Source organism: Diospyros lotus, chromosome 12 (assembly GCF_014633365.1).
Source record: "Diospyros lotus cultivar Yz01 chromosome 12, ASM1463336v1, whole genome shotgun sequence".
NCBI lineage: Eukaryota > Viridiplantae > Streptophyta > Magnoliopsida > Ericales > Ebenaceae > Diospyros > Diospyros lotus.
Window position 1 is genome coordinate 36,359,278 of NC_068349.1, and position 104,307 is coordinate 36,463,584.

The 104,307-nt window shown below is 37.2% G+C and overlaps 8 protein-coding genes across 16 annotated transcripts; all 8 read left to right on the forward strand.

Moving 5' to 3' along the window:
• The first annotated feature begins 10,543 nt into the window (after nt 1–10,543).
• On the forward strand, nt 10,544–17,050 carry LOC127787191 (serine/arginine-rich splicing factor RS40-like). Of its 5 annotated transcripts, none has more exons than XM_052315113.1 (7): nt 10,544–10,652; nt 10,794–10,851; nt 13,124–13,262; nt 14,799–14,911; nt 15,238–15,473; nt 15,983–16,246; nt 16,646–17,050. In XM_052315113.1, the coding sequence occupies exons 3-7, from the start codon at nt 13,157–13,159 to the stop codon at nt 16,680–16,682; spliced, it is 756 nt and encodes a 251-aa protein (XP_052171073.1). In that variant the 5' UTR covers nt 10,544–10,652; nt 10,794–10,851; nt 13,124–13,156; the 3' UTR covers nt 16,683–17,050. The 5 variants fall into 5 exon arrangements, with proteins under 5 accessions (XP_052171073.1, XP_052171076.1, XP_052171075.1 ...); XM_052315116.1 differs by having other exon boundaries at nt 16,649–17,050; XM_052315114.1 differs by having other exon boundaries at nt 10,613–10,652; nt 10,794–10,904.
• A 2,529-nt stretch (nt 17,051–19,579) lies between these two features.
• On the forward strand, nt 19,580–23,130 carry LOC127787730 (protein CELLULOSE SYNTHASE INTERACTIVE 1). Its single transcript, XM_052315803.1, has 4 exons — nt 19,580–19,866; nt 19,959–20,189; nt 20,309–20,353; nt 21,177–23,130. Exon 4 carries the CDS (start codon nt 21,215–21,217, stop codon nt 22,901–22,903), a length of 1,689 nt encoding a protein of 562 aa, XP_052171763.1. The 5' UTR covers nt 19,580–19,866; nt 19,959–20,189; nt 20,309–20,353; nt 21,177–21,214; the 3' UTR covers nt 22,904–23,130.
• A 3,569-nt stretch (nt 23,131–26,699) lies between these two features.
• On the forward strand, nt 26,700–31,884 carry LOC127787468 (peroxisomal membrane protein 11D-like). 3 transcript variants are annotated; one of them, XM_052315527.1, is made up of 9 exons: nt 26,714–26,867; nt 27,266–27,334; nt 29,352–29,559; nt 29,846–29,920; nt 30,002–30,076; nt 30,173–30,253; nt 30,697–30,771; nt 30,862–31,041; nt 31,585–31,884. In XM_052315527.1, the coding sequence occupies exons 3-9, from the start codon at nt 29,368–29,370 to the stop codon at nt 31,618–31,620; spliced, it is 714 nt and encodes a 237-aa protein (XP_052171487.1). In that variant the 5' UTR covers nt 26,714–26,867; nt 27,266–27,334; nt 29,352–29,367; the 3' UTR covers nt 31,621–31,884. The 3 variants fall into 3 exon arrangements, with proteins under 3 accessions (XP_052171486.1, XP_052171488.1, XP_052171487.1); XM_052315526.1 differs by lacking the exon at nt 27,266–27,334 and having other exon boundaries at nt 26,700–26,867; XM_052315528.1 differs by lacking the exon at nt 27,266–27,334 and having other exon boundaries at nt 26,700–26,867; nt 30,868–31,041.
• An 857-nt stretch (nt 31,885–32,741) lies between these two features.
• LOC127814023 (pentatricopeptide repeat-containing protein At3g18970) lies at nt 32,742–34,605 on the forward strand. Its single transcript, XM_052355240.1, has one exon. The coding sequence runs from the start codon at nt 32,898–32,900 to the stop codon at nt 34,341–34,343; it is 1,446 nt and encodes a 481-aa protein (XP_052211200.1). The 5' UTR covers nt 32,742–32,897; the 3' UTR covers nt 34,344–34,605.
• An 8,300-nt stretch (nt 34,606–42,905) lies between these two features.
• Nucleotides 42,906–48,439, forward strand: LOC127787681 (probable methyltransferase PMT15). Its single transcript, XM_052315740.1, has 6 exons — nt 42,906–43,641; nt 45,313–45,523; nt 45,630–45,927; nt 46,745–47,137; nt 47,805–47,882; nt 47,974–48,439. Exons 1-6 carry the CDS (start codon nt 42,967–42,969, stop codon nt 48,227–48,229), a joined length of 1,911 nt encoding a protein of 636 aa, XP_052171700.1. The 5' UTR covers nt 42,906–42,966; the 3' UTR covers nt 48,230–48,439.
• Nucleotides 48,440–50,352: 1,913 nt separating this feature from the next.
• On the forward strand, nt 50,353–68,651 carry LOC127787024 (probable pectin methyltransferase QUA3). 2 transcript variants are annotated; one of them, XM_052314860.1, is made up of 8 exons: nt 50,353–50,972; nt 63,579–63,782; nt 63,870–64,080; nt 64,161–64,422; nt 65,579–65,953; nt 66,556–66,651; nt 67,809–68,055; nt 68,320–68,651. In XM_052314860.1, exons 1-7 carry the CDS (start codon nt 50,550–50,552, stop codon nt 68,017–68,019), a joined length of 1,782 nt encoding a protein of 593 aa, XP_052170820.1. In that variant the 5' UTR covers nt 50,353–50,549; the 3' UTR covers nt 68,020–68,055; nt 68,320–68,651. The 2 variants fall into 2 exon arrangements, with proteins under 2 accessions (XP_052170820.1, XP_052170819.1); XM_052314859.1 differs by lacking the exon at nt 68,320–68,651 and having other exon boundaries at nt 67,809–68,301.
• Nucleotides 68,652–71,949: 3,298 nt separating this feature from the next.
• On the forward strand, nt 71,950–79,740 carry LOC127786929 (shaggy-related protein kinase theta-like). 2 transcript variants are annotated; one of them, XR_008020079.1, is made up of 14 exons: nt 71,950–72,305; nt 74,097–74,339; nt 74,469–74,561; nt 75,329–75,388; nt 75,535–75,807; nt 75,953–76,027; nt 77,144–77,200; nt 77,269–77,409; nt 77,810–77,860; nt 77,951–78,046; nt 78,132–78,215; nt 79,029–79,131; nt 79,214–79,375; nt 79,489–79,740. XR_008020079.1 is itself a non-coding variant. In XM_052314709.1 (13 exons), exons 1-13 carry the CDS (start codon nt 72,246–72,248, stop codon nt 79,273–79,275), a joined length of 1,398 nt encoding a protein of 465 aa, XP_052170669.1. In that variant the 5' UTR covers nt 71,950–72,245; the 3' UTR covers nt 79,276–79,740. The 2 variants fall into 2 exon arrangements, 1 of the variants encoding a protein (XP_052170669.1); XM_052314709.1 differs by having other exon boundaries at nt 79,214–79,740.
• A 12,012-nt stretch (nt 79,741–91,752) lies between these two features.
• Nucleotides 91,753–96,050, forward strand: LOC127786475 (E3 ubiquitin-protein ligase At4g11680-like). The gene is made up of 5 exons (XM_052313894.1): nt 91,753–92,485; nt 93,524–93,643; nt 93,737–93,869; nt 95,127–95,291; nt 95,519–96,050. The coding sequence occupies exons 1-5, from the start codon at nt 91,914–91,916 to the stop codon at nt 95,693–95,695; spliced, it is 1,167 nt and encodes a 388-aa protein (XP_052169854.1). The 5' UTR covers nt 91,753–91,913; the 3' UTR covers nt 95,696–96,050.
• Nucleotides 96,051–104,307: the final 8,257 nt, after the last annotated feature.

Sequence of the window (104,307 nt, forward strand, 5' to 3'; positions counted from 1 at the left end):
ATAAATTGATTTGCGAGATGAGTGTTATTACTTATATAGCATATCATATGTCATAAAAATAAAAATGAGTGGAACTCATATATACATATAAGATAAAAAATATATAAAAAATAAAATAACTAACTCGAGTTAATGTTAGAAGAGATCCGAACAGCCATTAACTCAAGTTAGCCATTTTATTTTTCATATTATTTTTTTCTTATGTATATGTGTAGGTCTTAGTTATATATTTTTTTAATTTTTATGACACATGACATGTCACCTCAATAATAACACACGTCTCGCAAATTAATTTAAGATGTTGGACAAAATTACACCTAATTGAGCCAATTATAATATAATTGCTAAAATTGAAACGATTGAATAAAATTGCAAGTTCGCAAAAAGGTTTTGAGTTTTTTTTTTTTTTTTGGTATTTACCTATATATATATTTATAAATATAGTGCCCTTTAGCAAGAGCATTAATGATGTGAGTTAAGTTTGGATTAAATCTGATTCGACGGTAGATTAATTAGTTCTCGATGAATCCACTATAGAATCAAGTAATATATCTTACCCTAAACGCTAAATCTGATCTCATAACAAAACTTAATTAATTTATAGCTAGTTAATAAGCTGTTTAAAAAAATATTCAATGTGAGAGAGAAATAATAATCCTTGGTTACCATGTATCATCTATCATATGTTAATTATATTCTATTACAAATACAAATTCTAAATGTATAATAGTTGGTAGGGACAAACTTTATTTTTGTTTTAAATTTATTATAAACTATTGATTTTTGGGTGTTTAAGACTGCCTGTATGATAAAACATAATTAAAGTACTGATGATGAAAAGCTTTACAATTTTAATGTCTAGACTGATAGATAGTATTAATAGTCAAGTTGGATTGTTCTTGTGTTGGATACGCAAAACAAGTGAAAGATTATCCAAGTAATTTGATGATTTAAGTCAATAAGATATGATAACATGAGTTTTTTATAGTCATTTTTACAATTAATTTGTGTCAGTATGGTCGTCATTAGGGAACCTAATTTGTTAAAAGGGAAATTCTATCCGCAGCGCGTAAAATTGCTTTTCACAACTCACATTCTGTAAAATTCTTCACTAATTTTAAAATTCTCATTTTAGCCCCACAACCCACTATCTCCTCGATCACCCCCGACTATTGCCTAACCTCTCTCTTTCTCTTCCGCATCCTATACACACAAATACATACGTATATATATATATATATACACAGGCGGCAGCCGTGGCTATCGACCCACCACCATTAGTCGAGCCCCCATACACACACACACTCTCTCTCTTTATATATATACACACACACGAAAGCATGGCCGCGACCATGGCAACAGTCGGGGAACGCTAGCTTTCCCTGATTGCGGGGAAGACTTTTTTATTTTTTTTATTTTAATTAATTTTTTATTATAATAAAATAAAATAAAAAATAATACAAATAAATAAATTTTAAATATATGCATTTTAAGTAATTATAATTTAACTAATTTTAAATCATTGTAATTAGGTGTTGAATTTTTAATACTTAAAAAAATTTAAAATTAGTTAATTTATCTTATTGAATTACTTAAAGATACACATATCTAAAAATTCTATCATCATTTAAAATAGTTTTTTTTAAATATATTTATCTTTAACTAATTCAATAAGATAAATTAATTAATTTTTTTTACACATATCTAAAAATTCTATTATCATTTAAAATAGTTTTTTTTAAATATATTTATCTTTAACTAATTCAATAAGATAAATTAATTAATTTAAAAAAAATCAGTAAGATAAATTAATTAATTTTAAATTTTTTTAAGTATAAAAAATTCAACACTTAATTACGATGATTTAAAATTTAAAATTAATTAATTTATAATTACTTAAAATACAGATATTTAGAATTTATTTATTTGTATTATTTTTTTAATTTATTTATTTTATTATAATAAAACAAATTTAATTAAAATAAAAAAATAAAACCATCTTCGTAGTCGGGGAAAGCTGGTTCCATGACCGCGACTGTGCGTGTGTGTATATATATAAATGTGTGTGTGTGTTAGTGTGTATATATATATGCGTGTATATGTGTGTGTATGCTCTTTCTCTCTCTCTCTCTGCTACGACTCGCGACTATTATAGAGAGAACGAGAGTGTGTGTAGGGAGGGCAGCTAATGGCGGTGGGTCGGCAATCATGGCTACCGCCTGTGTGTATATATATATACATATGTGTTTGTGTGTGTATGTGTGTATATGGTGTGGGAGAGAAAAAGAGAGATGAGGCGACGATCGGGGGTGGTCGGAGTAAATAGTGGACTGTGGGTTAGGGGGTAAAATAGGAATTTTAAAATTAATGAAGAATTTGGCAGGGCGGCTGTGAAGAGCAATTTTACGGACTACAAATAGAATTTTCCTTTGTTAAAAGGTGTTATCATGGTGGTCTCAATTGGTTTTCCTCAATCACGCTAGAGAAAGAAAAGTGAGACTTATAATAAGGGTGAGCAAAAATTTGATTAAATCAAATTAATTGAATTTGTTTCATTTGTTCACGTCATTTTGTAAAATTGTTCGGTTCGATTAAGTTTTTCGTGTAGTTTGGTTTGATTCAATTTTCTTACAAAATAAAAAATTAAAATATTTGAATTGATCAATTTTTTTTAAAATGGTGTCATTTTTAAAAGTTATTTTACTGACGAATTCAAACAGGGGAGTCCTCTCATCTGCAACTCGTTTTCTTCATCCGTGTTCGACTTCAGCCTTTAGGTGAGGTGAGTTTGAAATTTTTATAATTTCAATTTGTTTGGTTAATCGATCCAATCTAATAATTTTTTGATTTATTCGATTTGTGGAACAATTTGATTTATTTAATTTAAATAATTTAATTGATTTGAAAATTGAACCGACCAAATGTTCATTCCTAATTGTGACCCAATTTATTAGGGTTGTACAGTTTTGTTTTGTTGGGTGCAAGGATGACAGCTCATTTGCCCCTATCGATTATGAATTAAATAATTATTGTTGAGATGAATACACCTCGCAAACAGCCACAAGAACAGATCGTTAGGGCAAAGAAAATAGCAAAACAATAAGTAAAATTAAACGAACAGTAAGCTGAAAAACAAGAACAACAAACTGCCTTTCAACGCTCGACAATGGAAAAGAAAAATGTGGATTTGCAAGGCTTAGCGTTGATCGGTTCGACACCCACAAAAGGTATCCTAGAATCGGTTCCAAGCACAACCCAAGAACTGCATTCAATCGACACCCAAAACAGCCTCAATCACAAAACCCACAACCGAGAATCACATACCCACCCAAGGACGAAGAAACCCCACCAAGGAGAACCCTCTTCTCACTCTCGACTCTCTCTCTCTGCTCGCATTCTCCTCTATTTGGCGCCCCATATTTCCCCAATATAGATAGAGATCTCCAAGGATGAGGATAACCATCGGGTTATCCGATAGATTGAGATAAGGTAGGAGAAAGAAACCTGCATGGAATCAGTCTGAGGAAGAAATCCAAGCCTTCGTTGGAATCGGGAGAACCAAAATGAAGAAGCTAGGTCAACATAGGATATATATATATATATATGTGTGTGTGTGTGTGGGCTTTGTGATAAGGTATTGTGGGCTGTGGACAAATAGGCTTGGTCTTTGGTTTTGAGCAACTGGGCCAAGCCCAACTTTCCTCAAACCCAAAGTAAATGTGATTGGGCCATCTTCTTATTGAGCCACCTATTTGTGGGATTTGACCTTTCAATATAACTATCAATCCTAGGCCGAGGCCTCTGATAGATAACTTACTCGACCAAAACATCATCGCCTTGGACTTGTTGGGTATCACACCTTAACAAATCTCACGTTTAGAAGTGCAAGATGGCTTCTAAACTTGGCCAACGTGAGAACCTTAGTTCCCATATCTGAAGGATTATACTCAGATAACATTTTCTCAAGTTTAATAATATCTTGAGACACAGTGTCACGTATAAAATGAAGTCTGACATCTATGTGCTTAGTGCGTTCATGAAACACAAGATTTTTGCATAAATGAATAGAAGATTGACTATCTGAATATACAATCACGTCATCACTCAAAACACTTAGTTCTTTAAGTAAACCCTTAAACCACAATGCTTCTTTAATTGCTTCAGTGGCAGCTATATATTCAGATTCGGTGGTAGAAAGTGCAACTATGTGTTGAAGTTGTGATTTCCAACTAATGCAAGCATCACATAAAGCAAACACATGGACTTTCTATTATCCTTATCACCAGCATAGTTCAGAATCTGTAAATCCGTTTAGTTTCACTCCTTCAGTTTTATGTTTATACACTAAGCTAATATCACATGAACATTTCAGATATCTTAACAACCATTTCAGAGCTTCCCAGTGTTTAGGACCAGGGTTAGACATAAACCTGCTAAGTGTATTAATTGCGTGAGCTAAGTTAGGTCTAGTACACACCATTAGATGCATTATAGATTCAATGACATTAGAGTACGGTATTTTACTCATGTATTCTTTTTCTTCTTCATTAGCAGGTGACTGTTCTTTAGACAATATGAAATGGCTAGCCAAAGGTAAGGAAACAAGTTTACAATCATGCATACCAATTTTTTTCAATATTTTCAAAACATAAGATGATTGGTGTAGAAATAAACATGAATTTGACCCATTCCTCTCAATTTCCATTCTTAGAATTTTTCTAGCATTTCCTAGATCTTTCATGTCAAATTCTTTATTTAGAGTTATTTTATTTCATTTATCACCTTTAAATTTGAGCCAATTAAAAGCATGTCATCAACATATAACAATAAGAACACAGTTATTATTATATTGTTGAAAGTATAGGCAGTGATCAAATTCACTCCTCTTAAACCCAATGGAGTGCATATAAGAGTCAAAGCGTTTGTACCATTGCTTAGGGGACTGTTTCAAACCATATAAAGATTTCTTAAGGTAACACACATGATTAGGTTTATCTTTATCTTCAAAACCCCTAGGTTGACATATATAAATCTTTTCTTCAAGGTCCCCATGCAAGAATGCAGTTTTTACGTCTAGTTATTCAAGTTCTCAATTAAAATGTGCAACTAAGGCAAGTATTACTCTTATAGTGGTATACTTGACAACTGGAAAAAAGATTTCATTATAGCTTACCCCCTTCTTTTGTGTGAACCCCTTACCTACCAACCTAGCTTTAAATCTTATTGGTTCGTTCCTACTAGTACCCTATTTCACTTTATAAATCCATTTGCAACCCACTAAGGATTTGTCTTTTGGCTTAGGCACTAATTCTCATGTTTGATTTTTATAAAGTGAATTCATTTCTTTTTTCATCGCTTTGACTCATTCCTTAAAGTTTTCACTTTTAATTGCCTCATCATATATATTTGGCTCTTTGTCAACTAATTCTTGATAACTGGCATAAGTAAGACTATAGTCAGTTCCTAATCTTTGAGGAATCTTATGTGGTCTTCGCTCTCTATCTCTAGTCAATTGGTAATCGGTTAAAGAGTCTTGGTCAACAGGATGTTCTTCTTTCACATCCTTACTACTCTCTTCCTTAGTAATAGGCTAATATTGAGTATCATTCTCCACCTCACTAGAGGTAACGGGAACGTAAGTACTCACTCTCTCCACCTCAACCTCAGGCTCTTCACTATCTTGCCGTTTCTCACTCACTAAATCAGACTCATTATTAAGACATGGCATATCTACTTCATTAAATGTGACATCTCGACTAATAATAATTTTAACACCCTTTTGGTTTTTATCCCATAACCTATATCCTTTAACACCTTCAGGATAACCTAAGAAGACATTTCCTAGCTCTAGGATCTAGCTTTCCCTCACTCTGATGGGAGAAAGCGGCACAACCAAAGGTCCTCAACACAGAATAGTCCTCACATTTATCATACCAACGTTCATAAGGAGTATCACCATTCAAAACAACAGAAGTAGTCAAATAGCAAGCAGTCATAATAGTCTTACCCCAGAATAACTTAGGCACACCAAAACTCAACATCATACACCTAACTTTGTCAAGTAAGGTCATATTCATCCTCTCAGCAACTCCATTCTGTTGTAGAGTATAAGGGACTGTTTTATGTCCAGTGATGCCACTCTCAATGCACATATTGTCAAAATCAGCATTACAAAACTCAAGACTATTATCCGTTCTCAAAAATTTTATTTTATTACCAGTTTGATTTTCAAATTGAATTTTCCAATTTTTAAATTTTTGAAAAGTATTAAATTTTTCCTTTAACAAATAAACCCATACTCGCCTAGAGAAGTCATCAATAATGGACAAAAAATACTTATTGCCTCCAAAAGTGGGATTGCTCCCAGGACCCTATAAGTCTGTATGAATATACTCTAAGACTCTAGACGTCTTATGACTGCTAGATGAGAAAGAAAACATATGGTGTTTTCCAAGCACACAGTGGTCAGAAAATGGCAAATCAGACACCTGATCCTTACCAAACACACCTTTATCATTAAGAAATTTAAGTCCCTTAACACTTACGTGAGCTAACCTATTATGCCAATTTTGTATATGATCAGTGTCAACTGATGCAATAGTGGGAATAGTACCACTAATTACTTCAACATAGGTGATATATATGCCATTTTTTTTAACTGTCTTAAAGGCTCTAAGAGCGCCTTTAAACATTTTAATCATGCCATCGCTAACCCCACCTGTGAAACCTATATTTTTTAATTCCCATACAAAAATTAGATTTTTACCCATTTGTGGAATGTACCTAACTCCATTTAGTATATGCACAAAGCCATTTTCAAATCTAACAGTTATGTCACCAACACCAACAACTTTATAAGCCACATTATCACACGTAATGACATGCCCATGATCAAACTCATGCAAGTTTTCAAACCAGTGTTTATGAGATGTGACATGAAAAGATGCACCGGAGTCTAGGATCCACTCATGCATATGGGAGTTCATAGATAGATTAATTTCATATGATTCTTGGTTCATCAACATATATACCTCCCCAATATCACATTGAGAAGATATAACATTGGCCTCACTCGTTTCGTTCTCTTTTTGTTTGTTTTTCTCTACATAGCAGTCTTTTATAAAATACCCTAATTTTCCACAACCATAGCATTTTTTACCTTTTGCCTTCCCCTGTGACTTAGACCTATTTCTATCTTTTTTCTTGCCACTCTTATTTTGTCCCTCACCACCCCTATTTTGAGGCCTTCTCTCACAAGATGTATCTCTCCACCTCTTCTCTCGTTTCTTTTAGCTTTCATTTCTCTTTCTTTATACTTGAGAGATTCAACTACAATATCTGGAGTAAGGGTTTATCTCCCATATTTAATTGCATTATTGACCTCCTTTTATATGTTGGGAATAACATTTAAAAGAATAATAGCTTTATATTATTCAGTAATTTTTTCACCACAATTAGTGATATGTTGAACAAGTTTATTGAAAATATCAAGATTATCATCTATATCTTTCGAGGGGTCAATTTTAAAGCTAAAAAAACTTTCAATTAAGAAGAGTTTGTTAGGAGTGTACTAGGTTAAATAGAGTTTCTCTAGTCTTTGCCAAAGTTCTTGAGTTGTATCATGTTTACCAACTTTGCGTAAAATCGAGTTAGACAAATGCAAAATCACATAAGTATATGCTAACTCACCACTTTCCTTTTTTTCTTCTTTAGTGAGGGCTTTATCAAAAGTGTTATCAATTGCTTTTGAAATCTTTTGTTGAACCAATATTCCTTTCATTTTTTGTTGCCAAATTGCAAAATCACATTTTCCATTAAATACACCTAACTCAAAGTGATGTGCAACCATGATATGCACAAATCACACAAGAATGCAACACAAAAACAATACAAAAAACAGATTCGAGTAAACTATTTTTGGGTCCTTTAAATGTCAATCGAAACAAATTCTAAAGACACAAAAAAAGACTAGTTGTTAGGGTGAAAATTTTACAGCAACTTAAACAGACAGGAAATCAACAAAACAATAATCACATTGAGGATTAAATCACAGCTAATGAAGGCAAGTAATCACATAATAACCCTAGCTCTAGCAACACGTATTGGTTACCACCACAGGGTAACCCCCAACCTAATGGCCACCCCCACTCAATGGCCTGCTAGTTGCTAGAAATTAAAACTTGGGTTAGGAATTTCCTCACTGAGCGGACTAATTTATCAGTCCGTAAATGGAATGGAGGTTCTGAAAAAACCGACCACACAGGAGTGAAGTGCTCGTCGGTAGATCATGTTGTTAGGAGTAGCAGTCAATGAAGCTGCCTCGCACCACTGCTGCAGTCACCACGCCCCACCGCTGCCGGTGCCGTTAAGTGACACGCGTCGCACCCACCGGTGTGCTTCAACGTCGGGAAACCCACGGAGGGTCTCACACGCTGAGATTTTAATGGTGCCGGGAGATCTGTCTGGATATTCAAATCTGGGTTACATTTTTGCGAAACATCCCAGATCTGAAATCAGCCTAGACAATGCCGGTTTCTTCCACCCACGAAGCCAACCTGGCTCTGATACCACTTTGTTGAGATGAATACACCTCGCAAACAACCACAAGAACATATCGTTATGGCAACGAAAATAGCAAAACAGTAAGTAAAATTAAATGAATAACAAGTTGAAAAACAAGAACAAACTCCCTTTCGACGCTCGGTAATGGAGAAGAAGAAGGTGGATTTACAAGGCTCAGCGTTGATCGGTCTGACACCCACAAAAGGTATCCTAGAATCGGTTCCAAGCACAACCCAAGAACCACATTCAATCGACGCCCAAAACAACCTCAATCACAAAACCCACAACCGAGAATGGCATATCCACACAAAGACGAAGAAACCCCACCAAGGAGAACCCTCTTCTCACTCTCGACTCTCTTCTCGCATTCTCCTCTATTTGGCGTCCCCTATTTTCCCAATATAAGGATACAAATAACCTCCCAAGAACTAGATAGAGATCTCCAAGAATGAGGATAACCATCGGGTTATCCGATAGATTCAGATAAGGTGAGAGAAACAAACCTACATGGAATCAGTCAGAGGAAGAAATCCAAGCCTTCGTTGGAATCAGGAGAACAAACGCCTTCAACAGAAATGAAGAAGCTAAGTCAACATAGGTATATATATATATATATGTGTGGGTTTTGTGATAAGGTATTGTGGGTTGTGGACAAATGGGCTTGGTCTTTGGTTTTGAGCAGTTGGGCCAAGCCTAGCTTTCCTCAAACCCAAAGTAAATATGCTTGGGCCATCTTCTTATTGGGCCACCTATTTGTGAGATTTGACCTCTCAATATAACTATTAATCCTAGATCGAAGCCTATGATAGATAACTTATCCGACCAAAACATCATCGCCTTGGACTTGTTGGGTATCAAACCTCAACAATTATATTAAATATCATAATTGTATTAAATAATTATTTATATAAAAATTTATAATTAAATCATAAATTTCAAAAATCAAATCAATAAGTACTCCTCAATACCATTTATTAATTAGATTGTGTGATATTTAATTTAAAATAAATAAAAAAATTCACTCCTTTAAACAAAAATATTTAAATAAAAAAATCATTATTCTCGTCAATTATATTCACCAATTCATTCATCTTAGAGGGTGTTTGGCAGAGTAATTTGATCACTTATAAGTTGTCAGTGAAGATTAAAAGATTAAAAAATATTTACACGTTTGTTGAAAATTAAAGAGTTTAAGCATTATCGAGGTTAAATGCTATTTGACATCCTTTTAGAAAAGCTTTCCCTCAACTTTTCTCAAAACGATGTCCATAACTTATTTAGTTGACCAAGTATTTTATAATTTTGCTCTTCAACAATTATCATATTTCTAATCTTAAACATTACAAAACTCTTTCTACCCTCTATCCATCTCATTTTTGTTGCTGCCTCTCTCCATCTCCTCCATGGCGACTACTGCCTGTAGTCCTATCCCTATCATCGTCGCCTCCATATCTGTTGGTCGCCTCATCCATCTTCGTTTGTCACCATCATCGCCATCACCGACTCCATCTTCACCAAGGTCACCACCTCCATCACCTGTCATTCTCTCTGTCTTTTTGTATATATATATATATATATTGTATAAATATTTAATATATATTAATATCTCAACATATATATTTAATATTTTTATAAATTAAACTTAAATTTAGATTTAAATTATTATATTAATATATTTTTTAATATTTATATATAATTTATCAATGATAAAAATTTAATCAGTTTGATATTAATTTATAATTTATTTTTATTAAAAATTAATACTTTATAAATTTTATTTATATTATTTAGTGATATATCTATTCTAATTTTTTATGTTAATTTTTGATAATTTTTTATTTTTTTAAAATTAAACATATAACTATGTATAAATGATAACTTAACATAATTATTTAAATATATTATCAATTTAAATGCTGATAATTTTAAATATTTACAAAAATTTTAAGTAAAAAGGCTTAAAAATCTTAAAAAAAGGGCAAGCGAAACACCCTTACTTATATCTCTATGATGATTGAGCTCTCTCCCCTTCTTCCCCGTCTAGGGTTTCGCTTCACTGACCGGCTCCACGCAAAACTCCACCGCCATAGGTAATGATAAAGCCTTCCCTCCCTCTCTCTCTGTATATATATACATATGCAGACACAGATGTGTGTGCGTATATTTTTGTTGGATCGCTGAACTCCGTTTCTGTATTCCATCAGATCTTACATTTATTAATCTTCTTACAGTTGAAGAACTTGCTGCTCCAACATTTTTTGAAGTTTTTCCGTAGGGTTTCAACTTGAGGTACAAACTTGATGACCTGCAGGATTTGATCAAACCCTTTTTTCTGCTCGACTGTGAGTGTCGTCCCTTTGGGGCCCGTGTTTTTCTTTTGCCTTTACCCGGAGTCGAATGTTTGGAATGATCCATTTGACACCTCAAGCATGTACTGGATCAATTACTCTTCTGTCACTGGTTGAATTTATGTTGTTATTTTTCTTATCTTGAAATCAGTAAGACATTTTGGTGCACATGGATCAGTATATGTTGAAACTGTCTTTAGTTTGCGTCTGGCTTGATGATATATGTATGTGCCATCTTTCTGTGTGACATGGGTGTTTGTCAATGTAATGATGTTATTCATCCCAGTTGAATGCATCAAGAGAGTATATACACGAGAGACTAATTGTATTGTTGTGGAGAGGCTGTAGGAGGATCCAAATTGTTCAAGTTTAATTCTGGTATCTGTTCATGTATATTTGTGTATTTGATTGACACGTGAATGCCAATATTATATCAACATATATATATATATGCATATTTATCTATACTGTATAAACTGTATAAAGGATGAGCTTTAGAATGGGATTCCCTGTTTTTGAAGCCATATCACTTCCTCCAATACCAAATTTGTCGCCCAGCTCATCAGCTATGTACTATTTCAATCAATTAGGTATTTGATTCATCTTTTGTTCTCACCATTCTCTTTGACATCAATCTCTGTTATTGAAAATACTGAAGCAATTATTCTGGATTCAAGGACTGCAGTTATATATATATATATATATATATTTGTATTTTTCCTGAAGTTGGTGAAGGCAAACCAAAACATTGCATTATTAGGAGTGAAAAAAGTGCCAGTTTCAAAAATTGAAAATGTCAAGCTGGTATCTGTCCGCTATATATTACAATAGATATTGGACGAGATGGACAAATGTATCCTGTGCTTTCCCCAAGGTCAATTTTTGTGTTCTGTATAGTGGTTTTAGTGTTGCCAGGATATGTCTACTGCTGAGGCAAAGACTTTTAACAAGAATTTTCTTATTACTAGGTATGGCTCAAGAGTTACTTGTTCTGGTCTTGCTCAAAGTAATTAAATCGCAATGTATATTGGTTGCTTGCCGAAAAATATAAATGAATATCTATTTTTTCTTGGGATAAGTTGGTCCTTGATATCAAAACCTATTAATATGCAAGACGACTGTTCTGAATTGATGCTTTACCTACAAATTTGTTTTAAAGAATTGTCATATTGGATTGAAAGCTGAAAGTGAGCACATGGCAACCTTAGTCGAGAAAAAATGCACTTGAAATGTGACAGTTAGAACTTCCTTTCTCCACATTATCCACCATGTTAACTTAAATATAAAAGAACTATCCATGATCCATAGACTTTGGGCTGCTATCTGATTAGGAGTCTGCAGGCTCATGTCAATAGATGGTGCATTTGCATGCAATGTGTGTAGTAAGTCAACCATCCTAATGACTGTTCCTGTGTTTATATTTAATCGGTGCCTCAAGAAGTATAGGAGTTCTTGGAAACAGGTGAGGGTGAGAAAGAGAAGGGTATAGCTGTGTTTTTGGTTTCTATGGATTTAACTCGGTCTCTTTATGTGAGAGAATGGCCTATTTTTAGATTTGAGAATAAGTTTTGTTCTGTTTTGCATAGTTTCCTCTTTGGCTGCTAAGTGCATTGTTGTTGAACTGATTCTTGGATTTTGTAGAGTCCCTTGGTGTGTGTAGGTTCAATAGGCTCTTTTTTTTTTGTGGGTTCTTGTTGAAATTTTTGTGCATGGCTGGCCCCCTCTTTGGTTCCTTTTTAATAGACATCCATTACTTTTATGAAAAAGTAAAAAAGTACTAACATTGACCATTTCATTTTAGAGGAAAAGGAATCTTATTATAAAATCTCATGGAAGCTTGATTTAATTTTTTCTAGTTTTACCAAATACATATGCTTTTCTCATTTTTTATGGTTTATCTAATTTTCATGTTGTCAAAGAAATAAAAATGTATGACTCCCATTTGAAGTCTGATAGTTATGATTCACTCAGTGGATAGTTAAAGTTATTATTTAGATACTGTTCGAAATTTATGTTGTTTGTATCTTGTTCATTTTCTTTGCCTTGGCATGATAAAATTCCATGTGCTTGAGGCAATTTTTAAAGGCTATCTCAGCATTAACTTTTTAAAGGATTATTGCTCTAGTATTTGATTATTTTTAATATTAGATGGTTCCTTCTAGAAAATAAAGTTGGTGGTGAATTTTATTTTCTTATCTCTTTTCTGGTTTTAGGACAAAGATTTTCCCATTTTGAGCTTGAGGGATATGAAACCAATATTTTGTGGCAACCTAGATTATGATGCTCACCAGTCAGATGTTGAGCGACTTTTCAGAAGATATGGAAGAGTTGATAGGGTGGATATAAAATCTGGTAAGTTAAAAGGTTATTGTTGTTTCCCTTTGAATTGTTGCTCTTATTTTTATGTACTTGTGTTGTTATGCTTTGTTGCATTCAAATTCTAATTGCTATCTTGGTGCCACCTGGGATGACATGGATTAGAAGCATCCGTACCTCCTGCTGAGTGGCTGTATCAGATCAACTTATGTGGTTCAAACACAATATTGAAGAAAGCCTTTATATCTATTGTATAACATTATGCAGACTTTTTCTGATTGAAACAATAAATCCTGTGTAATGCAAGGGCAATATGAAGTCAAACTGCTAATTTTGTGTGCATAAAACCTAATGTTCCATGGTTGGTAACTTTTCTGTGAAGTGCATAATTAATTATTCGGCAGTATTCAGTAGCATCAAAGCAATTCACAGGGATGAAAATCTCATCAAAAGTAGCACAGCTTCTTCTTTACTTGTTGATGCTCTTTCTTGGCCACAAGATTTTCAAACACATGGGACATATAATGGAGGATTCTTTTAAGTTTTAGTGTTGGATATTCATAAATAATAATGAAATTTGACACCTCTCCCTTTCCTGGTTCTTCTCGTGTTTAGCCACAACATTATTCAGATGACAGGAGGCTGCAGTAGAAGTGTTCTATGTCAAAAGTCTTAGTTGGGGTTTTGGGAAAAGTGTATTGAAGGAAAATTTTGATATACAATCATAAAAAAATGATCATTTCAGAAAGGAACTATTGACCCTTACAGACCTATTTCAGAATGATTATGCAATGGATATGCCCTTCTGTGCTTATCCCATGGTATTCTAAAAGCATAAGGTGTTTATCTGCTCAGAATTTAAGTGCGAGTAAGAAGAGGAGGGCAACATTGTTAATGGACTGAGATCTTAACTTTATTTCCTTTCTATTCATACAAGCATTAAAATTTCTACTGTTTTCAGTATTACTTGTAATATCCAATAGCTGTAAGGAAAAGCTCTCAGTCAATATTGTAAAGGATCAATATATTTTTTTGTAATAATTATTTTTCAATGGTATGTATATGATATTTTTCCCTTGATGTAGAATGAGTCATTTCTTGTTGTGTAAGCCCCACGCTCAATAATTTATTTGGCACAGGATTACTTGGAATGTCCATGCTCGACGTGGATGGATGGGTTCTCTGCATTTCATTTCTTGGGTTGTGCCCAAGGTTCATACCACTTGTGTTTTTCCAGAAGAACCAATCTGATCCACCATGGCTCCATCATCCTACATTTCCTTGTGACACTATCCTTTTTCATTCCTCATGAGCTTTTCTCAGTCCCCATTTTCCGACTTGTCTCAACATAGAAATCATGATCATCTTGGATCCAATGGCAGGTGTTGTGTTTACTTCCTGAGAGATCTTCAGTTCATTGGGCAATATTGCGTTGTATTTGTCTTCATTGGATGCTTGCCCATCCAGATTTTACATTTATTATTTGCCTTTTTCTTTTGGTTATATTCATCTACCCTGGTTCCTTAGTGTTTGAAGTTCACAGGATTTACTTTTTTTTTTGCTAATACACAGGATTTGCTTTCATCTATATGGAAGATGAGCGAGATGCTGAGGATGCAATCCGAAGACTTGACAGGACAGAGTTTGGTAGAAAAGGTCGCAGACTTCGTGTTGAGTGGACTAAGGTATCATATCTGACAGCTTGGGATTGTTTGGGCGCTACATTGAATTGTTATCCTTTTTCCTTTTTCTTTTGTTTCACATGTTTATTTGAAATGAAGAAAATTCTGAACAGGGCCTCAATAATTTATGGTCCTTGGTGCTTCTTGATGTCAATTATCTCATTTGCTTCCCTTCTGTGCTTGCTTTCTTCTCTCCCCGTCTTCTGAATTCCATTTCTGTGAAGTATTGTTTAACCTAAAGTCTTACAGAATGGAATGGATCAGATATGACGACTGTTTATGTATCAAGATTTAGTGACGACTGGGTCCAAATGCATACTTTTTTGTAGCAAGAACGTGATACCAGAAGCTCTGGCAGCTCAAGGTTGTCTTCAGCTAATGCCAAACCCTCAAAATCCTTATTTGTCATTAATTTTGACCCAATCAATACTAGAACAAGGGACCTGGAGAGGCACTTTGAACCCTATGGGGAAATATCAAGTGTAAGGATCAGACGGAACTTTGCTTTCATTCAGTATGAATCGCAGGAGGATGCTGCCAGAGCATTGGATGCAACAAACATGAGGTTTCTTTTTTGCTTCAACAATTTCTATGATTTACTCGTGGATAGAGATTGAAAATTTTCATATTAAAATATATGCATATTCGTTGCAGAGATCATGCTTTGGCAAATTTTTCAGAAAATTGTTTTTTGTACAACTTAAAATTTTTGAGAAGACATGGTTTCATTAATTTCAATTTTATAACCAGAAATCTAAAACAAATAATAGGAAAACAAAACTGTTAGTATTTCCTGGATGTTGATTCTCTTTTAATGATGATGAACCATTTCTCTTCTCTTCAACTAAGTAAAGATTAGATCTCAAAAAGAACGAAGCAAACTAATTCTCAGCCAAGCAACATATAATTTTATATTTTGCTAGGAGCAAGTTTGAGGAATTGTAATCTCTAACGTGCATGGTCAATGTTGATGCTTCCAGATTGTAGCATACCTGATTTCTTGTTGTCTTCTTTGGATAAGCAAATATTCATTTCTTGGTTTACATTGTTCTTGCTATGTTATGATGATGGCAGCAAGTTCATGGACCGAGTTATTTCAGTGGAATATGCAGTTCGAGGTGATGATGCAAGAAGAAATGGGTCCAGCCCTGATAGGAGAGGACGTGAGTGGTCTCCCAAGAGAAGTGGCTATGGTCGTGGTCGCTCTCCCAGTCCATATCACCGAGATAGGGATAGTCCTGACTATCGACGTGGATCCAATGTAGATTATAGACCTGCACCAAAAGGAAGCCCCGTTTATGACCGAGGAGAAAGTCCCATCAACGACAGATATCCCAGGTTAGTGAGCACCACAGTTGGTGATATCACATTCTTTTTGTTCATTATCTAGAACAAATGTCTTTTTGTTCGGATTATCATATTGCCAGACAGGAGAGGGGGGAAGGGTTAAAAGCAGGGGCTAACCTCTTGCTTTCCCAATGTTACGTTTGGAACTATAATTTTTGGAAGGAAGAGAAAATGATAAAGAAAAAAAAAAAGAAACATTGGTCTTATGGATTTTTAAAAATACCGAATATAAACCATTCCAATTTACTTTCTTTCTCCTTTTGCTCAAAATGCCATAGTTCCAAAGTTTGCAAGTGTGATTCCATCTTGGCTTCGGATATGTTGTGTGTGTGTGTAGTTTCTCAAGTGGTTCAATGTATGACAAGTTCTCTTAACTAACTGACAATGCAGCAGCCAATCGCCTCCAAGAGAAAGATCTCGATCTTGAAGAAAACAAGGAGAGTTTCTACTTCCAGTTCCAATCCAGCCAAGCAGCTTAATACTAATAGTAGTATCTGTTGTGTTTCTATTTTCATCTTTCTCTCTTCCCTGCCGCCTATTCAGACAAACCATGCTTACTTCCTTCTCATATCCAATGCTGGCTGTGTATTCCTTGCACTTGAATTTCTGATGGGAGGATGAGTATGTGTTCAACACCCTCTTTCTTGACTTAGGAATGTTCATATTCTAGGGTCAGGATGTTCAACACTTCTGTTAGATACTGTAATTTTGATTTGGATATGTAGTTTTGTTGTTTGACCCTCATATGCAGTTTCCTTCCTTCCAGCAACGATGATGGTGGGTGTTGGTAGTTGAGGTGATGGTTGTCTATATGTGTGTTTGTGCGCGCGCGTGTATATCTGTGAATGCATGCATATATGTGTATCTTTGGGCTAAATTCATATTTTTGTTCATGTACTTTTTATGTTTTTTTGTGTTTATTTGAATTTTTCATTATTTCAATTACACATTTGAATCATGCATTTTCGAGTCAATTGCACACCTAATAAGAATTGAGTTAAATCATGCAACATGCGCTGATATGTTTAAATTATCTCTCATGCGCGTGCAAAAAGCAACCGACGATGATGCAAGGGAGGTGGATGGCAACAAGTACAAAGGATAAAGGAGAGTCTATTCAATGTTGCCAGCCCCAGTTGCTGTCAACTATATCAATCACCGTTTTTGAAAATTGTAACTGTTCTCGTGCCTTCATTATCATCATGATTGATTGTCGATCTTCTCTAGTCGATGAGACCTTTTATTTCGTTGTTTTTGGTCATAGTCTTCCTAGTTGACAATGCCTTCAACCATTTATTGTTTTTCTTAGTCGCAACAACTGACCATTTGTTCAACTTGTTTGTCTTTCTTGACCAACGGCTCCTTTCGTCACCACTAATGTTGGCCTTTGTCGACACATTTTTATATCGGTTGTCCTTCGCCATAGTCAATAGTCATTTCATCTTCTATCATAGTCGTTGGCTTGCATTTTTAACTCCATCTTGTGCTTTTTGTCATCCACTTCTCTTGCCTTGCTGTTTTTGGTCATGTCACACAGTTCACCCAGCCTCATTGCCTGTCGCATTCTTTGCCAATCCCTCACCTCCTGCTAGCCCTCTTCATCCTAACTCATTTTCTTCTACATCCTTTGCATCTCAATTGTTGCGAAGGAAAATGATGTGACAGAGATGGTGGTAGACAATGAGGGTAATTTGGGTATTTTAGCATATGTGTGGTACGTTTTAACTTAATTTTGGTGAGATATGTAATTGACTTGAAAATATATAATGTAGGTGTAATTAAAATAATAAAAAATTTTAGTGGTCACATAAAAAATATTAAAGTATTAAGAGTAAAAATATGAATTGTCTACATGTATATATAGATAGGTTTGTATTTGTGTGTGCATGTGTATTTATATATATATATACATTGTATATATACCTATTTATTTATAGATATCAACTTCTTTAGGCAAAATATTATAGGGTATATAATATATGTGGAACTACAAATCTATCAAAATTTAAGTTTGTCCTTTGTATATAATATATGTGTGTATACATAAACATGGGAAATTAGTGAGATATTTGGAGTATCATTATTAAGCTAAGAGTGAAGGTGATTTGTAGCTTATCTTTTAGGTTTTTCTTGGTCTAGATAAAAGATAGAAGTGGAGAGGTCAACTCATTTAGTATGATAATGAAAGTTTTTACTCATTAGAGAATGTTTAGCTCAATTGTAGTTATTGTTAGGAAGGTAATTTCGTCACCTTAATTTTATTATAGGGTTACATAACATCAGGTCTTATATTTATACTCTTTTTAGTATCATGAATTTAAATCATTTCACAAGTAAATTGAGTTTAAAATGTAAAATTTTACCCAAAAAAATACTAGATTGCTAGATCATGACCACATAAGTTTTCGACTTCACTTTTTTAAGTTACACTGTATGGAAATATTTCATTATAAATATTGAAAGAGAGTTGTTATTAGGGTGAGTAAAATTTGGTTTGAAATAAAATAATCAAATTGAATTGACTAAAATTGGTGGTTAAATTTGGTTTAATTTGTATATTGATTTGGTTTGATTTTTAAATTTAAGTTTTTTAATTATTTCGATTCAATTCAATCTCTTTATTGAAAAAAATTGAAATAATTAAACTAACAAAAATATTAAAAATAATATCATTTTTGACCAAATTAAAAAATAGAAAAGGGTCGTAGACAAAATCATATAAGAAAAAGTTGTTTTAACATAATAGAATGGTTATTTTTTTTGTTTTATTTCTTAATTTTTTTTATTTGAACAACTATTGGGTCGATTTGATTTGATTTTTGGAAAATGTTTAATCTATTCTGATTTGAGCAATTTGTTCGGTTTTGTCACTTACATATAAAAAAAAATTAAAAAAAGTAAATCAGAATAATTTGTAAAAAAAAATAATACTCACAGGTTTAACAACATTTTTAAAAAAAATTAATATTTCGTCTTAAATTATTGACATTTTTTAAAATTATAATTTCGACATACTTTTTTAAAATATTTATTATTTTACAAATAATTAATAATTTGTGAAAATATATTATTAATTTCTTTAAAAATATTATTAATTATATAAATATTAAATTTAACTGAAAAAAATCAATTCAACGTATGGCCGGTGAGATTTAGGAGAATGGGAGGGGTGGTTTTGTCATTTCGGACAACACCCGTGCCGACGTGACCCTCCTCGACTTTGAAAAGCCTAAGTCCCCACCACACAAGTGGCACATCTGCCAGGTCATCTCCTCGGTAACGTAAAAAAATTTCGAAAAATCGCTTTCAAATTTCATCCAATCCCAACGGTAAGATTTACTGTTTACTTCACCAATGGCAGCCGTTCGATCTGATCTCTTTCTCCCCACAATATCAAATTTCCAAATTAAATATATTAGTTATTCTAGAAAAAGCATCTGGGCGACACTGCGCAGGACAGCCTGACACCTTCATCCTCTGTGTGTGTGTGTGTGAGAGAGAGAGAGAGAGAGAGAGAGGGCTTTTGATTTTGAATGAGATTTGTTGCTGTTGCTGTTGTTGTTGTTGTTCTCTGTCTTCTTCTTCCGTTAAAAGCCCTACTTCTCTCTTGGGTAATTCTTTGAACTTCTTCAAGATTTTCTGTTGTTTTTTTATAATGATTTTGACCGTTTGATGTCCTTTTTGGCCTCTTCTGGTTTTTCAGTCATTGTTTCTAGCTTGCAGCTCCAAACACAGAGAGCTAGAGCGGACATTGTGGGTCTTGTGAAGATCAAGCTTTCTGAGTTTCTTGAGAGAGAGAGAGAGAGACTGTGTTCTGGGTTGCTTTTATAAGTTTCTTTTTCTGAGTGTTCAATTGTGGGTTTCTTGAGTAAGATTTTCAAGAGAGAGAGAGAGACTGTGTTCTGGGTTGCTTTCTGCAGGGATTAATTAAAGGGTAAGTTTCTTGTTTCTAAGTCTTTAAGGTTGGATCTTTTCCAAACACGCTGGTTAGTTTAAGTCGTTTATTTCCAGAGTAATTAACAATGGATCTATCTTTATCTTTCTCTGTTTAAGGTTGTGGGCTTCCAATGACAGTGAAAGGCCAATAAGCAAATTGAGGTATAATCTCAACTTGTTTCTCCATTTATTGCACCGAATTTTATCTTTCCTCTGTGGTTTGGCCCCTTTAATCCTTCACTCTACGCATGTACAAATGTTACATTAGATGGAGACTTCTATCTTCTCTTCAAAGCAAAGCCTCTCTCCACCTCTACAAATTCCAGCAGGACAGAATTGTCAATTCCAAGCCTCCTTGGATCAGATCTACTCCAATTCATCACAAAATTCTGGGTTATTTCCACCAGTTTTACTATTCAAAGTTGAAAGGGTCTAGCTTTGATGCTTAAATTTCCCAATATACCCTTCTCCTTCTCTCTGTTACCTTCAAAATGGGACAGAGACTGCCTCAATTGGGCGGCTGCGGGTTAGCCGTTGAAATCTGTATTTGTCATTATTATATTCACAGGGGTCTTCATTAGGTACTTAGTATATGTTTGCTGGGTCTTTGCATATGCGATCATTTGCAAGATTCTTGAAGCTGCTTCTTCTCTCTCTGTCTCTCTTTCTCTTCGTTTTTTGTAATTTAATGTCTAATGATTGCAAGTGCTCTTCAGCTTTTGATTTGTCTATGGCATAAATGATGAGTTCAGCCATTTTTCTAATCTGGGTCTCACCCCTTAGTAGGTTTGTTCTTCTCTAAAGTCTACTCTTCCTCAGTGGCAATCATTTTGATCCATTCCCAAGTCATCTCTCCTATCTAAAAATCCCACCTTTCAGAATTCTTCTCTCTGGATCATCTCTTTCAACTTACTTGGCCTCTTAGATTTTGTGTTTTCTATCATTGTTCCTGAAGGATTTTGTTTTCTTTTGTTCTTAAACTCAGTTTCAACAGCCCAGTTATCTGTTTGATTTGTGAAAATCATGGTAGAAGACGGTGGTGGCGATGTTCTGGCTGATGCTCAGTCGACTGAAGAGTGGTTGTCGCGAGCCCGGGAGCTTGTTCCTCTTGCGCTTGAGAAGGCCAGGGAGGTTAAGGGGTTCCCTGGAAAATGGAAGATGATAATTTCGAAGCTCGAGCGAATCCCTGCTCATCTCTCCGATTTGTCCAGCCATCCTTGCTTTTCCAAGAATGCACTGTGCATGGAGCAATTGCAAGCGGTTTCAAAGACCTTGAATGAAGCAATTGGATTAGCAGAGTTGTGTGTTGTTGAGAAATATGAGGGGAAGCTTCAGATGCAGAGCGATCTCAATGCCTTGATTGGGAAATTGGATTTGAATTTGCGCGACTGTGGACTCTTGATCAAGACTGGGGTCCTAGGGGAGGTCACCTTATCGACCCCAACCGCTGCAGTGAGTTCTTTGGCCGAAGCAGAGGCTACTGCCACTGGCAACATTAGGGAATTGCTGGCCCGGCTTCAGATTGGCCACTTGGAGGCCAAACACAAAGCCCTGGACAACCTCATTGAGCTCATGAAAGACGATGAGAAGGATGTTTTGGCTGTTCTAGGGCGGACCAACATTGCAGCTCTGGTCCAGTTGCTCACGGCAACTTCTCCTAGGATCCGGGAAAAGACTGTCACGGTTATCTGCTCGCTGGCAGAATCCGGGAGTTGTGAGAATTGGCTCGTCTCAGAGGGCGTTCTTCCCCCCCTTATTAGGCTTGTCGAGTCTGGCAGTGCCGTGGGGAAAGAAAAGGCTACGATCTCGCTCCAGAGATTATCAATGTCAGTTGAAACTGCCCGTTCAATTGTTGGGCATGGTGGGGTACGGCCACTGATCGACGTATGTAGAACTGGCGACTCGGTTTCACAGGCTGCAGCCGCATGTACTTTGAAAAACGTATCTGCCGTAGCAGAAATGAGGGGAACTCTTGCAGAAGAAGGGATTATAAAGGTTATGATCAACCTCCTCGATTGTGGGATACTACTGGGATCGAAAGAATATGCAGCCGAATGCTTGCAGAATCTGACTTCTGGCAATGACAGTCTTCGCCGGTCTGTCATCTCAGAAGGTGGGGTTCGAAGCCTGCTAGCATACCTCGATGGCCCTTTGCCCCAAGAATCAGCAGTCGGGGCGTTGAGGAATTTGGTCAGCTCCATCTCTGTCGATGCCCTGGTTTCGCTAGGTCTCCTTCCTTGTTTGGTCCATGTCTTAAGGTCTGGATCGCTTGGCGCTCAGCAGGCTGCAGCATCAGCTGTTTGCCTGCTCTGCAGCTCAGCAGAGACCAAAAGACTGGTGAGCGACGCCGGCTGCATTCCCTTGCTTGTCAAGATGCTCGAGGCCAAAACAAACAGTGCCAGAGAAGTGGCTGCACAGGCCATCTCAAGCCTGGTAGCCCTGTCACCGAACCGCAGAGAAATCAAGAGAGACGACAAGAGCGTCCCCAACCTTGTCCAGCTGCTCGATTCGAGCCCTCAGAACACTGCAAAGAAGTACGCAGTTTCATCCCTCGTGTCACTCTCCTCGAGCAAGAAATGCAAGAAGCTGATGATATCGTATGGCGCGATAGGGTACCTGAAGAAGCTGACAGAGATGGAAGTCCCCGGCGCCAAGAAGCTGCTCGGCCGGCTGGAGAGAGGGAAGCTGAGGGCTCTGTTCAGCCGGAAATAGAAGTAAATATTCTTTCTCATCGTCCCATTGTAGTGTACTAGCCTTTGTTGTTTCATTATCTTCATGAAACAGACAAGTACAAATGAGATGAACTAAGAGTAGAATCAATGTACAAGCTTAGCTTGGATTGCTTGCTAACTTATGGTATCAAATGCTATCTCATCCAGAAATGTATAATTCTGTCTATTTGTTGCAACAATTCTTGTGGTTATGGTGATTTCATTTGATCTATGGGGCCCCTTTATTGTGAAGCTATGATGTACGGAAAGGCCTCGGCAATACTGTTTTGGCATTTTCCAAACATTGAAAATATATATATAAAAAAAAAAAACGTTTTTAAATTATTTTTGTAATTTCAAAAATATTTTAAGATTATTTTATAATATTAAAAAATATAAAAAATACGTTTCTGTCCGAAAAGAGGTTAGAGACATAATTTTATAATATTTTAGGATTATTTTGGGCTCTTTGTTATTGTTTTGTTACCACAACTACTAAATTTTATTTCTTGTTATAATTTAATTTCTCTTTTAATTTTTTGTTAAAATTTATTAAAGAAAACTAACATAATATACATTAACATAAACTTTTGGGTCTATATTCTATATATTAACATATATGAGGTTAGTTTGGGGCTTTTTGAGCTCAAGAGAAATTAAATTATAACACAAATTAAAATTTAGTAATTGTGGGGACAAAAGTTAAAATACAATGATAAATTTATTATGAAGTAAAAGGTTCAAATGCTAATAATATAATTTATATATATATATTTAATTATTTGAGAGTTATGATGACTTTTTTATTCAATAATCATTTCGTTGCGTCGTACATTACATCACGGAGTTGAGATCTATGGCATTTTATTAACGACTTCCAACTAACTAATCTTTTACTACTCCGTTAATTTGAATCACCTGACACTGATTTGAATTGGTGGTTCTTTTAAATGTTCGTTGTTTACTCTTGCTTCTATGTTTGAAGTCACTTAATAATTAGGGGATTGACATCACAAAATGTTAACTGTTACATAAAAGGGTAGTTTAAATTACGAGTATATTTTTATACTAAGTTATTTTTTTGATGAGTAACCTAGAGTTGACATTACAAATGTCAACGATTGGAGTCCAAAGTCAAAATTGCTTAGGCACATATATGAATTAATGGTTCTTCCAAGTATTTGTTGTTTATTCTTCTGTTTTAAGCTACTTAGTAACTAGTAGTTGACATTACAAATGTTAACTTTCATATAAAACAATGGTTTGAATTATGAGTATATTTTTACACTTGAAGTAATTACTTTGGTGAGTTAACTTGGAGTTGGCATCACAAAAATTAACAGTATCGTTCAAACCTAAAATAATATTTAGGGATGTATATGAATTGACCGTTCTTCTAAGTATTCATTGTCTACTCCTCCACTTTAAGCCATTTAGTAATTATAAATTAACATCATAAATGTTAACTTTCACGTAAAATGGTGATTTGAATTATGAATATGTTTTTACACCTTTAGTTATTATTTTAGTGAGTAACTTAGGGCCATCATCACAAATATTAACACTGGAGTCCAAAACCAAAATAACACTTAAGAATGTATATGAATTAACGATTCTTCCAAGTGTTTGTTATCTACTCCTCCGTTTTAAGCCATTTAGTAACTAGGGTTAAAATCATAAATGTTAACTTTCACATAAGACGATGATTAGAATTATGAGTATACTTTTACATTTTGAATTATTATTTCTAACTTGAGGTTAGCATCACAAATATTAACACTAGAGTCTAAAACCCAAATAATATTTAAGAAACTTTCCTGGGTGAATTCAGAATTTAAAACTAATAAAAGGTACCCCACATTTGTACTTGTAATTTCTCATTGTTTGGAAAACTATATATATATATATATATAGTTGTAGTTTAAACTCTCTTTCATGGTTTAAAACCAACCCACACAAAATGGCTATAGGACAAAAAATAATAATAACTATATCAAAACTTTTAGATAAATTGTCAATGTTCTTTAATAAATGCCCTAAATCCAATAATCTCTTGCGTCTATTTAATTGACATTATTTTTCATAAAAAATAGTTATTTTTACTCAAATTCTAAATTTTAAGATATTTGATTAGTTAATTTTTTTATGAAAAATATTTTTCAACTTGTGATCACGTGATACTCTTTTTTCACTTTTACTAGAATTAGTTTTCTCACAGAGGATAGATTTTATTTATTTTTCATTGAAATGGAATAACCCACCCACCATGGGTGAGTAGTGGCCATTGCCCATCGGCCATGGGCAAGTAGTGAGCAATGAGTAGTGGCTATGGCCATTGGCTATCAACAATCAGCAGCCATTGACCATCAGTGATGGGCGAGCAGTGACGATGGTTATGGCAAATTTCTCATAGGTATATGTATATTTGATTTATTTTTTGAATACTTTGTGTAGGTATATTTGATTTATTTTTTGAATATGTATATATTTGATTATTTTATATAGTTTATTATTAATTTGTGTATTTAATTATTGATTATCTCTATATGTGTATATAATTATTTTCATGAAAAATAATGACAATCAAACATCAATAGTTAGAAAAGTATAACAATTTCTAGTTAAAAAATTAAAACAGTCAAACATTTTCAATTAACATTTTTCTTAGAATTTAATTCTAAAAGATTTAATTGTCTAGAAAATATTTTATTTCTGTGTAAATTCTATACTTATAATCAAACATACCCTTAAATTATTCGGCATGAGAGAAACTCACTCTCACTTATTTACAAACTCACACAAACGAGTTTTGAGTATGGGTGTGTAAATTTTAGTTTGGATTAACGTATCGATTTTGATTCAAACTTGACGAACCTCTGTCCACCTACAAGGCTCAATTAGTTTTTAGTTAGATTGCATGAAAATGAAAACAAAAAATATTTTCATTACGAAATGAAAATGAGGAAACAATTATTTTTCTGAAAAAAATAGGTGTAAATAGTTCCAAAATGAGAAACAATTTGAAAATGCTAAAATAACATCTTCGAGCCGTGTAATATAGATTTTCAATTCGGTTCGATTTGGGATATGTCTAAGATCGTAAATCTATTTAAATTAATATAATATTATTAAATAATTAAATATGCATTGTATACGTATTTTAAATTCTAATATGTATATAATATATGCTTTTTTAAATTTTATATCAAAAATTAAAAAATATTTAAAATTTAAGTCGCATGAAAACGAAAAATGAATACATACAAAGTAGAAACAAAAAGATGGCACTTTTTTTAAAAAAAAGTAGAAAATGGAATTAGAAACGGTTTTATTATATTTTTTAATATTATAAAATAATTTTAAAATTACAAAAATAACTCATAAATATTTTTTTATATTTTTTGATGTTTCGATATAAAAAATATTTTAAAAATATCAAAATAACACGATCGAGACATTTTTTTAGACATTTTCGTGTATCGTAATTTAATATCACTGAATTGGTCCACTCCTGACCCTAATAAAATGTTTAAAACTCTCTTTTTATCTTAGAGGATATTTCAAAATTAGAAACAAACCAAATTTCGGAAAAAATTCCTGTGTAAACGAAGCTAAACTCGACAGCTACGATCGCATCTTATCTGCCGTCCGATGCGATCAGGGGTAGGGCGGAGGGAGGCGATCTCGGGAGATCGAAGTGGGGCCAGCACTGGCCCACACATCCGTGTGATGCTGGTATATCGACGGCTGAGATTTCGCCAATATATAAGCAGCCAAACGAAAATGAAAACCCAAATTTGTTGGTTTGCTTCAGGAAAGAGAGGACCAAAGAAGCCCTTATCACGCAACCCAGATTGAGACTCAGCGAAGCGAAGCTCAGCCTGCCGAAGAGCTTAAAGCCTCAGAGGAGCAAATGTGAAAGAGAAGATTCAGCAGTTCGAGGCAAATCTCTGGCGCTTTTCCTGGTACTCTCTCTCTCACTCACTCTCTGTAGATGTATATATATGTATACGTGTATGTGAAATTCAGAAGCCCTAGTTCGTTCTTTTGGGTTTTTTTGATAGGTTTGATTTGAGTAATATGTAGAGTTTGTGAGTTGGGGCGGGCGGGTGAGATTAGGCTTTGTTCAATTATGATTTAGTTTAGTTTAAGGTTTTGATTGGTGGGTAGGTTCTAGTAGAGGTCTTTGTTCGCCAGTTCCAGACAACAGAATGTGGAATGGTTGTGCTTGAGCTTGGGAAAGGGTTTAATTGTTGGCTTGGTTTTTGTCGGGCTTCTGTCTCTGTCTTTTTGTATGTGTAGGTAGTTTTTGTTGTTTTAGCTCTGTATGGTTTTGATTCTTCTTGTTGCTTTCTGATTCTAGCTGAGAAGATTATTAGGCTGTTCATGTAGCGGATTGATTGGCGATTTGTGTCAGGACCTGCTTCATCAGGTGTTGGACCAATTGCAAGTTTGATTGCTTAATGCAAATTCAGTGACATGAGAATTACGAACTTACAGTGATGGTATCTTGAAGAGATGGGTAATTTTTGGTGGAAATTTGGGTGTGGTATGGTTGGAAACAATAATTGGAAAAAATATTCAATGCAACTATAATACCATGTCATTGTGTTGACATCGTATCACAATCCAATAATATGCTTCATGTCTTTAAATCATGAATACATGGTGATTGGTGGTTTTGATAAAATGAAATTTTGAAATGAAATTTATCTTCACCAACTGCCATATATTAATATTTTGAAAACATGGCAGCATATTATTGGATTGCGACACAGTTACATTGAATATTGTTTCGCCCATAATTGGTAGAATGTTTATATGTTAGGGCTGTTTTATCTAGTGGCAGGGTCCACATGGTAGTTTCTTTCCTTAACCATTTTGGATGGATAATGTTATTTTTTACAAGGAAAGAAGCCGGAATGACTTCCCGACAGGGTGAAATTCTGATCCCCGTTGGGAAGCCGTTTTGGCTTCTTTGTTCACAACAAAGAACATTGTCTTTTCTGGATTCCCTTGAAAAAGAACTTAGATTTCAGAAGTTGTGTGGTGACACCTTTATGTTACAACATTAACATGAGCTCTGGGGTGGGTATGGACCTTGCAGTTTTTTTTTTTTTTTAAATAAAATTCAAACTATTCACAAAAAAAAAAAATTCTCAAAATAAAGCTCACCTAAATTATTTCCCAAAGTAACACATTCCCTCCATGTCACAAAGCCACATCATTAGGGAGGGGAGAGAGGGAGTTAGGGGAAAACCACTAGCAGAGTCAGTAGTTCTACTATGGAACTGCGGGCAAGTGGTTCCCGACTAGTTCCCAATGGAACCATTGACTCAGCCAATGGATCCTCTTGGCTCCTTCGGTCTCGTGATTTAACAAATAGACTTATTAAATATTACTTGTGATTTTGACTTAGTCTATCTTTTGTTATGTCAGTTAGACTATGATTTAGCAATGCTTTATGTTAGACTATGATTTGTTATTTCTGCAAATTGTATCTCAATTTACTTGCTTGTCATTTTATAAATTTGTCTCTTGTTTTGAAACTTGAATTTGAAATTATGCTTCATGTTAATGTTTAGACTAGTAGTGCTTTTTGGAAATAATATTAGTTTAGTTGTTGTTATAGTAATATAGTGTTGGTTATTTGTTATTTATGATTTTATTAATTTGCATTTATTCTTTTTAGGTATAAGTATTTTTTTACAAATTTTGGAATTAATGTGCGCCTCACATCCAAAAAGCCTATGCCTGTGCCTCATGCCTCAGGCTTCAAGCACCTTTACACCTTTGACAACTATGGACAAGGCACACAATGGACAAAAATGAAAAGTTAAAGATGAATGTGTGGCTCCGTTTCCCATAGAAACAACAATGCAGTTCCTAATTACTTTCTTCAGCTAGTCACCTTGTTTTTATTCCCGATTGATTAAAGGTCATTATTTTAGGTAAACCTCAAATTAGTATCTCTTTTCTTGCTACCTCAACCCATATTTATTTCCTTCAATCTTGTGGCAGTGCCAATATTCTTAGATTATAGAGGTATTGATCTTTGTCAGCATAGCCTATTTTAATCAAATTTTGCTCACTTCTGAAGCATTCTATTTCCCACATCTCATGACCATGTTCATTCCTAATTTATTTGTCCTAGAAATGCCACACATCTGCCTGACTCCTCTTTCTTGCTGCTCCTCATTTTGTGAACAATTTTGTTGACTCCAACATTCCCAACCATGGCAAAGCATCACTGATCTTATAGCTGTCCCCTGACTCTTATCACCATGTTTTTCATTCAGAAAGAAAAAAGAATCTGTATTAAGCTTGAACTGCCTTGAGTTGCCATTGCTTTTGTGAGGTGCTATAACAACAGTTGTTTGATATATCTGATTCTTGTTTGCTTGTCTGGGTTTCTTCATCAAAATAAGCCAGTACTTTGACTTCTACAGGTGAATTGAGGATAAGATGAGTACCCTAGACGTTGCCAGAACTGAACTTGCCTTCGCAGTTCTGTATTTGAACAAAGCTGAAGCTAGGGACAAGATATGCAGGGCAATACAATATGGTTCAAAATTTTTGAGCAATGGCGAACCTGGCACAGCTCAAAATGTTGACAAATCCACTACCTTGGCACGAAAAGTTTTCCGTCTTTTCAAGGTTTGGCCTAGTTGTATTAATAATAGCAGGGCCATGTTGTTTTCATTCAACTGGTTTGCTCTAATTACTTGAGTACTTTTATAGTGGCTGACAGGCTGTTTGTGGAGAAATTGATTGTATACCAATTTTGGCTTAATGCCCCATTATTTGATGTTCTCAAATCAGTATTGGGCCTCGACTCTTGAGCTGTTGGATGCAACACCACGTCCCCCCTCCCCCTTCTCTCCAAAAAAAAAAAAGAGAGAATAAAAGTTTTTTGACTTATTTTAGTTTTGTTCCCTTGTAGTTTGTCAATGATCTGCATGGTCTTATTAGTCCGCCAGCACCAGGAACTCCCCTTTCACTTATTTTGCTGGGAAAGGTAAAAAAAATGCTTGCTGTCTATTAAGGTTTTCTGGTAACATCATTTAATTATTTTCACTAACCACAATGCTTCCCACAGTCTAAAAATGCATTGTTGTCTACTTTCTTGTTTCTCGATCAAATTGTCTGGCTTGGCAGGACTGGCATTTATAAGGTATGGAATAGACTATATCTATTAAGTCTCATGTTTCTCCATTGATTTCAAAAAGTACTGATGGAAAGGAGCATTGATGCTCTGTTGGTTGTTCAGAACAAAGAACGTGCAGAGCTAATTGGCAGGATATCTCTTTATTGTTGGATGGGTTCTTCTATATGCGCTACCTTGGTTGAGGTTTGTCACTTGTCTGTTTGTACTTTGTGTTCTGCTCCTTGCATTCCATAACGTTTCCATGGAATTATGCTTGATATCTCTACTATTTTACAATTTAAAAACTATAATGGAGCACCTGTAAAATTGTTGAATGGATGTAAAGAACAGAAAATAGAATTGTATGGCTATGCAAAATGAAAGCTGTCATAGAACTGGACCAGGGCAAACTACTGTCTGCAGTTCATTGAATACTGCAAGTCTGCAACTGTTTATTGTTATCAAGATTGTGGTGAAAAATTGAAACTATCACCGTAACTTTTGGCCGTGTACCTCTATCTGGGAGACATAATGGGGTAATAGAACTACAATTTTAGGAGGGAGTATGCTATTCATGTTGCATTGTCTCCCTTTTGTATTACAAACTGGAAGTTATGTAACGTGCTTCCTCTTAACATCTGTAACAGATTGGAGAGCTTGGGAGGCTTTCTTCATCAATGAAGAAATTAGAGAAGGATCTCAAAAATACTAATAAACATAAGGTATTTCTTCTATCATCATTGCATGCACTTACCCAGATTGTAGATTGTAGTGATTGTTCTTTCCTTTTTCTATTTGGTGTGAATTTTTAGAAGCAGAATGAGCTATACTGCAGTAAAGTTCAGAAGTCGAATGAGAGGTCATTGGCCCTGGTTAAAGCCGGCCTGGACATCGTGGTTGCAGTTGGACTTCTGCAGCTTGCGCCCAAGAAAGTCACTCCCCGGGTTACAGGAGCCTTCGGATTTGTTAGCTCGCTCATCTCTTGTTATCAGGTACTACAAATTCTTAGCATTATTGGACTCCTCCCATATCCTTGTTCATGTTCTGTTAATGACTACATTGGCTTGGAACACCTGGAAGTCAGTTATATTGAATTTCATTTAGTTCATCTTTCTAAAAGGGTACTCTCTCTCTCTCTGTGGGATGGGAGGAGGGTGCCAGGGTTTGGCCAATCCTTACATATGTCAAGTGTCAAGTATATCAATACTGAGAATGGCTTCTTGAATCGATGGGTGGAGGTTCAAAACAAAACAAAGATTACTCTATATATAACGATATAAACTCACAACCATTACACTTCGAGTATGCACTAGGTGAATCTATATGGGTATGTGCTATAGCCCGCAAACCATGCACATCAGGTTAGCACACAATCTGTTTGTGGGTTCACTCTAGAGAAGTTTGAACCCTAGGCCCAGCCTTTGGAAGTGAAATGTTTGTGAATCCAACTATTAGTTTGGTGCCTAGGCTTCAGATTTACAGGACTTTTTCTCATCTGGGGTAGTCTCATATATGCCTTGTTTGTCTATATGCAGTTGCTTCCATCACCACAGAAGGACAAAACACCCTGAGGGAGGAGGCTGCTTCACATTCACCAAAGCTTCAGTGACACTTGGAGATATATCCATTTGGTGTATTAATGTGAGAAATGTGTTCAAAAGATGGGGGGTAATTATGGGACTAAAAGAGGAATCTCACAATTGTGGTGACAATTGGAATTTATTAATCACATATAACACCTCCTTAGAAACAATAATGTGTTTTATTATTGTTTCATTTCCAAGTTCTGGAAACAAAAGTTGTATACAATTAATTAGCTCATTTCATTTTCATCACCTTGAGACTCTTTTAGTTTATTTGCTTTAGAATGCATTCTAGATTTATCATCACATTTCATTTCATTTTGCTGGACCCAATCTTCCAATAAGGCTGACAACAAACTCAAACAGTGTGTTTGTTAATTGTGCAAGAGAGTTTTTGTACATTTTTTATGGTGTTTGATTACAAGAAAAGTTTTAGGAAATCATTTTTAATCTTATATTTTAAAAAGTCATAATATTTATTTTTTAAAATAATAAAAATATATTTTTTAAAATTCATCGTATAAAGTTTAAAAAATTAGAAAATTAAATCTTTTATTTTTTAATGATAGATTTAACTATTTAATAAATAAAATAGAGTTGCAAAACAAAAATATTTTCTAGAGTCTAAAATTTTAGAACCTTTTTAAGGCAGCCTAGTTGGTATATTGTACACATTTTGGAGTTTCGAATATAATAAAATTGTGAGTTCGATTATGCTCCCGAGCAAAATTATCCATAAATTATGTTTATCTAAAAGGTCAAGTTTTAAATTTTGGTTTACGAAGAGATAAATCATGAATTTATAGAGAGGATAAAACATTCCGAACTAAAAATTGACTGTTAGGACATCTCTCGATTTCTCATGTTAAAAAAAATTAAATCTTCTTCTATAAATTAGAATCAAAGCAAAATATAAATTTTAATTCTATTTGTAAACAAAATTGTCCTCCAACCAACGTAAGTTTTACAATAGCAAAAATTTTATGTAAGAGTAAATTATATTAAAATTTTTATTTAGTAATAAATTATTACATTAATATATTATTTTTATATTATATTAATATAATATGACATGTCATGCTATATAATAACAGATCAGAAATCACAGTTGCCCTACTTCAGATTCGGCTTCTGTTAATGATCCGATCCCATCGTCCTTGAGGTGGATCTGGATACTCAAGTCCAGTGATCGGTGAACCCAATTTCCATCTCTTTCCCACCCAAATTTTCTCGGAAACCAAACAGAAACTCAAGACTCCACCTGCATGCAGAGTCTTCCAAGGCTGCGGACTCTCTCCCTCTTACATCACAAGCCGCCAAAATCGCTGTCCCATCTCAAACAAATCCACGCCCAACTCCTCACCAACGGCCTCAGATCCCCTTCAATTCTCGCCAAATTGATCGAATGTTGCTCCGCGCTATCCACCCCGCAATCCACTGACCATGCCCATCTGGTTTTCACCCACTCCAGCGATTCAGATGTCTATCTGTTGAATGTTCTGATCCGATGCATCAGTCCCAAAGACTCCATTCTTGTTTTCGCCAACTGGGTCTCGAAGCTTGGCCCCGCATTCGACGAGCGCACCTACGTTTTCGCTCTCGGCGCTTGCGCTCGGTCTTGCACCGAATCGGCGTTATGGGAAGGGAATCAGGTACACGGTCGCGTGATCAAACATGGGTTTTTATCGAGTATCATGTTGCAAACCACTGCAATTCATTTCTATGGAAGTAACAAGGATGTAGGTTCGGCGCGGAAGGTGTTCGATGAAATGCTTGTGAGAAATAGCGTTACTTGGAACGCCATGATTAAGGCTTATTGTTCCCAGAAAGCAAGTATCGGTGGGCGCGAACACGCTCGCAATGCGTTGGTTCTGTTTAAGGACATGTTGGTTGATGCCTACGGAGCGAAACCGACGGATAAGACTATGGTCTGTGTTCTGTCAGCTGCCGCTCAGCTTGGTGTTTTGCAAACTGGTTCTTGTGTTCATGGCAACGTTGAGAAGACAATTTATGGCCCAGAAGATGATGTATTTCTGGGCACTGGTCTCGTTGACATGTACTCCAAATGTGGCTGCCTTGAGAGTGCTTTGTATGTATTCAGGAGAATGAAAGAAAAGAATGTGTTGACTTGGACAGCTATGGTGACCGGGCTAGCCATCAATGGCAAAGGCAAACAAGCTTTGGAGCTTCTGGAAGCCATGGAAGCTGAGGATGTAAAACCCAATTCAGTGACCTTCACTAGCTTGTTCTCTGCCTGCTGCCATGCCGGCCTTGTCGAAGAAGGACTCTGTTTGTTCACCCTCATGGAGAACAAGTTTGGAATCACACCTTTGATGCAGCATTATGGCTGTGTTGTTGACCTTCTTGGCAGGACTGGGCAGTTGCAAGAGGCCTACAAGTTTATAGAAGATATGGGTGTGGAGCCTGATCCTGTTCTTTGGAAGAGTTTGCTCAATGCTTGCAACATTCATGGAGATGTTGTGATGGGTGAGAAGGTGGGGAAGATGCTTCTGCAGTTGCAGTCTAAGCAGAAGAGTGTTGTGGGCTTGGCTGATTTGTGTGAAGACTATATTGCTTTGTCAAATGTTTATGCTGCTGCTGAGAGGTGGGAGGATGTGGAAATGGTTAGAGATTTGATGAAGGTTAAGGGGATACGAACTAAGCCTGGCTCTAGCTCAGTTCGATCTTCTTATAGCCACCTGTTGATTTGAATGGTTGGGGAATTGGGGATTCAACTTGGGGAGCTGGGACCATTTTCAGCCAAGTGTCTACCAGCTGCATCAGCAGCAACAAGCTTTAATCGAATCGGGTTAATTATATAAATTTTAACTCTTAAATCATTTTTATCATTTTTATTTACGGCATTCATTTTCTCAGCCTTGACTGAGAAGTGCAAGCAAACTTGTCTCTCAACAGTAAATAGGTATACTTCACAATCAGTTATTCAATCTAACTTGGGAGAGCTCACTTGATTTGATTGATGCCTAACAGTGTGAAGATAAAAAGCTATGCAACAGTGAACAGGTATACTACCAGACAGACTCTTTACCGACCCAAAATTTGATCAGTTGACTTCGGTGAATAATTATGTTATCTAAATTTGATCAGTTGAGTGAATAATTATGTTATCTGATGTTGATGTGATAATAAATTTTTAAATCATGTTATATATATCGATGGAATGACAAATTCAATGATCGAAATAAATTTTATAGATCGAACTTTATCATCGATCAAGTTGTTACGAACGAGAGTAGCCTGATGAAATAAGTTTAATCGCCTTTCATTCAAAGGCGATAATGACAAATTAAGTGAGGATATTTTTATTATTTGATATTTTTAATTATCTTTTTAATAATTTAATTATTTATACAAATAATATATATATATATATTTTTATGAAATTCAATTGGATCCCACCTTCTATAATTAGATTCCACACATCCCTTCATCTGTTGTCAATTCAAGGTGGGGGCAACAGATGAGGGCTCTTCCCAACCCTACAAGTGTCTCAATTGCAATCTATGTGCCCTTAAAAAGCCAACCTCTTTTGCATTTAGCCATCCACTGGCAAAATAATTAGATGTTACAATTTAATCATGGGAGTCACTCACTGCCAAAATGCAGTCATCTGAACCTAAATGATGGTGCCATGATATGATGGGTGCATTTCTTTTAATAGTAGCTTTATTTTATAAGTTTCAAAATTAGTGGCCTGATGATGTTCCCCCCATTTCAACTACTCTCAATGGAGCCACATGGGGAAGGGCTCTTCTTTGTAATTTGTCACCATCCCACAATGCCTGTTACACCATATTTTTTGTGATGTTTGTACATTGAGGTGTTATCTTTTGTGTTATATCAATATATATATATATATATGTAACACATCAATGTACAAAAATTATAAAAATGTTCCAATTAAGTGTTTAAATAACATTTCATGATAGTGTAATGCAAAAATAAAGAAGTGTGATACAAAAACAAAAAGGAATATGTCATATAACAAGAAGAGGTGCCATAGACTTTAAAAAAAAAAGTACAAATATCCCTGGATTGATACCCTGAAATTGACCTAACTTAAATAACTCTACTTGCCTTTTCAAACATTTTCCATTTATCCAAACACATGCAACATGCAACCAGCTTGGGTAAAGAGCAGGTAAGCCCACATGGCATGCAACTCTACTCTTAACTAAAATAATAATATTACAACAAATATGATCATATAAAAAAGTTCAAAATTTATTAAATTTGTTTAATTTTTGTGTGTGTGTCGGACACTCGAGGGATCTTCGATCAACGCATAACTTTCGACTTAGACCGTCTCATTCTCTCTAAAATCATGGCCCAACACGTCCTCAATTTGAGTAGGTAGATAGGTGAGTCACATGTCGAAGTTCAGAGCCTAACTTTTCGAATAGACGTAGATTATCGACAATCTCACAGAAACAAATTCAATCTCATGATCTTGTGATAACTCAAGTTCTTGAACGTGCGCGATAAACTATCTATTCTACCCCTAACAGTTTCATTTAAAATTTATAATTCGAGACACTTAATCTCTTTCGTAATTTTATTTTTAATTGAAAATTTCTTTTGATTTCATTTTTTTGTCAAAAAATTGCATTTATATGTCAAAAAAATTAGAACTTCTTTTGACTCAAATAATTGTATGTAATTCTATTATTAAAAATAAAAATAAAAAATATTAAACTATCCCTAAGTGAAGAAAAGTAGTGTCAATTGATGATTTGAAAGAGAATAAAAAAAGAGCATATAATCACTAACCATAACTACTCGTTAAACCTTAGCAAAATTTTAGTTTATCCACAAAAAAGAACAAAATTCAATCAATCTAGAGTTCTTCTATAGGGCCAGACAGGTTGACAGACAAACTTACAGAATAGGGGATAAAAGACTAAAATACTCTCGCCCACGTTGTATATTACAATATATAATGTGAACGAGGACATTTTAGTCTTTTAATCTTTATTCTGTAAGCCTAGCTCTTAATCTGTCTAACTCTCAATAATTTTTCTATCAATCTATAACTTAGGCCAAATTTACTTTAAATTGATTAAAAAAATTTAACCCATAAAAATATTAAAAAATTAAAATTGTTAGTCATCACTCCCACACCTACACCTACCTAATATGGAGGTGACCCCTCTGTCTCAAAGCCTCCCATGAATGGCAAATCTTGACCACCATACACTTAACTTTTCTAATAACATGAATGGATGCTATGTCACTCTTATAATGGCTATATATTTATATTAAAGTACACATAATACTATTTATGAATTCAATGCTTTTATTTTTAATACATGTTATCATTTAATGTGATGAATTTTTATGTCAGTTGCCATTATCGAATGCAATCACTCTTTCCATATAGAATTATTATCTGTAATAGTAAATATGTTTTTTTATTTTTATATTTTATTTTTAATATTCAAACAATTTTATTAATTAATAAATACATCGTGTTTTTGTTTTAGTTAAGGCGTAACTTTATTTCTTTAGAGGGCGTTTGTTGATCAAGATATAAGTTGAAAAAGTCAAGATATGGGATGCATTTCGAACTTTTATCATTTCTAACATGTTTATTAAACTTATCTGACCATTTTTTAAAAAATCATTAATGACTTCTTATTTTAATCTTTCACTATATGCTTATCTTTTCCCCCTCAAGATAAGCATATCTTGGTTTTTATAAATAAGAAAAAAATGACATTTGTGTCCTTTAGTGCATTTTTAAAAAAAATAACAAATAGTTTGATAAAAATTTTGAAATGCTTTCCAACTTTATCTTCATCATTCCATATATTGGTCCGAAAATCATTCTGAACTTATCTTGATACTCTCTTATCTTGCTCATTTTAACAAATGCTACTTTATAGTATAGCACAACCCGTCGCGCCATTGCTTGACCCAATTTAGTCTCTGCCTAACAATCCTAATGCTTCTCAAGAGAATCGAACTCATAACTTATAGGACAAACTAGCAAACCCCAACCAAAACCCAAGGAAATATCGAAAAAAGTTGAAGACCTGAAAAATCTTGAAAAGTCTTCCGAGCATGAGTCACCAAATGACTCTAAAGAGTTTTTGGGTATTAACGAGCATAGTCATCCAATGACTTCGATGAGATTTCGGGGCCCAAAGTCCCTTAAAATGCCCTTCATCCCGAAGACTCTCCCCAAATAATGTTCGAGGCCAACTTCTAAATCATGAAGAGTCATCTATGTTTAATGTATAAGGTCAAAAGTTTAAGGTATTGGTAATAGTGAAACTTTATGTTTTTTATAGCATAGCAACCTATCTTGCCATGAGTCCATCGTGACTTCAACTAAATTGTAATATAAATTAATTAATATTTTTTTATAAGTGTCAAATTAATAAATAATATGGCCAAAACATTTTCACATTTTCTCTTCTCTCATTTTATTCTCTTCCTTTCTCTGGCAGCTAGTAAAATTCTAGCAATTTATCGATTGATTTATTTCTCTAGAATTTGATAATGGCAAAACCATTATTGAACTAGAAAGAGATCAATAGATAACCAAATTCTCACTAATTCCCCATACGAGTAGAAGACAAAGAGGAAGAAGAAATGTAAGGATATTGTTATCGTATTTAAAATTTTAGTATCTATAAAATAAGTAGTAAGAGATTATCATATCAATAGGATGGCATGATATTAATATTAGGTTGAATATTTTTGCATTAGAAGGTCAAATATTAAGGGTTGTCAATTGTTAAAGACTGGATTGCACTGAAATCGAATTTGAGAAAAAATTAGGAACGAATATCAAATTGAATAAGAAAAAGACTAAATCGAGCTTGATCGGTTTGGACAACTATACTGTAATGCTTTTAAAGTAATAAAAGCAGTATGTAAAATACTTAGATCGCAGCGGAATAATCGAAACTGATTTGCTTAACAACCTCCGTGGAAGAAAACTATAAAAGCTTCCTTATACGTCCACCCCTTGTTCGCCCAAGGCTCGAATGGTGATGCCGAAGACAGTATACGAGCGATCAGAAACTAATTCTGATTGTCGTTATTTTTCCATTAGACTCTATGTCTATTTATAGGTATCACACAGATAGAGATAGACATGTAGAAATTTGAATCTAATTCAAATTCCAATTATTTATCCCATCACATATATTATTAAAATTCAAATGTTAATGAATTTGAAATAAATTCAAATTCATAACATTTATCTTATCATTAGGAACTTATCCCAATGTAACCGCAATTCTAACATATACAAATACATACACTGTACGTATTGCCATTCTTACAACGATATATTTATGTGTTGTTGTATGGATTTACAATACAAATGCTGTTGCTTAGTTGCCTGAAAACAAAAACGTGTGAAATTGATACGATAAGAAAAAAAATAAAAAAAAATGATATTTTTAAAAAAATAAGAAATAAAAACAAGAGAAACACGTTGTTACAAGCATTTTTTGAACCGCATTGGGCTATTGATATGACTGCTTTGGGTTGGGAGTGGCCCAATGATAAAGCCCAACCTCTTGGAGTACAACGGGCCCTAGAACAAAGATGATTCTGCGAGGTCTCATAATTGCTAAAGCGCGAGCTTCGATTGCGATAGCAAGCGAGTTCTCGGCGATGGCTCTAACTTGCTGGTCAACCCGATTAGCTCGCAAAGAAGACCACGAAGCAGAATAACCAGATCTGATGTCTTTATATCCTTATCTGTGGAAAGCCAGACCCTACATGGTGCAGAACTTTTACTCCCTATTTTAAGGAAATAAGAAGGGCACTTTATCCCTCACGAGGTGGCCCCACCACATTTAACTTTGTGTAAATTGTATATATCCCACACTATAAATAGGGGATCAAAAGCTATTGTACGAGCGTGATAAAAAATATATACTGTGACTCTGCTAAAATGATTAAAGAACAGTTGTGGATTAGGCACCATTCTGTCTGAACCACGTAAAAACTCTTGCGCATTGTTTGTTGATGGTGTTATTGTTCTATTTCCATCGTATTCGTGATTACTAGATCAGTACAGGCCGACGAATCTCGATCAACCATTTTTGCACGTTGACACACGTAAATAAAGAAATATAGGAACCTTTTGTAAATATAATTTTTAATATATAAAATTATAATAAATAATTATTTAATTTAAAATTTAATATAAATTCCATAATGCATTTAAATAAATTTTAAAAATTTAGAGTTTGAGACGGAAAAAATTAAACGAATGAAAACACGTTTTTAATATTTTTCTAACATTATGAAACGACCTTGAAATATTTTTAAAATTATAAAAATAACTTAAAAATATTTTTTTAATATTTCTCGACATTTTGACGTCGAAATAACACCTAAGAAACTTTTTCATGCATCATAAGATTGTTATATGTATGTAATAATACATGTAATAGTATATGTATTGGTGCATGTATTGTTGTACATTTTGGATCTAAAATGGGAAATAGAACCAAATCTAACTATAACTTCGATCTTAATTCAATTTAATTTAATCAAAATTTTCGATGTTACCCCCCAAAACCTTAAACCTAAATTTTGGAACATCCCAAGGAAGGGCCCACCGCACGTGTACGTGCATGTGAATCCCCCGAGTTCTCTGGTTATGACATTCACGAGGCCAACGGCGAAGGGCGCGACACTGTCCGCGCGTGGGAAGACATTTATTACACCTAAATGCTTGAAACTGTCATTTCTGTATCTTATTCTTAGATTTATTTTGAAATTTTAATTGTATTAATACCTCTCTTAATTTATATTTCGTCACTTGGGGTGTGGAAAGAATTGGAGTCCATCGAAATATATGAAGTGATTAAATTAAATAAAATAACAAAATCGAATTAAATCGACTGATAAAATTAAAAATTAAATTAATTAATAATTAAAAAAATTAAATCTAAACTATATAAATTGATTTTAATATTTTGTCACATGGTCATGGTCATGAAATAGAAAAATTGATTTTAATATTTTTTTAATATTGTTAAACAGTCTAGAAATATTTTTGAAAGAGTAATGTTAAGAGTCAGCATTATCATTCATGTATCGCATGTTTATTGGAAAAGATGATAGACAGATGAGACAATGATATATAGTCTCTTTAGTCTCCTTCAATTAGGATGCGCCACATGACTGATGACACCGTCATCAATCATGACTCTTAGCATTATTCTTTCAAAAATATTTCTAGACTGTTTAGCAATATTGAAAAAAAATGTTTCTATTAGATAAAAAAAAAATGTCGAATGATCTCCTTTAATGAAAAAACGTCACATGACTGGTCTTTTTGAAATTATGAAAATGACTACAAAACTTTTTTATAGTATTAATAAGTATATATAATTTATAGATAAAATATATTTATTGTATATTATTTTTAACATTCAAATAATTTTATTTATTGATTAAATGCTTTAAAGCACAATGCATTTATCCTAAGTTAATAAAATTATTTAAATATTAAAAATAAGATGTAATAACATATTTAATGTTATTTAACCATTATTGTTTTTAACATTACCCAAAACCTTAATCAGACTTCATAACACGAAATTTGGTGTTTACTTATGAAATAAAATAGACAATTTGATTAAACACACAATACAATGTATTAATATATGAGTGTTACACTAAGTGTCACTTTTGAGTGTAGCAATTGCGTGTTTTTAATATTTCAAAGTATTTATAGTTTATCTTTTAAACCCATTTGTATGATAAATATAAAAATATTATTTAAACACTTAGAAATGATATTTGTTGTAACATTTATATACTAGTGCATTTAAGTATCCAAATGTGACACTTTTGTATTGGTGCATCATGTCATTCTTTTTAAGTGTTCGACTAGCATAATACATTTAAGTGTCCAAATGTGACACTTTTGTATTGATGCATCATGTCACTCTTAAGTGTTAAAGTAACATAATGCATAAGTGTCCAAATGTGACTTTTTTGTATTGGTGCATCATGTCACTATTAAGTGTTCGAGTATCATTTTCATGATACAAAAATGTATTAATACCTCTCTTAATTTATATTTCGTCACTTGGGGTGTGGAAATAGTTGGAGTCCATCGAAATATAGGAAGTGATTAAATTAAATAAAGTAACAAAATCGAATTGAATCAACTGATAAAATCAAAAAATTAAACTAATCAATAATTAAAAAAATTAAATCTAAACTACATAAATTGATTTTAAACTAAACTAATCGATTGATTTTAATATTTCGTCACACGGTCATGGTCATGGAATAGAAAAATTGATTTTAATATTTTTTTAATATTGTTAAACAGTTCAGAAATATTTTTAAAAGAGTAATGTTAAGAGTTAGCATTATCAGTCATGTATCGCATATTTATTGGAAAAGATGATAGGCAGATGAGACAATAATATATAGTCTCTTTAGTCCCCTTCAATTAGGATGCGTCACATGACTGATCATATCGTCATCAATCATAATAGAAAAAAATCGAACCCAAATCATATAAATGGAATCGATTAAACCGAATAAATAAATAAAAAATTGAAAAAAATCAAAATAACCAATAGAAAATGACATTGTTTAATAAATATTAAAATAATATTATTTTAAAGTTCAGTCAGTTTGGTTAGTTCAATTCTTCCAATCAAAAAATTAAGAATTGAACTTTTAAGAAAAATTAATCAAATTAAATTAATGCAAGAGAAAAATCAAATCGAACTAAAAAGTTCAGTCGATTCGATTTGATTAGTTTGGATAAATCAAACATTTGCTCTTCTACGTGTATACTTAGATTTTATCCTTAACAACTATTTATTAATACACATTTTATCAAGCGACACTTAAAATATTTTATAGCACGAATCAGCAAAAAATATATATATATAATTTGAACATAAAATAATATTATTCTTAAAAATAAATAATAAAAATATTTATAAAAATAGATGAAAATAGAAATAAACTTAACTAAAACTCTTACCTACTAATTAGCCGTTCTTACAATGAAGATAATATGACTTAACGGTTAATCATCTACTTAATGGAAGGTATAAATTAATAAGAATTAAAACTATAGAATAAATTAAAAAAAATCATTACTTTTGTTATTTATCGTTAATTGCGAGATAACCCCGAAAGGTTTTGATTATTTCAGTGGAAGGTCAAGTCGTCACCCTGACTGTTAAGTCACAGCCCGGTGGCTTCGTGTCTTGCTTCAGGAACAGAGATTTCCAACCCAGAATACGGACAACAGAAAGCTCCGAACTCTCTCTCTCTCTCTCTCTCTCTCCTCTCTCTCTCTCTCTCATGATATGTTCAATGGGGTTTTTCTCGAACTTACAGAATCGCATCAAATCCAAGGCGAAGAAACTCAACCTCTACTTCATGGCGGCCGCCACCGTCCTCTGTTCCATATTCTACATCGCCGGAATCTGGCGCCAGGGCGGCGTCACCTCCGTCCTCCCCGGTCACCTATCGTGTGAGGACCGTCCGACAAATTCATCATCCAAATCCCTGGAGTTTATTTCCCGCCACTCCGCCGAGGAGGCCCTGCAACTTCCGGCGACGGCGGAGCGTGGGAAGGTGTTCCCGCCGTGCGGCCGGGAGTTCGTTGAGTACACGCCGTGCGAGGACCTGAAGCGGTCGCTGGAGTTCAAGAGGGAGAGGTTGGTGTACAGAGAGAGGCACTGCCCGGAGCGCGGAGAGGCGTTGAAGTGCAGGGTTCCGGCGCCGTTCGGGTACCGGACGCCGTTCCGGTGGCCGGAGAGCCGGGAGTCGGTCTGGTACGCCAACGTGCCGCACAAGCATTTGACGGTGGAGAAGGCCGGCCAGAACTGGGTCCGGTTCGTCGGGGACCGGTTCAGCTTCCCCGGCGGAGGGACAATGTTCCCCGGCGGCGCTGATTCTTACATCGATCAGATTGGAACGATGATCAATCTAAGGGATGGGTCCATTCGCACCGCCATTGATACTGGTTGTGGGGTATGTACATCCAATTTTCACATCCACTGATGTTCTCATATACTTCTTTATTGCGTTCTGTACGCATCTCAATTCAACCCTCTGTTTGGATGCTGAGAAAAAGCCAAATGCCCTCATTCTTCTTTTCTTTTCAATTTTGTGATAATTACATAAAATTAGATTTTCACTGAGAATTTATGCAAAAATAGTCAACGTAATTGCAATAAAAAATTAATATTGAAGGATAGTTTAGATACTTATAACCACTCCAAATGATTTTCTTTTTCTTAGAGTTGAAACATTGCCCATCACTTTGATCTACCTATGACTACTATATTGACTATTTTTTGTAAAATCTTGAATTTAACGAAAAGTAAATATTATCACAAAGAAGAAGTAGATTCTATGCTCATCTCTCAATTGTTGAGTTTCACTTCCATGCCTGCTTTGATTGTTATAGTTCCCAGGATATGAAAAAGATCATCCAATTGGACTATTCTTGGTGTTGAGAACCATTAGTTGGACTTTGGGGTTTTCTGCTATTGATTCTTTTCTTGTAACTTTTCTGGGCTGCCAAACGGAGGCTTATAGATATTTCCTTCTTCTGTTTTTGGGTTTAGAAGTGGTGCTGGGGTTAAGAATAATTGAGCTATGGAAAGTGGGCTGCGTTTGGCAGTGAAAGTGATAATTGCTTTGGATGAAAAGTCGTCTTTTGTTTCACTGCAGGAATATAATAGAAAAGTTAATTACTGTATGGATAGATATACTGGAAATAGTTGAAGAAAGGTCCTGAATTCTCTCATTTTCGTTCTTTTAACCACACAGAGCAAGATGAGAAAATGATCACTTTATATTTTAAATTCAAATTTTATATTCAGATCCTGTCTTCAATTGGAGGGAAAGGGAAAAATTGGAAGACATTCCTCTTGAATGCTATTTTCTATTTTGAGTGATCTTACTGGCTTTGCAGGGTTACAGGGTATGCACATTTGCAGGGCTCTGTTCTTTACTGGATTCATCATAATTGCTCAATTAAATGCATTTGTTTCATATGCAATTTTTTTTTAAATTTATATATGCATACATGCAAATATATTTGTACCAAGTGTTCCTTTGTAAATTTGCAAAAATGAGGCTGATTACAAATACGATTCTCCTCCGACCCTCAAAAAGCAGGGAGACTCGTCCACTGGGGATGCCCTTTGCCCTTCCTTTGTTAATCTATATTGACTCTGAGTATTGGTTTATTGAGAATTGCTTTCTTCCTAAATCATAAAAGATTCTAACTGTCAAAGTTATATATCATCTCCTGGCTGATAACTATCTTAATTGTCTATTTTTATCTTAATTGTGTATATATGTATGTATCACCATTAAGGGATCTTTGCCTGGTTCTAAGATGAATAGTTTTCTATAAATTCTTTTAAATTTGGCTTTGAATTCCTAAATTAATGTGCATAAGCATGTAACTCTTAACTGTTGCTGTCCTTTAGAGTTTTCCCTTCACATTTTTATCTGCTATAACTCTTTTTCTTTAAACTTCAAACCAAAGTATTTTGTGTACTTTTTTTTTATTTCTAAGAAACTTTATAATCCAAAAAAATAGAAACATTTTTATTTAAAACTTAGATGTCTTTTGTTATATGAATTCTCATAAACTTCGGAGTGATATATATATTTCTAAATTTGCAGGTTGCAAGTTGGGGGGCATACCTTTTGTCACGGAACATCTTAACAATGTCATTTGCACCAAGAGACACACATGAGGCACAAGTACAGTTTGCTATTGAACGAGGAGTCCCTGCATTGATTGGAGTTCTTGCTTCTATTCGGTTGCCTTACCCTTCTAGAGCTTTTGACATGGCTCATTGCTCTCGCTGCCTCATCCCTTGGGGCCTGTATGGTAAGCTAGTTGCTTCCTTTCTATTTTTCAATCCATTTTTGTCCAAATGGAAACAATGAATCATTGGAATTGAATTACCACGTCTCTTTGAATTATGATTGAGCAGATGGTGTTTATTTAATTGAAATTGATCGCATTTTGCGCCCTGGTGGGTACTGGATTCTGTCGGGGCCACCAATCAACTGGGAGAGACACTGGAAAGACTGGGGGAGATCCACCAGTGATCTAAAATCTGAACAAAATGGCATCGAGGGCATAGCAAGAAGCCTTTGCTGGAAGAAAGTGGTGCAAAGGGGTGAGATTGCTATTTGGCAAAAACCCACTAATCATGTTCATTGCAAAATGAACCGCAGAGTCTTCAAGAAACCACAATTCTGTCAATTTCAAGATCCAGATGTGGCATGGTAATATTGCTTAATGCGTTTTATCAAATTTCATCCCATATTATTTTATTCTCCTGCTCTTATATGGTTGCAGACTAAAGTGTAGAAAATAATATAAAGCTATCTATTGTTGGTGGTCCCGAGAATTCATAGTCCTACATCGATGTCATTCAAAAGAAAAAGAAAAACGAAAAACAGTGATATCAGAAGGGCGAGTAACAAAAACCCATAATTACCCATTTAAAGTCTCAACCTACCCAAATTTCTCTGATCCATCTAGAACTTGGAACTTCTTCTTCCCTCCAACGTGAAGTGGTATGTGTATTTTAAGGACTGGAAGCATATGTAAAAGATGAATTCTCTCACTATTCTTGATGCTTCTCTTTAGTGATTCCAAAACCAATTGGATGGTAAAGACTGATGTCACTGGAGTGGAGAATAAGATGAATGTTAAAAGATGCTTTTAAGAGCATAACCATTGGACTTTATAGAAGTCTGGAACTGTATATTTAAGCAGTGATGCCAATATGCGAAAACCAATTAAATGGTAACGGACCTTTCCTTTTAACGGGTGACGAACTGTTGGTTCAACAAGTTTGAATATACAAGTATAGTTAATAGCAGCTACTACAAAATCATGGTTGTTATGCTCCGGATTTTATCCTGCTTTGCCATCCTTGTGCTACCTAACTAAGCAATGATTTTTCCTTCTGTCTCTTTGCAGATTGCTTTTATGCATCTTCTTGTTTAACCGGGCAATTTCTATAAATAGTCTTTTTGTTTAGTTTCTGATGGGCATATTGGTACCATTTCTCGTACCTGATCTTGATATTTATAGGTACACCAAAATGGAAGCTTGTTTAACTCCTCTACCTGAAGTGTCTGATATTAAAGAAATAGCCGGTGGTCAGCTAGTAAAATGGCCAGAGAGATTGACTGCAGTCCCTCCAAGGATTCTCAGTGGAAGTCTAGAAGGAATCACGGCAGAGGTGTTCAGAGACGATGCAGAAATGTGGAAAAAGAGACTATCACATTACAAGAGTTACGACTACCAGCTAGCAGAGAGAGGTCGGTACCGTAACTTGCTTGATATGAACTCTTACCTGGGAGGGTTTGCAGCTGCTCTAGATGATGATCCAGTGTGGGTCATGAATGTTGTGCCCGTTGAGGCCAAAGTAAATACCCTGGGAGTGATCTATGAACGTGGATTGATCGGAACTTACCAGAACTGGTATGCTCTTCCTGCCCATCAGAAATACTCTCTTTTGTGTCATGTGTTTGCTACATTTTCTATATTGATAGACTGCACTGCATCATGTAGGCGCCTCACTTTGGATGATCTTGGTTTAATTCATTTGAGCAACTTCTCGAAGTTGGCACGCTCTACAAATTTGAATCACTCGAATGGTTATAAAGGGTGCCCCTGTCGAGAGAATACCCAGATAATCAAACAATCAACAAATAAAATTCTCTTATGTTGTGGTAATATATTAGGAGTACTATATAATGACATTGGCCTAATCGAATAGAATGAAGCACCAATCACAGAAGGAGCACAAGATTTCACAAAAGGGCTTCCCCTTACCTATCAGAAAATTGACAACCATTAATAATTGCAGCTTACTCCTTTGTTTCTCCGCTTAACTCGAACTACTCCAATGGGCCAAACTTAACACTTATCGGTCTTAATGAAGTAATATGTGGGCCATCTTCCTATCAGGCGATCTAGAGAGGAAATCCGACAGTCCTAATAAGTGTACGAGGCTTTCTGCTTTGTGAGAGTCGAGATAGGGCTGTCTTTTTATGTAGCCTTTACCCTCTGTAAAAGGCTTGTTTCCACAACTTTGACCCGAGGTAAAATCCATAGTAGTTGCTAATATGATTCGATCGCTCTGTAGGTGCGAGGCCATGTCCACGTACCCGAGAACTTACGATTTCATCCATGCAGATTCAGTTTTTAGTCTCTACCAGGACAGGTAAAATCTTTGGTTGAATATCTGTTTGTTGCAATTTCTCCACCGAGCAGCAAAACCAGCGTGTTCAATTACAATGCAATCTGTGTTGCAGATGTGATGCACAAGACATCCTATTGGAAATGGATCGGATACTGCGGCCTCAAGGCAGCGCAATCATCGGGGATGACGTGGATGTTCTCAAGCGCATCAAGAGCATCGTCGATGCACTGCAGTGGCAAACGAGCCTGGTCGACGGTGAAGCCGGCCCGCATTCCAGGGAGAAGCTCCTGCTTGCAGTGAAGATGTACTGGACTGCTCCAGCTGATGCTGCTGAGCCAATTCACCAAAGCTCCAATTCTGTGTCTTAGTGGGGGGGGGGGGGGGGGGGGGGGGGGGGGGGGGGGGGGGGGGGGGGTTCTGAAACACTCACTTCTTGTGCCCATAATTCTTTCAATCTTTGGACATAAACACTTTGCATAGCAATGGAAGGTATAATTTTCTCTTCACAAGACTTTGGTTTAGACTCTGATTGGTTTTACAGCTTTCAATTTCCTTCATTTTGACTCAAAAAATGTGATTTATAATCCAAATCCATCTCCATCTCCAAGCAGATGCCCAAATGCCATTTACTGTATTAGTCCTTAGATCCAAGAAATCCATAAATTATACCTTTGCCTGTTTCAGATCCAAACTATGAAGTATTTGTATTAATTGGTGCTGTCTAATCAGTATAATGGAAGAGTAGCGTGTTAATAATCTTTATTAGGTTAACAAGCAGCAACACTATATATGTCTTACATTTAGAGTTGAGAAAATAATCTGAACTCTCAAAGATTTGTTCTATCCCCATAGAGGTAAGGTCAAAGATTGTTTGACTAGGATCGACACAAATTAAGGTAATTCTTGATTATTTTTCAACTCAAAGCTATATTTATATATATATAATAATTCTATTAAACATAAAAAATATAAAAATGTTATCTATTATATATATATATATGTGAATATATATAAATATTATATTTTTATTTATTAATCAAATAAATAATTTTGCAATTGTAAAATATTGTAGTACAGTGAATTTCAAAATATATTTTTTTTATTTTACTTAAAAATAAAAGTTTATGCTAATATAATTTGAAATATATTTTTTTATTTGTATTTGTACAATATGATATTTTAAATTTTTTAGTAGAAGCGATCAAGTTTGAACCACCTCGACCTTGTTATATGTCATATCAGGGCAGAGTATAAGGTAAAACCTAATTTTGCTAAAGTATGAACCGAAAAATTTGATTCGGGCCTTATCTTATATAATTGTACTCTTCAACTTATGATATTTAGGATTAAGTGAAATCAAGTTATTATTTAAATGAATAATTAAATTAAATTATTATTTTTTATTTTTATATATACATGTCACAACCCTAAATTATTATTTAAATGAGCAATGTTAATTATTGTTATGGTTAAATAAGAATAAATATACTTTATTTTCAGATAAAATATATTTATTATTGTTATGTGCATTTCCCGCATCACCCCGCATGGGCCAGACTCGGTCCGATAGACCGGCCCAATCACCCAAAGCCAAGAAGGCCCGAGCGACCTCGTCAAGGAAGGTCCAGCCTCCACCAAAGATCCGGAACTCGTAAAGCGAGCATATGGCGAGCTCCCGATAATCCTCCAACGAGCTCGGAGCAATCGACTAACGAGCTCCTAAAATATCTTCCAGATTGCTGGCCCATCCAGGTCGCTGGCCTAAAACCTCCAGCTCGCATGAGTGGCAAAGCTGCTGAGAAGTCAGAGGTAAGGTTCGATCACTTTATCTGTAACAGCCCATGCCCCTCGTAATGAGGATCCCACTCCTGGTTTTGTGAAGGCGATAAGAACTGTTTGTCCCCCATTATACAATCACTGTATTTTTATATATTATCTAAATTGTAAAAGCCCCTCAATATAAATGAGAATCAAAGAGACCATGAGGGGCAAGAAGGATAAAAAAAGAATAATAAGATACCGCCACTCTAGGAGAATAATCAGATGGCGGCCGTGGACTAGACATCGTTCTGGCCGAACCACGTAAAAGATTCTGGCGTACACGCTTGGAATTTTGGGGGGAGGGGTTCTTCCTTTCTTCTCGATATTTTTGGATTGACTCACCGCGGCCCAAAACGAATCACGGTCGGTCGAAATCAAACGACGATAATTATATTTTTATTTTAATATTTAAATAATTTTATTAATTAATAATAAATATATTACTTAAATACTCTAAAAACAATTGTTAACATTGCGACCCTGAATGAATAAATAAACAAGCTAGATTGTGATTCCTACTTTGGGAATCTTATATTTGTTCGTGCCCTCTCACAAGGCGACACCTGTCACCATTCGTGAACGTATTTGTGACAGGCGGTGATCCTAGATTTGCCTCACCTTCTTCGTTAGAACTTGGCTCGAATTTCAGAAGCAATCTCTTTCTTCACCCTCAGATCTTCAAGCAAGCCCCAGACCCTCGACAGTCGACACTTCACTTCTTCTTCTTCTTCTTCTTCTTCTTCAGCTATATATACAATTTGAATATATTTATATATATTGTATCCATAGTTCTGTACGGATGTGCATGCGATGAACTGATGATTAATCTGTATTGATCTCGAGTTTTCTGGAACATAGAGAGTGGATATGGGGCACCTGAATCTCCAATCCTCGAAGCGCAACGGGCGTCAGTGGCGCCTACTGGATCTGGTCTCCGCCGTCTTCTTCGCCGCCGTGTTCATCTTCCTCGTGATGGTGTTCACGCCACTCGGCGACTCCCTCGCCGCCTCGGGGAGGCAGGCGATGCTCCGGTCCGCGGCCGATCCGAGGCAGCGCAGCCGAGTGGTGGCGCTGGTGGAGGCCGGCCACCAGAGGACCATCGATTCGTGCCCCGCCGACGCTGTCGACCACATGCCCTGCGAGGATCCGAGGCGCAACAGTCAGCTCAGCAGAGAGATGAACTTTTACAGGGAGAGGCACTGCCCACCGCCGGAGGAGACGCCTCTGTGCTTGATCTCCCCGCCCCAGGGGTACCGCGTTCCGGTCCAGTGGCCTGAAAGCTTGCACAAGGTACTGTCGTTATTTGTGGTTGGGCATAGATTTGTGCTTTATTAGAAGGATTGGAGTTTTGATCTTATTTTGTCAGTGATTAAAAAAGGATTAGATATGCATCTTTGTTTGATTAATGATTTGTCGAGATTTCAGATTTGATTTGTGCAAACAGTGACATCGATTCAGTTTTCTTTCTGTGTTTTCTTTTTCCTTATTTGTTTGGTTGCTGGAGAGTGAGTTCATCTTGATTCTAGTGAAGGTATTCCTTGTGGTTCTTTTCCAATGGACAAATTTATATGCAACCCGTGTCTGATTCGTTTGTTGAGTAGCCTTATCCCTGGAAAATGCCTTAGCTGAATTAGAAGGAAAGTGTATATGTATTACTAATTGAAGGTGCCCATCCCACCTAACTTAGGCACGGCCAGACAGTGGAATCTCGGCATTTCAGTGGCATACAGATTTTCACATTGTATGTTTGTTTCCATTGGTAAATCTTCATAGGTTGTCGAACTCAGCTGGTTTGAGACTCCATCATTGAACAAGTAATTGTAGTTCATCCCGTTTCTGCAATTTTAAACCTTTAAAGTATAACTAAGGCTTGCAATGTGTATGAAACACAGCCTAATAGGTCCATTGACAGTGACACCAATTTCAAGTGAGAGAGGAAAGTAACATGCAATATTTACACACACAATAGGGATGGCAATGGGTAACCTCCTTGGTGGGTACTCGCCAAACCCTCTCTGCATGGGTCAGGTCTGAGTACAAAAAAATTAATTTGGTGGGGCTTTTGACTGTTCAGTTATTTGAGTATTCTATCACCATGAGGAGGACCCACCCCCAGTGGATAGTACTATAATGGTAAACTAGGTAATAGCACTAGCTGGAAACAAATAAAGTAGAATTGTAGAACCAAACAACCACAAAAGAACACAAGATTTTATGTGAAAAGTGTTTCAATGTTGCAGGAAAAAATACAGGGACATCTAACAAAATTCTACTATCAAGAATCAATCGATACAAAAAGGTTGACCCAAATGGCAATATCAATTCCTTACAACTCCAAAATAAAAATAGTAAAATACTCGAGAGAAATTAGAATAATCTCACAAATGGCCAAAATATGATTTTCCAAGAAATATTGCATAGCGACCTCAAATGTACAAATTCGCCTTCCAAAATCTTGCCAACAATGAATAGAAGAAATTTCTAAAATTTCAACTCAATCAAACTCATGGTTGTTAAAGGCGCGCCTAGGCGCAAGGCGCCACTTCGACGCCTTGCCCGGGCTGAGGCGAGGCGATTTCAGCGAGGCCCTTGCCTTGCACGGTGAGGTGCCGAGGCTAGAGGTGTGCCTCATGAAACTTAGGCTTTAATTAAAATCTAGGCAGTCCAATTCCTCCCCTTCTTCTCGGTTCCAGCATGTATACATTACAACATATTTATATTTCTTTAATTTAAGTAAATGTCCATTTATTTTAATACATAAATGTAAATAAGAAAGTACCCCCCATTTGGATTTAATAAAAATATCTAAAAAATCAAAATCCATAACAATAATAAAATAGAATTTTGGTTTTAGTACAAACTCGGGATTTAGCGATTTTACCACCCCCAAAATACATACCTACTATTTCTTGAAAAATTCATTAAAAATCATTTTAACAATAATGAATATTAGCTATCAAAATACCGGGAGATAGTTTTTTAAAATGAAAACATTTTCTTATATGTCTCCTTATAATGCGCTAATCTTCCAAACTTAGAAAAATCGCATTTTTTAAAATGAAAACATTTTCTTGATTGTAGACTTGTAGTGTTTATATGTTTGTTTAGAACTTTGCATGATGGTTGGTACTTGTTTGAGTTTGAGACTTTAAGTTTGAACTTTGATGATGTTTTCAGTTTAGAATTTGCATGATGAATGAATCAACTTTGATATTGTTAATTTAGAATTTGAAGGTAATGAATCAATAATGATATGCATGTGTTATTATTGATAATTTGATAGTTTTTTATGATTTTACAAGATTTTGAGTTTTTTTTTTTCTAAAAGGTGCGCTTCGCGTCTCAGGCTCCAGGACCCTTTGCGCCTCGCGCCTTTTAGAACTATGATCAAACTAAAATCAATCATCTAATAATAGCGAACAATCATGAAATTAATCACAAACGACAAATCTCACACACAAAATCTACTCCTTGGAACCAAGAAGCTTTTCTCCCACACGTACCTACAAATAATATAGAAAATTGTAGCAAGACCCTCTTGTTTGTAATTTGACACAAACTACTCCCATGGGCCAACAACAATTATGGGCTTAATGAAATAAGATGAGGACACCTCTCTCTAAACCCAATTAGGGAGGAAACCCAACAAATGTGTTCCTTTCGAGCTATATGGGGTGGTTCGTCGCCTTGGTCTTCCTTCTACACCTTTCAAATTTCTTTTTGGCAAAGACATAGTCATCATGTTTGAAGAATTCTCACCTGTATAAATCTTTTTACAAACTGCAATAATTTAGAATTCAAAGAATCACGAATCCAATGATACTTATCATCAATGTTCTTTGACCTAAAGTGCAAGGTTGGAATGTTGCTGAGATGGATAGCAGTTTGATTGTAACAAAGCAACACATGGTTCTGTCATGTACCTAAGGGATACTGTAATAAATAAAAAGGTAGGGAAGAAATGATATAAGCAATTGTATAAGAGTAGTAGTGAGCTGTAAACTTGAGCGGTTATTCTTAGCGGGAGATGTAACTCATGAGGAAGGCTATAAATAGCAGCCGGCCTCATTCTGTTGGCATGCATGTTTTGAATGAAATCTGAATTTCCCTCTTATTCTTCCTCTCCAATTCTCTCTCTATTTTTCTAGTTCTTTTCTCCCTCACACGAGATTCTTCTTGTTCTCTTCGTGATCGATCTTGCGCAGGAAAGATCGACCCTCGCATTCTGCTAGATCCTCGCGGATCTGACAATTTGGTATAGAGAGGCTTTTTGGGAATCATGAATCGAAGGAATCAACAATGGCGGAAGGCACACGGATGAAAGGAATAGAGGCACAAGTGCAGCAATGCGGATCCTCGATGGCTGACTTGCAGGCAAGGGTAGATCAATTGGAGTTAGGGTCGGATAGGAATCATGAGGCGATCATCGCCATGGACTGGAAGTTGGATGTAGCAGTAGCTCAAATTCGAGAGGAGCTACAAGGATTTATGGTGATGTTCACCAGACAACATCAGGTAAGTATTCCACTTGATTTTCCTTCGCGTGTAAGGACAGATCCAATTCTGACCGGACAAGGCAGAACGGATCCCATAATACCAGGCAAAAAGAGGAATCCAAGGGCCGCTAAGACATCGGTCGGAGACGATGATCAGGGTGAGCCAGGGGAAGCCGGATGGGAACGGCGACAAGAGGCGCTGGTAAATCACAACCTACACGATTTACCCATGCTGAGGCTGGAGATTCCCTTGTTCGATGGGACTAACCCCTGCTGGTGGGTCAGGAGGTGTGACAGGGTGTTCGAATGGTATGGAGTAGCAGAGAGGCAAAAGGTAGCCATAGTTGCAGCGTATCTGAACGATACAAGGGATGCTTGGTATCAAGGGTGGTCCAAGGTTCGAGAATTCTGTAGATGGGAAGACTTTGTAGAAGAATTTTATGAACGGTTTGGAGATCGGGGACTCTCCGACATGGTTGAAGAATTTAACAAGTTCAAACAAGTTGGGACGGTGATGGAGTACCAACTTAGATTTGAGGAGTTAAAGGCTTTGATGCTCAACCACAACCCTTTCCTAACTGAGGCTTATTTTGTTTCAATTTTTATAAGTGGCTTGAACGAGGAATTGAGGCCCCTGGTGAAAGTGCTAAGGCCACGTACTCTCAAGCATGTTGCTAATAGTGCTAGGTTGCATGAAGTGGCGGTGGAAGCACTGATGAAGAAACAAAGCGTGGCGAATAGGAATGTAGCTCCCATGAATTCACTGTCTGGCAGAAGCTTAACCAGGGAATGGGGAAGAGGATCTCAGGGGATGAGGAACTTGGCACTATCGGCTCCCAACACCCAGGGAGGGAAGACCATAGAACAGAGGAGACAGGCGGGTCTCTGTTTTAGATGTGGAGATAAGTACTATGTGGGACATCAATGCAGGAAACAACTCTTGTTGTTAGAAGGAGAAGAAGAGGATCCAGTAGAAGAGGAAGAAACAACACTCGCACCAGACGAAGTAGAAGACAATGGTGAGATATCCCTACATGCCCTTAAGGGACTTACCAACGGTAAGATAATTAAGGTGGAAGGACAAGTGGAGGAGAGCAAGCTGATGATTCTAATAGATAGTGGGAGTACCCACAGTTTCTTGGATGAGAGCACGACTAAGAGGTTGAAATGTCCCCTAATTCCAACTCTGCCACTGACAGTAACGATGGCCAATGGGAATAAGGTAATGAGCAAGTCAGCATGTGCAGGGTTCTGCTAAGACATGCAGGGAAAGGGATTCGAGCCGATTTGAGACTGCTTAAATTAGGAGGACGTGATGTAGTACTGGGAGTTGATTGGATGAAAAATGTTAGTCCAATCTGTTTTGATTTCAATAAAATGGAAGTAACCTTCGACAAGGAGGGAAGAAAAATGACACTTAGAGGTAGCAAAGAGGTTGGGGTATGCAAGATGATTACGGATAAAGGACTGCAGAAGCTACTCAAACACAAGATGAGCCGAGTGGCTCAACTATTTTCTGTTTAGGCCACAGAGGAAGGAGAAGATGAGCGAACTACAGAAGAGGGATTCATGTTAACCATTAGGAGTACAACCCCATTCCATACTGAGGTACGCCATTCTGATCTACTTAATATACTCCTAGTTGAATTTGAGAATTTATTTGTAGAACCTCAATCCCTACCTCCAAACTGAATTGTTGACCACACTATTAACCTCAAACCCCACAAAGAACCAGTGAACATCCGTGCCAACCGCTATACTCCTAACCAGAAAATTGAGATCGAAAAATTGGTCAAGGAGATGCTCCACAAATCCCTCATTAGGCCCAGCAGTCCCAGCCACAGTCCTTTTGCATCACCTGTGTTGTTAGTAAAAAAGAAAGATGGGTTCTGGCGGTTTTGCATTGATTACCGCCGGCTAAATGAGATAACCATCAAAAACAAATTCCCCATTCGATTGATTGATGACCTACTAGATGAACTTAAACATGCCACTATCTTCTCTAAATTAGACTTAAGATTCGGATACTACCAAATCTGGATGAATCCAATGGACACCTCCAAAACTGCATTTAGAACACACCAAGGTCATTATGAATTTCTTGTCATGCCCTTTGGGTTAACAAATGCCCCGGCCACTTTTCAATTCCTAATGAACCAGATCTTCGAGCCCTACCTCAGAATTTGTATTCTCGTATTCTTTGATGACATACTTATATACAACCCAAGCTTTGAACTCCACCTACAACATTTGAGGACTACATTTGAAATTCTTAAGGTCAATCAGCTGTATATTAAGAGATCAAAGTGTGCTTTTGCGCAAAGCCAAGTGGAATGTTTGGGGTATATCATATCGGGCCAAGGGGTGAGTACAGATCCAAAGAAGGTGGCTGCCATGACCAATTGGCCAAGACCGAAGACTGTTAAGGCCCTACGTGGCTTCTTGGGGTTAACCGACTATTATAGAAGGTTTGTGAAGGGGTATGGGAGCATCAGTAGGCCACTGACAGATTTACTTAAAAAAGATGGATTTGAGTGAGATCATAAGGCAGAGACCGCTTTTGAGTCATTAAAGAGAGCTATGAGTGAGGCTCTCGTACTTGGACTACCAGATTTTAGCAAAACATTTGTGGTGGAGACGAATGCAAGTGGAATGGGCATAGGAGCAGTGCTTATGCAAGAGGGAAGACCCTTGGCATTCATTAGTCCGGCCCTAGCCCCAAAGCATAGGGGCCTCAGTGTGTACGAGAAGGAGCTGCTAGCGGTCATCTTTGCGGTGGAAAAATGGAGACATTATTTGGAGGGAAATCAGTTTATTATAAAAATAGATCATGAAAGTTTGAAGTTTCTACTTCAACAGAAACTTCACACCCATTTGCAAAGAAAAGGGATGACTAAACTGATGGGCATGGACTACACAATATAGTACAAGAAGGGAAAGGAAAACATTGCAGTCGATGCTTTATCTAGATGCCCTGAAGACGGAACAACTACTGCTATATCAGTCGTGGTTCCAGAATGGTGTCAAGAAGTGGTTAAGAGTTATGAAGGGGACGAGCAGACTAAGAATCTTTTGGAACAACTGATAATTGCTCCTGCAAGTAAGGAGGGGTATACGCTGATGAATGGGGTGATACGATTCAATGGTAGGCTGGTGGTGGGAAACGACATGGAATTGAAGAGGAGGATACTGCAGGCTTTATATGAATCCCCTCTTGGTGGCCATTCCGGAGTCCAAAATACTTATCACAAGGTGATGCAACTGTTAATGTGGCCTAAGATGAAAGAGGAAGTGATGAAGTTTGTACTTGTGTGTGATGTGTGCAAGAGATGTAAATCCGAGACTGTGGCCTACTCAGGACTTCTACAACCTTTGGCCATTCTCGGACAAGCATGGGAGAGTGTTTCTATGGACTTCATTGAGGGGCTTCCAAGGTCAGAAAGAAAGGACTGCATATTTGTGGTGGTAGATAGGTTCTCCAAATTTGCTTACTTTATGGCCCTTACTCACCCTTACACAGTGCATGAAGTAGCTCGGGTATTCTTAGACCAAGTGGTGAAAGTGCATGGAGTATTGAAAACTATAGTGTTAGATCGAGACAAGATCTTCACTAGCCTTCTATGGCAGTCGCTAATGAAGTCATTGGGAGCGAAGCTAAGCCTCTTTTCTGCCTATCACCCTCAAACAGATGGGCAGACCGAAAGGGTGAACCAATGCCTCGAAACATACCTTAGGTGCCTTTGTTTTATGCACCCAAAACGTTGGCATAAGTGGATCTCAGTTGCACAGTGGTGGTATAACTCTTCCTACCACAACGCCATCAAAATGACACCTTTTGAAGCCCTCTTTGGCTACCAACCCATTACCAGCCCTGCCTGTATCTACCAGTGTAGCTGAGGTGGATGAACACCTACAACAACAACAACAGGTCCTTCAACAACTAAAAAGGGACTTAGCCATGACTCAGAATCGGATGAAACAAATAGCGGACAAGGGAAGGAGTGAGAGAACATTCCAAGTGGGTGAGACAGTCTACCTTAAACTAAATGGGCCACACCCCAAAGCCTTAACCCCAGGCCCCATCTCTAAATTGAGTCCCAGGTATTTTGGCCCCTTCCCCATTATGGCTAAGATGGGAAATGTAGCCTATAAACTGAAGCTACCGGAGGGAACTCACATCCACACAATATTTCATGTGTCACTACTCAAAAAATCAGTGGAGAACCAGCCAGTCAGTGCCCATCTACCACAAAGACCAGCCGACGATGAATTGATCCCAGAACCTATTGCCGTTGTGGATCGTAGAGTTATTTACCAGCATGGAGCCCCATTAATGCAGGTATTGGTGCAGTGGTCCAGCAAACCGGCCGACAGCAGCACTTGGGAGTATCTCCCAGACTTACTCAAGCAGTTTCCAAGAGCTGCTAGTCTCCAAACTATTTCTTGAGGACAAGAAATGTTTTAAGGGGAGGGTATTTGACATGTACCTAAGGGATACTGTAATAAATAAAAAGGTAGGGAAGAAATGATATAAGCAATTGTATAAGGGTAGTAGTGAGCTGTAAACTTGAGCGGTTATTCTTGGCGGGAGATGTTACTTGTGAGGAAGGCTATAAATAGCAGCCGGCCTCATTCTGTTGGCATGCATGTTTTGAATGAAATCTGAATTTCCCTCTTATTCTTCCTCTCCAATTCTCTCTCTATTTTTCTAGTTCTTTTCTCCCTCACACGAGATTCTTCTCGTTCTCTTCGTGATCGATCTTGCGCGGGAAAGATCGACCCTCGCACTCAGTGGTGGTTCTTTTGTTCCTTTAAGAATTTCTTCATCCACATCAATTCTTTTCAAGCTTCTATTGTTGTTATAAACTCTGCCTCAGTGGTGGATAATGCATTACTTTTATTGTAATTTTGATTGCTAGTGCTAATATACTGCTCCTATAAAAATTATCAAATACTCAAATGTAGACTTTTGGGAGTCAACATCTGTGGTAGTATTTGCATTTGTGAAGCCTTCCAACTCAAGCTCAGTGCTTCCAAAGCAAAGACAGGCTTTTCGCAGATTGGAGAGAAATCTGCTAACACTGCCAACTGCATGAGATATATTCAACTGGGTACAGACTACAACTTATATTAAAAAACCCACTTTTGAGGAATAAGGAATTCTATGTTTTCCTTTTCTTTATATGTAGAGGGGCTCTGCTTGGACTCCTACTAAAGTGATTTATAAGTGGAGTGTAAATTGGTTTTTGAAACCATGTGAGTGTCTTGTCAATATGTTTCTCTTTGACAGCCACAATTTCTTGGCTTTTCAGGTATGAGTGATTCTTATCTGCTCCTAAGATCCTTAATAAGAAGGATTTTCTTTTAAACTGGTCAATTTTATGCATATCTTGGCTTGGAATCGCAATGGGGCAAGGTGAGGTTAGGTTTTGCTTAACTGCCCCCAAGTCAATACCCCATGCCCCCACCTATACTCAGCAAGGCATAAATTTTAAATCCCATCCCTGCCCCCAGTGGGGAGTGGGAATCCTGAACTTGCCTCACGTCCTGGTCTCATCTAAAAATAATAAATCAAATTTAGAATGAATGATTCTCAAATGCAGTTTATTACAATTAACTTAACAATAAACAATAAAAATTTAAATTTATAAACAATTATAAAATTAAGTTAAAAACTATTCAAATTTATTCAACAAAAGAAAATCATAATTATTCCAAACTCATCCACAAAGAAGCAGCTCTCTAGTTCTTGTCTTGTAAAGACAGTAGGAAGCAAGGCTTATTTGTTGTCTATGAATACCTTCCTTGCCCTGCCCCCAATCAAATTGGTTGGGGGATTCTCCAATCCCTGCTTTCAAGTTTCAACCCAGTCAATTCTCTCGTCCCAATAGTGGCAGGAGCCGGGTTAAGTTGCTATCTCTAATCTTAACCGATTATCCACACATAAATAAGCAAAAATAAGAAAATCACCACTTGAGAATCCCCTTACAGATACACAGTGGTCAAGAGTAGTCTGATAACCATGCTCCCCTATAAAAGACTCAAACTTCTTATATTACTTCTGAGGTGCTTGCTTTAAGTCGTAAGGACTTTACTTCAATCTGTAAACCAAATCTTCCTTATCTCTTACTTGAAAACTTTCCAGTTGCTTGATATAAATTCATTTTTCAAATCACCATGAAGGAATATTGTTTCCAAATCTATACATGCAATCTTTAAATCTTTCTAGCTGCTAGACCATGTACTACTCTAATGGTGACACCTTCAAAATTTGAGAGAAGATTTCTTCAAAATACACTCGTCTTTGCTTAAAGCCTTTTATTGAAAGTCTTGATTTATACCTGGGCTGCAAAACATTCTCTTCAGTCTTCAACATGTACACCTGTTTATTCTTGAGTTCTCTTTCACATTTACGCAACTTTTATCTGCTCATAAGTATTGTTGTCATGTAAAGCGCATCTAACCACTTTAATATGTCATGGCTTTACCATAACTGTCCAACTTTTGTCCACCAATGAGCATCATGTGATCTACAAGAGAATATCTAATTGAAGGTTGTATAGCTGTAGAAGAGCTTATCTCTATTGATTTTCAGCCGGTAACTTTGCACCATACTACAGATGCTTTGCAGTTATTGAATTTTCAAATTTAGTTTCATTGCCTTTATGCTCAACTGCATGATTATTCCTAATATTAATGTTTATGGTTGGCTGAAAATAACTGTTTGAATTATTTTGATCACATTTTAGGTCTTGTGTTTCTGCTCTTGTCTAATATTTTCAATGGTCTTATCTCTCAAGAAGAACATCTTTACTCCTCTCCGCTCTCTTAGCAATTGGATCCTATAGTTTATGGTCAAAGTCATGATGAAAGGAAGATACATTGCTTTGCTTAGAATCAAACTTCCATATCCATCCTCTGAAATGTGCTCATAAACAACACAACCAAACACCTTCAAGTGTTTGTAGGAAACATTCTTTTTGGATCACACCTATACTGGCACATCAGTCTACACAGGAGGTAAAGGTGAGAGGTTAATCAAATCCATAGTTGTCCTCATTGCCTCATCCCCAGAAGATCTTCAGCAGCTTTGCTTTTTTCATGTGTTTGCATGATTTATTCTTTTTACTGCATTATTTTCTGAAGATTTTTTATAGTAATTATCTGATGCTTTATGTCTTAACTTTTGCAATAATCATCAATCGTTCCCTTGTACTTCCCTCCATTATTTGTTCAGATGCACTTCAACTTTCTACCTGTTTCTCTTTTGAACACTAGTTTGAAATTTTTTAGACAAATCTAACACTTGGCCTTTAGTTTTTAATGCATAAGCCCGACCTTTCTAGAGAAATCATTGATAAATATAACAAAGTACAATGCATCATTGAGTGCCCTATTCGTCAAGAGTGCACAAAATTTAAAATATGTAATTCTTTTGAATGGAGGAAAATTCTTAAAATTAATTAGCCATTGCTTACTTGGTAAACAATGCTCACAGTTCCTTAACAACGCACTTTTCATACCTAGCAGCAAATTCTTCTTGATTAGCAAAATTGAAACCCTTTTGAATCATAGCTTTTCATGCCCAAGTCTTCTGGGCTATAACTCTGTCGTCTTCCCACTCTCTAATGCATTCACTTTTTGACTGCATAGCTTTGCTTGCATCAAGTAGAGTGCATTATGTTTTTTTTCCTTTGGTCACTATAAGAGAGCCCTTCAAAAATTCTCTCTTCCCTTCACTGAAGGTGTCTATGCCCTTGATCATCAGGCTTCTTGACAAAAATTAAATTTAGGTTGATCTTTGGTGTATGTATGACATCTTTGAATGCTAATTTGCAATATGTGTTAGTCTCTAAGCAAAAATCTCCCATGCCCATAATTTGGAAACACCATTATGCCTCATTTTGATAATGTCAAAATCACCTGCTTGGTAAGTTGGAAAAAAAATTCTATCCTAGATGTAACATGGATGGATGCACTGCTGTCAATAATCCAATTTGACTGTTGGCATGATAAACTCACATGATTCTAGTTACTGATTGTAATTACATCCTCTGAAGTGGTTGCAACAGTCTCCTTGTCACCTTTATCTTTTTGCTGTTGCCTTTTCCACTTGAAGGAATCTTTCTTTATGTGGCCTGTCTTTTGGCAATGATGGCACTCAGCATCGTTGTTAACTTGAATGAACTTCTGGAATTCCCTCAATATATTCTTGACCCCTACTCTTGCTCCTTCCCTTATTTTTAATAAATAAAGCTTCAAAGTGAGAGGATGAACCAACTTCCTTTCTTCGTGTTTTTTTCATTTAATGAACTTCTGTTAGCAATAGCATCTGGGGTATCTGAGGCATTATGACTAAGAAAGTTTCCCCACTATCCAAAATGGAGCTTAGAAGAAATAAGTCCGACACTTCATACTCTGAAGCTGATTAGTAATTCTCTACATTTCATTCAAATGATTAGTCATAGGAGTTTCATCTTAATATTTCAGGATTAAGAAGTATCTAGTGATGGCTGTTTTCTAATTTCTTCCTGAAAGAACAAGCCTAGGTCTCATTGTCAACATGATGGTAAATATTATCACCTAGTCATGTATGGATAAACCCAACAACCTGTCTGTTCAGCAATTTCCAATTGTCATGAATCACGTCCTTTGGTTTAGCCAAATCACCAGTAATAGGTTGGTGAAACTTATTGCAATTGAGTAGACCTTCCATTTTCCTTTTCTTAATATGGTAATTGTTTTTTCTTAACCTAATCACCCTCCTAGTCCTTTGGCTCAGCCCAAAATTAAATAAATAAATAACTCTCCTAGTATTTGCCTCGATAATTACCACAATGAAATAAATAAACCAGAGCTCTGATACCAGTTGTTGATAGAATATCCAAATAACTAAAAAAATCAACAAATCAAATCAAATTATAGTGCCAAACAACCACACAAGAACACAAGATCTTATGTGGAGAATCTTTCAAGGTGAAGAGATAAACTGTGGGAGATCTCCAACAAAATTCCACTATCAACAATCAATGTATACAAGAAGTTCTGCCTCAAATGGGCTCACAACAACCAAATATCAACTTCTTATAACCAAGATGATGCACATGAAACTAACTGCAGTTGATTGCATGTGCTTGTCAAAAAAATAGTTCACTTGAAAGGAAGTAATCTAGAGAGAGAGTGAGAATGTCTATGATGTGCAACGAGCCTTCTTTCCTAGCCATCATGCTAAGTTTATTTATGTGCACGTTCCTAGAGTTGATTTATTTGGCTACTCCTGTAAAACCTGATATGGAACATCTTTTTGGTTGTGTTTTGAGATGGAATAGCTGCAATATCATGTACTTAATTTTGGTGCCTAAATTGGTCAGATATTTGAATTATTATTTTGTTATGTCAGATATGGCATAGCAACATGCCATACAATAAAATAGCAGATAGGAAAGGTCACCAAGGATGGATGAAAGAGGAAGGTCCATATTTCATTTTTCCTGGTGGTGGAACAATGTTCCCAGATGGAGCTGTGCAATATATTGAGAAGCTTAAGCAGTATATTCCCATAGCAGGTGGAGTTCTAAGGACAGCTCTTGATATGGGATGTGGGGTAGGAAACTTGACCTTTTTCGTTTTCATGGGGTTCGAATTGATGAGTGTACTTTCTGAAGATCGTTTAATTTTTATGTGCATGTAGGTTGCAAGTTTTGGTGGGTATCTCTTATCTGAAGATGTTTTAACTCTCTCCTTTGCTCCAAGAGATTCACACAAAGCACAAATACAGTTTGCTCTGGAAAGAGGAATACCAGCATTTGTCGCGATGCTTGGAACTCGAAGACTTCCATTTCCTGCCTTCTCATTTGACTTGGTTCACTGCTCTCGATGTTTGATCCCTTTTACAGCATATAGTAAGTTTCTTTAATTTGTATGCTCCATCATTATATGCTTATTGTGTTCATTCTTTATCATAAAATGTCATGCTTTGCAGATGCATCATATTTTATTGAAGTGGACCGGTTGCTTCGCCCTGGGGCATATTTAGTTATCTCAGGTCCCCCTGTCCAGTGGCCTAAACAAGACAAGGAATGGGCAGATCTTCAGTCAGTGGCTCGGGCATTGTGTTATGAGTTGATTGCAGTAGACGGGAACACTGTCATTTGGAGGAAACCTAATGGGGATTCATGTCTACCAAATCAAAATGAATTTGGGCTAAAACATTGCGATGAGTCTGATGACCCAAGTCGGGCGTGGTAATTGTCCTTTGAATGCCTTTTTTCTTAATTTTCCCTCTTTGTATTTTCACATAATGCAAGGCCAAAAAGGTTGGGTAATGAAGAACCAACATCTGCAGGATATGAGTGTTACAGAGATGAGGGGGTTAAGATTGGTGTGCAGCCACACAAGAAAAAATAAAATTAAAAATGTGGTTATGTATGATAAGGTTGGAGTGACTTCTATTGAAGATAAGATGTGTGACACATGATGAAGATGAGTTGGTAATATGAGGGGGAGACCAATAGAGACTCTTGTGAGGAGGATGGATGAAATGGACCAAGTATCTAGCAAAAGAGGCAGAGGAAGACAAAGAAAAACTTGATGGGCGACATTCAGGGGTGGGTTTACTTGTAGAAAATGTTTTCCCAGATTTTCAGTTTTCTATAAAATCTCTAGTTCTCATTTTCTATAGAAAATTTAAAAAATACATTCAAATGTTAGAAGTGTAGAAAATTAATTTTCAATCTAGAAAATTAGACCATATGTTTGAAAAAGAGAGAAAACAGAGAAGTTTTTCTTTATGTAATTGTAACTTTGTGTTGGAGAAGGAGATGGAGATTATTTGAGAAAATTTTTGTGGAAAACTGTGTTTTTCAAATCTCCAAATTAGTATGGAAATTTTGGAAAACTCGTTTAGGAGTTTTTCAGTTTTTTTCCATTTTGGAGAATCATGTTTTCCAAATCTTCATTTTCTGTTTATAAAATTTTTGTATTTGAACAAGTTCTTTAATTTTCTATTTTCAGTGGGGAGTAATTTTTCAGAAAACTGGGGATGTTTTCCACAACTAACAGCTCCTTCGGTATGAAATGAGTTATAAGGGCGTTATAGAAGATAAGGCTATAGATAGAAATGGCTGGCAAGCTAGAATTCATTTAGCCAACCCGAGAGTGGATAAAGGCTTGATATGTTGTTGTATTGTCACTTAAATCTTCTAATGCAATTGCTGGAGCATGAAACATCTTTTTTATGTTCCATATTGGGTTATGTTATGTAGCTTTTGTACAAGGTGTTGAATGACTAATATCTTCCTAACCCCTCAACATTGGACTAGTGCTTAAGAATAACATTATTGACCTGAACTTGTTAAAATAATTAGGTGTATTTCAATCTGAGATGAAGTCTTTTTGCAGGTATTTCAAGTTAAAGAAATGTGTCACCAGGATATCGTCTGTGAAAGGAGAATATGCTGTTGGGGTGATTCCAAAGTGGCCAGATAGGCTAACAAAGGCTCCCTCAAGGGTTAAGATTATGAAAAATGGAATTAATATGTTTGATGCTGATAGCCGGCGGTGGGCAAGGAGAGTTGCTTACTATAAAACTTCTTTGAACTTGAAGCTTGGCACTTCAGCTGTACGAAATGTTATGGACATGAATGCATTTTTTGGAGGCTTAGCTGCTGCATTATCATCTGATCCTGTGTGGGTGATGAATGTTGTTCCTTCTCGCAAGCCTTTGACTCTTGACATCATTTATGACAGAGGCCTAATTGGAGTTTACCATGACTGGTGAGTTATGAAATGTGTACCTTTATGTTTTAATAGAATTGGGGATGCTTTACAGAGGGGGAAATGCCTGACTTAAGAGTACAAATTGGTAGATGTTTTATATCATTTGATAGATAAAAATTATCATTTTCTGGTGGCCCTTTGTGCCTAAATATTGCAAAAATATAGGAGCAATAACTAAAAATGGTTGATGCACTTAAATAATCTAATGCTGATCTCACTTCCTTCTCGTATCTTCCTATACATGGACTTCTTTTGAACCTCAAGTTGGAGTCTTTTTGCCAGTATCAGTACTCCAAATTTGTTTATGTGCTACATGAGTTTGTTATTTAACTTTTAATCCATGTACGACCATATTCTTTGTACAGGAAACTCAATTCTGTTATTTCCCGTAATTGGATTGTTTTTCTTATTTATTATTTTGTGAATCATGACAGATTTGGTATGGGTCATGTACATGCTAATGTCTGAGAGATGGCTGCCTTTTTCTTGCTTCCATGATAGATTAGTTAGTCACCTGTTACGACTGATATAATAGAAAATGTTAGCTGCTCATTTAGTGACTTCTGCTATGAGCTAATGCTTATGATTGATGCTGCCAGGTGTGAGCCTTTCTCTACTTATCCTCGGAGTTATGATTTCATCCATGTAGCTGCCATTGAGTCGCTTGTAAAAGAACCAGGCTCTGGGAAGAGCAGGTAGAAATTTTTGTTCGCTGTCAGTTCTTCTATTCTTTGTTTAGTATATTCAAAATCTTCTTTCATTACCAGATGGAAGTTGACTTGCGGAATTTGTTTATGCTTCTTTTAGTTATATTATATGGAGAAGGTATACTATTTATCTATAGGTATTTATGATGTGATTGACTGTTTTCTTTGCGCTTAAAAAACAAGCAAAATAGCCATTCCACCGAATGCTAGTGCCACCTGAAGCTAATTGTCGGCCAGTTCTCTTCCCCAGCCAATACCTATGCATCCGTTCGGAACCCTATTTTAGGTTGCAATGAAAAAAGAAAATTATTATTTTATAATTTGATTATTATAGTTTACTATTTTTTCAGCTCTGTTATTATTTGGAGTTATGATGGTGGTGATTTATTAGGAGGCAAAAAAGGATATCAGTTCAATAGAACATCAGGCAGTTAAGACTCATGGTGCTTCCTAATTTGTTGAAATTAGGCACATTTTCTGTTCTTGGGTAACTGAGGGGATCATGTTTCCAGTCGGGATGTGTTGTCTTCTGTAATGCAAATGTCGGAATGCACAATATGAGGATGGAGGGATCTATTCCAGGAAATTATCTCATTCATACCATAAAATGGAAAATGCGTTTGAGGACTTGTGCTGCTGAGACAACTGGTTGGCATGAAGTGCTGTTAAATCGGTATTCTGTAGAACCTATGAAATGAGTAGAGTTCTAGTTTCTCATGAAATCTAGCAGTAGCATTAATTCCTAGCTTTTTATTTTAGGTCTAAGTATCTTTTAATCCTTCCTATTATGGTTTTATTCTTCTTAAAAATTTTAATTTCTAATTTCGGTGGGCATGGAGTTTGAAGAAACTCTCTGTCTCCATCCCTCCCTCCCTCTCTACATATATACACACATATATCTCACTACCTTCTTACTTGGGTATTCCTCTTAAATTCCTGTACCGAAACTTGTGTTGTCCACTCTTGTGAGTAAGATGCACTTTAATCTTGTCAGTTTTAATGCATGCGCCCATACCATTGCTTTGTACTTCCGCTTTACTTTAAAACCATATCTTTCTTTATGTACCTCTATTTAGTAATAGGAGATGGAATTCATTGTCAAAGCATCAAGTGAAATTGGTCATCTCTTTTGAATCTTGCCTCAGATGTAACCTTGTGGATTTGATGGTGGAGATTGATCGAATGCTACGGCCAGAAGGAACGGTTGTGATTCGAGATTCCCCCGAAGTGATTGATAAAGTAGAGCGGATTGCTCGAGCTGTTAGATGGACAGCCACCATACACGAGAAGGAGCCTGAATCGTATGGCAGGGAGAAAATACTCGTGGCAACAAAAAGTTTTTGGAAGTTGCCTTGAGCATCCAATTGCCGCTTCTATTTTCATCTTCATAATGTAGGTATCCTTGTAGTTTCCATTTCTCCCACTTATATAAGTCTTTTAAGTTATTATTTTGTGCATCAAACGGTGCAGCCTTTTCTCCCCCCCCCCCCCCCCCCCCCCCCCCCCCTTCTGGTTTGTCTTCTCATTTAGTGTAATACTACTGCAAAGACTTGATTTATTTCAGGATGACAAAAGTATAGATGGGAAGAGATTTGTGCAGTTATTATCTTAGAACACCCTTTACCATTGGCAATGATATTTTTGTTGATTTTTCAGGTGCAACTGTTAGATAATCTTAGCCCTTTCAATCAAGGGCTCCATTTCCCTTGTCCACAAGCCTCATCCTGTACAAGACTTTGTGAGTGCTTTTAGGAAAGTTACAGACACAATCTGAAAAGTTGGAATGGTTTTGTCTTTTACAAGCATGAGATACTGTGCTCAGACAGTATCTTCATTTCATTGCCTACTATGAACACACACAATAGATCACGCACACCAACTGTATTTGATTCTTAGAAGGATCGAGTGTATTTCAGCTTTTTGGGTTGAGATGCTTCTTTTGTGAACCCTTCATTCACATAGTGAAAATTTTGACCCTTTTTTGGCCATTGACATAGGTCCATTGTCCAATTCTCATAGAGCTTGTGAGATGGGAGTCTATTGAATCACATAGGGAATTTCTTCCATCTCTTTAGCACCAAACTCATATTTTTGCCTTTTGTATTTTTACTTTTTTTTTTTCATGTGGCCACTTATAACTTTTCATTGTCTACACTTGCATTTTCAAATTAATTTAACTTTTATAATTTGATATTTTTTTCATATGATGACTCAAATTTTTTGTTATTTCAATTACATCACTATATCTGTATTTTTTAGTTAATTTAACATATATATTTTGATATGTAAAAAAAAAAAAAAAAGATAAAGTGAAATTAGTTAATTTAATCTCTTTTTTATACGTTAAAATAGAGGAATTAAATTGAGTTTCAAATGTAAATACAAATAAGGAAAAATTTGAATTGTTATAAGAAAAAAATATTAAAGTATAAAGATTAAATTAATTTAAAATATAGGTAATTAAATAATTACATAAAAAAATTAAAAATGTAAAGGTAAAAATATGAATTTTGCCATGAACATAGGTCATTGCCAAATTCTCATAGCGTGTGATCAAAACAGAGAACTCTGGTAAGAGTTTGTTAGATTGTCTACTGGAACGTTGGGATTGAGATATTCACTTCTCATGCTAACCCATCCTTCACATAATGAATTTGCCTTTTCTTCTTAGGCCATACCTATGGACATAAATACATTGTTATGACAATACGTTTAAATGTGTTACATTTATGTATGTATGTGTGTCTTTGAGTTTGATATCTTGTAGTCACTGTCAATGAGTCCTGTGTGTGTGTCTTGTTATTATTGATTTAGTGGGCAACCAAACTTTTGGGGGGGTGATGATGCCATGATGGCCAGACATGAAGAATTAGGATGCTACTGGTGAGGATGTGAAAAATGGAATATTTAGAGACAGCAATATCTGCAGTGTGATCTCCTTTTGAAGGCTAATGATACCTTTAAAATAATAATATATGCGTTCAACACCCATGGTCAAATCCATAACCTAACAACTTTATATAATAATTACCAAATAATTATTAGGTAACGGTCGTCGTTATGTTTTGTTTTTTTTTTAAATTGAGAGATTTTTAATATAAAATCTAAGGTGTTCGTCTTAGATTGTCTCGCTTTTTCTAGTTTAGGTAAACAAACAAATCAATCACAAATCGAAATTAGGGATTCGATTTTTTAAAAAGCACAGTTGATGTACACTTCTGCATAGAGGTAGAATTGAACTTGCGACCTTGTGGTATCTTAATCCTCCGAACATGTGTGGCAAGTCAAATGAGATATCTCGAAAGTTTAAAAGATTGCGAAAAACAAACATTGTTTTAAGTGTAATGGTTAAATAATAACAAATATTTTTTTATTTTTAGATAAAATATATAAAGTTTTAATCTCCTAACCATATTAAACAACGTTAATGTGATAACTCAAATATAATGATATGAAGTTCACTCTATCAAGTTATCGTGTTGAAAAAAATTAAATGAATGATTCACATAATCATTTTATTTGAGTTGTCATATCAGCATTATTTAATATAAATTAAGTAACGTCACGATTAAAACTCAATGTATATATATGTATATATATATATATTACATCTTATTTATAAGGTTTAAATAATTCTATTAGTTGATTAAATAATTTAAAATATTAGACATTTATTTTTAACTAATAGAATTATTTAAATATATCAAAAACATAATACAATATTTGTACTTGGTCTTGAGAATAATGTTTTAAGACTACCCTAATTATGATTGGGTCATTTCACAATGTGCCATTATTATAGGGATTAATGAGAGTGGTGTCCTGTCCAACTCATCAATTTAATTCCTAATCATCGGAATTAATTAATCTCATGGAGGGTAAAAACAGGAGTTGGGGGGGAAAAAGGCCTTAATTCCTTGCTGGCTCTTCAAAAAGCATAGGAGGAGACCCATCTCAAAACCATGCTTAATTTCAGCCAATCTATCTTTTAATTTGATCTCAAATGTGTTACTTAATTCAACCAGCATTTAAATAAGATTAATATATTATCACTTCCTTGGGTTTTAACTTGAAAGGCTTGCTACTTGGTGGCAACTGTAATAATTCATAAATTATGGTTTAATAAATAAATACCTAAAAGTTTATATGTAATTAAATTCATGCAAATTATTAAAAAAATAATAAATCTAGCAATATATTTTTTAAAAATTTCAGAATATACAAATCCTTCTTTTGACCCTTATGACCTTTTGAGCCCGAGTTCGACGAACTTCAGCTCTTAGCTGACTTTCGATCACCACCCAAGTTAGTTGGGACACTTTAGACGATGTGAAGATTACTCTTTAGTGACAATTTGGTTGGCGATAATGGTGTGTTACACATGAAACAAGGGGTTTCTCTCGCGTTGCTATCAGGGATAGAGAGGTAAAAGCATTTTGGCAGATTAATTTTTGATAATATTATTTATTATAAAAACTAAATAAAATCACCAATGAATAATAATTTTTTTATAATATTATTTTATTCGAATAATGTCATAAGTTATGACCTGGCTATAGGGTGAGCATTCAACAATTAAGTCATTCTGGACGCGTAAGACAATAACATCCTTTTCTAGATCTATCATTTTACATGCACGTCCACAATTGGTGGTCTCAAATTAGATCTATGATGTAAAGGATCCTCCTAAGAAGTAATTGGAGAGCGTACTTTTTTTGTCACTATGCCTACATCTCATATCATGTTAAATGAAATAATAAAGAACTCGATAAAAGTAGTTTTAAAAAGCCATGCAATGAAAAAAAAAACACACTAATTTATTTTTTTCGTATGCAATAGAATACCCCGAGCATTACAAGAGGTAAGGAGGTTTTATCCCGCAATAATAGCTTTTATCTATTTTGAAAAAAAAATTCACATCATATTTGTGAGTAAAATTATAATACGATAACTCTGCGTAATAAGAAGACTTTATATCAATTTGATAGAAATAGAACATTCAATTTATTTGTACTAACCAAATAATATTTTGTAAGAATTTCGTGTAAAATGAGGAGTAAAAAATTAAAATGCTTTCACTCACATTATATTAAAAAAAGTGCAATACAATATGGGTGAGGATATTTTAGTCTTTTTACCTCCGTTCCGTAAACTTGTCTGTCAATCTGTTTGGCTGTACGAATTTTTTCAAGTTTTAAAAAGAGAATTATAGTAAGAGTAATTATTGCACGCTTTTGAATTATAATATTTTATAATAATTAATCCCCAAATCAAACCATGGACATAGATCGCGCGCCGCGACGGCGAGGGTAGTTACGATTGAAAGGCTACGGCTCTCCTCTCTGCGCGATAAATCCAAAATCCGGAGAGAGGAGGAGGAGGTGGATTCTGTCGTTTTGGCAATTTCTTCTTCTTCTTCTCTCTCTCTCTCTCTCCCTTCCGATCTCTGTTGGACGCCGGGGAGAGAGATATTTCAGCTATTCCGATAGCTTTCTCGCTATCATCTCCCACCGCCTTCTCGGAATTTGAGTTTGAACAAGCAAAAACGATTGTTAGGGGTTTTGTTGCTCTCGGAAACGGCCATGAATGTCATGCGTCGCCTCAAGAGCATTGCCTCCGGCCGCTCCTCCGTTTCCGATCCTGTAATTCTTCTTCTTCTTCTTCTTCTCTTTCTCTATATCTATGTGTCGCTATATGTACGTGTATATATGTAATTGAAGGAAAAGGACTAAGAAAATTTGGAACGGACAGGGGGAGATGAAAAGCAAGACCCCGAAGAAGAAATTAGACAAAACGGAGGAAAATGAAAGAAAGGCTAAAGAATTAGAATCTTATTGTTCCTTGTTCTATCTTTTATAATCTCTGAACTCGGATTTTTGTTCTGGTTAATTGACGGATTGCGACCTCTTGCGCTCGTTTCCCTTTTCTATTTGCGGTTGAATGAGCTGCATATTTGTTTTGCGAACATATGTGTGTGCTCATGTGTAATTGTTGTTACCATTATTTTACTTGTTATAAAACATGTTGTAGTTATGGGTTCATTTCCCGATTTCTGAACTCCTGTTGGGAATGCAATATTTGCTGCCTAAAAATCTCAGATAGGAATACCGGAATTTTACAATCACACGGTGCATACCATCTGGTAATTGCTGAGATGGAGAGGAATTTGAGGGAAAAAAAGGTGCAATAATGCTAATCTTATAATTATTAGAAGAAGATTAGCTATTCTTTTTTTTTTTGTGAAAATGTTAATGTTAGCATGAGAGACTTCTAATACTTTTGGGTTCCAGAAATGGTCACAATTCCATCTCTGTAAATCAGCGGCACAAAGTTGTTTTGTCATTACTTCTGGTAGTTTGTTGCATTCTTTTACCCGCTGCTATTTCTATTGATTGTGCGTGCACGTTTTAGTTTTTAGAATGACCAATTTTCAGTTATGGAAGCTTTTAGTGCAACAGATCTTGCATAAATCTCGTGGAGTTATGAGTATGCACATAAACTTGCAACACATATACATTTGAAGGACATTCTCTGTGCACAAGGCTCTCCTTTTTTGAGGGTTGGGGGATGATTATATTTACATGCAGTCTTCCCCTTGCTTTTTTTTGCAAAAATGTTGTTCCTGCAACTCGAATCTGGGACCTGCCAATCAGAAAAGGTTGCAACCTTAACATTTCTAGTAAGGCTTGCCCTCTTGCAACACATAAACATGTAAAAATAAAAAATCACAGGCTAATCCTAGCTTCATGGAGAGTTTGAAAGGTAGAAAACAATAGTTATATATCCATTTATAACAGGGGATAGAAAGTACTGCCTGGCAAGTTCTTACTAACAAAAGAAATTATGTGAAAGAAATTGTATGCTAGCTTCTTCCTTTAATATTGGAGAACCTAGCTGCTTCAAGTACTTGCACATTCACAGAAGCTTGCTACTTCACAAAGTCATTGATGAGTGGATTTTTTTTTTTCTCTTCCTGTTTTTGACAAGTTGGGTTTTTGTATTTTATACTGTAATAGGCAATTTTGGCAACTTGTACCAAGGGTGATATGGGAATTGCTATAAAGCTTCACCTAATAGATATCTGACTTTCTGAGAAGTCAAGTTCAATGGGATTCAGAATTCTTGCTCCACTCCTGTTGCCTTTCAGAAGCCACTCCAATTTGCTTCTCTAAAACGGACTTTAGAATCTGTGACTTCTAAGGGAAGGACTTCCACTTATTTTAACCAAACAAGAATATTTCTTTACAATGTTTTTAGGGTTACCATTAGGAAGGGACTTTTGAAGTCCTGCCAAAAACTAGCTTTATTTTATTGTGCTACATTCACACCCAATACCGTTTTGTGGGTAGGAAAAGTTATTCATGTCCATTTTGCATATATTAATGCTTTTTTCATGTTTTCCATGCATTATGAAATCTCTATTTATTTTACAGGTTGGGGATTCTAGTATTAAAAGAGCAAAGGTTGACAAAGAAGTAGATCAGAACGTTATTGGCCAACCACATTCCTCTGATAGATGTGCTACTGCCTTAGAGAGAAATGTGGCTTCCACATCTATGGAAACTGCTGCAAGTGCAAGCTCATCTCGTGCAGGAAAACCTGCTTATGATGAACTCCCAAAAGAGATGCGCGAAATGAAAATCAGGGATGACAAAGCTGATAGCAATGATGATAAAGTAATTTTATTTTGTTAGTTCATTTGTCAATGCTCCATAAGTCTTATATTTTTTAGTTTATTTTGAGTAAAGTTTTTTTTTGTGTGGCCGTGACAGTTAGCTATATCATTGATCATTTGCTTTATGCAGCATATAGAGACCACATTTATTAAAGGGAATGGAACAGAAGCTGGTCAGATAATTACCACTACTGTAGGCGGTCTACATGGGCAGCAGAAAGAAGTAATTTTTTTACCTCTCTTAGCATGTTAAGGAGTTGCCTTGGCTCCCTGTTTACATTTTTGGTTGTTGCTTATCTAGGACTTTGTTTCTGAATTTGTTTCTACATTCATTGTTTTTCCTGCAGGAGTTCATTTATGATCTATTTCAGCTAATTTGAATTTCAAAGGAACATGCATTGTTATTCTGTATAATAATTATGTCATCATCAATTGTTGGTATTATTCCACGGTGTTTGGCTATGCGTTATGGTGCATCCTCCCCATGCTGGAAAAGGAACCCATAATGGAGGTTGAATTTATGCCCCTGTTTGCTTTTAAAAATCCAAGAGGCTGACCAATTACCCTAGCTAGCACATTCAGTTGGACATAATGATTAATTATAAGATAAAAGTTAGCTTTTCAAGCTGCTGTTTATCTGTTTTTTTTTCCAAATACATGTGTGATCTCCTTTTCAAGGTTCTTATCTTGCTCCAGAATCATTTGCTCACATCTATCATATGGTTTCCTGCACCGTGCATGGTTGAGATGGAGTTCTGCTTCAGAATTAATTCAATGGTTCTTGGTAGAACTTGTACCTAATAAAAGCATTGACATGCTGAGTGTGTGCCGTGCCCTGTTTTTGTTCTTGGGACTTTTAGTCTCAGTTACAAAACCTATGACAATAAGGGGAAATAAAATAGTGGAAAATGATGGACTTAACTGTTATATCTGATAAGCTAAGATCATTAGATACAATCTCTTGATTTTTTTGTATCTCCCTTGGTCCAGACTATCTCATACATGGCAGAGCGTGTGGTTGGTACTGGTTCATTCGGCGTAGTCTTTCAGGTATTTATAACCAATTAGCATCTGTTTTCCTCAGAAATTAGCATCTTTTTTCTTAGGAAATTAAGGTCTTGGTTGAGAAAATCTTGATTCATCCAATACAGATACTGATTTTTCTTTTCCCTCCTGCTTCTTACGTATGCATTTAGGCCAAGTGCCTGGAAACTGGTGAAAGTGTTGCCATAAAGAAGGTGTTGCAGGATAAGAGATACAAGAATAGAGAACTCCAGATTATGCGCTTACTAGACCATCCTAATGTTGTTAAACTAAAGCACTGTTTCTTCTCAACTACTGAAAAAGATGAGGTGTACCTTAATCTTGTTTTAGAATATGTAGCTGAAACTGTCTACCGAGTGTCAAGGCAATATAGCCGGATAAACCAACATGTGCCCATCATTTATGTACAACTGTATACCTACCAGGTGAAATTGGAGACCATATTTTTATTCATATTGTTCATTTTAGTTTATTAGACTCCTTTGCTGCATAAAAAGTATTTTGTCATTTTTACCTTTGCCCTGTTCTGAGTTTTGATTAGTTTCTAATATATTTAACTTCTCCTTGTAGATATGCCGTGCTCTTAATTACATTCACAATGTTGTTGGTGTATGCCACCGTGATATTAAACCACAAAATCTATTGGTAAGGTTTTGCCTTCTTTCTGTGCTTAATTGCCATATTAACATTTTCTTTTGCTACTTGGTAAGAAACATATATATGAAAAAATGGCTGACCATATTGTACAACTTAAATCAACCTTTGTTTCCACTTTCCTTTTTTATGCTTGTGTTGATGTCTAAGATACAGTATGTACCTTGACATTCTTTGCTATTTTCTCCATGGCAACGGTAAAGGTTCTGGATGTAAATGACTATGTGGGAGAAACTTGAAATTTTGACCTGAGTGGAATAAGGAATTGATGCTTATTGTTTGATATGACTGAAATATGCACGGGACTAAAATATCATGTATTTGCCTAAGAACTCGTGATGAAATTTTCTTTAAAAAAAAACAGAATGTTAATTTTTTAACTGCAAATCAAGAATTTGAACTCTGTGTATTTGTATTACATCTTTAAGAGTTATTGTCTTGGATGCTTCATCTTCACACAGAACTCAATGCCCATTTTTATGATGCATTCATAAACATCTTCTGTTAGTGCTTTCAATTAATGGGTAATGAAACGGAAGCAGTGCCTTACTAAGTTGTACTATATGTGCATCCTTGATTTGTGTCTCACCTATCTTCTTAGGGCTTAACTGATATTGGTGTTTACGATATTGCGTGTATCTGGGGTTTATCACCATTGTTGGTCCAATGTGCCCTTGGATCTTTCTGTAGACTGTAAAACAAAGCTTTTGGCTTTTTAGTTAAACTCATATGCAAAGGTGGACCCTCACCAGCAAAAAATGGAAAAAGATAAGTTTTCAAGCTTTTGACTTTAGCTTATTTATGCATGCTGCCTTATATGTTATGTGGTGAGATTTTATTAGTTTTAGGTTTCTGTTATCATTATTTCCATATTTTTGCTGAGGTAAATGAAAGATAGAAGTTTTCAATTGTTTTTATTCTAGCTCATGTAAGCATGTTAGAGAAGTTTTCAATTGTTTTTATTCTAGCTCATTTAAGCATGTTAGAGAAGTTTTCAATTGTTTTTATTCTAGCTCATGTAATGCGGTGAGATTCTATCGGTTTTAGGTTTCTGTTATTACTTCAATTTGCATACTGATGGTGAGGTTTTCTTTATGCCAATTGCAGGTTAATTCCCACACGCATCAGCTAAAGTTGTGCGATTTTGGGAGCGCAAAGATGTTGGTATGTCTGTATTCATGGAAATTTTGTGTTTTCATGTGGCTATATTTGAGTTTATTTCCACACTGTAGGTGCCAGGTGAACCCAACATATCATATATTTGTTCACGGTATTATAGGGCTCCTGAACTGATATTTGGGGCTACAGAATACACAAATGCAATTGATATGTGGTCTGTTGGCTGTGTTTTGGCTGAGCTACTTTTGGGCAAGGTGAGTGTGTATTTAAGTTTCTTTACTTGATTAATATAACCAGCTGGAACATTGCTATACTTCCTGGTATGTTCATTTCTAGCTTCCTCCTGTTCCTTTTTGTAACTCTATTTCATCTTCATTGTCCTCTGCAGTTCTCTTATTGTCAAATTCTGTCTTCATAGATTTATTCCATATAACTTTATAGCATTGTTGTTTTTAAATATCAGTCCTGTAAATAGCTCCTTTACAGAGATTTTGAGTTTCCCATTTTTTCTCCTTTCATATTGTTATTGAAATTTATTGTACTAAGCACACACCGAAGAATTTGTTGCACCTCAACAAATCTTGCTTGTACTTTTTTCACATGGAATATGTAATGGGCTAGTCCTGATGCGAACTGATTTGGCATGGTATGCAGCCTCTATTTCCAGGAGAAAGTGGGGTTGATCAGCTGGTGGAAATTATTAAGGTTCAAGTGATTTATTTTTTCATTTGTGTATGCTAATATTTGATTAATGCATTCCTGTAGTAATAATTTTTTTTGGTGGTTCGGTATCAGATATTGGGAACACCAACTAGAGAGGAAATAAAGTGCATGAATCCTAATTACAATGAATTCAAGTTTCCTCAGATCAAAGCTCACCCATGGCGCAAGGTTTGTTAGAAATTGCATACTTAGAATAACGCATGAACATATTACTTCCATTGACAGCCAAACATAATGAACTTGTGGTCCATAGGTGTTTGTCAAACAAATGCCACGTGAAGCAGTGGATCTGGTCTCAAGGCTGCTCCAGTATTCTCCACATCTACGTTGCACTGCTGTAAGAAACTTGGGCTTTGCTTTTCCTGGATCAAATTTATGATCAAACATTCCTTTGCTTGGTTTTTAGTGTAAGCAAAATGTTTTCTTGGTGTCCATTACCCACGCATTGAAGTCTGAAACTTGTTTAGCTGGTCATTCTTAATTTCTCTCTCCTCTGCTACAATTGTGGAGTGCATTTTTCCATCATGAATCAGTGGCATGCCACTGAACTTTTACCGTTTTATTTGTGCCATGTTAGGAAAGAAAATGACGAAGATTTATTTAAATTATTGCTAGCAACGATTGGTTCTGGCCAATTATAGGTATACATTCATAAGAAAGCTGTTTATCAATACAAATTCAGTACTCATTGCTAGCTTCAATTTCAATTTATTCTTGAAAATTTTGAGAAAAATGTTTTAGAAACTTTGTTTCTCTAACATGCCTTCTGAGTGCTTTATGTACTTCCTCTTTTTATATTTTTGCTAGGGTTATGTACTTTCTCTTTGTTTGCTATTTGTACTTGATGAAGGGAAAAACAGCAAAAAAGGAACTGAAGCCAGAGAAGTTAACTTTATTGTGTGAATTTGTTTGGTTGGTCTGGGAAAAGCAGAAGAAAATATGCCCGGGCAGGTCCATGATTGGAATATAGCATTATTCTTTCTTACTTTTATAAAAAATACTACATAAAATCAATTAGCAAAGCTGTCTCTATACATTGCATTGTTATTTGTCGCCGATCACAAATTATGTAAAATTTCCTGAAGTTGCGTTAGAGACTCTGAAGGGTAGTTTAGCAAGCTGTCATTTAACAGAAATCTGTGATTTTCAGTTGGAGGCATGTGCGCACCCTTTCTTTGATGATCTGAGGGAACCGAATGCATCTTTGCCAAATGGCCGGCCACTACCTCCCTTGTTTAATTTCACAGCTCAAGGTAAGTATTGTAACTCTTTCTTTTTCCTTTTTCAAGCCAGGTTTGCTATTTTTCTTTTGTTGATCATGTCGATCTCTCACAGAGCTAGCTCGCACACCTGTTCAACTGCGCCAACGCCTTATTCCTGAGCACGCAAAGAAATAGGTCGAAGTAGTAGTGGCGGTGGCAGTGTTAGCATCTTGTAGGCAGAAAATCTCAGTTTTCCCGCACGAGGCATGCTCTGCTCTGCTGTAGCACCTAGCAAGTAAGACTGTCTGAGCCCCGATATGAAATGACTGCCTTTCAAACTGCGTTCGGTTGCTTGCTTGTTAATGCACTCTTTCACAAAGAATTAATGCTGCCCAGTACAACATGCAGAGAGTGGAAGCTGCTGCTTTGGACCTTGAGGTTCGCATACGTTTACTTGTATCTCTTCCCTATCATCACACCAACAAAAATGTGTCCTATTAGATGGATTAGCATATACTCTCTACTGTTCTCTTGATGTTATCAGCAAAAAGGCCACAGACAAAAATAGAAAAAGAAGAACAAGGTTAATTTGCTTGCATTTTCCAGTTTTTGCTGCTTCTGTTGGTGTGGATTAATGGATCATTGATAGTTCAAAATTGTTTCGAGTTGGTTGTGATAGTGTCCCTATCTATGTGTGCAGATGCATTATCTTTAAGGTCTTAGGTGAACGAAAATGATAGAATGAAATGAAATAATGTCTGGCCTGAACAGCCAAATTTTAAGGAATGTATGACCAATTTACTTGATCAACGAACCCCTTTGCCATAAAACAAGCGACGCGGCAAGAGAAGAGAAGACCACCAATAGCCATTGTCTTTCCTTCTCCATCTCTCTTCTCTCACTTTCAATCCGCTGATGGTTGGTTTGAACTCGTGGGTTTGCTTGGTTGTTTCAAAATTGATTCATGAGAGAACAATTGCAGTAGAAATTGAAACTGATGAGGGAATATTTTACTAAGGGCAAAAATACTATACTACCCTTGGAGATCTCCAATGTGGTGCCGCCACGTGCCGGCCCCAAAAAGTGCCACGTATCACCTATATCTTCATCATTTATCTCATATTTAATTTTGAACAAGGCTGACCCAGTTAATCGAGATTCTCTCCAACGTCCGGTTCAAGACTTATCTTATCTCTTCAATGTGTGCTTTACCCCATCTTTAAATAGATATCGACTTCTACAGGTACGGATCATCTGACTACTGGTTCAATTTTCTATTCTGGGCATATTTCTTCTACTGACTTGAGCGTCGGAGTTCTCCCGGGGGATTACAGCCCCGCCCCTGCAGGTACTTGGTTCGAGGCAGACCTCGGTGATCGGTCCAGTATCATCATTTGGCGCCCACCGTGGGGCCCGGTTACTTTATCTGCCCTTATTCGTCGAGTACCTCGGCCGAGCTCAAGTTTCCTCCCGTTATGGCGACAAGAAGAAATCCATCACGAGCTGCTGGGACCCACCCCGTCCCAGATCAGAGTCAAAACCACCCACCTGAGAGCGGCCCCGTAGGGGGTCACCCCCCAAATCCCTCGCCACCTCAGGATCGTGTCGCCCAGCTAGAGGGACAGGTCCAACATCTGACGGAATTGCTCAACACCTTTTTGGCCCAACAGCAGCCCCCGGAGATGAGACCGGTGGAACACTCTAATCATGATAGTCGACATCAGGGGGATCGTCACTCTAGTCATAGAGAATTCCGAGGAGGCGAATCCCCCCGCGCTGGGAAGGAGTCCCATCGGGACGAGAGACGGAGCGGACCCTCTAGGCGAAGCGAGTACGGGAAGCTAGGCTCGGAGGAGGAGGAGGAGTCCTCTGGTCCCGATTATGCCCGGGCTGGAGGGGCTCAGCGAGAAAGACGTTTGCGGCATTTGGAGAGGGAGGTTGCAGAGTTGAGACGGAGGGAAGAAGAGCCACACGACATTGTTTCTAATCAGCCATTAAGTCGGGAGATCATGGCAATTACCCCATCCGAGCGCCTTCGAATCCCAGCTATTAAGCCATATGGAGGCACAACTGACCCCGCTGATCACTTAAATCTCTTCGCCTCTCACATGATGGTCCAGGCGGCACCTGATGCTATGTGGTGCAGAGTCTTCCCAGCCACTTTGGAAGGACATGCACGGTCCTGGTATTCAAGTCTGGCACATCGGTCGATCGCTAACTTCGGACAGCTTCGGAATAGGTTCTTGGCTCACTTCGCTCCCCTAAGGAGGCACCGGAGGTCTACCATGACCCTCGTGAATCTCAAGCAGAACCAAGGAGAATCGTTAACAGATTTTGTGGCCAGGTTTAATATGGAGGCATTGAGCATTGAGAATCTTGATCAGAGTATCGCTATGGTGGCCTTTCAGAATGCCTTGAGGGTTGGCCCTTTTACCCAGTCACTAGCTAAGAGGCCTCCCCAAACATTCACAGAGATCCTGAGCCGAGCCACCAAGTACATTAATGCCGAGGAGGTGATGCGGGTCAAGAAGAGTGAATACTCAGATAAGAAAGAGAAGAGAAGTCAGAACCGAGAGCAAAGGCCTGAAGATAAATCGGGCCGACGGGGGGAGAGGTCGGGCTCTCGATGGAGTCCAGTCAGGTTCACCCTACTTAATACTCCTCGGGCTGAGATCCTGGCCACAATCGAGAATAAGGATTACTTGAAAAAACCGAGACCCATGAAAGCCCCGGGTAACAAGCGGAGTAAAGACAAGTATTGTCGATTCCATCGAGATCATGGACATGACACGGAGGAGTGCCATCAACTCAAAGAAGAGATCCAGGAGCTCATCAATCGAGGTTTCCTGAGGAGGTTTGTAGCTAAGGATACAGAACCACAAAGGGGTGAACGAAGGGGATCGGGGAGCCCCCATCGCAGGCGCGGTAGATCTCAGGAACGACGCAGAACCAGAACCCCGCCCCGGAGACAGAATCACCAGGGGGATGGGAGTCCTCCGCAACAGTTGATTTTTCATACTCTAGCGGCTGGGGTGGTGCCAGGCAAAGAGTTGGGGGAGAGTTCTGATCTGCATCGACGTCCGGGAGTCAAAAGGGCTCGACCAGGGGACGTTATCTCCTTTACCGATGATGACTTGCCCGGATATCCAGTTTCTAATGATCCGCTAGTCATCACAGCAAAATTGGGAAAATGGGAGCTTCGGCGGATTCTCGTGGACCCGGGGAGCTCTTCTGAAGTTTTATATCGGCGAGCCTTTTTAGGTATGGGATACAAAATGGAACAGTTGAAGCCCGCTCGTGTCCCCTTGATTGGATTCGACGGGGAAGTGGTATATGCGGATGGTGTCTTCCAGCTCTTGTTGACCCTTGGAAAGGGTTCTCGGTTTGCCCAGGTCATGTTAGACATTTTGGTAGCGGATGTCCCCTCGGCCTACAATATGATCCTCGGAAGATCGGGGCTAAATGCTCTGCGGGCTGTGCCGAGTACTTATCACATGGTGCTGAAGTTCCCCACTGCGGCGGGGGTTGGAGAAGTCAGAGGAGACCTAAGGTCTGCCCGGGAATGTTACATGGCATCCATCAGCACAGCTAAGGGTGTTGTGCATGAGCAGTTAGAGCCGCAAGAGGATTCAAGACGGAGACGGAGCCCTACTGTGGGGGGGGTCGAGATTTCCCCTCCCGCCACTGTCAGTTTTTTACTAGAAGGTCCAGAAGACCCAAAGACTGCTGAGCCAGTAGACGAGCTTGTAGAGGTACCATTGGACCTGGACAGAGTCGATAGATGCGTAAGGGTGAGCGCCCAATTGAAAGACCCTATTCGGACTCGGATTGTATCCCTTCTTCGCCAATATGCAGATATTTTCGCATGGTCAGTCCACGACATTCCAGGCATAGACCCGGCAGTAATGACGCATCGTTTGGGAGTGAAGCGGGGGTACCGACCTGTCATACAGAAGAAAAGAAATTTCGCCCCAGATAGGGCAAGGGCCATAGAGGCTGAGGTGGAAAAACTAATGGCGGCACGATATATTCGGGAGGTTGATTATCCCGAATGGCTCGCCAATGTGGTTTTGGTTCCTAAGGGGGAAGGGAAGTGGAGGTTGTGTATTGATTTCACTGACCTGAACAAGGCTTGCCCAAAAGATAGTTACCCACTTCCCCGGATCGATGCCCTAATTGATGGCACGGCCGGATGCCACCTCATGAGTTTCCTAGATGCTTTTCAGGGATACCATCAGATCCCGTTGCATAAAGAAGATCAAGAGAAGACAGCATTCGTCACTGATCGGGGTACTTATTGCTATACTGTTATGCCTTTTGGCTTAAAAAATGCAGGGGCTACATACCAACGGCTCGTGAATAGGCTCTTTCAGGACCAATTGGGTCGCAACATGGAAGCCTATGTGGATGATATGCTAGTGAAGAGCCTGCTGGCAGAGGAGCATCCGACAGATTTAGAAGAGTGCTTCAAAACCTTGCGCAGGTTCCAATTGAAACTTAATCCTTCTAAATGCGCTTTTGGTGTCTCTGCAGGAAAGTTCCTTGGGTATATCGTGCATCATCGTGGGATAGAGGTGAATCCTGAGAAGATTAAGGCGATACTAGACATGCCGACCCCGAGAAGTATTAAGGAGGTCCAGCAACTCACTGGAAGGATAGCGGCTCTGGGCAGATTTCTCTCCCGATCGGCAGAAAAGGGCCTCCCTTTTTTCAAAGCCCTATCCAGGACTAAAGATTTTGTCTGGGACGTTGGGTGCCAGGAGGCTTTTAACGAGCTCAAGGAATGTCTAGCCTCACCGCCAGTCCTTACTAAGCCAAAGATGGGTGAGCCGCTATACCTCTACTTGGCCGTGGCAGAAGAGGCAGTGAGCTCGGTACTGGTGCGTGAAGAAAATAAGAGGCAGAGGCCAGTATACTACGCGAGCAAACGATTGTCTGTGGCAGAGGCTCGGTATTCCCCCATGGAGAAATTAGCATTTGCCCTGGTCGTCTCAGCGAGAAAGTTACGACCCTACTTCCAGGCGCATTCTATCATCGTGCTTACTGACCAGCCTCTAAGGCAGATTTTGGGGAAGCCAGAGCTCTCAGGGAGAATGTTGAAGTGGTCAATGGAGTTAACAGCATTCGACATAGAGTATCGACCTCGGTCAGCTATTAAGGCCCAGGCCTTAGCTGATTTTATCTCCGAAGGATTTGGGCTTGGCGGACCTCCAGAAGACAGCCTAGGACCATGGATGTTGGCAGTGGATGGCAGCTCAAACTCTGCAGGCGGAGGAGCTGGGCTAATGATAAAGAGCCCTGAGGGTCAGTCCTGGTTATACGCTCTGCATTTTGAGTTTCGGGCGTCTAACAATGAGGCAGAGTACGAGGCCCTCATAGCCGGGTTGAGGCTCGCCGCGCAGCTTGGGGCGAAGCATCTCAACATACAATCTGATTCTAACCTTGTTGTTCAGCAGGTGAAGGGAGAATACGAGGCTAGAGAGGACCACATGTCCAAATATTTGGTTTTCGTTCAGGAACTGATGAGTCATTTTCAATCTGTAAAGATTGAGCATGTGCCTCGATCCCAGAATATGGAAGCAGACACCTTGTCCCGGATCGCATCGGCCTCTTTTCCAACCAATTCTAGACAGATTCTTATCGAGACATTACCTCATAGAAGCATTGATGAGATGATGGAGCAGCTATGTCTCGATCTAGAGCCAAGTTGGATGGACCCTTTTGTTAGTTATCTGAAGGATGGAGAGCTACCAGAGAATGACTTAGAGGCCCGGGAGCTAAAAAGGAGGGCCCAGAAATTTATACTAATCAACGAAGAGTTGTACAAGAGATCCTTCACTCAACCACTCTTGAAGTGCGTAAAACCACGTGAGGCTGACTATGTTTTAAGAGAGATCCATGAGGGAATATGTGGGAGTCACATAGGAGCCCGAACTCTTTATCAGAAAGCCCTTCGACAAGGGTACTACTGGCCGACTATGGTGTCTGACGCAGAGCAGCTGGTCAAGAAATGTGAAAGATGCCAACGGGTCTCCAACCTAATTCATGTTCCCAGCGCCATGCTCACCCACCTGGTTCAGCCGTGCCCCTTCGCCCAATGGGGAATTGATATTCTGGGTCCGTTCCCGCCTGCCGCAGGTCAAGTAAAATTCTTGATCGCAGCGATAGATTACTTCTCCAAATGGATAGAGGCCGAGCCCCTGGCCTCCATCACGGCGCGAAAAGTGAAGCAATTTTTATGGAAGAACGTGGTTTGTCGGTTCGGGATCCCGCGGGTGATTGTTTCAGATAATGGGACCCAATTCACGGATCGGATGATCAAGGAATGGTGTCAAGAATTGGGGATCAAGCAACACTTCACCTCAGTAGCTCATCCACAGGCTAACGGACAGATCGAGCTTGCTAATAGGACTATGCTCCACGGATTAAAAGCTCGAGTTGACAAGGCAGATGGAAGTTGGGTGGACGAGTTACCGAGCATCCTTTGGTCTTACCGGACCACGAGGAGGGGGTCCACCGGAGAGACCCCATTCAACTTATGTTACGGTTCAGAGGCCGTTATCCCGGTAGAGATAGGGATTCCAACTTTTAGGGTGGAGCACTTTGATCCAGAATCCAATGAACAAGCCTTGAGGAATAATTTAGATACAGTAGAGGAGCTTCGGGACGAAGCAAGGGTCCGCCAAGCAGTTTATAATCAGCGAATCGAGAGGTACTACAATCGAAGGGTGAAAGCTCGGAGTTTTCTACCTGGCGATCTGGTCCTTCGACGAGCAAGTGTGAGCAACCCCCGAGACTCCAACAAGTTGTCGCCGACTTGGGAAGGCCCCTACCGGGTTACCGAGACCCTCAGCCCTGGGGCATACCGGCTTGGAACTATGGACGGCACTCCGATAAAGAATGCGTGGAATATTCAGAACTTGAGAAAATTTTATCAATAATGGGTTACCCCCAAGGATCTTGAAGCTATGTATGTTTCTCAATAAAACCTCATTATTGTTCTTTTTATATGTGCAGACTGTCCTACGGAATATAAAAAACAATAAGGAGATGAGGCAAGAGGCAAAAAGGAAGAGTCAAGGGTCAAATGTGGCCTCGGGGGACCACCCCCAATAAAAAGGAAGAGTCAAGGGTCAAATGTGGCCCCGGGGGACCACCCCCAATAAAAAGGAAGAGTCAAGGGTCAAATATGGCCTTAAGGGATCACCCCTAATAAAAAGGAAAACTCACAGGTCAAATGTGGCCTCGGGGGGACCACCCCTAATAAAAAGGAAGAGTTTAAGGGTCAGATATGGCCCCAAGGGGGCCACCCCTAAAATAAAAGCAAAATGGAGGAGCAAGAAATCAGGTAACAGAGATCACTTGGCTCAAACTATTACAAAAAAGGCATAACTTCGAAGCATTTTTATTCAATGAAGGATCAGAAGTCCAATATAACCCAAACTTGGGGAAAGAAGATACATGCAACGAACAACTAGGTTTCTTCTTCTTCGGACTCCTCGGATTCGTTTGCTGGGGCTTGGGAGGATGATGCTCGGCTGAGCTCGGCGATCACATCCTCCATGGACCTGATGGGAGCAAAACTGAGGTCGGGATAAGCTCTTTGCACCTCCTCCTTGCAGCGAGTGAAACCTCTCTTCCATACCCCTTGCAGCTCATGCCTAATAAATCCTCTCACCTCAGGGAGTTGGGTGGGGTTGGCATACTTCTCTTCAAGCTCCCGGTTACGCTCCCGAGTCCGTCCTAACTCTTCCTCCAGGGCCTGGTGGCTAATCTCGAGCCCCTGAAAGCGTCCCTCAAGCTCCTCGTTTCGTTGATGTTGAGCCCTCAGATCCTCGTCCCGCTGCTCGATGGTTCTATGGCACTCGGCAAGAGCATTATCCATCTCCAACATCCTTTGTGAATTTCTCGCCATTCGCCTTTGGAGCTCGTTATGAGCGACAATACTCTGTTCGAATAGCACAGAGTTAGAATATAGGGGACGAGAGTTCTCTATATTAAAAAGTCCGAAGGGCTAACCTGAACCAAGCCCTGGCCGTAGCAAGACTCCAAGGTCTCCGAAGTCAGGTCGGCGGCCCCCTCCATGTCTGCCCGAGTGGGAAGGCCCTGAATAAGCTGAGTCACCACCCAAGCCTCGCTGCTGTGGTCTGTTTCATGGACATTCCAGTTGGGTCGGTGAAGAGCCCGGGGACGAGAGTTCTCTATATTAAAAAGTCCGAAGGGCTAACCTGAACCAAGCCCTGGCCGTAGCAAGACTCCAAGGTCTCCGAAGTCAGGTCGGCGGCCCCCTCCATGTCTGCCCGAGTGGGAAGGCCCTGAATAAGCTGAGTCGCCACCCAAGCCTCGCTGCTGTGGTCTGTTTCATGGACATTCCAGTTGGGTCGGTGAAGAGCCCTGGCGGGAATAGGCGCCTCTTCTTCAAGCAGGTCAGAGAGGGGCTCGGTGCCCTGAGAGCCTCCTGTCTCGGTGTGGGGCAGAGAAGAGCGGGACCCGGACGCTTTTGATTTCTTATGCCTAGGTGGGAGCCTGGAGTCTCGAGTATGCCTCTTGGCATTCTTCCGGGCCCGTTTGGCCTCTTCAGCAGCCTGTTTGTCGGTCCCCCACAGCTCCGCATCATCGATCATCTTGGCTGCAAAGCAAAATAAGATCAAATGTCAGAATAAGGAAGTAAGCAGAAATTAGAAGCAAGAAGCGGAGCGAGAGAACGAAAAAAATCAACCTAAGGGAGTGTCGGCTGCTGGGCAGGGGTATCGACATAGACCCCCAAGAAACAGGGTTTGTTCGTTAATCAACCTGGCGGTACTGACGTGCTCCAAACCCATCAAAAGCTCGGCGTCCCTCCTCTCTAAAGGGGTCATTTCACGAGGGAAATTCTTACGGGAAGGCCGACGCCAGGCAGTGGGCACACCCATAGTAGCGGAGCCGGATCCCATAAAAAAATATCGATTTTTCCAACCTTTTAAGGAGGACGGGGTGTCTACGAGAAACTTACAGCCAGGGTATGCCATGAAAGAATAGCGAAACTCGGACTTATCAACACATACGAGGCGAAATAATTTTAAAAAGAGTTTAGCTTTGGGGACAATACCTCTCCCCCGACAACATATGACGAAAGATACTAAGTTCCTCCACCCGTTGGGCACTAGTTGAGAAGGGGATAACCCTACGAGTCGAAAGATCTCGGCAAGGGTGCTTTCGAAAGGGAACCGACACCCTGCTTCAAGAGAGGTTTCATAGATGGTTAAAGCCCCCGGAGGGGATTGATGGGCTCTAAAGTTGGAGGGTGTAGAATACCAATAGCCCGTAGCGGGGAGATGATATTTCCGGGCGAGTTCGGAGACCTCATCCTCGGACAAGGAAGAATAGGCAGGGGTTAGGTCATCAGGGAGACCGTTATGGTGGAGCTCTAACTCTGTGTCGGTATCATTATCAAAAGATAGGGCATGAGGACGAGGACGAGAGGTCCCAGCGTCTCCTATTTGCCTACCAGACTGAGAAGAGGAGCTAGAGGAGCTGGAAGGGTCCGAGCTATTCCCATCTGAGTTGCTAGAGGAGACCATGGAGATTGACTTACCAAAGCAACGTGACATGGGGAAGAGAGACAAGAAAAAGCCACAAAAAATAAGAGAAGGGAGGCAAAGGAATACCGGGTGATGAGAAGATTTCCAAGGATGGAAGAAAAACGCACGAGAGAACCCTTAAGAGGGAGCCGGTCCGTCCCTTGATGAACTTGAAGGCACCACTTAGAATCTCTCGAGCCCCGTGAGAATCCTGCGCAAAAGAAAAAAAAAAGGGGGATAAGGGGAAAAGAGGTCTCAAAGTCGAGACCAAGGGCCTCTTAAAAAAAAAAAAAAAAAAAAAAAAAAAAAAAAAGGACAAAGAGTCCCGCGCGCGCGGGCAAGCCCTCGCGCGGCCGAGGCGCGAGGGCTCGGCCAGCGCGGCCTCGGCCCGCGCGCGCAGGCAAGCCGCGCGCCCTCGCGGCCGAGGCGCGAGGCCTCGGCCAGCGCGGCCTCGGCCCGCGCGCGCAGGCAAGCCGCGCGCCCGCGCGGCCGAGGCGGGAGGCCTCGGCCAGCGCGGCCTCGGCCCGCGCGCGCAGGCAAGCCGCGCGGCCGGGGCCCGCGCGGCCTCAGCCCGCGCCTCCCAGACCAAACGTGGCCGAGACCTCTGGTCTCGGCCACGCAAATGAAGAAGTTCTTTTAAAAAAAAAAAAAAAAAAAAAAAAAAAAAAAACTGAAATGAAAAAAAAAAAAAAAAAAAAAAAAAAAAAAAAAGGAGGATGAAAGATCTCTTACCTTATGTTTCCACTCCAATAGTGTTTGTGAAGAGGGGACCATCCCCACCCCCCTTTTTATAGAATTCTTGGAGGGCCATGGGGAGTGGGGATGAGATGTTTAGTTGGGAAGCGAGCCAACAAAGCCAATAATAGAGCTCTTTAATCTTATTCATTTATCTTTTTGGTAAAATCTCTTTTTTTTTCAGGAAAAATTGAGAAGACTACTCCTTCAGCTGCCCGAGCTCCTCTCCCTCGCAGCTCAAGGAGTTGGGGGGGCAAGTGATGAGGGAATATTTTACTAAGGGCAAAAATACTATACTACCCTTGGAGATCTCCAATGTGGTGCCGCCACGTGCCGGCCCCAAAAAGTGCCACGTATCACCTATATCTTCATCATTTATCTCATATTTAATTTTGAACAAGGCTGACCCAGTTAATCGAGATTCTCTCCAACGTCCTGTTCAAGACTTATCTTATCTCTTCAATGTGTGCTTTACCCCATCTTTAAATAGATATCGACTTCTACAGGTACGGATCATCTGACTACTGGTTCAATTTTCTATTCTGGGCATATTTCTTCTACTGACTTGAGCGTCGGAGTTCTCCCGGGGGATTACAGCCCCGCCCCTGCAGGTACTTGGTTCGAGGCAGACCTCGGTGATCGGTCCAGTATCATCAGAAACTAAACAAGCACAAGGAAGACTTAGAGAAGGATAGAGGAATCAATTTAGGAGGTGGGGGCTATTGCAAAAACGCAATTGTTTATGCAATTCTTCAACCAGTTAGGAGAAAGCAGCAGAGGAAATGGTGGATTTTGTTGGGTTTGAAACCCTAGTGATGCTATTGCTAGGTAAATGACTCTTCAATCCTCCTCATCCATGGTAGATTTGTGAGAATTGCAGTTCAGATTTCTTTTCTAAAAAGTCTTATAATGCTTAGGGAATAGAGAAAAGTGTTGGTCGTGTGTTCAAAATTGCAAGTATGGTAATTTTGAAGAATTCTTTTGACATATTTTATATATTCTTTATGCTATGAGGAATGTATCATTTATATTGATTGTTTATATACATATATTTTATTTTTTTTATTTTTTATTGTGATGCTCAATGTATGTCCTATCAGAATCTATAGACATTTTGAAGTTTTTTTTTTTCAATGAATACTTACATAATTTTTTTTTCTAATTTTATGTATTTATATATACCATTTTTATAAAATAAGTTCATATTTTCTAAATATATATCCTAGAATTTGATTTAAAATATTTTTTCTATATGTGGTTTGGGAGAGAGAGATGTGGGAGAGGAAAGATAATTTAAAAATAAAATAATTAATTAACTCTGATTAAGTTGAAGATGTTAATAACACTATCATAAAAATTTAACAGAATACTGCTAAATTTATTGATGACATTCAGATAATACTAATAATGTATAACTATGTGAGTCTGATTGGATTGTCAATTATGTCATAGTAAATAACTTAATTAGATAAAAATTAAATAATATACATGTTTATTGCTGATCGTATTTTTTTAAAAATAAATATAAGATAAAATTCTAACCATACATTCAATTAAATAATAAAAGTACAAATAATCAAATTACAAAAAAAAAAAAAAAAAATACAAACCAAATGAATGTAAGGATTAAGGGTGAGGCTACTGTTGACGTGTTCTGGTTGATATGCTGTCAGTGTTATACTCATTGATGCTGGAAAATGTAAGGAGTGTTTGGTTAACATTTAATTTATGTATTGTAAATATACAAATTGACAAAAAATAATGAGTTTCACCAAAAAATTATTTTAAAAAAACAACTGTTATTCAAAAACATAACAATACTATATCAGGCATTATTTTTTTTTAAAAAAAATAAAAAATTAAATTATGGCAAGACGAAACATGCCCTAAAGTGGAGGAAAAAATTCTAAAAAGTCCAACGAAGTAACTGAGCGAGTTACAAACGATTTTTCCCCACGCCCCGCTCTCTCCTTTCTCTTTCCATGGATTGCCTTGTCCCTGCGCGTCTCCTCTGCCATGGCCGTTATTTCGCCTCATCTCGTCTTTGTTGCCTTTCTACCATCGTCGCCTCGCTGACAATCGATGCAGCGATTGATGGCGAGGCTAGGAGAGACAGCGATGGCAGAGAGGCGGCGGAGACGAGGTGAGGCGAGGCAATAGCAGTGAGGCACAGTGGCGGTCATGATAGGGGAGATGCAGATAGAGGGACAGACGTAAAATTATCTTTTTACTCTCTTTTTGTGAAAGCCTTGATAAATCCATCGGGTCCTGTAAAACGACTCAATTGGGAAAAGAACAGAGGTTATAATCGTTCATCAATTTATCACTTGGGACTATGAATTTTCGTTCTTTTTAACCGTTTGAATTTGAAAGCTCCCGAGTCAGCGCTGTAAATTCAACCCCACCGAGAGGACAAATGCCCAAATCATTCGTCCGCTCAAAAACTAGGGTTTAGTCTTCCCCAAAGATGGCTCAAATCAAGTCGGTCTCAGCCCTCGCTTGATCGATCCGTACAAGTTGGCAAGAAGCTATCCGCCGATGTCGACGGTTAGGCCGTCTCGCTCTCCGGCCGACGACGGTAGTACTACCAACGGCGTCGACACGACGCCGTTGCTTTCGGATCAGATCTTCCGGAGCCGGCGGTTTGGGCGGCGGCAGCCGAGCCTCCGCGGAGCGGCGCGGTTCCTCCGGCGCGTGAGCAGCCGGAGGATGATGCGCGAGCCATCGATGCGCGTGCGCGAGGCGGCGGCGGAGCAGATCGAGGAGCGCCAGAGCCACTGGGCCTACTCGCGTCCGCTCGTGGTCCTCGACCTCATGTGGAACATAGCGTTCGTCACCATCGCCGTCGTCGTGTTGGTGCTGAGCCAGAGAGAATCGCCGAGCACGCCGTTGAGGCTTTGGATTGTCGGCTATGCCCTCCAATGTCTGCTTCACATGGTGTGCGTGTCTGTCGAGTACAAGCGGCGGCGTACTTCACTGGATAGTTTGCGATCCCGAGGGCAGAGTGGTGGTTGGTGGGGCAGATTGAATTCCAGTTCGAGCTTGGACAGTGATGGAACAGACGCCGAGGATTATCTGCAGGAGCGGCCTCAGAGTGAAGATGACAGTAGGTAGAATGCGAATTTTCTGATTTTACTGTCTTTGCTTAAGTTATGTGATTTGATATGAATTGGTGGATAATTTGACGTTTTCAGCTTCGGGTCATCGCTATTCTTTCTATTTGTGAAATTTCGAGAAAGATGGTTAAGGTTTAGAATCAATCTTGAATATTGCCTAAAAACACAAGGTTCGTCCTTGGGAACCCTATACTGGTAGGCAAGTAAGCCCGGTTGGAGAACGACAAAGGTTCCCTTTCACACCAGAAATTACCTGGTAAACAACCCTCATCTATGAGGCGTGTGCCGTGAATCTTAGCTCTAGGCCACCAGACCATTTTCTCCTAGATTCCCTTGTTGGCAACCAATGTGCTTGCTGGAATCTGGATACGATACTCCATGCCTATATTGGACACCATTTAGGGGGTTTTTTGCTCATTTCCGCAACTAATGTTGATTTTTTAGCTAAACTCAACAATTGTTCCTCAAGGTGAATAACTTGTGATCCAATGTAAGGATAACACGTGGATTTGCTAAAAAATGACATGTCAAGGTAGTGCATAAGACATGCTAATGTCAACGGCCTGACAGGATTATCTATTAGTTATAAATAGAAGGTCGTAATTCTTAACTTGAATTGACTAGTTAGTTAATTTATGAGAACGGTGGTCACTATTTAGGTTCTCTTTGTGCGTGGTACCAGATTGAATCTTGGGTTTAGTCTTTAGTTAATATGTGGTTAGTCTATTGTACTAACACAGCCTACCAACTTGCTATATTCTTTTCATTTTTCTGATCTTGTAAGCTTGTATCACTGCTATTCAGCAGACCTTTGAGTAACCTTCCTCTGCTTGTGGGGATGCATACGCAGTCATAGCCTTTGAATTTTTAGAAAATAGTGAAAAATTATTTCATGCATTATTTTCTTGAGGTGGAGATCTTAGTCTTTTGTTTTTTATGCTCAGTTTTTTTTTTTCTTTCCCCGTTTTGATAAATAATTAACTTTGCATGGATATACCTCAGTACATGTAATTTAATAATTTCTTATGACAGTGTTGCCAAGCATCTGGAATCTGCAAATACAATGTTCTCATTTATTTGGTGGATCATCGGATTCTATTGGGTATCCTCTAATGGTGAAACTTTAACACACGATGCTCCTCAACTTTACTGGTTTGTCTGAACACATTATCCTCCAATGAAGTTTTGAATTCAAGATATGTTTGGTTGTGACTTGGATTATTTATTCACAGTTGCATTTTGCAGGCTCTGCATGACATTTTTGGCATTTGATGTGTTCTTTGTTGTTATCTGTGTTGCTGTGGCATGTGTCATTGGTATTGCTGTTTGCTGCTGTCTACCATGTATCATTGCGATCTTATATGCAGTAGCAGATCAGGTAATCAGTTATGCTAATGCGTTCTTTCCCTTTGTTGATGACCACAAGAGTCTTTTCCATATTACATTTGTATGCTTAGATTTTTTGAACTGCAAAATAGTCATGGTTGTCACGGCACATATCAAAGAAGTTGGTTGTTAGGGTGAATGCTTTTATTGATCTAAGGGTGCGTTTGATTGCAAGGGTGGAATTTGAGTGGAAAGAAAATGAATTCCAGGCAATTGAATTGTAGGGAAAATGAATTCCTGGAAATTGGAAATTTAAGTTGTTTGATTGGTATAATTTTCTACCTAGAAAATGATGTTATTTTCCATCTTTTGGTGTTTGATTGGTAATATTTTCCATAGAATTAGATCATTTTTCTGGCATTTCGTGTTTGATAGGCATTATTTTTCATGGAAAATGACACATTTTCCATGGAATTCAATAGTGAAAATGTATTAAAAAATATTAAATCTTGTATAGAAAAATTAAAATAATAACGTATTTTAAATTAATTAAATTATTTTCTTAAAGAAATAAAACTACAAAATTATTTTTGTTTTGTTTTTCAAAAAAATAATTTATACGTAATTTTGGCATATTTTCTTTTTATACATTTATATTTATTAATTATTAAAAATATAAAATATAAAATAATTTACAAACCCTCCCCCACCCACCTTCCCTTCTCCCTCATCCCCAGCTGTCGCCCACCCACTGCCCTTCTCAATTGCTAGGAAAATTCCATCTCCTTCCCCCAAAGAATTTGATTTCCATGGTTTGAAGGAAAATGGCCTCACGTGATCATTAATGGGAAAGTGAGTTCCCTGGAAAAAAAAATGCTATCAAACAATGCAAAAGTTGGAAATTGGGTAGAAAAGTTACCTTTTCCTTGGAAAATTTGGGCTATCAAACGCGCCCTAATTGTCTTACGAATCAGAATTGAAATTGATTGAACTTCAAACTTTGGAGTGAACATATAACTTAGTTGAATGCCAACGACTTGGATCAGTAAAATTTTATGTTTCTCAGATGAGATATCTTTGTAGGAGATTTGGTTACAACCTTGGGTTGGCTATGAGCATTCGTATGCACACTTCGCCGCTTGTCCTTTCTAGTTCTGATTGATACATGCTTCTCATGTTTAACCATTCATTATGTTCCTGGGAAGCACTTTAGCAGCCCACAGTTTGGGATGTGCCTAGAAGTTGTCCTTTAATTTCAACGCCTTGTTGTTTCACCCTTGACTTAACATGTACTTCCATATGAAAACAGGAAGGAGCAACAACGGAAGACATTGAAAGGCTGCCCAAATTCAAATTTCGGAGGATTGGTGAATTTGAGAAACAAAATGGGGAGATCCAAGAATCCTTTGGAGGAATAATGACTGAATGTGATACTGATATGTCCATTGAACGAGCCCTTTCTGCAGAGGATGCTGTAAGTCCACTAATTTATCTAGATATGTTGTTTCAAGAGCTCTGAAAATGTAGAAAAGCATAAATAACATGTAAAGTCCACTAATTTGTCTTAGTTTGGGAACCGTTTTAGTGATGGGCATTTGATCTTTTGTTGGTGTGTTATGCATGCAAATGTAGAAGGTAATGGGGGAGTGTTGATTGCTTACTGCAAGAACATTAACAGCAAGTCTTTGTGGCAAATTACAGGAATGCTGTATTTGCATTTGTGCCTATGATGATGGAACTGAACTGCGGGCACTCCCCTGCCATCACCATTTCCACTGTTCCTGCATCGACAAGTGGTTATACATCAACGCGACATGCCCTCTCTGCAAATTCAATATACTGAAGAATGGCAATCAAAGTGGAAGTGAGGAACCCTAGGAATGCTTGTTCTTCATCAACTGATAGGTCAGTATCTTGTGATTCATGTTTCACATCTCCCATATTCTTCTTCAAGTGCCACTGCACCTCCAATGAGGAACCATTCTACTTGAAGTGCAGCTACAAGTATATAAGAACATTAAAAAGGTTATTTTTCTCTTCCTTGTATTTATTGGCTCTTCTAGTTCTTGTGTTTGTGTTTCTGTGGTTGATGTATACATAGTTTTATTCTCTTTTTATTATTTAATTTTTTGTTCTAGTCCTAGACTCTTAACAGTTTGATGGTAGTCTACCTGCCTTGTATATCTAACTTGTTGGAATTGAATGTTATTAGGAGAGCAAGTTCTTCTTCTTATCCTTCTTAGGAGACGTCTAGGAAATATTTAGTATAACTGGTCAACCACTTAATTATATTTAGAATAATTTAATTTGAAATTAGTCATCTGTAATAACTGCAATAATTAAATATGTTAAATTTATTAATTTAAAAAATATAGTTAGAAAAATTGTGACGGTTTAATGGAATAGGTTAAGATTGTATTTGGATGGGGTCATTTCATCTTATCTTTTGAAATTTTAAATTCATTGTTTAGATACACCTTTGTTGAAAAACATTTGGATTTGGTTCAGACTCATCTTGAATTTGAAAATAAAAAAAATAGAATAATTTGAAGTGTAAGCATTTTATTTTTTGCTAAGTTGTTAGGATTAGGAGCTCTTAGGATCACTCAATTCATATGCCAATATGATTCGCACCCTCACCCGAAATCAATCACAACAACAAAAATGAAAAACTGAATTGGAATAGAAACAAACAAACTACACAAGTAGACAAGCACAATTTATCTTGGTTCGGATTGCTTGAATGCAACCCTACATCCAGCCTCTTCGATCCAAGAGCAATCCACTAGAAATCATTCAAGAATCAATACACAAGAGTCCCTCACGAGTACAGAATGAAAATCAGTATTCTAAAACGCGCTAGGCGCTAGTCGGGCGACAGGCTGGGGCCTAGCGCCTAGGCAGGGACTAGAAAAACTGCTATTTTTTAAATTAAAATTCATATTATTCCAAATACACATATAAATTAAACAAAGATTATAAAATATTAATATAGATTATTAAGTTTAGGGTTTAGACTCTTGACTTTGTGAACACAACTTATAGGCATTAGAAATAATAGAATCAAATAAAGACATAATAACAAAATACAACACTTGGCAGAGGAAGAACGCAACAAAATACAAGCAGCAACAACAGCAAGCAGCTGCAACAAAAACACTTGGCGAAAGAAGAAGATCGAGAACGGAGGAACTTCAAACCTAGATGATGGCCGTACGTACCGGAGGAAGAAGATCGAGAACGGTAAGGAGACGATTTGCGGTGGCGGCGGCGACAACAAGGAGAGAGCAAGTGACGAGTCAGGCAGTGTGCGACGAGAGACGACCCAGGCGGCTCAGGTGGCTTACTACCCAGGTAGATAGGCGGCCGCAGGCAGCCGCCTGCGGCTAGGTGTCGCCTAGGCACCGAATTGGCCAAAGTAATCGGCTCGACGCCTAAGGGTGCTGATCAACAGTTAATCGGGGCGACCAGGGGCGACCTTTTAGAACACTGATGAAAACCAAGATTACAAAGGTTATCTCTCTAGTCTTTTCTCTCAATCACTTGCTCTCGCACACAATTATGAATGATAATTTAAACGACTGCCCCTGCCTTCCTTTTATAGACAATTAGGGCGAAAACATCAAAGGATATAAAAGACACGACAATACCTAATATACCCTTACACTCAAGTTACCGTTTAGAATAAAAGCTAACTAATTAAACTGTTGCTCAAATACCAATCCGACTCAATTGACTTCTCTTGATTCTTCTAAGTCTTCTAGAATGTTCTCTATGCAAAACTCTACATAAGTGAAATGTAAGCATTTCAAATTACAAATTTTAAATGACATTATTTAAAATCCTTTTATCTTAAAGCAACTTGTACATGACATAGCTTTTGGAATTTCGAAATTGAGATTCCAAATGAATAGGTTAAATGACCTTATCCAAATAGATCATCTTCTTAAATAATGTTATTTTAATAATATATTACTAAGATAGGATCCAATAAAAATTATTTATCAAAATAGGTTCCACTTTGGCATGTTGATATAGAATTGCTCATCCCATGAGTAGTTATAGATCGACACTTAAAAATCTTTCTTAAATGCTTAGAAAAATATAGTTGTGTTAAAATCGCAGGTTACATTCCCGGTTTTATAGTGGTGAAAAAGAATTAAAATATAGTTTAGAAAATAAACAAATTATATTAGACAAAAAAAGTTATAATGCTTATTTTGTTAATGAAACAGAAAACTAACACTAAAACGTACTTTGGTAATGTGAGTTGTTCTTTCCCTATGGTTGTTTTTGATAGAATTTTGTTTTGGATGATTTCAACTTCTAAGAGGGTTGTGAGAAGTTGCTTAAAGCTAAAAGGAGTAGCAAATAAGGCTCGTTTTGCAAAAAGAAACCCAATAGTGGAAGGAAATCCATTGCTGAAAATTTGAGATTCACATACTTATTTCCACTGGTTGATCCTTCTATCAATGCTGAATAGTTCCTTATCTTGCTCTCTCCAAGTGGGCCATAGACAAAAGGAAAGACGAAAGTCACTCCACAATGTCGATAGAATGAGTAACTGACGGAAATGGATATTGTCTTAACTTTCTTTTAACGAAAGGTGGCTTATTTGCCTACTCCTTTTAGCTTTAAGTAACTTATCACAGTCCTTATAAAACCTGAAATCATCCAAAACAAAATTCTTCTCAAAGTAACTCTTGAAAATATTTAGAATCTCTATTCCTTGATCCATTCAAATGTGGAATGGTAATAATGATTGCAAAAATATTTTTTGCAAAAACCAAGCTTATGAAGAAACAAAGACTATATAGAGGCTTCATTTTTCTTTTTTTAAATTTGGGGGTGGGGGGGTGTTCTCTTTCAACCATGAGTATATTGTCCTCTTTTCTAGTAATGGGTATCCATTGCGAGCATTGGTGCTCATTCAAAGCTTTCTTGAGGAAGATAAGGCAAGGGGTAAAACAAGTAAAATTGTTTGTGTTAACAAGGGAGCATTGGAATTCGATTCCTTAGACAGATTAAAACTACTTTTAATCACACCCACTCTCGAATGAATCAATCAGAACAGAAATTACGAGAACAATATCAGAATTGAAAGTAATAAGAACAGAAAATCAAACCACACAAGGACACCAATTCTTTATCCTGGTTCAGTTCATTCTTGGAATGAACCTACATCCAGCCTTCAAATCCCACCGAGAGCAGCCTTTTCTTTATTGGAAATGATCAGTACACAGCCTTCTCACGAGTACAATCTTGAATCACACTGAGATTACAAAGAGCTATCTAGATTTCTAGTCTTTTCTCTCATACACAGAAAGCACTTGTAAACTATATGATATCCAAACGACTGATCCAGCCCTCTTATTTATAGACTAATTGGGTGGACAAAACTATACAACTTAACCGGGTTTGATATTACCGGTTTCACCTCTCCCAAACTAACTAATTTACCATTTGAGAATATAACCGCCTATCTAAACCCCCGTCGCTTGACATATTTGGCTGCTTCACTGATATATACGACTTGCTCGAGGCAAGCATTCTTACAGTTTGTCATGTAGTCACTTGGTAGCCTTTTTCCATTGATGATGAGGGTCCAATGGGTCTCTTCTGAAGCCATGGCAGATTCACGAACTGGGGCAAGGCCTTGTGGCCCTTGTCTCTTTCAAGTTTGCATGGTGAATCCCTTCACTGATTTTTTTTTGTGAGAAGTTCTTGCTAGTTGTTGCTTCTATCAACACTTCCTGTGTAGTGATTGTTCACTTGGAGAGAGGAAGAGAAAGGATTCAGGGAAGGGTTTAAACATGGAAGAGAGTGAGAAGAAGAGACGGATTGAGATGAGAGCTGTGCTTACATGGTTGTCACGTTATAAGCTTATGTGGCAGCCGTGTTATTAGTTAACTGCTAACCTAACGGATTGTAATGGTAGTCTAAAATTGAAATGAAATAGAAAGTTAAATACCTCTATTGGAAAAAATTAAAGTTGAATCTAGATTTGAAAATAAGGTGAAAGGTGGGTACATCTATGGTAATTTACCCTACATAAATATAGTGTTTTTTTAGTTTAGGGACAATTGAGGAAGAAAAGAAAACAATAATACGGTGTGGTATGGGCCCGACCATTGTTTTTGATTAGTGTATATTTACCTTTCTAATTTGAATATGTTTATACATCCTTGATTTTAAATGGTTGATATTGTGTGATGGTGAATGTCTTTGGAGGTTATTTTGGAATAAGGTGCTCAACATTTTGTTGGACGGTGTTGGATTACTTTGATGAAGATATCGTTTTGAGTATTTTGATGGGTGATTGTTTGATTGTTTGAATAGTGTTTGTTGAGATGTTATTTGTTATTATTTTTCAATCATATGCCCAACATGTTTGGATATAAGACTAGAGAACAAAATAGGGAGTTTGAATGTTAAGACTTGCCTTTTTCTTGCGGTACTTCGAACAGCTGATAGGGTGCATTGAACACCTTATTGATGTTTTTTCAATAATTTTTTGGCGTGTAGAAATGCCAGATATATTCACTAGCCACCCATTGATATAAGCCTCGTAAGAAATAAAAGAAAATGTCCAGAAACATTATCGGTATTTGTATAGTATTTATCGGGGTTTTCAAAAACTAGAAATGCATTGATTTCTTGACGTTCATAGTGGTAAAGAAATGGTGTTTTTTGGCATTTGGATAAATATTGGGAAAGTATAAAATAAATGTTAGAATAGACGACGAAAGGACTTTTCTTTTTTGGGTTTTTCTAGCGTTTATAAATGTTTTTGTTATTCTTTTTTGGGATTTTCTTGTGTATACTATCGTCTTTGCTTGGTTTTTATGTTTTTGTTATTCTGTATATGCTATTTACTTTTCTCCGCACAAGGTTCATTTTGTAAATTTTTTTTTTAAATTTTTTGCCATTATAAAATTGTGAGTTTGACATGCGATTCTATATCAATGTGACAAGGTGGATCCTAAATTAATTTGGTAAATAGTTTTAATTGGGTTTATTTTGATAATATTTTATTAAAATAATGTTACTTAAAATCACTGCCTATCTGGATAAAGTCATCTTTCTAATTCATTTGGAATTTTGTATTTGAAATTTTGATGCTTCATTTTAGCTGTATAAAGGTGCATTTGGATAGAATGATGGTGCATTTGGATAGAATGATTTCAACCGACCATTAGCTACATTATGATAAATTGCACTTAGAATCCTTATTGTTTTTCCACCTTTTGCATGAAGACCCATTGTTGTTTCAAAAAATGGTTCTGAAGGTCATTGTGAGTATTTCCTTTTTAGAGAATATCCAGTTTAGCCATAGATTTTGCTAGGAAAGCGAGCTCGTTTCTCTAGCCCAATCATAGGGCAGGTTTTGCATCGACCATTTACTTTTTAATTTTAAAATTCTGTTTTAGTTAATTTTAATTTAATTAAGACTTAATTAATGTCGTTTGTGACAAAAGAGGTGTTGGTGTTAAAAAATGTAAACGAGGAGTTTTGGAGCCAATTTAAATCAGAGTGTTCTGATTATGCTTGTGGATTAGTACTTATATTAGTTCAAGCAACAGATGTTGCCACTTGTATTTTGAGTTAGAATATACGATTTTGAGATATAGGGAGCAAAATCTAGGGAGGCTAAACTGATGCTTCTTATATAGGCTCTTTTTTGCGGTTACAGCATTACCGAGGGGTATTATTGACAATCAACATGTAACTAATTCGGTTGGCTACCGCCATTACATTTAAAAAATTTCAAAAAAGTCCTTGGGTTGTGACTAGGGGTGTAAATGAACCGAGCCAAGTAGAGCAAAGCTTAGCTCGACTCAGCTTGACAAATTTTATTACTGGCTCAAGCTTGAACTCGATTAGCATAGTTTGAGCTTGAGCTCGGTTCATTAATTTGATTGACGAGCTGAGCTTAAGCGAGTCCCAACCTGAGCTTGGACTCAGGTAGAAATATATCAAAGTTTTATTTAAAAAAAATCTAATAAGTTGATTTACAATAAAAAAAAATATCAATCTGATAATTAACAAATATATCTAAATGAACCCAATCTGATAATCAACAAATATAACATCGATATAATAATTAAGTAATAATAATTTCACAAATTATAATAAAAATAATATCATTTACAGTACAAAAAGATAATCAAATTACTTGTTTAGTTATTTTTAAAATACAAACATAATCAAAATTACAACACAATAAATATATTTTCAATTCAACTTTAAATTAGCTATTCCAAATATCAACATGCAATTTGAAATTGTAATATTAATCAATAATCATAATTATATATCAAATCACATATATCAACCTACAAAATATCAACATATCAAAAACTTCTAATAATCACGTACTTTGTTTTGTTTCACGTGGCATAAGAATTTTAGTAATATTATTCTATATATAAAAACGTAAAAATTAATAATTTTTATCAATATCAACTAACAAAGTGCTTGCAAGCCTATAAACGAGTTACCTTGCGAACCTTTATTCAAGACATCTCACGAGCCTATAATCGATCTAGATCATGAGGCTCTATTTGAGCCAACTCGCGAACTAGCGAGTTGAATTTTACTGAATTCAAACTCAACTCGTTTATAAATCGAGTTTCAAAGTTAGGTTCAAACTTATTTCGTTTACCTTAACGAACGAAGTCAAACGATCTTTTATTAAGTCAAACACCGAGTAGAGCCCGAACGGCTCGGCTCATATATGAAAGCAAACCAAAAAGAACATTTTTGGTTTGCTTTCATTTGTGTTGGGGACATTTTTAGACCTATTCGGAGTTAACCCTATATGTATAAAACTTATATCTCTATGATATTTTTTCAAAGCCTTTTTTGGAAAGTAATCGGATGGTTTGAAAATGTTCTTTTTCTTTAATAAATAAATGTTGTGGAGAAAGGAACAATTCTCTCTACCGTTCTAATAGCAACTAGTAATTTGAAATAAAAAATTGACTTGATTTATATCAATTTTCTGGGGTAACCTCCAATATGTTTCAGATTTTATGATGGTATATGTCGTGGCATGTTTGTGTGCATGTCAAGAGAAGTTCTGGCCAGGTAAGAGCTAAAATGGCTTTAACAAATCAAATGCCTAAAAGTCCACTTTAGGTCAGAAATGATCTATCTAATTAATTACATGCAATGGAGGTGTATAAAACTAACGCATCCAAGATGACACGAACATAATTCTAGACAGACTGCATGGCTCTATTACCATGCTTCCGAAGGATCGCGATGCTTGGTTGGTTCGAACCAAACCGAGTATTTTGGGTTAAATGAGGTGAAATTTTCATTCGGTCTTTTGCTTTTCCATGAACATGAAAAAGTAAGGATGGAATAAAAATTTCACTCCACTCAATTCAAAATTTTTGCTCTTTCTTGGCGAGCCATTTCTAACATTTTGCTCTCTTGAGTGTAGCTATATAACAACTTTACTTAAAGATGGGCTCTTAATGCTTCTACAAGTGGCATTTTTGGTCCAAAAGGTGAAATCGCTTACCCTAGGCGCCTTTCACACTCGGCCCGACAGAATGTGGGGAAGGTTAATCATGGTGACTCAACCGAACGCAGTGACTAGACTCGAGCTCATCGCACACAAGAAGTCTCCCTTCACTTTAGAGAGAGGTACCCCCACATTGTCGCTTGCGAGACTCGATCCTCGATCCTCGATTTTGGTCCAAAATTCACCACGGAAGGCACTTTGTGCCCCCCTTCTTGACCAACTGGGCTGCCCATGCAGACTAGAAGTGGCATTTTTACCTGGCCGCATGCCTCGCTTGCGTGGCAGGCATGTTAAGTGACAAGTTTATGCTTTTTTGACTAAATAATTTTAATCCAATTCTATCAAATTATTTTGACAAAAGAGTATTTTTAGATATAATAACATTTTAGTAACATACTGCTCTCTGCTCGGCTTTACAAAAAATGAACGGCTTCGATGAGTAACCAAAAATAAAGCTAGTAACTATCTATGCTATTATATGAATAAATATTATGTTTTGGTATTATAAAGTTCTGTCATGAAAGTATTTTTAAACAAAAATTAATTAGATTGATAAGAATTAAATTATTCATAATTGTTAAAACTTTCCACAACAACCAAACTTATTTTGCTTAAAATTGTCTAAAAATAAAAAAGTGAATGGTAAACTGTTGTTATAAAAATGTCACTCAAATGAATTTTTATTTTTATTTTTTGTATGTGCATAACACAAATAATCTCTCTAGCTTAAACTAAATAAACACGCCTTTTAGAATAGATATAAAATATTTCATAATTAATTAATAAGAGCAGTCACATTTATAACATCAACATATATCAGTTTCAAGCCACCACTGATTGACGGTGTTCATAAAATGTGAGATTAATTATAGTTTCACCTCACTACTGAAAGATTAAATAAAATATTTAAAAAAATATCCCAGCAAAAGAATTAATTAAGAAAATTTGACATTTG

Coding starts and splice junctions, on each gene's coding strand:
- LOC127787191 (XM_052315113.1), top strand. CDS start 13,157: ATGAAACCAATATTTTGTGGCAACCTAGATTATGATGCTCACCAGTCA. Junction 14,912..15,237: donor TTCGTGTTGAGTGGACTAAG/GTATCATATCTG, acceptor ACTTTTTTGTAG/CAAGAACGTGATACCAGAAG. Junction 16,247..16,645: donor ATCAACGACAGATATCCCAG/GTTAGTGAGCAC, acceptor CTGACAATGCAG/CAGCCAATCGCCTCCAAGAG.
- LOC127787730 (XM_052315803.1), top strand. CDS start 21,215: ATGGTAGAAGACGGTGGTGGCGATGTTCTGGCTGATGCTCAGTCGACT.
- LOC127787468 (XM_052315526.1), top strand. CDS start 29,368: ATGAGTACCCTAGACGTTGCCAGAACTGAACTTGCCTTCGCAGTTCTG. Junction 29,560..29,845: donor AAGTTTTCCGTCTTTTCAAG/GTTTGGCCTAGT, acceptor GTTCCCTTGTAG/TTTGTCAATGATCTGCATGG. Junction 31,042..31,584: donor CGCTCATCTCTTGTTATCAG/GTACTACAAATT, acceptor GTCTATATGCAG/TTGCTTCCATCACCACAGAA.
- LOC127814023 (XM_052355240.1), top strand. CDS start 32,898: ATGCAGAGTCTTCCAAGGCTGCGGACTCTCTCCCTCTTACATCACAAG.
- LOC127787681 (XM_052315740.1), top strand. CDS start 42,967: ATGATATGTTCAATGGGGTTTTTCTCGAACTTACAGAATCGCATCAAA. Junction 43,642..45,312: donor CCATTGATACTGGTTGTGGG/GTATGTACATCC, acceptor CTAAATTTGCAG/GTTGCAAGTTGGGGGGCATA. Junction 47,883..47,973: donor TTTAGTCTCTACCAGGACAG/GTAAAATCTTTG, acceptor TCTGTGTTGCAG/ATGTGATGCACAAGACATCC.
- LOC127787024 (XM_052314860.1), top strand. CDS start 50,550: ATGGGGCACCTGAATCTCCAATCCTCGAAGCGCAACGGGCGTCAGTGG. Junction 50,973..63,578: donor GGCCTGAAAGCTTGCACAAG/GTACTGTCGTTA, acceptor TTGTTATGTCAG/ATATGGCATAGCAACATGCC. Junction 63,783..63,869: donor CTCTTGATATGGGATGTGGG/GTAGGAAACTTG, acceptor ATGTGCATGTAG/GTTGCAAGTTTTGGTGGGTA.
- LOC127786929 (XM_052314709.1), top strand. CDS start 72,246: ATGAATGTCATGCGTCGCCTCAAGAGCATTGCCTCCGGCCGCTCCTCC. Junction 75,389..75,534: donor CATTCGGCGTAGTCTTTCAG/GTATTTATAACC, acceptor GTATGCATTTAG/GCCAAGTGCCTGGAAACTGG. Junction 78,216..79,028: donor CACATCTACGTTGCACTGCT/GTAAGAAACTTG, acceptor TGTGATTTTCAG/TTGGAGGCATGTGCGCACCC.
- LOC127786475 (XM_052313894.1), top strand. CDS start 91,914: ATGTCGACGGTTAGGCCGTCTCGCTCTCCGGCCGACGACGGTAGTACT. Junction 92,486..93,523: donor CAGAGTGAAGATGACAGTAG/GTAGAATGCGAA, acceptor TTCTTATGACAG/TGTTGCCAAGCATCTGGAAT. Junction 95,292..95,518: donor CCCTTTCTGCAGAGGATGCT/GTAAGTCCACTA, acceptor GGCAAATTACAG/GAATGCTGTATTTGCATTTG.